General features: G+C 38.7%; 1 protein-coding gene and 1 pseudogene across 1 annotated transcript; one reads left to right on the top strand and one right to left on the bottom strand.

Moving 5' to 3' along the window:
• The first annotated feature begins 14,350 nt into the window (after window positions 1-14,350).
• On the top strand, window positions 14,351-80,362 carry Vom2r77 (vomeronasal 2 receptor, 77). Its single transcript, NM_001099519.1, has 6 exons — window positions 14,351-14,550; window positions 40,277-40,565; window positions 40,757-41,563; window positions 56,011-56,238; window positions 56,550-56,673; window positions 79,461-80,362. Exons 1-6 carry the CDS (start codon window positions 14,351-14,353, stop codon window positions 80,360-80,362), a joined length of 2,550 nt encoding a protein of 849 aa, NP_001092989.1.
• A 55,085-nt stretch (window positions 80,363-135,447) lies between these two features.
• Window positions 135,448-135,854, bottom strand: part of Sik3-ps1 (SIK family kinase 3, pseudogene 1) — a 1,959-nt pseudogene continuing 1,552 nt past the window's right edge.

Below are 135,854 nucleotides of genomic sequence, written 5' to 3'. Positions count from 1 at the left end.
CTCTGAACCTGTAATTGCCCCAAATAAATGTTGCCTTTTATAAGATTTGCCTTGGTCATGGCATCTGTTCACAGTAAAACCATAACTAGTTGGTACCAGAGACTGGGGTATTGCCATGATAGGTCTGACCATGCTGCTACTTAGAAGAATGTGGATTTGGGGACTGTGGATTGTGAAAGGTGGTGGAATCCCTTAAATGGGGCTTAATGTGCTATCCTAGTAGGAATATGGAAGACTTTGTAACTGAGAATTTGAATTGTGCAGATCTGGCCCAAGAGATTTCAGAGGAGAATTTCAACGTATGGCCTAGAGACTGTTTTTGTGTTGTTTTGGTGAAGTATGTGACTACTTTTGCCTTTGTCTAAAAAGACTGTCTGAGGCTAATGTGAAGACACTCAGGTTAATTGCATGGACAAAGGAAGTCTCAGAGATACCTGTCATAGATTTTGTTCTGTGGTTCAGTCTTATGAAGAGCATTTTAAATAAGGATAGCAAGCTGAGAAAAGGGTAACACAAAACATATGGTTTCAGTATTAAAGGGGCATCAGGAAGTGCAATGAAGCTGAATTCTGTTTTGAAGGATATTAAATTGAATTAAGGGAGTAGTGATCTTGGGGCAAGATCACACCCAGCTAAGTTTAGGTCCAGCCATGATAGTTCAAGCCTTTAATCCCAGGAGATAAAAGCAAGCAGATCTCTGAGCTCAAGGTCAGCTGTGGACAGAGCAAGTTCTAGGTGAAATCCAGCTGTGGTGGTACACCCCTTTCATCCCAGGAGTCAGGTACACAAGGACAATCTACAGAGCAAAATCCAGGACATCCAAGCTTAGGCAGTGAAGGAGTTGGAAAACAGAAAGCTAGTAATAATGTAAGACATGGGGACTATGTTCCAACTCCTACAGGCAGCATATGGCTTTAGAGGCAAGATGAGAAGAGTACTGGGACAATTAATGTTGGTTAGCTGGACCAAAGTGCTACAGAGGGAAGAGCTGGAGACAAGAGGCTGTAGCATGAAAGCTACCTTGGAGACACCAAGGTTTTCAAGATGCCAGAGCCATAGGCTTTCCTGAGGAAAGCTGCTAACAGGGAGTGAAACCAGCCCAGGAAAAGAAGTTTGTTGCAGTCAACAAAGATGAAAAAGGAGTTGGAAGTTTAAAAACTGCTTTGGTTTCAGAAATTGAGATGCAGAGTTTGGAGTTTCTCCAGCTGGTTTCCTGTCTCGATTTGGAAATTACAGTTAAGTTGTTGGATGGATCTCAGAAGAGACTCAACTTTGGGCTTTTAATTTTGTTAGACTGCTGTAGACATGGGGGACTGGAGTTTGTCAGGTGCCATAACGCGACAAGCTAATAATTAGCAGGTAATCTTCCTAATATAGCCTGCTTTAGATTATTACATAATCTCTCACAAGTTCACTTTTATTTGACAAGGCCATAGTAGCAATCATTTTAGGACATATTCCTGCTATTAATATACTTCTCCTGATTAAACATATATATCAGACACTAATAGCCAACTCCTTTGGGCAGATCTCTGCAGATCTATGAAAGATTTACTGTCTTGGAGTGATGCCATATAGACAAGTAGATGACTTCTTAAGTCTTAATGATGATCCTATAAGAATTCCTAAAATTATATCAGTGTTTATTAGGCTCTATAGTGGGAATGTTAGGTCATTTTTCTTATAGTCAAAACTGCATTGAGAATTCTGCCAGTTTTCCAACTGTCACCAGTTAATTGCTTTTAGGTAGTAATCAGACTTTCTTATACTCAGAGCACATTCCAATAGATTGTAAAACAATTAACCAAAGGTCATAAAAGGGAACAAATGATTTACTATTGGTGCTAGGACAAATGATAAAATATTGACTGGGTTTATTTATATAAAACTTCACTAATAACTTAGTTATGGTTTTAAGCCTTCAGTGAACCTGTAGAGCTCTGACAAGTGATGGAAGTTTAGCCAGATTACTCCTAATGGATATGCATGTAAACATTCTTTGTTGTAAATTTCTATTTCAGTTTATAATTTGATTTTTTGTGTGAACATGTGATGAACTTTTTAATAAGTGATCATGTTTTCTGAAAAATGTTTAAGGGCTGAGGACAAAGAGAAGAGTCAGAACTGAGCTCAGAAGAACAGAGCTGAGAAAGGGAAGTGGGCTGAGGAGAAGTTTTAGAAAGAACACTTTTTAGACAGAACTGAATTCAAGAAAAACTTAGAAGTATAGGCATAGCATTGGGAGAAAAGGCATTGAGGATAATAGCATTATTGCAATAGCAGAGCAGGAAGAGAGAGAAATACTAGACTAATACAGAATGGAATATCTTAGAGACTATAGGTAAAACACATGCACACACACATACACACACACACACAAACACACACACAAAGACTCTAAGAGAGCAATGTGCAGTATGCAAAGGGAAAGAGGAATAAAGAAGAAGTTGCTGAGAACAGAAGGAGCAGGCAGGCTTCTCTTTACCATGGGAAAAGAAAAGAGAAGGTACTTTCTTAATAACAAGGCAGTCTTAGTCTTACTAAAAGGAGAAAAGCTTTTTGCCTTACAAACTTGGGCTTAATTTAGCATGAAAAGAGTAGAATCTTTTTCGTTCTTTATGCAATAAAGATTGGATCTCATTTTTCATCCAGAATTAGTTAATTCTTTCTTTCTGGTGGTATTTGGTCTTTTGCTCCATATGCATATGTAAGTATGAATGTGTGTGTGTGTGTGTGTGTGTGTGTGTGTTTGTGTAAGTATGTGAGTATATATGTGTGCATTGTGCATGTGTGTGCGTGCGTGTGTGTGTGTGTGTGTGTGTGTGTGTGTTTGTGTAAGTGTAAGAACTTAATTATGAGAATGCATGGAAGTTAAGCCCAACTGTTAGAATGGAAATGCATAAATATTCCTTCATGAATCTATATATGAATTTTTGTGAGTTTATGCTTATTTGCCTATGTAAAAGCTTTTCCTTCTTCAAGAGCTATTCTCTTCTCTTGCTTCAATAGAAGTTAATAGCTCCAAACTTTCCCCTAGCCTAAGAAGCAAGAAGTATCTGGAGAAAAGGGAAAAAAAGCTCTAATAATTAATCCTTTACTTTATCTCTTGCTGTTTTAGGATGAGGTGCTAAGTACCAGACACTGCAATTTCTGGCCTCAAAGGAAGACAAAAGGCCGGTCAGCCCTGGTAGTATAGTAACTTAGACTTAGGTAAACTAAAACTTTTATTATTATACAGCAACCCTAAAAATCCCCTAAGATGAAGTCTTACCCTCCGCCGATGCTCTTCCCCCTCTGCTGCCCCAAGAGGAACCAGTAGGGCTCGCTCAAGGCAGAAGTTGGGCTAACTGACTTTTTATTATACTATGACTGAATATGGAGCCCAAAGACTCATGTGTTTGAAAAAGCCTGTGGTGCCCAGGGAGTGGCATTATTAGAAGGTGTGGCTTTGTTGGAGTAGGTGTGTCACTGTGGGCATGGACTTAAGATCCTCCCCCTAGCTGCGTGCAAGTCAGTATTCCACTAGCAGCCTTCAGGTGTAGATATAGAACTCTCAGCTCCTCCTCTACCCTGACTGCCTAGATGCTGCTATGTTCCTACCTTGATGATACTGGATAGGACCTCTGAACCTGTAAGCCAGCCCCAAATAAATGTTGCCTTTTATAAGACTTATCTTTGCTCAACAGGAGAGATACATGGTCCTGCAAAGGCTTGATGCTCCAGTGTAGGGCTGGGAGGTGGGAGTGGGTGGGAGGGAGTGGGAGTAGAAACAGGTGTCTGGGAGGAGGGAGAATGGGAGAAAGGGGAAAGGGGACAACATTTGAAATGTAAATAAATAAAGTATTCAATAAAAAAGAAATACTACTCAAAAAACAGAAAGGAGAAAACATTGGGGTTCTGGTCCTGGCCAAGAGCTGAAAGACAGACACCAGAAGCACCTACACACCTGAGAGCAGAGGTAAGACCAAGCTTTCTGCTCCAAGTGACCTGCCTGGTGGACTCAGAACACAAAAAGGCAGAAGTCCTCTGCGACAGGTCACTTTCTGTTTCTGGCTGTGCCCGGAACTGAACTGATCCCATCCCACAACTCCCTACTTCCAAATCCCATAGGGGAAAGAGCTGAATACCCAGAAGTGCAGACAATCCTGAGACCGCCGTACGGACTGCCACTTCTGCTCATCTTTGCCCATATCCATGGCCCAAGAGGAAACTGCATAGTGCCTCTGGACACAGGAACATAGAAGCAGTAGGCAGTAAGAACCCAAGATCCAGGTCTGCTCCTGGAACTGAACTGAACCACTCAAACAGCTCCCTGCACACAAATCCCTTTGGGGGAGGGAGAACTAAACCCTCAGAAGTGTGGACACTCCTGAGAAATCAGAGGAGAATACTCTCTGCCCACATTCCCAACCCAAGAGGAAATTGCCTAGTGCCATCTGTGTCCCCTGAGCACAGGGACCTAGGAGCAGTCTCACACTGAGAACTGAAAGAGAACTGCCAGGAGTGACTACACACCTGAGAGCAGAACAGTCTGAAAGAACCGGCTGAAAGAAAATAGGAAAACAGGTTTACAGGAGTGCTGACACTCAGGCCTAAAGGAGGTTCAAGCCACTATCAGAAATTGCAAGACAAACTAACACCAGAGACAACCTTATGGCAAGAGGCAAGCACAGGAACCTAAACAACAGAAACCTAGACTACTTTGCATAATCAGAGCCCACTTCTCACACCACAGCAAATACTGGATATCCAAACACACCAGAAAAGCAAAACTTAAACTTTAAATCACATTCTATGATGATGATGGAGGACTTTAAGAAGGACATAAATAACTCCATTAAAGAAATACAGGACAACACAAGTAAACAAATAGAAGCCCTTAAAGAAGAAACACAAAAATCCCTTAAAGAATTACAGGAAAACACAACCAAACAGGTAAAAGCATTGAACAAAACAATTCGGGATCTAAAAATGGAAATAGAAACAATAAAGAAATCACAAAGTGAGACAACCCTGGAGATAGAAAACCTAGGGAAGAGATCAGGAGTCATAGATGCAAGCATCACCAACAGAATACAAAAGATAGAAAGGAGAATCTCAGGGACAGAAGATACCATAGAAAACATTGACACAAACATCAGAAATAACGTAAAATGCAAAACATAGCCTATAACATACAGGAAATCCAGGACACAATGAGAAAAATCAAACCTAAGGATAATAGGTATAGAATATAATGAAGACTACCAACTTAAAGAGCCAGGAACTATTTTCAATAAAATCATAGAAGAAAACTTCCCTAATCTAAAGAAAGCAATGCCCATAAGCATACAAGAAGTCTACAGAACACCAAATAGATTGAATCAGAAAAGGAATTCCTCCCTTCACATCATAGTCAAAACATCAAGTGCACAAAACAAAGAAAGAATATTAAAAGCCGTAAGGGAAAAATGTCAGATAACATATAGAGGCAGACTTCTCACCAGAGACTATGGAAGCCAGAAGATCCTGGGCAGATGTCATACAGACCCTAAGAGAACACAAATGCCAGCCCAGGCTACCATTGTACTACCGGATGAGCCAGCTACAGCATTCCTGGGCATATACCCCAAAATGCTCCAACATATAACAAGGACACATGCTCCATGTTTATAGAAGCCTTATTTATAAGAGCCTGAAGCTGAAAAGAACCCAGGTGTCCTAATCAGAGGAATGGATACAGAAAATGTGGCATGTTTACACAGTGGAGTACTACTTCTCACCTATTAAAAATAAGGACCTCATAAAATTCACAGACAATTGGATGGTACTAGAAAATATCATCCTGTGTGAGTTAATCTGATCACAAAAACACACCCATGGTATGTACTCACTGAGAAGTGGATATTAGCCTAAACCTTGGATTACCTAAGATACAATCCATAGGCCACATGAAGCTCCAAAAGAAGTACTACCAAAGTGCAGATGCTTCAGTCCTTCTTAGAAAGGGGAACAAAAATATTCATAGGAGAAGATATGGAGACAACATTTGGAGCAGAATCTTAAGGAGGGATGATTCAGAGACTGCCCTACCTGGGGATCCAGTCCATAAACATACAGCCACTGAACCCAGACAACATTGTTGATACCAAGAAGTGAATGCTGACAGGAGCCTGATATAGCTGCTTCATGAAAGGCTCTTCAATAGCATGGCAAATAAAGAAGTGAATGCTCTAAGTCAATCATTGAACTGAGAACAGGGGTCCAAATTCGAGGAATTAAAGAAAGGATTAAAGGAGCAGAAGTGGTTTGCAACCCCATAAGAACAACAATATCAACCAACGAGAACTCCTAGGGACTAACCCACCATCCAAAGAGGACACATGGATAGATTCATTGCTCCAGCTGCATGTGTAGATAAGGATGGTCACGTTGGGCATCAATGAAAGGAGAAGCTCTTGGTCCTGCCAAGGATGCCCCCCCCAACCCCTGTGTAGGGAAATGTCAGGGGGTAGGGGAAGCATGAGGAGGGTGATTGGGGAGGAGGATAGGTGGCTTATGGACTGGAAACCGGGAAATAAATTAACATTTGGAATGTAAATAAAAAATATTTAATAAGAAAAAGGAAAAAAATCTCAAAAAATAAAAACTAATTTTATTATATGTAAGTGTTCTTTCCTTATTATTATGTTGAATGATTTGAGTGTATTGTTGACAGTTCTTTGATGATCTAGTAGCTGGCCTTGCATTGGAGCATAGATTTTTAAAATTGAGAATTCATCTTGGAAGATTTTCCCTTTGATGAGTATAAAGTGTTCTTTCTTATCTATTTTGATAACTTTTTGGTTAAAATCAATTTTATTTGATATTAGAATGGCTTGAAAAAATTTCCAGCCATTTACTCTGATATATTGTCAGTCTTTGTCACTGAGGTGCATTTTCTTTATCCAACAAAATACTAGGTTCATGTATCAGGTCTCTTAGTCTTTGACTTTTTAATCGGGGAATTAAGCCCATTGATGTTAAGAGATACTAAAAAATAGTGATTTTTGTTTCACGCTATATTTGTTGTTAGAGATGGATTTATGTTTTGTGTGGTTATTATCTTCTTTTGGGTTAGCTGAAAGAAGAGTACTTTCTTGCTTTTTCTAGGGCATAGTTTCCCTCCTTGTTTTGGAGTTTTCCATCTATTATCTTTTGTAGAGCTGAATTTGTCAAAAAATAATGTGTAAATTTGATTTAGTCCTGAAATACCTTGGTTTCTCCTTCTATGGTATTTAAGAGTTTTGCTGGCAATAGTAGCATTGCCTGACATTTTGTGTTCTGATTCTGTCTGTATGACATCTACTAAGGATTGTCTAGCTTTTGTAGTTTCTGTTTAGAAGTCTGGTATAATTCTGATAGGTCTACCTTTATATGTTACTTGACTTTTTTCCCTTATTATTTTAATAATCTTTCTTTCTTTTGTGTCTTTGTTCTATTGACTAATATGTGATGGGAGGAATTTCTTTTCCAGTCCAATCTATTTGGAGTTCAGTAGGCTTCTTATATATTTATGGGCATTTCTTTTTTTAGGTTAGGGAAATTTTCTTTTATAATTTTTAAAAGATATTTTCTAACTCTTTAGGTTGGGAGATCTTAGTTCTCTTCCACACCTATTATTAGGTTTTGTCTTCTCATGGTGTCCTTGATTTCCTGGATGTTTTGGGTTAGGAGACCTTTGCACTTTCTTTGATTGTTGTGTCAATGTTTTCTATGGTATCTTTTGCTACCGATACTCTCTTTTCTATCCCCTGTATTCTATTGGTGATGCATGCACCTATGACTCTCTGATCTCTTGCCTAGATTTTCTGTCTTCAGGTTTGTCTTCTTTTGTGATTTCTTTATTGTGTTTATTTCCACATTTAGATCTTGGGTGGTTTTGTTTAATTCCTTCACCTGTTTGGTTGTGTTTTCCTGTAATTCTTTAAGGGATTTTTGTGTTTACTATTTACGGGCTTCTCCTTGTTTACCTGTGTTCCCTGTATTTCTTTAAGGGAGTTATTTATATCCTTCCTAAAGTCCTTTACCATTATCTTTTTAAAATTTTTATTAGATATATTTCTTTATTTATATTTCAAATATTATTCTCCTTTCCAGTTAATCCAAATCTTGCTTTTCCAATATTTTGGTGTATCCAGGATGTGCTGTAGTGGATGAAATGGTTTCTGATGATGCCACATAGCCTTGGTTTCTGTTGCTTATGTTCTTGTACTTGCATCTCACCACCTGGTTATCTCCAGTTTTAGATGGTCTTGCTGTTTCTGACTGTGGCCTGTTCCTTCTGTAATTCTGTGTTTCAGCACTCCTCAGAAACCAGCTCTCTCTAGGTTGTATTTGGGTATGGAGAGCTGTGTGTACAGGGTCATCTCTGGGCACAGATGGGAACCTAAAAGATCTCATCCCAGTGTCCTGAAGCCTCCGGGCAGGTCTCTCTTGAGCCAGGTATTTGAGGAGAAGTGGTGGCTTACCTGTTCTCTTAGGTGTGTCAGCACTCCTGGGAGATCAGCTCTCTCCAGGCAGGATTTGGGTACAGAGGGTTGGGTCAGCTTCAAGAACTATTAGAAACCTAAAAGATCTTGTCCCAGGTTTTGCCTCAGTTCCTGTGTCCCGAGGGCTCTGGTCCCTCAGAGCAGAAGTGTTGTTCTTACCTGTGCATTCAGTTATGTCAGCATTCCTGCAAGACTAGCTCTTTCCTGGCATAATTGTATATAAAGCTTGGTACAAGATCAGCTCTAGGGTGCATATGTAAACTGGAAGTTGTCTTTTATTTTTAAGGATTTAATATAATTACATAATTTTTGTTAACATGAAATATGTGTAAAACATTGTAGAACATTCATAATAATTTTCATACTTCTAGATTTGTAGACATATCTCTTTTTCTTTTTTCCCCCTTGGGTACTTTATTTATTCACATTTTACATGTTATCTCCTTTCCTGGTTTCTCCTCTGCAAATGCCCTTTCCCATTCTCCATCTCCTTCTGCTTCTATAAGGTGGGTGCTTCACTAACCAATCTACTCCCACCTCACCACCCTGGCATTCCTCTACACTGGGGCATTGAGCCTTAACAGGCCTCTCCTCCTATTGATGCCAGAGAAGGCCATCCTCTGCTACATATGCATCTGGAGCCATGGGTCCCTCTAGGTGTATTCTTTGGTTCATGGTTTAGTGCCTGGGAGCTGGGGGCGAGGAGGCTCTGGTTGGTTGCTATTGTTGTTTTTCCTATGGAATTGCAAACCCCTTCAGCTCCTTCAGTCCTTTCCCTGGACCTCTTCCTCAGTCCAGTTGTTGACTGAGAGCATCCACATCTGTATTTTCAGAGTCTCGCAGAAGACAGCTATATCAGGCTCCTCTCAGCAAGCACTTCTAAGCATCTGCAATTGTGTCTGGGTTTAGTGCTTGATTATAGTATGAATCCCTAGGGGGTACAGTCTCTGGATGGCCTTTCTTTCAGTCTCTTCTCCACACTGTGTCTTCATGTTTCCTTTAGACAGGAGCAATTCTGTGTTAAAAACTTGGAGATGAGTGGCTGGCCCCACACCACAAACAGGGGCCTTCTGCAACCTTAGGATATGGTCTCCATAGGTTCTCCTTTCACTTTGTTGAGCATTTCACCTAAAATTATCCCTTGTGGGTCCTGGGAGCCTCTTGATTACCTGGTATCTGGGACCTTCTAGTGGCTTCCCCCAATTCCACATCCCCCATTGCTACACACCTCCATTCAATTTCCTGACCCTCTATCATCCCATACCTGATCCTTCCCCCATTATTTCCCCTTCCCTATTCTCTTCTTACCAAGTCCTTCCCATCCTCTACCTGGTGTAAACATTTTGCTACCACTTCTAAGAAGGACTGGAGAATCCACACTTTGGTCTTCCTTTTTCTTGAGCCTCATATGGTCTGGGAATTGTATCATAGGTATTCCAAACTTTTTGCCTAATATCCATTTACCAGTGACTACCTACCATGTGTGTTTTATGAGACTGGGTTACCTCAATCAGGATGATATTTTCTAGTTCCATCCATTTGCCTGCTAATTCTACGAAGTCACTGTTTTTAATAGCTGAGTTTAATAGCTCTGTTGTATAAATATACCACATTTTCTGTATTAATTTCTATGTATAGGAACATCTGGGTTCTTTAAAACTTATGGCTATAATAAATAAGGCTTCTATGAAAAGAGTGGAGCATCTGTCCCTGTTATATGTTGGAGTAGTTTTTGGATATATATCCAGGAGTGGTAGAGTTGGGTTCTCAGGTAGTACTTTGTCCAACTTTCTGAGGATTCACCAGACTGATTTCCAAAGTGGTTGTACCAGCTTGCAATCCAGCCAACAATGGAGGTGTGTTCCTCTTTCTTCAATCCTCAACAGCATCTCCTGTCACTTGAGTTTTTGATCTTAGCCATTCTGATTGGTGTGAGGTGGAATCTTATGGTTGTTTTGACTTGCATTTCCCTGATGACTAAGGATCTTGGACACTTCTTTTGGTGCTTCTAGGCCATTACATATTTTTCTGTTGGGAATTCATTGTTTAGCTCTATTCTCAATTTTTAATAGGGATATTTGGTTCTCTAAATTCCAACTTCTTGAATTCCTTGTACATATTGAATATTAGCCCTCTTTCAGATGTAGGATTGGTAAAGAGCTTATCCCAATCTGTTGGTTGCTGTTTTGTCCTATTGAGAGTGTCCTCTGTCTTACATAAGCCTTGCAATTTTACAAGGTCCTATTGTTGACTTTAGAGCATAAGCCATTAGTGGGCTGGTCAGAAATTTTTCTCCTGTGCCCATGTGTTTGATTGAGGCTCTTCCCCAATTTTTCTTCTATTAGTTTGAGCGTATCTGGTTAGATGTAGAGGTCCTTGATCTACTTGAACTTGAGCATTGTAGAAAGAGATAAGAATATATCGTTTCACATTCTTTTACATGCTGACCTCCAGTTAAACCAGCACCATTTGTTGAAAATGCTGTCTTTATTCCACTGGATGGCTTTAGCTATTTTGTCAAAGATTAAGTGACCCTAGGTGTGTAGGTTCATTTCTGGGTCTTCAATTCTATTTCATTGATCTACCTGTTTGTTTCTCTTCTAATACCATGCAGTTTTTATCATCAATACTCTGTGATATAGCTGGAGTTTAGGGATGTGATTTCCCCCAGAGTTGTTTTATTGTTGAGAATAGTTTTCTCTATCCTGGGATTTTTGTTATTCCAAATGATTTTTCAAATGCTCTTTTTAACTTTGTGTAGAATTTAGTTGAAATTTTGATGGTGAGTGTATTGAGTCTGTAGATTGGTTTTCGCAAGATGGTCATTTTTTACTATATCAGTACTGCCAATTGATGAACATGGGAAATCTTTCTGTCTTCTGAGGTCTTCTTTGATTTCTTTCTTCAAAGACTGAAGTTCTTACCCTAAATATCTTTCACTTGCTTGGTTTGAGTCACATTAAGGTATTTTATATTATTTGTCACTATTTTGAAGGGTGTTGTTTCCTTAACAGCTTTTTCAGCCTTTTTATCTTTTGAGTAGAGTAAGGTTATTGATTTTTTTTGAGTTAATGTTATAACTAGCCACTTTGCTGAAGTTGCTTATGAGGTATAGCAGTTTTCTGGTAAAATCTTGGGTTACTTAAGTATACTGTCATGTAATCTACAAATAGTGATACTCATAGCTCTAGGTATCCCCCAAAAGAAACTGGAGAGATTATACACAAGCAGCTCAACAGCACATCTGAAATCTCTAGAACAAAAAGAAGGAAATATACCAAAGAGAAGTAGAAGGCAGGAAATAAACAAACTCAGGGCTAAAATCAAACAAGTAGATACAAAAAGAATTATACAAAGGTTCAACGAAACCAGGAGCTGGTTCTTTGAGGAAATCAACAAGATAGATTAAAGACTTAGACTAACCAGAGGTCACAAGCACAGAGTCAGTATCCACATTAATAAAATCAGAAATGAAAAGGGCAATATAGCAACAGAAACTGAGGAAATTAAAAAAAATCATCAGATACTACTACAAAAGCCTATATTCAACAAAACTGGAATATCTGGATGAAATGGACAATTATCAAGACAGGTAACAAGTACTAAAGTTAAATCAGGATGAGATAAATGATCTAAACAGTTCCATAACCCCTAAAGAAATAGAAGCAGTTATTAAAAGTCTCCCAACCTAAAATAGCCCAGGACCAGATGGGTTTATTGTAGAATTCTATCAGATTTTCAAAGAAGATCTAATACCAATACTGTTCAAACTATTTCACAAAATAGAAACAGAAGCAACACTATCCAATTCATTTTATGAAGCCACAATTATGCTTTTATCTAAACTACACCAAGGCCCAACAATGAAATAGAACTTCAGACCAATTTGCCTTATGAATGGCTATGTAAAAGTACTCAATAAAATTCTCAAAAACTGAATTCAAGAATACATCAAAATGATCATTCACTATGATCAAGTAGGCTTCATCCCAAAGATGTGGGGATGTTTCAATATAAAGAAATCTATCAACATAATCCTGTATATAAACACACTCAAAGGAAAAGCCACACGATCATTTTTTAGATGCTAAGAAAGCATTTGACAAAATTCAACACCCCTCCATTATAAAAGTCTTGTAAATATTGGGCATTCAAGGCCTATACCTAAACATAGTAAATACAATATGCAGGAAAACAGTAGTCAGCAACAAACTTGAAGCAACCTCACTAAAATCAGGGACTAGACAAGGCTGCCCACTCTCTCCCTATCTATTCAGTACATTACTCAAAGTCCTAACATGAGCAATTAGACAACAAAAGGAGATCAAACAGATAGCATTTGGAAAGGAAGAAAATAGATTCTTTTGTCATACGATACATTCCAGTCATAGTTTCTGCTCTCTATATTCTTCCTTGTTTTCTTCAAGTTTTATTTTACCTCAAATCCATAGCTTTCCCCCTTTTTCCTCTTTAGAAAAGACCAATTCTACAAAAGACAACCTGCAGACAGTATTAAACAAGATACAAAAACTCATGATCAATGCCCTCATATTAAGGTTGGACAACACAACAGAGGAAAAGTATATCAACAGCATACAGATTAGTCAGAGATACACCTGTTCCTACTGTTAGTAGTCCCACAAAAAAGCACCAAGGTAATAGCTGTACTGTAGAAAAGGACAGAGTCCAGACTCATGCAGACCCTTTGCTTTCCTTCTCTGTGAACCATGCTTAGTTAATTTTGTCGGCCTGTTTTTTGGTGTGCTTTGTCCTTTCTGAAACCTATAGTTCTGCCTCTCCCACATTCATTGGATCCCCAGTTCAATGTCTTTTGTGAAAGCATATACTTTCTTGAAAATAAAAATACCGGAAGTTTCAGAAAGTACACCACTGTACTACACATTCTGCAGATCAGAATTCCAAATTCCTCATTACATGATGAATTTATTCATTTTTCAAGTCTGATTCTTTCTATCATAGGTGTCTCTTTCTGCTTCTATCTACTCACATGTTTTCTAAAGGAGATAAAATGTGGAAGAATTTCTAGAAAGAAAAACATTAACATTGGAGGAACTTGATGTAGTAGGTGAAGACATATTTCAACAAAATTAATAGGAATTAAAGAATGAGGAAGAACCATGCTTAGACCTCCACATGTAGCTGTGTGTAGTAATGATGGAGTGTAAAATAACAGGTGATATTTGGTCATCATAATTTGGCAAACTCATGGAATTGGCATGATAAGTGCTTCTCTTTATATTGGAAGGCACTTTGAAAATGTGGAGATTCTGTACATGGGTGTTCTTTTAAATAGTTCAAATATGACACACTGAGTAATCCATCCTCTGGAATGGTCTAGACTAGGTTTGCAATATTACCCTTACTTCTCTCAGAGAATGAAGCATATGGCTCTTGTATTTTGAGCTGTCTAGAGATATTGATGCTTTTGTGAAATCCATTCATTAATGAGATTGAATATGGTACTAAAAATGGTTTATTAAGATGTGGTTTTTGCTAAAAGGGAGCTCTTCCCTGTGGAACTTGTGCCAGGGGCTTGAATGAAATAGCACCCAAGGCAGTTGAAGGTTTTCACATAACATGTTTTGAAAACTGTTTGTCACCTGAATGTCAAAAGCAGCTGCAGAACCTGAGACCAGGTTATTTTTTATCTCTCTTGAGAGTTTGGTACAATCTGGAGACAAAAAATTGAGGATTATTTGTGCTGTCTTCAGCCACAAGCATAATAAAAGCAGACATATATGCATAATGGTACATATGACATTTCATTTAACATTGTAGGTTCTTGCATAGTTCAGGCTTCCAGTTCAGCTGTTATAAGGATGATGTTCACTTCAATTTTTATAGTTTTTCTCCTGAAGCTTCCTCTTCTTCTGAGCAATTCAACTGAAAACATGTGCTTTTGGAGAGCAAACTTCAATGAAAACTGTGATGGTGACTTGCTCCATGACTGTGCTTTTCTCATTTACACAGATGAAGAACCTGCACCAAAAGACTTTTTTAAGTATCTTTTTAAATTATGGTGAGTTCCCTTTGCAATTCTTTGTTTTCTACCTCATGATTCTTATAGATGCACTGTCAGAACTCTATACATGGGGGAAATAACTTCTTTCTTCTTTTTGTGAACCAGAAATATAGAAAGATGTTACAGTGTATTTGAGGATTTTTCTGAACACCAAATTTACATTCTTTAATGACCCAGTCTCTATTTGTGTCTCTTTCTATTAAACTCTCTTACAATTCTCCCAACTTAGAGCCATAGTACTATCAAAATAAATTCATTAAACATCCCTGGCTCTTGACACTTCCCCCTTCATAGAGTCCAATCATCTTTGTAGAAACTCAGTTGAAAACAATGCAATGAGCAAAGTATTAGTAGGCTGTAGAAAGTGCTCCTGTGAGTGTCTATTAATGCAACTCTTACTAGAACACAAAGCATGGGAGATCTTTTCATCTTCTGAGATCTTTAATTTCTTTCTTGAGCGACTTGAAGTTCTTGGCATACAGATCTTTCACTTGCTTGGTAAGAGTTACACCAAATTTTTTGTGTTATTTGTGATAGACTGTTTATCCTTCGAGTAGAGGAAGGCTACTGATTTGTTTGAGTTAATTTTACATCCATACTCTTTGTTGCTTTTGTTTTTGTTTTTGTTTTTGTTTTTGTTTTTTTTTTGGTTCTTTTTTTCGGAGCTGGGGACCGAACCCAGGGCCTTGCACTTCCTAGGTAAGCTTGTTTTTGTTTTGTTTTGTTTTGTTTTTGTATTTTTTTTTTAGGCTGGGAGTCCTGTGGTGGACCTTTCAGGGTCACTTAAATATTCTATCATATTATCTGCAAATAGTGATATTTTAACTTTTTCATTTCAAATTTTTTATCCATTTGATCCTCTTTTGCTGTCAGATTGCTCTGGCTAGGGTTTCTGGTGCTATATTGCATAGGTATAGAGAGAGTAGGCAGGCTTGTCAAGTCTGTGATTATAGTGGGATTGCTTCAGGTTTCTCTCCATTTAGTTTGATGTTGAATACTAGGTTTGCTGTATATTTCATTTACTATGTTTAGTTATGGCCGTGAATTCCTGAACTTTCTAAGACTTTTAACATGAAGGGTTGTTGAATTTTTTTCAAATGCTTTCTCAGCATCTACTAATATGATCATCTGGTGTTTTTCTTTGAGTTTATTTATATAGTGGAATATGTTGGATTTCCAAATATTGGACAATCCCTGCATCACTGGAATGAATCCTACTTGATCACGATGGATGGTCATTTTGATGTGTTCTTAGATACTATTTGCCAGAGTTTTATTGATAAATTTGGATCGATACTCATAAGGGAAATTTGTCTGAAGTTTTCTTTCTTTGTTGGGTCTTTGTGTGGTTTAGGTATAAGAGTAATTGTGGCTTCATAGAAGGAATTCGGTAGTGCTCCATCTGTTTCAATTTTGTGGACTAGTTTGGATAATATTGGTATGAGGTCTTCTATGAAGGTCTGATAGAATTCTGCACTGAACCCATCCAGACCTGTGATCTTTTTGGTTGGGAGACCTTTAATGACTGCTTCTATTTCCTTAGGAGTTATGGGGTTGTTTAACTGGTTTATCTGTTCCTGATTTAACTTCGGTACCTGATATTTGTCTAGGAAATTGTCCATTTCCTGTAGATTTTCAAGTTTTGTTGAATATAGGCTTTTATAGTAAGAGCTGATGATTTTTTGAATTTCCTCTGAATCTGTTGTTATGTCTCCCTTTTCATTTCTGATTTTGTTAATTTGGACACACTCTCTGGGTCCTCTCGTTAATCTGGCTACGGGTTTATCTATCTTGTTGATTTTCTCAAAGAACCAACTTTTGGTTCTGTTGATTCTTTCTATGGTCCTTTTTGTTTCTACTTGGTTGATTTCAGCTCTGAGTTTGATTATTTCCTGCCTTCTACTCCTCCTGGGTGTATTTGCTTCTTTTTGCTCTAGAGCTTTTAGGTGTGCTGTCAAGCTGCTGACATATGCTCTTTCCTGTTTCTTTCTGCAGGCACACAGCGCTATGAGTTTTTCTCTTAGCACAGCTTTCATTGTGTCCATTAAGTTTGGGTATGTTCTGCTCCCAGACCCAGTGAGAGAGAGACCCAACCGCCTGGTCAGGTGGGCACTCCTGAGGCTGCAGAGCGGAAGAGACCACCAACACTGCTCACCCCTGCCCACATCCCTGGCCCAAGAGGAAACTGTATAAGGCGGGGTTTATCTATCTTGTTGATTTTCTCAAAGAACCAGCTACAGGCTTTGTTGAATCTTTGTATAGTTCTTTTTGTTTCTACTTGGTTGATTTCAGCCCTTAGTTTGATTATTTCCTGCCTTCTACTTCTCTTGGATGTATTTGCTTCCTTTTATACTAGAGCTTTCAGGTGTGCTGTCAAGCTGCTGGTGTATGTTATCTCCAGTTTTCTTTTTGGAGGCACTCAGACCTATGAATTTCTATTAGTACTGCTTTCATTTTGTCCCATTAAATTTGGCTATTTTGTGCCTTCATTTTCATTAAATTCTAAAATGTCTTTAATTTCTTTCTTTCTTCCTTGCCCAACTTATCATTGAGTAGAGGGTTGTTCAGCTTCCAGGTGTATGTGGGTTTTCTGTCATTTTAGTTGTTATTGAAGACCAGGCTTGGTCCATGGTAATCTGATAGGATGCGTGGAATTATTTCAATCTTCCTGTATCTGTTGAGGTCTGTTTTATGACCAATTATATAGTGAGTTTTGGAGAATGTATCATGAGGTGCTAACACGAAGTTACATTCTTATGTTTTAGAAAGGAATATGATATAGATATCAGTTAAATCTATTTGGTTAATAACTTCTGTCCATTTCTCCGTTTCTTTGTTTAGTCTATATTTCTACGATCTGTCCACTTCTGAGTGTGGGGTGTTGAAATCTCCCACTATTATTGTGTGAGGTGCAATATATGCTTTGAACTTTAGTAAGGTTTATTTGATGAATGTAGGTGCCCTTACATTTGAAGCATAGATATTCAGGATTGAGAGTTCGTCTTGGAGGATTTTTCCTTTGATAAATATGAAGTGTCCTTCCTTATCTTTTTTGATAACTTTTGGTTGAAAGTCAATTCTATTTGATATTAGAGTGACTACTCCAACTTGTTTCTTGAGATAATTTCCTTCAAAATTGTTTTCTAGCCTTTTACTCTGAGGTAGTTTCTGTCTTTGTCACTGAGGTATGTTTCCTGTGCACAGCAAAATGCTGGATCCTCCTTAAGTTACCGGCCTGTTAGTCTATGTGTTTTTATTGGGAATTGAGTCCAGTGATGTTAAGAGATATTAAGGTATAGTCGTTGTTTCCTGTTATTTTGTTGTTAGAATTGGAATTATGTTTTTGTGGCTCTCTTCTTTTGGGTTTGTTGCAAGAAGATTCCTTTTTGCTTTTTCTAGGGTATAGTTTTCCTCCTTGTTTTGGAGATGTCCATCCATTTTGTTTTGTAGCACTGGACTTGTAGAAAGATATTGTGTAAATTTGGTTTTGTATGGAATATCTTGGTTTCTCCATCTATGTTCATTGAGAGTTTTGCTGGATATAGTAACCTGGGCTGGTATTTGTGTTCTCTTAGGGTCTGTATGGCATCTGTTCCAGATTGTGTGGCTTTCATAGTCTCTGGTAAGAAGTCTGGTGTAATTCTCATAGATCTGCCTTTATATGTTACATGACATTTTCCCTTATTGCTTTTAATATTCTTTCTTTGTTTTGTTCATTTGGTGTTTGACTATGATGTGAAGGGAGGAATTTCTCTTCTGGTTCAATCTATTTTGAGTTATGAAGGTGTCTTCTATGTTTATGGGAATCTCTTTCTTTAGCTTAAGGGAATTTTCTTCTATAATTTGGTTGAAGATATTTACAGGCTCTTTAATTTGGGAATCTTCACTCATTTTTATACCTATTATCCTTAGGTTTTATCTTCTCATTGTGCCCTGAGTATCTTAGATGTTTTGGATTAGATGATTTCAGCATTTTACATTTTATTTGATGCTTGTGTCAATGATTTCTGTAGCATCTTCTGTTCCTGAGATTCTCCCTTCTATGTTTTGTATTCTGTTGTTGGTACTTCTGCCTATGACTCCTGTTATCTTTCCTAGGTTTTCTATCTCAAGGGTTATCTCCTTTTGTGCTTTCTTTTTCCATTGTTTGTATTTCCATTATTATATTTCGATGGTTTTGTTTGATTCCTACACCTCTTTGGTTGTGTTTTTCTGTAATTCTTTAGCGTTTCCTCTTTAAGTGCTTCTACTTGTTTACTTGTGTTGTCCTGTATTTTTTAATCAAGTTATTTATGTCTTTCTTAATGTCCTCTATCATAATCATGAGATGTGATTATAAATCCAAATCTTGCTTTTCATGTATGTTGAGATATCCAGGATTTGCTTTGATGTGAGAACTGGGCTCTGATGATGCGAAGAAGTCTTGGTTTCTGTTGATTAATTTACTGTGATTGCCTCTTACCATCTGGTTTCTCTGTTGTTAGCTGAGAAGAAGGGATTTCTCCATGAGAGGGGCAAAGGGTAGACCACACACAGTGAAGAAACTAGAGTTTGAGCAGGCCAAAATGTAGGTGCAAAGTGAAAGTAGCCCTATGGGAGGGCTGTCCAAAAGGATACAGGACAACAAAGGTAAAATACAGATGGAGAAAATATTAACTCAGTAACAGCAGAGAAGAGTGTGTGGTAACAGCAGGAAGGTTTGGAATTGCTTAGTCATTGAACTAGTCAAATCATTTCCAAATTTAAAGGTTATATTTATGTGTCTTTCCATTCAGGAATCTAGAGAACTCTGGCAGGTGGCAAGAAGGGTGATCATCCAGCAGTAGCTCAGGTTGGATTAACAATTCACCACTCCACAGCTGAGTAACTGTGTGTCTTTATTGCTCATTTATTTCATATATGATTTCAGAGGGTTGGAGTCAATATAGTTAGAGAGAAGAAACACTTAGAAACTCACCAGGAGAAGGATAAAGAATACTGGAAATTCCTTCAGTATTTTGAAGCCTCAAAGTATGTCCCTAGTTACATACTTGTTTTACAAAGACACATCTCCTAATCCTTCCCAAAACATTCCACCAACTGACAATCAAGTATTAAAATATATAAATTGTGGAAATATGTGATGGTTTAAATAGCCAAAACCAATATACTAAAGGGTTCAATTTTTTTTTTTTTGGGAAGAACCTATGATTGTGCGGAATACAGAAGACTTACATTTTATTGTGTTACTCTCAGTATCTCAGTATAATGCTGTCAATGGCAGCTGGCATAAATCACTTGATGCCTTTGATATCTTTGCCAGGTATTCAAGCTATTGAAGGAGGAATGTTTGTTCAAGATAATAACAAGTAAGGCAATTATATTAACAGAATAGAATACTTTTGGATAATTTTAATAGGTTAGTATTTATTATGTAGGTAAAGGCTTTTTAAAAATTCTGAGCAAAAGATGCCTTAAGTCTTTTCACTCCTGTCATTTATGCTTCTTGAACCTCTGCTGGGCATTGTGATCACAACTGTAACCTGAGCATGCAGTAAGCCAGGGTTTGAAGATCAGGATCTCCAAAATGTTCTTATCTACAAACCACATAAAGGGACGAAGATCTATCAAATGCATGGTGAATGTCATTTGCACTATGTTAAAAACAATTGAATTAATGTACTCAGCAGCAATATCAAGGGCTTTCCATTAATACACACCTTTCAATTAAAACATAAATATTTTCACAGGGATGGGGATTAAACCCTATGTGCAAAGAAAATGATAGTATTGGAAGGTAATTTGTTTGCTACCAAAAGAGAAAAGTGAACATCAACCCAGCAATCAATCTTTTGATATATAGTGGTGACCTGCCTGCAGTGTGCACTAGTGCAATGATGGTACAAATCTTATGAGGCTAACCAACCAATATAGGATTGAATTCATGGCTTATTCCATGAGATGGAAGCTATCATGGATACTATTTGCTTGTCTTAGAATTTGTGACTAAATATGCTTGGTAACAATGGGCAAAAATGCTTCAGTTCTACTAAAGGAATATAGCAACAAAATTCCTTTTAATGACATTTTGCTATACTCTTCATACCTTGCCCAGCTATAAAAACCTTCCTCCTAGAGTATATTGGAATGCATAGAGTCCCACAACTGGGCAAGGCATAAATAGTGAGGAACCAAGAAACACTCATCCCTAAAGGAATGTGTCTATGTATTTCATTCCTAGGAAGAGAAGCCAGAAAAAGTATGAGAGCCAGAAGGAATAGAAAACACAAGAGAAAAAAGCTTTCTAAAGACAGCAGGACTCAAAAGAAGTAGAGACAAAACCACATATCTCATCTAATAGGTATCTTAAATTGATAACCAGTTAGAGATAAAAAAAATAGTTTTCTGCAATAGTGAAGAACCCAGTATAGAAACCGTTTTTAAGTACAGGTTGATTGTGCAGGATATATGGTCAGCACAAATTAACTCAATGTTATTATTGGAGTTGGTTTGGGCAAATTTTTTCTATTTTCTTTGCCTTATATTTTTTCTTGCCATATAACCTTCCCAAATACACACACACACACACACACACACACACACACACACACACACACATACACACACACACACACACACACACACACATATATTTCCTTTCTGGCTTTGTGTTTTTAGGGGATTTCTGTTCTGATGTGTATGTATCTGGTTTACTTTCCTGCACTTTTTATTTGCTGTTTGTTTTACAGTTTGTTTATTTGCTTTGTCCTAGTGTGGTTTTTTTCTTTTATTTCCTTTTATTTTATTCTATTTTCTCCTTATTTTTAGTTGCCTGAAGTTTTTTTAATCTTTTTTAAAATTTTTATTAGATATATTTCTTTACTTATATTTCAAAGGTTATTCCCCTTCCAGGTTTCCTGTTCGTAAGCCCGCATTCCTTCACCTCCCCCTCCCCCTCCCCCATACGGGCATTCCCCCTATACATTCCCCTTATTGCCCCCCACCCCCACATTCCCCTGCATTGGGGATCCAACCTTGACAGGACCAAGGGCTTCCCATTCTCCTGATGCCCCAACAAGGCTATGCTCTGCTACATATGCAATTGGAGCCCTGGGTCAGTTCATGTATAGTCTTTCTGTAGTAGTTTAGTTCCTGGAAGATCTGGTTGGTTGGCATTGTTGTTTTTATGGGGTTGCAAGCTCCTTCAACTCTTTCAATAATTCCTCTAATTCCCCACAAGGGTTTCCTGTTCTCAGTTCAGTTGTTTGCTGTTAGCAGTGACCTCTGTGTTGTACATGCTCTGGATGTGTCTCTCAGGAGAGATCTATATTCGGTCCCTTTGAGCATGCATTTCTATCTTCATCAAACTTACCTAGTTTTGGTGGCTGGATATGTATGTATATACATATATGGGACACATGTGGAGCAAGCTCTGAATGGTCATTCCTTGAGTCGCTGATTAATCTTTGCTTCCATATACCCTCCTATAGATATTCACCCCCCCCCCCTTTTTAAGAAGGAGCGGGAGCATCCACATTTTGGTCATTCTTCTTCTTCAGGTTCCCGTGGTCTGTGGATCGCATCTTAGGTGATTATTAGCTTTTTGTCTAATATCCACTTATCAATGAGTGCACACCATGTGTGTTTTTCTGTGATTTAGTAACCTCACTTAGGATGGTATTTTCAAGTTCATTTCATTTACCTATGAATTTTATGAAGTCATTGCTTTTGATAGCTAAATAGTACTCCATTATGTAAATGCATAACATTTTTTGAATTCATTCCTCCACTGAAGGGCATCTGGGTTCTTTCCAGCTTCTGGCTATTATAAATGAGGCTGCTATGAACTTAGTGGAGCATGTGTCTTTGGTGTGTGTTGGAGCATCTTTAGTGTATATGCCCAAGAGAAGTATACCTGGGTCCTCAGGTAGTGGAATATTCAATTTTCTTAGGAACCTCCAGACTGATTTCCAGAGTGGCTGTCCCGGTTTGGAATCCCACCAAAAATGGAGGAGTGTTCCTCTTTCTCTACATCATCGCAAACATTTGCTGTCACGTGAGTTTTTTACATTAGCCATTTGACTGTTGTGAGGTGGAATCTCACGGTTGTTTTGATTTGCATTTCCCTGATGACTGAGGATGTTGGACATATCTTAGGTGCTTTTTGGCCATTCGATAATTCTCCCCTGAGAATGTTTCATTTAGCTCTGTACCCCATTTTTTAATACTTGGCTTTCTGGAGTCTAAGTTGAGTTTTTTTTTTTTGTATATTTTGGATATTAGCCCTCTATCAGATGGAAAATTGATAAAGATCTTTTCCCAATCTGTTGGTTGACGTTTTGTCCTAATGACAGTGTCTTTCATTCTACAAAAGTTTTGCAGTTTTATGAGGTCCCATTTGTCGATCCTTGATTTTAGAGCATAAGCCATTTGTGTTTTGTTCAGGAAATTTTCTCCAATGCCCATGTGTTCGAGACTCCTCACTTTTTCTTCTATTAGTTTGAGTGCTCTGGTTGATGTGGAGATCCTTGAACCACTTGGACTTAAGCTTTGTACAGGGTGATAAGAATGGATCGATCTGCATTCTTCTACATGCTGACCACCAGTTGAACCAGCACTATTTGTTGAAAATGCTATCATTCTTCCATTGGATGGTTTTAGCTCCTTTGTCAAATATCAAGTGACTATAGGTGTGTGGGTTCATTTTTGGGTCTTCAATTCTATTCCACTAGTCTATCTGCCTGTTTCTGTACCAATACCATACAGTTTTTATCACTATTGCTCTGTAATACTGCTTGAGTTCAGGGATAGTTATTCCCCTGGAATTCCTTTAATTGTGTGGAGTTTAGTTTTAGCTAACCTGGATTTTTGTTACTCCAGATGAATTTGCAAATTGTTCCCTCTAACTCTATGAAGAATTGGATTGGAATTTTGATGAGGATTGCATTGAATCTATAGATTGCTGTTGGTAAAATGGCCATTCATACTATATTAATCTTGCCAATCTATGAGCATGGGAGTTCTTTCTAACTTCTGAGATATTCAATTTTTTTCTTCAGAGGTTTGAAGTTCTTATCATACAGATCTTTCACTTCCTTGGTTAAAGTCACACTGAGGTATTTTATATTGTAAGGGAATATTATGAAGGATGTCGTTTCACTAATTTCTTTCTCAGCTTGTTTCTCTTTTGTGTAGAGGAAGGCTACTGATTTATTTGAGTTAATTTTATACCCAGCCACTTTGCTGAAGGTGCTTTTCATTTAATAGTTCTCTGGTGGATATTTTGGGATCAATTAAATATACTATCATATCATCTGCAAATAGTGATATTTTGACTTCTTCCTTTCCAATCTGTATTCCTTTGATCTTTTTGTTGTCTGATTGCCCTGGCTAGGCCTTTGAGAACTATATTGAATAAGTAGGGAGAGAGTGAGCAGCATTGTCTAGTCCCTGATTTTAGTGGGATTTCTTCAAATTTCTCTACATTTAATTTAATGTTAGGTAATGGTTTGCTGTATATGGCTTTTACTATCTTTAGTTATTGGCCTTGAATTCTTGTTCTTTCCAGGATTTTTATCATGAAGGGGTGTTGAATCTTGTCAAATGCTTTCTCAGCATCTAATGGAATGGTCACGTGGTTTTTATCTCTCTGTTTGTTCATACAGTCGATTAGGTCGATAGTTTTCCTTATATTAAACCATCCCTGCATGCCTGGGATGAAGCGTACTTGATCATGATGGATGATGGTTTTGATGAGTTCTTAGATTTGGTTTTCAAGAAATTTAATGAATATTTTTGTGTCAATATTCATAAGGGAAATTGGTCTGAAGTTTTCTTTCATTGTTGTGCCTTTATGTGGTTTAGGTATAAGTGTAATTGTGGCTTCATAGAAGGAATTTGGTAGTGCTCTATCTGTTTCAATTCTGCTGTATAGTTTGGATAGTATTGGTATGAGGTCATCTATGAAGGTCTGATAGAATTCTGCACTGAACCCATCTGGACCTGGGCTCTTTTTGGTTGGGAGACTTTTAATAACTGCTTCTATTTCGTTAGGAGTTATGGGGTTGTTTAAATGGTTTCCCTGTTCCTGATTTAACTTTGGTACCTGGTATCTGTCTAGGAAATTGTCCATTTGCTGCAGCTTTTCAAGTTTTGTTGAATATAGGCTTTTGTAGTAGGATCTGATGATTCTTTTGAATTTCCTCTGATTCTGTAGTTATATCTCCCTTTTCATTTCTGATTTTGTTAATTTGTACACACTCTCTGTGTCCTCTCATTAGTCTGGCTCAGGGTTTATCTATCTTGTTGATTTTCTCAAAGAACCAGCTTTTGGTTCTGTTGATTCTTTGTATAGTCCTTTTTGTTTCTACTTGGTTGACTTCAGCTCTGAGTTTGATTATTTCCTGCCTTCTACTCCTCCTAGGTGTATTTGCTTCTTTTTGTTCTAGAGCTTTTAGGTGTGCTCTCATGCTGCTGATATATGTTCTCTCCCATTTCTTTCTGCCGTCAGTCAGAGCTATGAGCTTTCTTCTTAGCACAGCTTTCATTGTGTCCCATACGTTTGGGAATGTTGTATCTTCACTTTCATTAAATTTTAAGAAATCTTTAATTTCTTTCTTTATTTCTTCCTTGATCAGGTTATCATTGAGTAGAACATTGTTCAAATTCCATGCATATGTGGCTGTTCTTTCCTTATTGTTATTGAAGACCAGCTTTAGGCCGTGGTGCTCTGATAGCACGCATGGTATTATTTCTATCTTTCTGTACCTGTTGAGGCCCGTTTTTTGACCAAAATTATATGGTCAATTTTGGAGAAAGTACCATGAGGTGGTGAGAAGAAAGTATATCCTATTATTTTACGATAGAATGTCCTATAAATATCTGTTAAGTCCATTTGGTTCATGACTTCTGTTAATCCGTCTATGTCTCTGTTTAATTTCTGTTTCTGTGATCTGTACATTGTTGAGAGTGGGGTGTCTCCTACTATTATTGTGTGAGGTGCAATGAGTGCTTTGAGCTTTTGTAAGGTTTCTTTTATGTATGTTGGTGCCCTTGTATTTGGAGCATAGATATTTAGGATTGAGTTTGTCTTGGTCGATTTTTCTTTTGATGAATATAAAGTGTCCTTCCTTATATTTTTTGATGACTTTTGGTTGAAAATAGATTTTATTCGATATTAGAATGGCTACTCCAGTTTGCCTCTTCAGACCATTTGCTTGGAAATTTGTTTTCCAGCCTTTCAAACTGAGGTAGTTTCTGTCTTTGTCTGAGGTTTGTTTCCTATGGGCAAAAAATATGCTGGATCCAGTTTGCTAATCTGTGCCTTTATTGGGGAATTTGGTCCATTGATGAGAGATATTAAGGAATAGTGATTGTTGTTTCTTGTTATCTTCGTATTTGGAGGTGATATTTTGTTTGTGTGCTTTTCTCCTCTTTGTTTTGTTGCAAAACGATTAGTTTCTTGTTTTTTCCAAGGTATATCTTGCCTCCTTGTTTTGGGCTTTACCATTTATTATCCTTTGTAGGGCTTTATTTTTAGAAAGATATTGTGTAAATTTGGTTTTGTCATGGAATATCTTGGTTTCTCCACCTATGTTAATTGAGGGTTTTGCCGGATACAGTAACCTGTGCTGGCATTTGTGTTCTCTTAGGTTCCTTATGACATCTGTCTAGGATCTTCTGGCTTTCATAGTCTCTGGTGCGAAGTCTGGTGTAATTCTTATAGGTTTCCCTTTATAGGTTACTTGACATTTTCCCCTTACTTCTTTTAGTATTCTTTGTTTTGTGCATTTGGTGTTTTGAATATTATGTGGCGGGAGGAGTTTCTTTTCTTGTCCAATCAATTTGGAGTTCTTTCGGCTTTTTGTATGTTTATGGGCATCTCTTTCTTTAGGTTAGGGAAGTTTTCTTCTATGATTTTGTTGAAAATATTTACTGGTCCTTTGAGTTGGGAGTCTTCACTCTCTTCTATACCTATTATCCTTAGGTTTGATCTTTTCATTGTGTCCTCGATTTCCTGTATATTTTGGGCCAGTAATTTTTCCCCTTTTACATTATCTTTGACAGTTGTGTTGATGATTTCTATAGAATCTTCTGCTCCTGAGATTCTCTCTTCTATCTCTTGTATTCTGTTGGTGATGCTTGTATCTTTGGCTCCTTCTCTCTCCCTTTGGTTTTTCTGTATCCATTGTTGTCTCCCTTTGTGCTTTCTTTATTTTTTCTATTTCCATTTTCAATTCCTTTACTTGTTTGATTGTGCTTTTTTGTAATTCTTTCAAGGATTCTTGTGTTTCCTCTCTATGGGCTTCTACTCGTTTACTTGTGTTTTCCTGCACTTCTGTAAGTGAGTTCTTTATGTCTTTCTTAAAGTCCTCCATCATCATGATTAAATATGATTTTAAATCTAGATCTTGCTTTTCTGGTGTGTTTGGATATTCAGTGTTTGCTTTGGTGGGAGAATTGGGCTCCAATGATGCCATGTAGTCTTGGTTTCTGTTGTTTGGGTTCCTGCACTTGCCTCTCACCATCAGGTTGTCTCTGGTGTTACCTCTTTCTGTTATTTCTGGCAGTAGCTTGACTGTCCTATAGTCCTGTGTGTCAGGAGAGCTGTAGACCTATTTTCCTGTTTCCTTTCAGCCAGTTGAGGGAAGAGAGTGTTCTGCTTTTGGGCATGTAGTCATTCCTTTCTACTGGCTTTCAGCTGTTCCTACAGGCATGTGTCCTGAGTCTACCAATCAGGTCACTTGGAACAGAAAAGTTGGTCGTACCTCTGGTCTCTGGCCGGAAGTCACTCCTCATGGCTAGCTTTCAGCTCTCCGTGAGGACATCTACCAGAACGGCCTTCCCCTACTTCTGGGTCCCTGTGCACAGGAGGTCTTTATGGTGGCTAGTTGTTTTCCTCTAGAGTCAGAAATGTGGGCAGAGAATAGTTTTCTCTTGTTTTCCAGGCATGCCTGCTCCTCTGAAGGTCTAGCTCCATGGGTTTGTGTGAAGGGAGCTGTTTGACTGGGTCCCTTCAGATCCGGGCCCTGTCTGGACTTCAGGGTTCCTACAGCTTGAGTGCCCCTATCTTCCTGTTCCCAGAGGTCCTATACAGTTTCCTCTTGGGCTAGTAATGTGGGCAAGGGTGGGCAGAAGCGGTGGTCTCTCCTACCCTGCAGTCTCAGGACTGCCCACACGTCTGGGTGATGATCTTTCTCTCCCACAGGGTTTGGCAGCAGGGATCTGTGGGCTAGGATCAGCACCGCGAGGTTCAGGCGCTAGCTCAATTTAAAATTTCTTAACTGTGGACTCTACTAAAATACTTCCTTCAAGATGGAAAAATATCAGGGCACAGTCACAATAAAAAGCAACATCAATTTCTAACTGTCAAATGCCTGGGATCCACTCACTATATTCTGGGCTCTTAGAAGGCTTGGATCATTTCCACCTTTGCCCTTTGTAGCACACACTTTGTCTTCTAGGTTTTAGGTGCCAGTACTGCATTTTTCTGCTGTTCTTGGTGGTCATCTCATGGTAATGGCATTCCCAAAGCACTGCTGTCCTATGCTACAACTAGGCTTCACCTCATGTGCTCTCTTCATGGTACCTAACCTCAACTCCTTTTTCATGACCCTTTAGTGCTGGACCATGAATTGCAACTGAGGCTGCACCTTCACCAATGGCCTTCCATGGCCTATCACAGTGCTGAGCCTCAGCTGCTCTTCATGACCCCTTCATGTCTTCCAAACCAGTACCACCTGGGTGACTCTTACACATTACCAAGTACACCTGCAGCACTAGGTACTTTTATTGTATTTTTTTATTTGCATTTCAAATGTTATTCCCTTTCCCTGTTTCCTAGCCACAAGCCCCCTATCCCACCTCCTCCCCTTTTTCTATAAGGGTATTCCTCCTCTTCAACCACCATCACTTCCCCACTCCCCACCCTGACATTCCCCTACATTGGGGGATCCAGCCTTGGAATGAGGATCAAGAGCTTCTCCTCCCATTGGTGCCCAACAAGTCTATCCTCTGTTACATATGCAGCTGGAGCATTAGTACGTCCATGTGTACTCTTTGCATGGTGTTTTAGTTCCTAGATGCTCTGGTTGGTTGGTATGATTGTTCTTACGGTGTTGCAAGCCCCTTCTGCTCATTCACTCCTTTTTCCAATTACTCCAACAGGGACCACATTTTCAGTTCAATGGCTTGCTGCTAATATTTGCCTCTATATTTGTCATGCTCTGGCTGAGCCTCTCAGGAGACAGCTATATCAGGCTCCTATCAGCGTGTACTTCTTGGATTCATCAATATTGTCTAGTTTTGGTGTCTATATTATATATATCTGGATCCCCAGGTGGGGCATGTTCTGAATGCCTATTCCTTTATTCTGTGCTCCAAACTATGTCTCCATATCCTCTCCTATGAAGACTTTTGTTGCCCCTTTTAAGAAGGATTGAAGCATCCACACTTTGTTGTCCTTCTTGAACTTCATGTAGCGTGTGGATTGTATCTTGGGTAATTTGAGCTTTTGGGCTAATATCTACTTATCAATGAGATCATACCATGTTTTTTTCTACTTACTTTTCTTTTTTCTTTTTGGTGTTTGGGTGATCTCACTCAGAATGATATTTTCTAGTTCCATCCATTTGCCTATGAATTTTATGAAGTCAGTGTTTTTGTTAGCTGAGTAGTATTCCATTGTTTAGATGTAGCACATTTTCTGTATCCATTCCTTTGTTGAAGGGCATCTGGGTTCTTTCCAGCTTCTGGGTACTAGAAATAAGGCTGTAATAGTGGAACATGTATCTTTGTTGTGTGTTGGAGCATTATATGGGTATATTTCCAGTAATTGTATAACTGGGTCCTCAGGTAGTGCAAGGTCCAATTTTCTGAGGATCCTCCAGATTGATTTCTAGAGTGGTTGCACCAGATTGCAATCCCACAAACAATGGAGAAGTGTTCCTCTTTCCCCACATCCTAAACAGCATCTGTTTTCACCTGAGTTTTTAATCTTAGTCATTCTGACTGGTGTGAGGTGGAATCTCAGGGTTGTTTTGATTTTGCATTTCCCTTATGACTAAGGATGGTGAACATTTCTCTAAGTGCTTCTCAGCCATTCGAAATTCCTCAGCTGTGAATTCATTTTGCTCTGTACCTTATTTTAGTAGGGTTATTTGGCTCTCTGGAGTCTAACTTCAAGAGTTCTTTGTATATTTTGGATATTAGGCCTCTATCGGTGTAGGTTTGATAAAGATCTTTTCCCAATCTGTTTGTTGTGGTATTGTCCTAATGACAGTACTCTTTGCCTTGCAGAAGCTTTGCAGTTTTAGGAGGTCCCATTTGGCATTTGATCTTAGAGCATAACCACTGGTGTTCTATTCATGACATTTTTCCCAGTGCCCATGTGATTGAGATTCTTCCCCACTTTTTCTTCTATTATTTTGAGTGTATCTGGTTTTATGTGGAGTTCCTTGATTCAGTTGGACTTAAGCTTTGTACAGAGCAGTAAGAGTGGGTCTATTTGCATTCTTTTCCATGCTGACTGCCAGTTGAACCAGCACCATTTGTTGAAAATGCTCTTTTTTCCACTGGATGGTTTCAGCTCCTTTGTCAAAGATCAAGTGACCATAGGTGGGTGGGTTAATTTCTGGGTCTTCAATTCTATTCCATTGATCTTTCTTCCTGTCTCTGTACCAATACCAAACAGTTATTATTATTATTATTATTATTATTATCATTATTATTATTATTGTTTTATTATTATTGCTCTGTAATACAGCTTGAGGTCAGGAATGGTGATTCCCCCAGAAGTTCTTTTATTGTTGTGAATAGTTTTAGCTATTCTGGGTTTTTTGTTATTCCAAAGGAATTTGCCAATTGCTCTTTCTAATTCTATGAAGAATTGAATTGGCATTTTGATGGGGATTGCATTGAATCTTTAGATGGCTTTTGGCAATATGGCCCTTTTTACTATTTTAATCCTGACATCCATGAGTATGGGAGATTTTTTCTATCTTCTGAGGCCTTCTTCAATTTCTTTTCCAGAGACTTGACGTTCTTTTTATACAGATCTTTCACTTGATTCGTTAGTCACATCAAAATATTTTATATTATTTGTGACTATTGTGAAGGGTGTTATTTACCTAAGTTTTTTAAGCTTGTTTTTCCTTTGAGTAGAGGAAGGCTACTGATTTTTTTTTTCATTAATTTTATACCCAGCCACTTTGCTGAAGTTGTCTGTTAGGCTTAGTAATTCTCGGGTGGAACTTTTGAGGTCACTATCCTATCATCCTATCATCTACAAATGGTGATTTTTGAATTCTTCCTGTCCCATTTATGCCCGCTTTTCCTCTTTTGTTGTCAAATTGCTCTGCATAGGATTTTGAGTACTACACTGTATAGGTAGGAAGAGAGTGGGCAGTCTTGCCTAGTTCCTGATTTTAGTGGCAACTGCTTCAAGTTTCTGTCCATTTAGTTTTATTTGGATACTTGTTTGATGTACATTACTTTTAATATTTTTAGGACTGGGCCTTGAATTCTTAATATTTCCAAGACTTTTACCATGAATTGATATTGAATTTTGTCAAATGCTTTCTCACCATCTATTGAGTTGATCATGTGGTTTTTTGTTTGTTTATATAGTGAAATGCATTGTGATTTAATATATTTAATCGTCTCTGCATCCCTAGGATGAGGCCTATTGATAATGATGGGTGATCGTTTTGATATGTTCTTGGATTCAGTTTTCAAGAATTTTATTGGGTTCTTGCATAGATAACCACATGCAAAATTGGTCTGACGTTTTCTTTCTTTGTTGGGTCTTTTTGTGCTTTAGTAGAAGCATGATTGTGCCTTCATAGAATGAACTGGGTAGTGTTCTTTCTGTTTCTATTTTGCAGAATATTTTGAAGAGTATTGGCATTATGTCTTCTTTGAAGGTCTGATAGAATTTTGCACTAAACCCCTCTGGTCCTTTTTTTTACCTGGTTGGGAGATTTTAATGACTTTCTATTTCTTTAGGGGTTTTTTGGTCTGTTTACCTAATTTAACTTTGGTGCCCAGTATCTGTTTAGAAAATTGCCATTTCTTCCAGATTTTTTAGTTTTGCTGAATATAGACTTTTGTAGTAGGATCTGATGATTTTTTTTTAATTTCTCAATTTTGGTTATTATGGGTCCCTTTCCATTTTTTATTTGTTAATTTGGCTACAGACTCTGTGCCCTCTGGCTAGTCTGGTTAAAGACTTATCCTGTTGATTTTTCTCAAAGAAGCAGCTTTTGATACTGTTGATTCTTTCTATAGTTCTTTTTGTTTCTACTTTCTTGATTTCAGCCCTGAGTTTGATTTATTTTCTGCTGTCAACTCCACTTGCATATATTTGCTTCTTTTTGTTTTAGAGATTTCAGGTGTTTCAAATTGCTAGTGTTCTCTGAAGTTTCTTTATGGAGGAACTCAGAAGTATGAATTTTCCTCTTAACACTGCTTTCACTGTATCATATAAGTTTGGGTATGTTGTGCCTTCATTTTCACTAAATTTTAAAAAGTCTTTAATTTCTCTCTTTATTTCCTCTTTGACCAGGTTATCATTGATTAGAGCATTGTTCATCTTCCGTGTGTTGTGGGCGTCCTGGTTTTTTTTTTTTTTTTCATGGGATTATTTCATTCTTCTTGTATCTGTTGAGACCTGTTTTGTGACCAGGTATATGAGCATATTTGGAGAAGATACCACAAGGCCCTGAGAATAGGTTTATTTTTATGTTTAGGATGAAATGTTCTATAGATATCTGTTAAATCTATTTGGTTCATACCTTTTGTTAATTTCATTGTTTCTGTTTATTTTCTGTTTCCATGACCTGTCCGTTGATGAAAGTGGGGTTTTAGTAGTCGTCCCCTATTATTTTGTGAGGTGCAATGTGTACTTTGAGCTTTAGTATAGCTCTTTTATTCTTTTATGAATGTGGGTACCCTTGCATTTGGAGAATAAATATGCTGAATAGTTCATCTTGTTAGATTTTTCCTTTGATGAGTATTGAGTATCCTTCCTTATTTTTTGATATCTTAAATTATTTTTTATTTGATATTAAAATGACTACTCCAGCTTGTTTCTCAGGACTATTTGATTGGAAGTTTTTTTTCCAGTCCTTTACCCTGAGGTAGTGTCTGTCTTTGTCACTGAGGTGCATTATTTCTATGCAGCAAAATGGAGGCTCCTTTTTACATATCCAGTCAGTTAATCTACATCTTTTTATTGGGTAATTGGGTCCACTGATGCTAAGAGATAAAATTGATGCTTCCTGTTTATTTTTATTGTTAGAGGTGGCATTATGTTTGTGTGGCTATCTTCTTTTGTGTTTGTTTTGAAGGAGGAATTTCTTCTCTATTCCCATCTGACGTTCCGGAGGCTTCTTTCATGTTTATTGGCATCTCTCTTTTTTAGGTTATGGAAGGTTTCTTCTATAATTTTGTTGAAGATATTTACTGGTCCTTTGATTTGGGAATCTTTGTTCTCTTGTATACTCATTATGATTAGGTTTGGTCTTCTCATTGTGTCCTGGATTTCCTGGATGCTTTGGGTTAGAAACTCTTTGCATTTTGCATTTTCTTTGACTATTGTTTCAGTGCACTTTCTATGATATCGTATGCTTCTGAGATTGTTTCTTCTATCTCTTGTATTCTCTCAGTGATGCTTGTATTTATGTCTCCTCATCTCTTTGTTAGGTTTTTTATCTCCAGGGTTTGTTTTTCTTTGATTTCTTTATTGCTTCTATTTCCATTTTAAGATCCTGAATGGTTTTGTTCAATTCCTTCACCTGTTGGGTTGTGTTTTCTTGTAATTCTTTAAAGGATTTTCGTGTTTTCTCTTAAGGTCTTCTCTCTGTTCACCTGTGCTCTCCTGTATTTCTTTAAGGTAGTTATCTTTGTCCTTCCTAAAATCTGTCATCATTATCATTAGATGTGATTTTAAACCCAAATGTTGCTTTCACTGTGTGATATGGTATCCATGACTTGTTGTATTGGGAGAACTGGGTTCTGATGACTCTAAGAAGTCTTGTTTTCTGTTGTTTATGTTTTTGGTCTTGCCTCTCGCCATCTGGTTTTCTCTCTTGCCACCTGCCCTTCCTGTCTCTCAGTGGAGTCTGTTCCTCCTGTGATTCTGGTTGTGTCAGAACTCCTCAGAGTCCAGTTGTCTTTGTGATCCTGTCATTCTCAGATCCTGTGATTCTGTGATCCTGAGATCTTGAGATCTTGAGACCCTGAGATCCTGAGACCCTGAGACCCTGAGATCTTTAGATCCTGAGATCCTGGGTGTTTCAGTGCTCCTGGGTGTCAACCTACCTTTGAGATCCTGAATTCATGGTGTGGCCTACCTCCTGAGAGCCTGTTATGTCAGAGTTCCTGAGAGTTGAGCTTTCTTAGTGTATTGCAGGAGTGAGTGGGGAGCCAGAGCTTTGGGTTTGATCTGGCTACAAGTAGGAGCTGGAAAGAATATGTGCCTCTGGCTGGATAAGGTTTGGGTATTCCTGGTTCCTGTGGGTGTCCCAGTTATGCTTGGTGTTGGGAAAGACATGACTTCAACTGTGACTTTGAGTGTGTCAGAGCTCCAGTGCTCCTGGTTGTGTCTGATCTCCTGGAAGTTGAGCTTCCTCTGTGACCCCATGATTCTGTGATCTTTGGCATTTCACAGCACTTGGGTGTTGTAGGTGTGGGTGCAGAGCCAGTTCCCCAGGTCTGCTCACAGTGGATGTTCAAACTGTCATCCTGGGCTGGTTAGTGTACCTTGGAGTCTAGCTTCCTCTGTGTGTTGTGGGACAGGGTCCACAGCCAGGACCCAAGGTCTGCTGAGGGCACTGGTTCAGACTGGAAGAGACCTGTTCCCCTGGCTTGGCAGGGGTTCCTGTGACCCTGCATCCTGTGGAACTCTGTTACTCTGGGTATGGGTGCAGATGTCATGGCTTCTCCTCTGATTCTGGGCATTTCCTTTATTATCTAATTTATTGAAGCCTGTTATAGGGTTGTTCCCATGTTGAGGAAACAGCAGATCTAGTTACCTGTCCTGTTTGATTTTCTTGAATTTTTCTTTTCTTCACGATGTTTCCCCCAGTTATATCTCGCCGATATCATTCTGTAAGGTGTACAAAGCCTTTTCTCCTTTCCTATTAACACAAATACAGAGCCTCTCCCACAAAGTAGTTTGTCCTTGTGGGAACTGAAAATCATTAAAGGTATAGTTTGAATTAATTTAATAGCTTGACCACTCTCACAAAAGATTTTAAAAGCCATTAATACCATCAAACATATAACCATCTTCATTTTGATAATTAAAACAACTAAAGCAATTATTATTAAATTATTATTATTATTAAAACAACCTAAACAAACATTATTTTCTGTTGAAATTTGCTCCCCCAATGTCTCCATCCCAGAGTTACATGATGAGATCAAAACCTAAGTTATTCATCCATCTATATACTTAAAATCTCACTGCTATGGAGATTAATACCTCTGTGGGTACATATGTCCCCTTTCTCTTTATATAACTTTAATTAAAATAAGCTACTATTATCTCTGTAGTAAGAATTTTTTTTGCTTATTCCCTGCTCTTGACCTACAATTTAACAGCCTCAAAATATTTATTCACTTATGTATTTAACTTCAATTAATTGTTTTTCTATTTACTGTATAAGCCTATTTCCAGGCCCTATACTTGTCATAGCAGTCAAAGGAACCACAAAAATCCTGTATAGACCATGTTCAAAGATCTCAAGAGCTGCCCTGGCATAGACTTTTTAAAATTTCTTTTAATGCATTTTTTCATTCTCCTTTATATCTCTGTATCTTTATTCACTACATTTGAGATCAAAGGCCTGGACTTCTTTATTCCATGTATATTTAAAAACATTTAAACAATTATCATTCAACTCACTTCTATCCTTAAAAAGTAAATTCATCTGTATTCTTTATGTACCTTGCTGTGAGAGGCAGACAGCTTCTACTCTCTCTCTGTCTCTCTGTCTCTCTCTGTCTCTCTGTCTCTCTCTGTCTCTCTCTCTGTTTCTCTCTCTCTGTTTCTCTCTCTGTCTCTCTGTCTCTGTCTCTCTCTCTCTGTCTCTCTGTCTCTGTCTCTGTCTCTCTCTGTCTCTGTCTCTCTCTGTCTCTCTCTCTCTCTCTCTCTCTCTCTCTCTCTCTCTCTCTCTCTGCCTTCTTGAAGCCTGTCTTGTATCTTTTTGCACAGCATAGCATCCCAGAACCCTGTATTAGTTCTAAACTATGGGAGGAAATCAAATCTGTAGCCTCCTAAGAAGCCAATTCTCCTCTACTCTAATGTTCCATCATGGTGTGTGTTTGTGTGGGTTCCATCCAAGAATTTCTAAATAATTTTTATTAGTATTAGTCCAACACAATGCACACCATCTGTAGTGTTGCATAGTTAATGAACTCTGGTTCTAGCAGGTGATCACACTTCATGTCACCTGCCAGAGTTCTCTGGATTCACAAATGGAATGACACATGCATGCAACCTTTATATGCCTTAACTAGCTCAGTGGTTGGACACTTTCAAACATCCCTGCAGAGACCACACTCTCCCCTCCACTATTCCTGAGTTAACATTTTCCCAATCTATAGCTTAGCTTTGTTTCCCTGTTTCCCTCAGGTAAGCCCACTCATGGGGCCACTTTGCCTTTGCACCTATATTTCAGTCATTTCACCTTCCTGTTCCTTCATGGTGTGTGGTCTGTCATACCCCCCTCTCATGGTGGAATCCAGGAAATCTAAAATTCCTGCCTTTGTCTTCTTGCTCAGCTACTGGCCATTGCAACTTTATTTCCCAATCAAAGCCAACAGGGGGCAGGCTTCCTTTAGCCTACATGTGGGTCACTGCAAGCAGGATTCTTGGGTACCACAACTAGCATGAGAATATAAGCCATTACATAGCTGGAAGATATTTTTCCATAGTGAAAAACACTCATATGTCTGGAAGATGCTATGCATACTAATGAGAAAAAAATAAATCTTAACAAGTTGTGATCTTTGTAAGGCACAGAAAGAATGATCACCAAGCAGCCCAATGCTTACAGGTACTGTAGTGGCACATATGTCGTGAAAATAGCCAATCACTTTCTGTTTGGATTTGAGGTCCAATTCACAATTTGAAGTTCTTAATTTTATGTTCACCACTACAGATGGACTAGTACTTACTTATTAATTTATATTTAATGACAGTGGGAATCAGTGCAGGTGAGTGAATATGCTAAAGGAGGCTGTTGGCTTCAGATTCCCTGAAGTAGGAATGGCAAGTTATTATAGGCTAGCATGTTTTCTATTGATTAAACAATGTGGATCCTCTACAAAACCAGTATCTGCTCCTAAGGATTGAAACGTCTCTACAGCATCCTGTTTAATATTTTTATACAGGAAATGTATATTCAATTAAGACTTGATGAATTCTGTGTCTTGAAATATTTAAAGTCAAAACATGTAAGGAAAAGTCATGAAATGTAAGCAAATTAGGTATTCTCAATTATACTAAACCGAAACACTATGTAGAACTAAAATAGATGTAGACACTGAATTAACTATTTTAAACCCAAATTAAAAAATGATTATGTATAATTGGTTAAAGAAATGAGATGAAAATTGAAAATAGAAACTAGATATGTACTATTTCAGAAATTGAAGAAATTTTATATTGAAAGGGAACATATTAAAGGTAATGTAATCAGGTAAGATAAGCAGTAAGACATATTATGTAAGGAATCCATAGACAGAATACACTGATCCACAACTACACATAAAACATTGCATATATTTTAGAGCAAATGAGGAAAATTAGGACATGAGTGAATAAGATAATAAACAAGGCAAAAGTATGTGTTCCATCATCTTTTCTTTCTTTCTTGATTTTTTTTTTTACATTTGAGAAATAAAACCCTCAAGATATGGTGGTCTAATTTATTTGATAAAATTTAAGTCTCATACTAATGGAACTGTACAGAAAAATGTGAAATGAATAGAGGAATGATGCCATGATAGAATATCTTAAAAATAAAATTCAAAAAAATAATTCTTAGGTAAGATTGCAAAACTGGGCACCAAAATTGGAGAGGCATCATTCGTGCTAACTCAAGTGTGTAACATATGTAAAATATGAGTAGATAAAAGACACACCATTTCAAATGTTTGATATTTCTTAGCTACTAAAATAAATATGATAACATAATCCTTTTTGCTTGTTTTTTCATTTTTGAGACAATATTTCTGTGTGTAACTGGCTGTCTTGGAAATCACTCTGTACTATTCAAGCTCTGTACACTGCTTATGAGCTCAGACATTCACCTACCTCTGTTTCCTTAGTCCTAGAACTATAGTAATATGTCATCATGTCTGGCCTATCTTAAATAAAGAAAATTCATATTTTATAATGAACCTAAAATAATGAAGTATTGTGAACTAGTTTGCTAAATATTATTAGCTGAGATATTTATCATTCAACATTTTATGCAGTTAGAAAACTATTTGAAGAATTAGAATAAATACAGAAGAGGGACAAAGTAAGATAGTAATCCACTTACTTGGGGTTTCTTTTCGTGCACAAACTTCATAACCAAGAAGCAAGTTGTGAAAGAAATGGATTATTCAGCTTACACTTCCACATTGCTGTTCATTACCAAAGAAAGTCAGGACTGGAATTCAAGCAGGGCAGGAAACAAGAGGTGATGCAGAGGCCATGGAGGGATATTATTTATTAGCTTGTTCCCCTGCCATACTCAGTTTGTTTTCTTATAGAACCCAAGACTACCAGACCAGGGATGGCACCACCCACAATGGGCTAGGCCCTCCCTCCTTCATAACTAGTTGAGAAAATGCCTTACAGCTGGATCTCATGGAGGCATTTCCTCAACCAAGGCTCCTTTCTCTGTGATAACTCCAGCTTGTATCAAGTTGACACACAAAACTAGCTAGTAGAGTAATATTTGCCTTTTATAAGAATGAATTTAAAAGACCCCTGGGGCCAGTTGTTGCAAACTTATAGAAATTGTATATTTATCATTATCTACATTACTGCCTCAGTACAGTGAGCTGTGAGAGAATCCAACAAACTCCATAGTTAGAAAAGTGTTTTCCAACCCTGAGATTCCACCTCACACTAGTCAGGATGGCTAAGACAAAAAACTCAGGTGACAGCACATGCTGACGAGGATGTGGAGAAAGAGGAACAGTCCTCCATTGTTGGTGGGATTGCAGACTGGTACAACCATTCTGAAATCAGTCTGGAAGTTCCTCAGAAAATTGGATACTGAACTACCTGAGGACCCAGCTGTACCGCTCTTGTGCATATACCCAAAAGATGCCCCAACATGTAACAAAGACACATGCTCCACTATGCTCATAGCAGCCTTATTTATAATACCAGAAGCTGGAAAGAACCCAGATGCCCTTCAACAGAGTAATGGATATAGAAAATGTGGTACATCTACACAATGGAATATTACTCAGCTATCAAAAACAATGACTTTGTGAAATTCATAGGCAAATGGATGGAACTGGAAAATATCATCCTGAGTGAGGTAACCCAATCACAGAAAAACACACATGGTATGCACTCATTGATACGTGGATATTAGCTCAAATGCTCGAATTACCCTAGATGCACAGAACACATGAAACTCAAGAAGGATGACCAAAATACGAATGCTTCACTCCTTCTTTAAAAGGGGAACAAGAATACCCTTGGCAGGGAATAGGGAGGCAAAGTTTGGAAAAGAGGCTGAAGGAACACCCATTCGGAGCCTGCCCCACATGTGGCCCATACATATACAGCCACCTAATTAGATAAGATGGATGAAGCCAAGAGGTGCTGGCTGACAGGAACTGGATGTAGATCTCTCCTGAGAGACACAGCCAGAATACAACAGATACATAGGCGAATGCCAGAAGCAAACCACTGAACTGAGAATGGGATCCCCGTTGAAGGAATCAGAGAAAGGACTGGAAGAGCTTGAAGGGGTTTGAGACCCCATATGAACAACAGTGCTTTCCAACCAGAGCTTCCAGGGACTAAGCCAATACCCAAAGACTATACAGGGACTGACCCTGAGCTCCAACCTCATAGGAAGCAATGAATAGCCTAGTAGGAGCACCAGTGGAAGGGAATGCCCTTGGTCCTGCCAAGAATGAAGCCCCAGTGAATGTGATTGTTGTGGGGAGGGCAGTAATGGGGGGAGGATGTGGAGAGGAACACCCATATAGAAGAGGAGAGGGAGGGGTTAGTGGGATGTTGGCCCGGGAACTGGAATAACAATTGTAATGTAAATAAGAAATACCCAAGTTAATAAAGATGGAGAAGAAAAAGTGTTTTCCTTATTGTACCTCTTGATATTGGCAATTATACAAGTAAGAAGTAGATGCAATGTCTGATAAAAGCCCTATTTCAGACTTAGAATCACATATACATCTTTTGCTTGTTTTTTTGTCTGTTTTAAATCAGACTAACTGAATTTTATGAAATAAAAACTTTAAGGAATGCTTAAGAATTTGAAGGTTTTTATGGATTTGTAATGATCTCTGTATTTCCTCCTTTCATATTTTGTTCCCCCATCTAAGAAGGACTGAAACATCCACACTGGCCTTTCAAAAATAGGAAAAGCTTTCAAAAGGAATTTAAGGGGAATAACATTGTTAACAAAATTTAATGAATTTAATCAGAAAATATGTATGTTGGGTATACATTTATACTTACCATAATTTCATTTTTTTTCAGTTTACCTTCCAAAATATACCAGTATGTTCTGTCACTGTATTTTGCTATCATGGAGATAAATGGTAACCCTTACATTTTACCCAATGTGTCTCTGGAAATTGCATATTTTAGAGGTGAATGCAACGGTTATTTATCATTACTCACTAATCTAAATATAATGACAAAATATCAGCACACGCTTCCTAATTACGTCTGTAATCCTGGGGCATGTGAAATAGTACTTACAGGTCCACTGTGGAAATCATCTGCACAAGTGGCAACAATTCTTCAGCTCAACTTTATCCCACAGGTAAGGTAGGTTGTATTTGTTTGTTGAGTGTTTGTTTGATTTTGTGGAAGAGTTTGAATATCACCTGTTAACTGCCATTATCGAAGAGATTGGGTATTGAAGGTTTATATTTCTTAATACAATTAATGACTTAGGCTGACTTTGACAGCAACCTGCTTCCTCATGTTTCTTTCTTGTTCTGCTTCCTTTAGATTACCTATGGACCATTCCATCCTCTCCTTAGTGACCAAATCAAGTTTCCTAATCTGCATCAGATTGCCCCCAAAGACAGATTCCTGTGTGAAGCCATAGTATCCTTGCTGTTCCATTTCAGCTGGACATGGGTAGGATTAGTTGTCGAAGATAATGACCAAGGTATTCAATTTCTCTTAGATATAAAAGGAGAAATGCAAAGAAATGGAGTCTGTTTAGCCTTTGTGAATGTGATCCCACAGAACATGCAGTTATTTACAACAAGGGCTGAAATATATTACAACAAAATAATTACATCATCAGCAAATGTTGTTATAATTTATGGAGAAATGAATACTGCTTTAGAAGTGAGCTTTAAACATTGGAAATATTTAGGCACACAGAAAGTCTGGTTCACTCCCTCACAGTGGGATGTGATTACAAGGGAGAGAGAATTCACCTCTACTTCGTTCCATGGGACTTTCACTATTTCACAATATCATGGAGATGTTTCAATTTTAAATAACTTTATTTACAGAATGAATCTTTCTAAGGACACACATTATTTTTCTCCTGAAAGACTTGGGTGGATGTACTCTAACTGTTCACTTTTAAAATCTAACTGTAAAACACCAAATCAATGCACATCCAGCAACTCATGGGAATGGTTACCATGGCACAGTTTTGATATGGCCATGAATGATGAGTGTTACAATGTATACAATGCTATATATGCTGTGGCCCATGCACTCCATGAAATGATCCTTCAAAAAATAGATTTTCAGCAACGGAACAATGTGAGCCAACTAATGCAGGAGTGCTTGAAGGTAAACTATCTTCCATTAGCAGTCACCCATACTCTCAAACTGATACTTTTAAAATATTGTTAATTGAAACAATTATACTCTTCTCCTACTCTGTCCTCCACTAGATATTGAGGTGTTTACCCAATATTTTCTTTATGTGCATTCATGTGTTTGAATATGTGTGTTTGTGTGTGTGTGTGTGTGCGTGTGTGTGTGTGTGTGTGTGTGTGTGTGTGTAAGTAGAGCCAATTCAAAAGGGCGTTGTCAGATGTAGAATGTCTAGCATTTTTTTTAAGATTTATTTATTTATTATATATAAGTACACTGTAGCTGTCTTCAGATACACCAGAAGAGGGCATTGGATCTCTTTACAGATGGTTGTGAGCCACCATGTGGTTGCTGGGAATTGAACTCATGACCTCTGAAAGAGCAGTCGGGTGCTCTTAACCGCTGAGCCATCTCTCCAGCCCCCAATGTCTAGCATTTTATAGGCACAATTACTTAATTCTTTGGTGGAGTTAAATTTAACGACTATTTAATAATCATAATATATAGGGATGGGGAGATGAGTCAGTGGGTAAAATGCTTCTTTTTTAATGAATATTTTCTTTATTTACATTTCAAATGTTATGGCCATTCCTGGTTTCCCCTACTCCAAACCCTTATTCCATTCTCCATCAGACTGCTTCTATGAAGGTGGACTACCAACCACCCATGAACTCTCTCCCTTCTGTCTGCTCTGACATCCCCATACACTGGGGCATCAAGCCTTCGCAAGACCAAGGGCCTCTCTTCTCATTGATGCCCAACAAGGCAATCCTCTGCTACATATGCAGCTGAAGACATGGGTCACTCCATTTGTACTCTTTGGTTTGTAGCTTAGTCCCTGGAAGCTCTGGAATGTCTGTTTGGTTAATACTGTTTCTCTTCTGCACCTTCAATCCTTCAATTGGGGATCATGTTCTCAGCCCAATGTTTGGCTGTGAGCATCTGCTTCTGTATTTGTCATGCTCTAGCAGAGCCTCTCAGGAGATAACTACATCAGGCTCCTTTCAGCATGCACTTTTTGTTATCTACAATAGTGTCTGGGTTTGTTGACTATATGTGGAATGGATACACAGGTGGGGCAGTTTGTGGATGGCCTTTAATTCAGTCTCTGCTCACACAGTCTCTGTATTTCCTCCTGTCATATTTTGTTCCCCCATCTACGAAGGACTGAAGCATCCACACTTTGGTTTTCCTTCTTCTGGAGCTTTACACAGTCTCTAAACTGTATCTTTAGTATTCTGAGCTTTTATACTAATATCATTATATCAGTGAGTGCATATCTTGCATGCTCTTTTGTGTTGGGTTACCTTAATCAATTTGCCTAAGAATTTTTTGATTTCATTGTTTTTAATCGCTTAGTAGCACTCCATTGTATATACAATATTTTCTGTATCCATTCTCTGTTGAATGACATGTGGATTCTTTCTAGCTTCTGACTATTATAAATAAGGCTGCTATGAATATAGTGGGGCACATGTCCTTGTTATATGCTGGGAAATCTTTTGGGTATATGCTCAGGAGTGGTATAGCTGAGTACTTAGGTAATACTATGTCAAGTTTTGTGAAGAACCACGAGAATGATTTCCACAGTAGTTGTGCCACCTTGCAATCCCACCAAAAATGGAGGAGTGTTCCTTTTTTTTTCACATGCTTGCCAGCATCTGCTATCCCAAGAATTTTTGAGCTTAGCCATTCTGACTGGTATGATGCAGAATCTCAGTGTTGTTTTGATTTGCATTTCCACGATGACTAAGGATGTTGAACATTTCTGCAGGTGCTTTGCAGCCATTCTATATTCTTTGGTTAAGAATTTTTTGTTTAGCTTTGTACCCCATTTTTAATATGGTTATTTGATTCTCTAAAGTCTAACTTCTTGAAATTTTTGTATATATTAGGTATTAGTCCTCTATTGCATGTAGGGTTGGTTAAGGTCTTTTCCCAATCTGTTGGTTGATATTTGTCCTATTGACAGGGTTCTTTGCCTTACAAAAGCTTCACAATTTTATGAAATCACATTTGTCAATTCTTAATTTCACAGCAAAGGACATTGGTGTTCTGTTCAGGAAATTTTCCCCTGTGCCCATGTGTTTGAGGCTCTTCCCCATCTTTTCTTCTATTTGTTTAAATGTATCTGGTTTTACATAAAGGTCCTTTATCCACTTGGATCTGAGATTTGTACAAGGAGATAAGATGATAAGAATGGATCTGTCTCGCCCAACCTCAACCAGTAAGGAAGACACAACCAGTGAAGATCTTCTTCAAGCAGTTTTACTCAGGAAACTTGATACAATCTTCTGACCCCTGGGAACCCCCGCACCACACCTAAATAGCTAGTGCTGGCCAATCCCAGCAAGCCACATGGGTCATGCAGATAGGCTGTCACTATGTGGAAGCTAGCAGGCCAGGCAGGCATAGCCAAATAAGGACTTGTTTACTACAAGGAGTGCTCACCATTGGGAGGGTGGAAGGCGGAAACCAGCACCATCTTTGAGGCGTGGCACGTCGCAGCTCCCTACAGTTCCCCCTTTGAGCGTGGCGACCCCCTTGTCTTAGGATCATCCCTTCATTAAACCCGTCTTAGGACAACTCGTTGCCCACAAGGTTCCATGCCTTAGGTAGAAGGGAAGTTGCCTGTCACTGGGCAGGGTCACTCACACATACTCAGGGGCGAGGTGCCACTAGGTCTTCTGAATGACCATAAGCCAGGCTTGAGGGGACTGTCCTGCTTCAATGGCTGCAAATGCCTGTACCACCATAGCCGCGTGCTGCCTCTGAACAAACCTCATTCTACAGAGACACCACAGGCTCACTAGGGAGACCAGCAGCAAGAGTCTAGCTAGGGCTCCCATACCTGCCCACTACCTCAGATGATTCATAGCAGCAGCAATCCAAGATGACAATCCCATAGCCAGTCTAGCATCCGCATGTGTGGAGTTCACGGTCACGATGGCTACACGTAGCTGATCCATTAAGAAATCGAATTCTCCCATCCAATTACCTAAAAGATAACTTGACAACTGTTTAGACAAATTAGAGGAGTAGGCTTAAAGGTCATGATGTATTGGCATGAGTCTCGCGAACACTGATAGTATTCCCCACCAGGGCTTCATTTGGACCAGCATTTGGGTCACACCGAGAAGTGTCAACAACAGCAGGATCTTCATTCTTGTTGCACCTCCTGGTCAATCTTTCAGGGACCCACAACGGATCTTGCCGGTCCTGAGGAAACACATAAACAGACCCTCTCGCCCATGCCAACACGGGATCTGGCCCATGCCATAAGCCAGTGATCACATCTTTCCATTTCACATAACCTTTCAACGTGCCCGCCCAACACTGATGTCGGTCAGTGGCAGAAAGGCCATCATCATCCAAAATTAAAAAATTAAGAGTAAAAAGGGCTAAGGATATCTGTTCCTTAGGAGTTCTGCCATGGCCTATTCCCCTTTTTGTTTAATTACACATTCCTTCAAAGTATGATGTGCTCGCTCAACAATACCTTGTCCTTAGGGATTATAAGGCAGGCCATGGCTCAACTGCACATCCATCTGTTTACAAAAGGATTTGAAAGATTGGGCAGTGTATGCTGGGCCATTATCAGTTTTTAAGTGTTGAGGCTTTCCCCAAGCAGCCCAGGCTTCTAGGCAGTGTCCAATAACAGTGTGTGTCTTTTCTCCACTCATAGGGGTAGCATGAATGACACCTGAACAAGTATCCACAGAAACATGAATGTACTTTAGAGTCCCAAATCCAGATATGTGAGTTATATCCATTTGCCAAATCTTTAGGGGCAAGAGGCCTCTAGGATTAACCCCTACACTAGGGGGATGGTGAAAAGTGATACACTGTTGACATCCTAAAACTATCTGTTGAGCATCTGCTCGAGACAGATGAAACTTCTGCTGTAAGGTTTTAGTAGGCACATGAAATTGTTCATGAAACTGTCAGGCTTGATCCAATGATGAGCTTAAGAAGATAAACTCCATTCAGGTACATCTATCCACAAGATCATTTCCCTCACTGAGAGGACCAGGCAAACCTGTATGAGCTCTAATATGTTGGACAAAAAACTTGTGATCTCTTTTCCAGATCAATTCCTGAAGTTCCCTCAGCAGCTGGCATACCGTGCTGCTAATTTTAATAGGGCCAGTCATTTCTAATATCTTAACTGCATTAACAACATATGATGAATCAGAGAGCAAATTAAAGGCAAAAGAACAATTTTTAAACACTTCCAGCACAATTTTGAGTTCAATTACTTGTGGAGAGCCGGGTTGATATTGACACAAAATTGACTCTTGATAGTTAATCACATAAGCTCCACAGCCATTTTTGGATCCATCTGTAAAAATGTTTGGCGCCCCCTGTATAGGAACACTGGAGGTTACCTTAGGCAAGATCACGGGATGTTCCTTATAAAATGATAGCAAAGGGTGTTTTGGATAATGCCTCCCGCCGCCAAATTGGCAGCAGCCCGTTGATTGGCATATTCAATTAGAAAAGCTCTCCAGTCCAAATACTGTCCCAGACAAAGACAGGCCCGAGCAAGGTTAGTCCAATTACCAGGAGTCATGCAAAATCTGTGTAAGGCCTTAACCTGAGCTATGGTAAATGAGGTCATAATGCCATATGTGCTGACTGATTCCGCCAGGGACTTGATCACCTTAAAGTCTAAAGGCTCATGATACCTTTGTTGATTAGCATCCACATAAACAGGATAGGCCAGATGTAGTTCTGTGCGGACCACCTTCAACACTTCTGGGCAGAATGTACTACCCGAAACTCTACTTCCTCCCTCTACAACATTGCAGGGAGGAGGAGCCGAGGGGAACTGCCCAGGAGGTTCCTCCGCCATTTTAGGCCTTTTCCTTTTCTTCTTCTGTCTATTCCTTAGAGACTGTTTCTGCATTTGATCTATCAACTCTTGTAACTCTTCTTCTGAATCTGCTTCTTCTGTTTCCTCCTCTGTATCTGTCTTTTCTGAGTTTGTCTCCTTTGCGCTTCCCTGATTTTCTGACCTCTCCTCTTGAAGCATTTCTAGGGCAGCTTGCCCCTTCTCTATAGCTGCCTGACAACATTTCTGAACCTCAAGGCAACTACGCACTAAGCGCCACACTGGATGGACCCCAGGTCTTAGAGTCCCCTGTTCCCAGGCAAAATCAAGGTCTTTCCCTAATTTTTCCCAACTTGCCACAGTAAGATTACCAGAGACTGTGAACCAGGGTGCAATGGCATCGCATTCGCTCAAAAATCTCTCTATGGTGCTCCTTTTTATTTTTAGTTTCTTTCGCTCAAACAGCTCTTAAAAAGCCAGAAAAATTGGACGAGACTGTGAGGTCCCCAACACAAAAACTTTCTATGCTGCTACGGCTAAATTCACCACGCGTCTTGCTACTTTCGTTTTGCTGTTGCCGCGAACTTTACTTTCGGTTCGCTGTTGCCGCAAACTTTACTTTCGGTTCGCTGCTACCTCGAACTTTACTTTTGGTTCGCTGCTACAGCGAACTTTCTTGCTCACTACCCTGAGACTTTATAGCCGCTTATTTCCCGTGGTACTTATGGTCCCACCTTACCTTGGGAACTTTCCAGTGCTGCCCTGACTGCAAGAAGTTCTGATCTTAGGAGGTTCCCCGTATGGGCCACCACTTGTCACACCCAACCCGACCAGCAAGGAAGACACGACCAGCGAAGATCTTCTTCAAGCAGTTTTACTCAGGAACCTTGATACAATCTTCTGACCCCTGGGAACCCCCGCACCACACTTAAATAGCTAGCGCTGGCCAATCCCAGCAAGCCACATGGGTCATGCAGATAGGCTGTCACTATGTGGAAGCTAGCAGGCCAGGGAGGCATAGCCAAATAAGGACTTGTTTACTACAAGGAGCGCTCACTGTTGGGAGGGTGGAAGGTGGAAACCAGTGACATCTTTGAGGCATGGCATATCGCAGCTCCCTACATGGATCAATTTGAATTCTTCTACATGCTGACCACCAGTTGAACCAGCATCATTTGTTGAATAGATGGTTTTAGCTCCTTTGTCAAAGATCAAGTGACAGTGGGTGTGTGGGTTCATTTCTGGGTCTTCACTTCTATTCTATTGATCTATCTGCCTGTCTCTGTACCAATACCATACAGTATTTATCACTATTGCTTTGAAATACAGTTTGAGGCCAGGAGATCTTCAATTTCTTTCTTCAGAGACTTGAAGTTCTTGCAAAGTGATCTTTAACTTGCTTGGGTACAATCACACTGAGGTATTTTATATTATTTGTGACTATTGTGAAGGGTGCTGTTTCCCTAATTTATTCCTCAAACTGTTTGTCCTATCTTTAGTGGAAGGCAGTACTGATTTGTTTGAGTTAATTTTATATCCAACCATTTGCTGAAATTGTTTATCACCTGTAGGAATTCTCTGTTGGAAATTTTGGGGTCACATAATATCATATCATTTGCAAGCAGTGGTATTTTCACTTCTACCTATACAAATTGTATCCCTTTCCTCTTTTTTTGTTGTATGATTACTCTGAAAATGGCCTTGAATATTGAATAGGTAGGGGAATATTGGGCAACTTGTCTAGTCCCTGATTTTAGTGGGATTACTTCAAGTTTCTTTCTATTTAGTTTGATATTGGCTACTGGTTTGCTATACATTGCTTTTACTATGTTTAGGTACGTGCCATGAATTCCTGGTCTTTCCAAGACTTTTAACATGAAGGGGTGTTGAATTTTGTCAAACGTTTTCTGAGCATCTAATGAAATGATCATGTGGTTCTTTTTTCTTAGAGTTTGTTTATATAGTAGATTGTTTTGACAGATTTCCAAATATTGAACTATCCCTGAATCCATGTAATGAAGCTTATTGATCATGATGGCTGATTGTTTTGACATGTTCTTTGTTTCTGTTTGCCAGAATTTTATTGAATATTTTTGTATCAATATTCATTAGGAAAATTGGTCTGAAATTTTTTGTTAGTTTTTTTGTGGTTTAGGTATAAGTGTCACTGTGGCTTGATAGAAGGAATTGGGTTGTATTCCTTCTGTTTCTCTTTTGGGGAATATTTTGGAAAATATTGGTATCAGGTCTTCTGTGTAAGTCTGATAGAATTCTGCACTAAACTCTGGTCCTGTCTTTTTTTCTTTTTTTCTTTCTATCTCTCTGTCTCTGTCTCTCTGTCTCCCTGTCTCTCTGTCTCTCTGTCTCTGTCTCTGTCTCTCTCTCTCTCTTTTGGTTTGGAGACTTTTAATGACTGCTTCTATTTCTTTAGGATTTATGGGACTATTTAGATGATTTATCTCATCCTGATTTAACTTTGTTACCTGGTATCTCTCAAGAAAATTGTACATTTCATCCAGATTTTTCAGTTTTGTTGAGTATGGGCTTTTGTAGTTAGATCTTATGACATTTGAATTTCCTCAGATTCTGTTGAGTCCTTTTTATTTATGATTTTATTAATTTGGATACTCTCTCTGTGCCCTCTTGTTAGTCTGGCTAAGGGTTTATTTACCTTGTTGATTTTCTCAAAGAATCAGCTTCTGGTTCTGTTGCTTCTTTTTATAGTCATTTTTGTTTCTACTTGGGTGATTTCAGTCCTGAGTTTAATATACCAATTTGGTCAAAGATAATGTAAAACAGAAAAAGTTCCTGGTCCAAAACATACAGGAAATCCAGGACTCAATGAGAAGATCAAACCTAAGGATAATAGGTATAGAAGAGAGTGAAGACACCCAACTCAAAGGACCAGTAAATATCTTCAACAAAATCATAGAAGAAAACTTCCCTAACCTAAAGAAAGAGATGCCTATAAACATACAAGAAGCCTACAGAACTCCAAATAGATTGGACCAGAAAAGAAACTCATCCTGTAACATAATAGTCAAAACACCAAATGCACAAAACAAAGAAAGAATATTAAAAGCTGTAAGGGAAAAAGGGCAAGGAACATATAAAGGCAGACCTATCAGAATCACACAAGATTTCTACCAGAGACTATGAAAGCCACAAGATCCTGGACAGATGTCATACAGACACTAAGAGAACACAAATGCCAGGTTACTTTATCCAGCAAAACTCTCAATTAACATAGATGGACAAACCAAGATATTCCATGAAAAAAACAAATTTACACAATATCTTTCTACAAATCCAGCTCTACAAAGGATAATAAATGGTAAAGCCCAACATAAGGAGGCAAGCTACACCCTAGAAAAAGCAAGAAAGTAATCATCTGGGCAACAAAACAAAGAGAAGAAAAGCACACAAACATAACCTCACATCCAAATATGAATATAACAGGAAGCAATAATCACTATTCTTTAATATCTCTCAACATCAATGGTCTCAACTCCCCAATAAAATGACATAGATTAACAAACTGAATACCCAATGAGGACCCTGCATTCTGATGCCTACGGGAAACACACCTCAGAGACAAAGACAGACACCACCTCAGAGTGAAAGGCTGGAAAACAACTTTCCAATCACATGGTCTGTATAAGCAAGCTGGAGTAGCCATTCGAATATAGAATAAAATCAATTTTTAACTAAATGTCATCAAAAAAGATAAGGAAAGTCATTTCATATTCATCACAGGAAAAATCCACCAAGATGAACTCTCAATTCTAAATATCTATGCTCAAAATACAAGGGAACCTACATAAATAAAAGAAACCTTACTAAAGTTCAAAGCACACATTGCACCTTACACAATAATAGTAGGAGATTTCAACACCCCACTCTCATCAATGGACAGATCATGGAAACAGAAATTAAATAGAGACGTAGACAGACTAAGAAAAGTCATGAACCAAATGGATTTAACAGATATTTATAGAACATTCTATCCTAAAACAATAGGATATACCTTCTTCTCACCACCTCATGGTACTTTCTCTAAAATTGACCATTTAATTGGCCATAAAACAGACCTCAACTGATATAGAAAGATAAAAATAATCTCATGCGTCCCATCAGAACATCACTGGCTAAAGCTGTACTTTAATAACAATAAGGGAAGAATGCCCACATATATATGGAAGTTGAATAATGCTCTACTCAATGATAACCTGGACAAGGAGAACTAAAGAAAGAAATTAAAGACTTCTTAGAATTTAATGAAAATGAAACTTGAAAATCTGCAGCAAATGGGTCCAGATGGGTTCAGTGCAGAATTCTATCAGACCTTCAGAGAAGACCTCATACCAATACTATCCAAACTAGTCCATAAAATTGAAACAAATGGAGCGCTACCGAATTCCTTCTATGAAGTCACAATTACTCTTATACCTAAACCACACAAAGACCCCCCAACAAAGAAAGAGAACATCAGACCAATTTCCCTTGTGAATATCGACGCAAAAATACTCAATAAAATTCTGGCAAACAGAATCCAAGAGAACATCAAAGCAATCATCCTCCATCCTCCAATCATCAAGGAGGCTTCATCCCAGGCATGCAGGGAAGGTTTAATATATGGAAAACTATCAACGTAATCCATTATATAAACAAACAGAAAGAACAAAACCACATGATTATTTCATTGGATGCTGAGAAAGCATTTTAAAAAATTCAACACCCCTTCATGATAAAAGTCCTAGAAAGAATAATAATTCAATGCCCATACCTAAACATAGTAAAAGCCATATACAGCAAACCAGTAGCTAACATTAAATTAAATGGAGAGAAACTTGGAGAATCCCACTAAAATCAGGGACAAGACAAGGCTGCCGACTCTCTCCCTACTTATTCAATATAATTCTTGAAGTTGTAGCCAGAGCAATCAGACAACAAAAGTTGATCAAAAGGATACAAATTTGTAAAGAAGAAGTCAAAATATCACTATTTGCAGATGATATGATAGTATATTTAAGTGATCCCAAAAGTTCCACCAGAGAACTTCTAAACCTGATAAACACCTTGAGCAGAGTGACTGAGTATAAGATTAACTCAAATAAATCATTTGCCTTCCTCTAAACAAAAGAGAAACAAGCCGGGAAAGAAATTAGGGTAACAACACCCTTCATAATAGTCCCAAATAATATAAAATACCTCGGTGTGACTTTAACCAAGCAATGAAACATCTGTATGATAAAAACTTCAAGCCTCAGAAGAACGAAATTGACGAAGACCTCAGAAAATGGAAAGATCTTCCATGCTCATGAATTGGCAGAATTAATATAGTAAAAATGGCCATTTTACCAAAAGCAATCTACAGATTCAATGCAGTCACCATCAAAATACCAATTCAATTCTTCCAAAATGTAGGCAGAACAATTTGCAAATTCATCTGGAAAAGCAAAAAACCCAGGACAGCTAAAACTATCCTCAACACTAAAAGGACTTCAGGGGGAATCACTATCCCTGAACTCAAGCAGTATTACAGAGGAATAGTGATTAAAACTGCATGGTATTGGTACAGAGACAGACAGATAGACAAATGGAATAGAATTGAAGACCCAGAAATGAACCCACACACTTATGGTCACCTGATTTTTGACAAAGGAGCCAAAACAATCCAACGGAAAAAAGATAGCATTTTCAGCAAATGCTGCTGGTTCACCTGGAAGTCAACATGTAGAAGAATGCATATCAATCCATGCTTATCACCCTGTACAAAGCTTAAGTCCAACTGGATCAAGGACCTCCACCTCAAACCAGATACACTCAAACTAATAGAAGAAAAAGTGGGGAAGCATCTCGAACACATGGGTACTGGAGAAAATTTCCTGAACAAAACACTAATGGCTTATGGTCTAGATCAAGAATCGACAAATGGGATCTCATAAAACTGCAAAGCTTCTGTAAGGCAAAGGACACTGTGGTTAGGACAAAACGACAACCAACAGATTGGGAAAAGATTTTTACCAGTCCTACAACAGACAGAAAGCTTATATCCAAAATATACAAAGAACTCAAGAAGTTAGACCGTAGGGAGACAAATAACCCTATTAAAAAATGGAGTTCAGAGCTAAACAAAGAACTCACAGCTGAGGAATGCCGAATGGCTGAGAAACACCTAAAGAAATGTTCAACATCTTTAGTCATAAGGGAAATTCTAATCAAAACAACCCTGAGGTTTCACTTCACACCAGTGAGAATGGCTAAGATCAAAAACTCAGGTGACAGCAGATGGTGGCAAGGATGTGGAGAAAGAGGAACAGTCTTCCATTGTTGGTGGGATTGCAGACTGTTATAACCATTCTGGAAATCAGTCTGGAGGTTCCTCAGAAAATTGGACATTGAACTACCTGAGGACCCAGCTATATCTCTCTTGGGCATATACTCAAAAATGCCCCAACATATAACAAAGACGCATGCTCCACTATGTTTATAGCAGCCATATTTATAATAGCCAGAAGCTGGAATGAACACAGATGCTCTTCAACAGAGGAATGGATACAGAAAATGTGGTACATCTACACAATCGAATATTACTCAGCTATCAAAAACAATGACTTTGTCAAATTCATAGGCAAATGGATGGAACTGGAAAATATCATTCTGAGTGAGGTAACCCAATCACAGAAATACACTCATGGTATGCACTCATTGATAAGTGGCTATTAGCCTAAATGCTTGAATTACCCTAGATGCATAGAACATATGAAACTCAAGACGGATGATCAAAATGTGAATGCTTCACTCCTTTAAAAGGGGAACAAGAATACCCTTTGGAGGGAATAGGGAGTCAAACTTTAGAACAGAGGCAGAAGGAACACCCATTCAGAGCCTGCCCCACATGTGGCCCATACATATAGAGCCACCCAATTAGATAAGTTGGATGAAGCCAAGAGGTGCCAACTGACAGGAACCGGACGTAGATCTCTCCTGAGAGACACAGCCAGAATACAGCAAAAACATAGGTGAATGCCAGCAGCAAACCACTGAACTGAGAACAGGACCCCCGTTGAAGGAATCAGAGAAAGGACTGGAAGAGTTTGAAGGGGCTCGAACCCCCTATGAACAGCAATACCAACCAACCAGAGCTTCCAGAGACTAAGGTACTACCCAAAGACTATACATGGACTGACCCTGGACTCTGACCTCATAGGTAGCAATGAACAGCCTAGTAAGAGCACCAGTGGAAGGCAAAGCTCTTGGTCCTGCCATGACTGAACCCCCAGTGAACGTGATTGTTGGGGGAAGGGCGGCAATGGGGTGAGGATGGGGAGGGGAACACCCATATAGAAGGTTAGGGGGATGTTGGCCTGGAAACCGGGAAGCAGAATAACAATCGAAATGAAAATAAGAAATACTCAAGTTAGTAGTGATGGAAAAAAAAGTTTTCAGATTGATCTTATGTTTTCCTCTCTCATCTCTTCCAAGATCCTCCCCCATCTTCCTACATCTTCTCTCTCTGTCTCTCTACATGTGTCTATCCTTGTCTGCTTTTCTTTTGCTTTCTCCTTCTCTCTCTTTTCTTTTTTTTCTGTCACTCTGTTTCTGTGTGTGCATATTTCCATGAAAAAAAGGAAGAAAATCAAAGCAAACAACCAAATAGATAAAATGAAGAAGAAAAATTAAAAATCATACAAATACCATGGATTCTGTGTTCTGTTGGTCCACTTCTTGACATGGGATTATTTCTGAATTGCACTGAACACGCTGAGTGACACTCTAGTTGAAAAAAATCATTTTTCATTTTCTATCATGTATCAATTGCAAATAGCATTTTGGATGGGGCTGAGAGACTTTATCTATTTCCTTTTCTCTGTGATGAGATTTTGTTTGGTTTAAAGCCACGCAGGTTTTGTTTGTGCACAAATAATGTGCGTGTATTGACTCATACATCAGTCTTTTTTTCTACAGACAAACTTTACTTAGAGTCTTTTAACATTTCTGACTTTTATAATCCTTTTAAATACTATTTCACATGGATGTTTAATATTAAAAATGGGTGTTTGATAAAGACTTTCCAATTGGAAATGTGTGCACCAAATTCTCTCATCTGCATATTGTACAGTTCAGTGTGTATCTGTGTTAATGATTACAACTGCAAGATAATTCTTCTCTGGTAAAGAATGAGCTAGGCACTGATATATATCAATACATCTTTTGATGTCATTGTATTGCCATATCCCTTTATGAAAATGATTAATACTGGATGGCTGCTAGGGTCTGTGACCATTCTAGTGTTGGGTTTCTGGATACTTTTACAGTGTCAGATACAAGTTCTATCTCATGGAGTGGGGCTTAAATTTAACCAGAAAGTTATTTCTGTCTCTAACAGCACTTATACCAATATTCCACCATTTTATGTTAGAGGCAATTTTCTGTTGTTGTTCACATAGTGTACATACATAGCTGAGTATCACTGATATATATTTTTCTCCTCTGATATCATTCAAAGTATTTTCTAGCAACATGAAAGCTAGTTAAGAGTAGTGAAGCTTCTAGTTGGGAATCAGTTTGATTTCTCCACATTTAATGACATAAGTAATTTGTGTATTCAGGAATAGTGCCTTGCCATCATTTAATTACTTGGAAATAGCCTGTGAAGCTTGCAGGTTTTAAGAGACTATTTTTTTCAATGTCTAACAAGATCCAATGTACTCCTTACATTGGAGATTTTATTTAGTGGCATTAGATTTAGATGTCTTGCTGTGGAATTGCCTTCCCATTATATAGTGACTCCATCAAAATTATCATTATATATGTATATATCTAAGGAGCTTCTACAATATTATTTTTCTATGTGGCTTTTCCAAAAGACTTTAATGGTAATTACTTCTCCACTTATTTTTTTCATTGCTCAGTTCTCCCATTCTTTTTAATCCAGTTATAGCAGTTCCCATCCATCTGTTACTTATACTATTATAGTCTAGTTCCCCTGTCCCGAAAACTTGCAACACATATCTATAATTACTTTCTAGCTATTTAATTATGTAGTTATTATGACTAAATCTCACATTTCTAAAGATTAAAAGCCACATACATATAAGGAAACACAGACAATATTTCTTTTAGTTCTGAGTTACCTCACTCATAATGATTAAATAAAAACTAGGAAAAAACCTTGAACTTTAAGTTGAAAACTATGTGGGTTGAATGTGACAAGTTTCTTTAAATGGATTAGAATAATCCTGAACTTTTTTGGAACTGAGTAATACCATAAAATCAAGAAAAACACCCATAGAGAAAATAGGTGTTTACATTACTATTTTCTCAACACTTATCCTTGCAATAACTAGCTGAGCAGTTTTTGCTCATGTCTTTGTCTTTTCATGGAAAGCCTGAAATCATAAAATCATAATGGTATTTTACAAATTGTTTATATGATTTCATTTGCTTCACAGGATACTTTCAATCAATACTTTCAAAGTTGGATTTTGAGAGACATCTCAAAACTAATACTCTCTCCTCATAATACATTTCTTGATTTAGTGAATTTATATTTGTTTTTACTAATGCTTCACCTCTTTAGGTCCATGAATTCTTGCAGAAAATGAAGTTTTTTAATCCTGTTGGAGACATAGTGGTCATCAATCAGAGAACAAAAAGAGACGCAGAGTATGAGATCCATATGGTTTGGAATTTTCCACAAGGGCTTGGAATGAAGGTGAAAATAGGACGTTTTTTTTCACATTTTCTACATGATCAAAAATTGTACTTATATGAGGACATGATACAATGGGCTTTAGGATATAGCCAGGTGAGTTTGGACTAACTTAATGTTTTACAAATAGATGCAAACCATTAAAATGTTGTGATACACTCTTTCTTTCTCACAGTGATTATAAGATTCTCATGAATTTTTGAAGATATTGAAATAATGACATTTTTGTTGTCTTCTTTCTATAGATTTGTGTGTGTATGTATATATATATATCATATATATGATAAGTAATTGCACTAAATTCAATTTGTTTCATAATATTCCCTCAGCTGCATAATATGTGCTAAACAATTTGGTTAAAAAGCTAGTAGATGTTATCTGATAACAATGCACATCTTGCTCCACAGATACCCACTTCTATATGCAGTATGAGTTGTGCTCCTGGATTTAAGAAATCCTACCCAGAAGAAAAAGCATCCTGCTGTTTTGCTTGTTCTCCTTGCCCTGAAAATGAGATTTCAAATGCCACAGGTAAGGGGCACTGTAGGGGAAAAGCCCCCAGACTCTTTGTCTCAACCCCAGTCCCTGCTTCTTCCACAGCAAGGCATTGAAAGTAACTGAGGTAAATGAAGATATAAAGTGCATATATTTCTTAATATAATATCTTACATAATCAGTACTATTTTGCAGATATTATATTGTGTGATGCCCTTCTTGTGTGTTTGGAATGCATATATTTTGAGATGAATATAAGTTGTTTTGATTGAATGTGCAACTGTGTATATGTTCACAAGTATGGGAATAACATTTGACACTCCCTTTCTTTCTCACTTATTCCTGTGTTTTCAGAGTCTCCAAAAGGAACAGAACTGTTAGAAAGAGTAAAATGTGAAAGAGAATTTTTATGCTATTACATGCTAAGATTTGGGTAGTCCCACAATGGTTGATCTCATACTCAGGAGGCAGAGGATATATTGTGACTTGATACATGAACCTGGGTGCCTCGGAGGTCAAGGATATTCTAAGTGAATCAGTCCTCTTTATTTCATATAGCAAGTTCACACAATATAAATTCTAATGTCTTCTAATACTGGAAGCAGCAATCTTTGTAGTCGTAACCTAAAAAGTGACCTGGATATAAATGGAATTCAAGGCAGATGAGTTTGATATTTTCTGCCACACTGTTCAGAGAACAGATGTGTGCTTTGACCTCTTACTTTCTATTGGGAGACTTGTAGTTGGAACTATTGTCTTCAAGCTTTTACTATAAACAGATCATTAACAAAGTTGTTTCACTGGCCCTTCCTTATTCTCTAAACCAAGAATTTTCAGTAATCATACAGGCACTGCATGAACTATTTTCCACTTGAAGAAGTATGCCTTAATGTGTTATATTCCTTGGGGGATTTTACTCATGCTAGCATGCACGTCGATGTTTAATATTCTCTTTGAATGATGCATACAGTTGAGATTGGTTGTTGAGTCTCATATATCTTAGTTCCTCACAAGAATCCTTATGCACAGATCATTCTCAGAGATGCTGCTTTCAACTTATATAACATGCATTTTCTACTCCCAAAGATATCCCATCACAGCATCCTTTTAATTAACTAGTTTTTTTCTGTTGCCCACTAGTTCACAGATGAGTTAGGAAGCATTTTATAAAAATGTGTGCATAATATAGTCTTGGTAGGCTGCAACAAATATATGGAAAATGCAAACTGGGTAAATATTTTCTTTTTATCTCAAGATCACTGGGGGCATGAGGATTTGAACCTGACATTATGAGCTGATCTGCATGTTTTACTTCATGTCCTTAGAAGTTTCCTTAACAGGTTCAATATGGGCTTCAGAAAGACATGGGCAGATTAAAATATGATGTAAAAAGGGACCTATCAATGTGGAAGATTTAGTGGGCTGAGTACAGTCATTATTGCCAACAATTATAGTTAAATATAGCTATCAATTGGAAAAAATGCCACAAAATTATAATTATTCACCTTTAAATATCACATAAATGCATAATCCAAAATGACAGATTAGTTATGATATTTAGTAGAGGATTTTAAGTATATAATTAACTTCTATTTGCTAATTATATGATAGATAAAATGAAATGCTGAGTATACATCACAACTAGAATATTTATTACATTTTAAACCTGTAGTTGCACATGCTCATACACCAAGAGAAAAAGAAGAAGAAGAAGAAGAAGAAGAAGAAGAAGAAGAAGAAGAAGAAGAAGAAGAAGAAGAAGAAGAAGAAGAAGAAGACGACGACGACGACGAAGGAATTTTATAAAGAGAATATTTGACTCAATGGAAACAAAATTTATAATTGCTCAGTTATCTAAACACAGAAAAAGGTAATCAAGAACATTGCTCAACCACAGCTTTTGCCTAATAGGGGACCAAATATATTGGGTATAGACTTTTCCATTCTCTGATACCTGAATCTGAATTCTGATGGTTACCCCAAGTGTTGAAACAGAATGCCAGCTGAAGCTTCACCTCTCCACTGTCCGAACATTCTGTGGTTCAGCCAGACCATCGCTTTCTGGCATTCTCTAACCCCAACCTCCACCACAAGCGATCATTTCCCATAAATATACTAGCCAGGCAAACCAGAAAAAAAGTGACACATTATTTGAAAAATGTATTGAGAAACCAAGAAACAAAGCAGGCACCTAACCAAAACAAACCTAGAGATTAGTGTTCAGATCTATAATCATACCAAACCCAGATGCCCAGATGACAGTGTAAAAACATGATCATAGCCAGAGTAATATTTCTCCACCAGAGCCCAGTTATCTACACAGCAATTCCTGATTATTCCAATATATCTGAAGAAAAAGAAAAGAATCCTGTAAACAACTATATGCAGATGGTAGCAGTACTTAAACAGAGTTGAATAAATCCCTCAAAAAAGGCCAGGAAGACACTAAGAATTCATTATAGGAAATGAATAAACCTCTAAATAAAACCAGAAGAAGAAGAAGAAGAAGAAGAAGAAGAAGAAGAAGAAGAAGAAGAAGAAGAAGAAGAAGAAGAAGAAGAAGAAGGAGAAGGAGAAGGAGAAGGAGAAGGAGAAGGAGAAGAAGGAGAAGAAGAAGGAGGAGGAAGAGGAGGAGGAAGAGGAGGAAGAGGAGGAAGAGGAGGAGAAGGAGAAGGAGAAGGAGAAGGAGAAGAGGAAGAGGAAGAGGAGAACAAAAGTGTTCAAGACTGGAAAATGAAGATAGAAGCAACAGCAACAAGAAAAACTGAAGAAATTCTTAGCATAAATATTTAGGTATTCTAACAGACAGACACTATAAAGTTACTTGCTAATGGGATAGAACACATGGATGTAGTAAAAGAATATTGAATTATGTATAGGTATGAAACTTGAATTCCTGATCTTTCTAAGACTTGTAACATGAAGGGGTGTTGAATTTGTCAAGTGATTTCTCAGCATCTAATGAGATGATCATGTGTTTTTTTTCTTCGAAATTTTTAATAGAGTATATTATGTTGATGGATTTCTGAATATTGAACCATGCCTGCATCCCTGGGATGAGCCTGCTTGATTATGATAAAAGATAGTTTTGATGTGTACAGGAATCATCATCCCAGACCATAAGCTGCATTAGTGATAAAACACTGTATGATATTGGAAAAGAGACAGGTAGATAGATCCATAGAATAAAATTGAAGACCCAGAAATGAACCCACATGCCTTTGGCCATTTGACCTTTGACAAAGGAGCTAAAACCATCCAATGTGAAACAGATAATATTTTCAACAAATGGTGCTGGTTTAACTAGTGTTCAGCATATTGAAGAATGCAAATCGATCAATTCTTATCGCCCTGTACAAATTTCAAATCCAAGTGGATCAAGAACCTCCACATAAAATTAGGTACACTCAAACTAATCAAAGAAAAATGGGGAAGATCCTTGAATTCATGAGCAGTGGGGAAATTTTCCTCAATATAACAACAATGGCTTTTGCTCTACTATCAAGAATTGAGAAATGGGACTTCTCAATTGAGAAAAATTTTCTCAAATGGGAAAATTTCAAAGCTTCTTTAAGGCAAAGGTCAGTGTCAATAGGACAAAATGGTGGCCAACACATTGAGAAAAGATTTTTACTAATCCTATATCTGATAGAGGACTAATATCCAATATGTACAAATAACTCTACAAGTTAGACTCCAGAGAATCAAATAACACTATTAAAAATGAGATAAAGAGCTAAACAAAGAATTCTCAGTGAGGAATAAGGAATAAGGAATGACCAAGAAGCACCCAAAGAAATGTCAACATCCTTAGTTATCAAGGAAATGCATATAAAATTAATCCTGAGATTCCACCTCACACCAGTTAGAATGGCTAAGATCAAATATTTAGGTGACAGAAGATGATGTCAAGGATGTGAAGAAAGATACAGAATATGGATACAGAAAATGTCGTGCATTTACACAATGGAGTACTGCGCAGCTATTAAACAAAGGACTTCATGAAATTCATAGGCAAATACATGAAACTAGAAAATATGCTGATTGAGGTAACTCATTCACAAAAACCATACATGCTATGCACTCACTGATATATAGATATTAATCCAAAGCTCAGACTACTCAAGATACAATCCATGGACCACATACAGCTCAAGAAGAATGACCAAAGTACAGATGCTTAACTCTGTCTTAGAAGGGGGAACAAAAATATTCATAGAAATATTTATAGGAGTACTATGGAGACAAATTTTGTAGGACAGCCTGAAGAAGTCAATCCAGAGAATATCCCACCCTGGCTTCCAGCCCATACACATAAATCCACAACACCCAGAAAATATTGCTGATACCAATAAATGAACACTGACAGGAGTCTGATATAGCTGTCTCCTGAGAGGCTTTGCCAGAGCATAATAAATACAGAGGAGGATACTCTCAGCCAACCATTGTACTGAGAATGGAGTTTCCATTGTAAAAGTTAAAGAAAGAATTAAAGGAGCTGAATGGTTTTGCAACCCCATAAATACAACAATACCAACCAAACAGAGCTCCCAGGGACTAAACCACTATCCAAGGAAAACACATGCACAGATCCATTGCTCCAGGTGCATATGTAGCAGAGGATGGACTTGTTGTGCACCAGTGAGAGGAGAAGCCCTTGGTCCTGCCATGGCTGGACCCCCCAGTGTAAGGGAATATGCAGGGAGGTGCGAAGGGGTGAGTGGATTGGTGGGAGAAGACATGGAGAAGGGGAGGTAGTATAGATAATATTAATGGGAAGTCATGAAATGTGATAACATTTAAGATGTTAAAAATTATCCAATAATTTAAAAAGAAATATTTAAAACAACCTGCTATCTGGTTGAAACTCACTTCAACCATTTATATTCCCAGATAAAAGACACACATACTCAGCCTTTATATTTTAATATGCCTTATGCTCCACAAAGCTGGGCAACTTCATACCTGCCATGCTGTTAGAATCTACCTCCTATCCATAAACCAAGTTATTCCCTACATGTTTCTTCTGGACTACTCTTAACTCCAATTTGGCAGCCTTCTGAGACTCATTCTCTTGTTTTCAGCCCATACTAGCCATCCTTTCTTCTCTTCTGAATTTCTATTTTTCTAAATTTTATATTAGATATATTTCTTTATTTACATTTCAAAGGTTATTCCCCTTCCTGGTTTCCTGTCCATAAGCCTCCATTCCCTCCTCTCCACCTCCCCCATATGGGTATTCCTACTATACATCCCCCTTATTGCCCCCCCCCATATTCCCCTGCACTGGGGGTCCAACCTTGGCAAGACCAAGGACTTACCCTTCCCATGGTGACCCAACAAGGCTATTCTCTGCTACATATGCAGTTGGAGGTCTAGGTCAGTCCATGTATAGTATTTGGGTAGTGGTTTATTCCCTGGAAGCTCTGGTTGGTTGGTATTGTTGTTTTTATGGGGTTGAAAACTCCTTCAACTCTTTCAGTAGTTCCTCTAATTCCCTACAAGGGGGTCCTATTCTCAGATCACTGGTTTGTTGCTAGCATTGACCTCTGTATTGGACATTCTGTGAATGTGTATCTAAGGAGAGATCTATATCCAGTCCCTTTCAGCATGCATTTTCTAGCATTATCAATCTTATCTAGTTTTGGTGGCTGTGTGTAAAAACACACACACACACACACACACACACAAACACACACACACACACACACACACACACACACACACACACACACACACACACACACATATATATATATATATATATATATATATATATATATATATATATATATATATATATATATGGGTCACATGTGGATCAGGCTCTGAATGGCCATCTGTTGTGTTGCTGCTGTAAACTTTGCTTCCATATCCACTCCTATGGACATTTTTCCCGCTTTTAAGAAGCAGTGGGAGCATCCCCATTTTGGTCATCTTTCTTTTTGAGATTCCTGTGGTCTGTGGATTTCATCTTGGGTAATTCGAACTTTTTGGCTAATATCCACTTATCCATGAGTTCATACCAATGTGTTTTTCTGTGATTGAGTAACCTCACTCAGCATGGTATTTTCTAGTTCATTCCATTTGCCTATGAATTTTATGAAGTCATTGTATTTGATCGCTAGGTAGTACTCCAATGTGTAGATGTACCACATTTTGTGAATCAATTCCTCTGTTGAAGGGCATCTGGGTTCTTTCCAGCTTCTGGCTATTATAAATGAGGCTGCTATGAACATAGTGGAGCATGTGTCTTTGTTGTATGTTGGAACATCTTTTGGGTATATGCCCATGAGAGGTATAGCTTGGTCCTGAGGAAGTGTAATATTGCATTTTCTGAGAAACCTCCAGACTGATTTCCAGAGTCCTTGTACTAGTTTGCAATCCCACCAAAAATGGAGAAGTGTTCCTCTTTCTCCACATCCTCAACAATATCTGCTGTCACCTCAGTTTTTTTTTATCTTAGCCATTCTCACTGGTATGAGGTGGAATCTCAGGGTTGTTTTGATTTACACTTCCCTGATGACTAAGGATGTTGAACATTTCTTTAGGTGCTTTTGGCCATTTGATAATCCTCAGCTGAGAATATTTTCTTTAGGTCTGTACCCCATTTTTAATAGGGTTATTTGGATCTCTGGAGGCTAACTTCTTGAGTTCTTTGTATATTTTGGATATTAGCCCTCTATTGGATGTAGGATTGGTAAAGATCTTTTCCCCATCTGTTGGTGGCCATTTTGTCCTAATGACAGTATCTTTTGCTTTACAAAAGCTTTGAGTTTTATGAGGTCCCATTTATTGATTCTTGATCTTAGAGCGTGAGTCATTGGTGGTTTGTTCAGAAAATTTTCCCCAGTGCCCATGTGTTCCAGACTCATCCCCACTTTTTCTTTTATTAGTTTGAGTGTATCTGGTTTGACTTGAGGTCCTTGATCCACTTGGACTTAAGCTTTGTACATGGTGACAAGAATGGATCAATTTGCATTCTTCTACATGCTGACCTCCACTTGAAACAGTACCATTTGCTGAAAATCCTATCTTTCTTCTATTGGATGGTTTTAGATCCTTTGGCAAAGATCAAATGATAGTAGGTTTGTTGGTTCATTTCTGGGTCTTCAATTATGTTCCACTGATCTGTATGCCTGCTTCTATAGCAATTCCATACAGTTTTTATGACTATTGCTCTGCAATACTGCTTGAAGTCAGGGATGGTGATTCCCCCAGAAGTTCTTTTATTATTCAGTATAGTTTTCACTATCCTGGGTTGTTTGTTATTCCAAATGAATTTGCAAATTGCTCTATCTCTGTAAAGAATTGCGTAGGAATTTTGATGGGGATTGCATTGAATCTGTACATTGCTTTTGGCAAAACGAACATCTTTACTATATTAGTCCTGGCAATCCATGAGCATCGAAGATCTTTCCATCTCCTGAGATCTTCCTCAATTTCTCTATTCAGAGACTTGGAATTCTTGTCATACAGTTCTTTCATTTGCTTGGTTAAAGTTACACCAAGATATTTTCTATTATTTGGGACTATTGTGAAGGGTGTCATTTCCTTAATTTCTTTCTCAGACTGTTTATCCTTTGAGTAGAGGAAGGCTCCTGATTTGTTTGAGTTAACTATAAACCCCGACACTTTGCTGAAGTTGTTTATCAGGTTAAGTAGTTCTCTAGTGGAACTTTTGTGGTCGCTTAAGTACACTATCATATCATCTGCAAATAGTGATATTTTGATTTCTTCCCTTCCAATTTGTATCTCTTTAACCTCCTTTTGCTGTCAGATTGCTCTTGCTATCACTTTAAGTACTATGTTTAATAATTATTAGGGAGAGAGTGGGCAGCCTTGTCTAGTCCCTGATTTTAGTGGGGTTGCTTCAAGTTTCTCTCCATTTAGTTTAATGTTAGCTACTGGTTTGCTGTATATGGCTTTTACTATGTTTAGGTATGGGCCTTGAATTCCTATTCTTTCCAGTACTTCAATCATGAAGGGATGTTGAATTTTGCCAAATGCTTTTTCAGCATCTAATGAACTGATCATGTGGTTCTTATCTTTGAGTTTGTTTATATAGTGGATGACATTGATGGATTTATGTATATTAAAACATCCCTGCATACTTGGGTTGAAGCATACTTGACCATGATGTATTATCATTTTGATGTGTTCTTATTTTCGGTTGGCAAGAATTTTATTGAGAATTTTTTGGCAATATTCATAAGGGAAATTGGTCTGAAGTTCTATTTCTTTGTTGGGTCTTTGTGTGGTTTAGGTATAAGAGTAATTGTGGCTTCATAGAAGGAATTTGATGGTGCTCTGTCTGTTTCTATTTTGTGGAAAAGTTTGGACAATATTGGTATGGGGTCTTCTATGAAGGTCTGATAGAATTCTGCACTGAACCCATCTGGATCTGGGCTCCTTTTGGTTGGGAGACTTTTAATAACTGTTTCTATTTCTTTAGGACTTATGGGGTTATTTAGATGTTTTATTTGTTCCTGATATAACTTTGGGACCTGGTATCTGTCTAGAAAATTGTCCATTTCCTCCAGAGTTTCCAGTTTTGTTGAACATAGGCTTTTGTAGTAGGATGTGATGATTTTTTAAATTTCTTCAGATTTTGTTGTTATGTCTCCCTTTTCATTTCTGAGTTTGTTAATTTGGACACACTCTCTGTGCCCTCTTGTTAGTCTGGCTAAGGGTTTATCTATCTTGTTGATTTTCTCAAAGAACCAGCTCTTGGTTTTGTTGATTCTTTGTATAGTCCTTTTCATTTCTACTTGGTTGATTTCAGCTCTGAGTCTCATTATTTTCTGACTTCTACTCCTCTTGGGTTTATTTATTTCTTTTTGTTCTAAAGCTTTTAGGTGTGCTCTCAAGCTGCTGACTTATACTCTCTTCTGTTTCTTTTTGCAGGCACTCAGAGGTATATGTTTTCCTCTTAGTACTGTTTTCATTGTGTCCCATAAGTTTGGGAATGTTGTACCTTCATTTTCATTAAATTCTAAGAAGTCTTTAATTTTTTTTATTTCTTCCTTGACCAAGTTGTCATTGAGTAAAGCTTTGTTCAACTTCTATGTATATGTGGGCTTTCTGTCATTATTTTTGTTATTGAAGACCAGTCTTAGTGTGTGGTTATCTGATAGGATGCATGGGATTGTTTCTATCTTCCATTATCTGTTGAGGCCTGTTTTGTGACCGATTATATGGTCAATTTTGGAGAAGGTTCAATGAGGTGCTGAGAAGAATGTATATCCTTTTGTTTTCAGATGGAATGTTCTATAAATATCTGTTAAATCCATTTTGTTCATAACTACTGTTAGTTTCTCTATGTCTCTGCTTAGTTTCTGTTTCCATGATCTATTGAGTGATAAGAGTGGGTTGTTGAAACCTCCTATTATTATTGTGTAAGGTACAACGTGTGTTTTGTGCTTTAGTAAAGTTTCTTTTATGAATGTAGGTGCCCTTGCATTTTGAGCATAGATATTTGAAATTGAGAGCTCATCTTGGTGGATTTTTCCTTTGATGAATATGAAGCATCCTTCCTTATCTTTTTTAATGACTTTTGGTTGATAGTCAATTTTATTTGAAATTAGAATGGCAACTCCAGCTTGTTTCTTCGGGCCATTTGCTTGGAAAGTTGTTTTCCAGCCATTTATCCTGAAGTAGTGTCTGTCTTTGTCTCTGAGGTGTATTTCCTGCATGTAGCAAAAAGCTGGGTCCCCTTTCTATATCCATTCTGTTAGTCTATGTCTTTTTATTGGGGAATTGAGTCTGTTGATGTTGAGTGATATTAAGGAATAGTGATTGTCACTTCCTGTTATCTTTGTGTTAGAGGTGTAATTGTTTGTTTGTCTCTCTTTTGGTTTCATTGCAAGGAAATTATATTCTTGCTTTCTGTATGGTATAATTTCTCTCCTTGTGTTGGAATTTTCCCTCTATTATCCTTTGTAGGGATGGATTTGTACAAAGATATTGCATAAATTTGGTATTGTCATGGAATATCTTGATTTCTGTATCTGTGTTAATTGAGAGTTTTGCTGGATACAGTAACTTGGGCTGGCATTTGTGTTCTCTTAGGGACTGTATGGCATCTGTCCGGGATCTTCTGGCTTTCATGGTCTCTGGTGAGAAATCTGGTGTAATTCTTATACATCTGCCTTTATATGTCACGTGACATTTTCCCTTACTGCTTTTAATATTCTTTCTTTGTTTTGTATATTGGGTCTTTTAACTATTATGTGACGTGAGGACTTTCTCTTCTGGTCCAATCTATTTGGAGTTCTGTAAGCTTCTTGTATGTTTAGGGGCATCTCTTTCTTTAGGTTAGAGAAGTTTTCTTCTATAATTTTGTTGAATATATTTACTGGCCTTTTAAGTTGGGAGTCTTCACTTTCTTCTATACCTATTATTCTTTGGTTTGATCTTCTCATTCTGTCCTGGATTTCTTGTATGTTTTGGACTATGAGATTTTTGTGTTTTACCTTATCTTTGACAGTTGTGTTGATGTTTTCTATGGTATCTTCTGACCCTGAGATTCTGTCTTCTATTTCTTGTATTCTGTTGGTGATTCTTGTATCCACGACTTCCTTTGGTTTTCTATATTCTGGATTGTCTCAGTTTGTGCTTTTTTTATTGTTTCTATTTCCATTTTTAATTCCTTTACCTGTTTGGTTGTGTTTTCCTGTAATTCTTTCAGTGATTTTTGTGCTTCCTTTCTAAGGACATCTACTTGTTTACTTGTATTTTCCTGTATTTTTCTAAGGGAGTTCTCTATATATTTCTTAAAGTCCTTCATAATTTTAAAAGAAAATGTGATTTTAAATCTAAATCTTGCTTTTCTGGTGTGTTTGGATATCCAGTATTTTCTTTGGTGGGAGTACTGTTCACTAATGATGCCAAGTAGTCTTGGTTTCTGTTGCTTAGGATCCTGCACTTGCCTGTAGCCATTGGATTGTCTCTGGTGTTTGCTTGTCTTCTGTTTCTGAGAGTGACTTGAGCCTGCTGTTGGCTTCTGTGTCAGCAATCCTGTAGAATTGTTTTCCTGGTTTCTTTTAGCTTTTCCTGAGATCAGGTACTTTGATTTCAGGTGTGTCAGTACTTCTGGAGACTGTTTTCCAGCTGTAGGCACAGGCATAAATAAGAGGGTCCTGCCCCTGATTACTCCTGTAGGTCCTTGCCCCCTGAGGACATAGTTGGCACTATGTGATCCCCTCTTGGCTCTGGACTGTGGGCAGAGGTTATTCCCCTCTGACTTCTCAGGAGTATCCACACTTTTGAGGTTCCCGCTCTCTCTCCCATGGGATTTGGGTGCAGGGAGCTCTTTGGCAGGATCAGTTCAGGGCTAGGTGCAGACCAGAACTGTGAGTACCAGTGGCTGTCTGTTCCTATATCCCTCTGTCCAGGGGCACTATGCAGTTTCCCCTTGTACCAGGAAGATGGGCCCAGGTGTGCAGAGGTGGCAGTCTGTCCTGCAGCCTCAGGATGTCTGTACTCCTGGGTGGGCTGCTCTCTTCCCCAACCGGATTTTTGTGCAGGGAACTCTCTTCTGAATTCTTACTCTTCCATACCATCTTCTTTTTCTCTGTCCATCCTCCTCTTTTTCTCTACTCTGGATAACCTAAACCTGGCCTATGTTTCTTCTCCTCAGCTATTGCCTGCTGGCGTCATTATTTACCAATAAGAAATAACTGAATGTAGGGTCTCTCAGGCTACATGTAGACTGCAAATCGTGGAAGCTAACAATTATCATCACAATGTACAGAAAAAGCAAAACCTCAACACATGGAAGAGAAAATCTCAGGCATAGAATATACAATAGAACATATGATTATGTCCGTCAAATAAAATATTAAATTTACAAAAATTCCTGAGCCCCCCAAAAATCCAGGAAATCTGGTATACTATGAAGAGATCAAACCTAAGAATTATAGGTGTAAGGGAAAAAGAACTATCTAAGCTCAAAGGCCCAGAAAATATTTTTTTAAATAGAAGAAATATATTTTAGCCTTAGTGAGGAAATGTCTACAAATGTATAGGACACATGTAAGACAACTAATCTATTAGGTCTGAAAACCATGTCCTCTCACTATGTGATAATCAAAACAAAATACAGAACAAAAATTATTAAAGACTACAAAGACAAAAGAACAAGTAATATATAAAGTTATACCTATCAAACTTATAGCTGATTTAGTCAAAATTCTAAATGTGAAAAGGGTTTGGACAGATGTGCTGCAGACTGTAAGAAAGTCCATATTACGAGACCAACCAAAGTTTTAAATAACCATAAATGGAGAAAATGAGATATTTCATGGTAACATCAAGATTCTACACAATCTATCTAAAAGTACAACCCCACAGAAGGTTCTAGAATGGAAAAGGCAAAATGAGGAGGTTAGCTCCTTACATGACAACACAATAAATACATAGTGTTAATCATTAAAACCAAGGAAACAGAAGCATGCATGCACACACACACACACACACACACACACACACACACACACACACACACGCATTCACACACAAACTCATTCGCAAACCCCAGCAATTAGCAATTATTACTCAAGGAATTGTTCAATATCTGTGGTCACAATTTTCTAGTAAAATATTCACAGTTTCAGAATGGATACAAAACCACAATTCATCCTTATGTTGAGTACAAGAAACACTCATTACAGTCAAAGACAGACATTAATGTAGTATAAAGAGTTGGGAAAATATTCTAAGCAAATGAATGTAGAAAGAAAGCTGGAGTCAATTTAATATATAAAAAAATTATATTAAACCAGAGTTAATCAAATGAGATGGGGAAGAACACTGTATGTACATCAACGGAAAATCCACCAAGATGAGGTTTCAGTTCTTAACCATTATGCAGCAAACAAATAGCGACCTACTTTTATAAGGAAACAGAACTACAGCTTAAATTGTATATTGATCCTCAGATTGATCATGGAAGACTTAAATACCGCACTCCAACAAATGTAGATGTATATTCAAAATGTAAACAGAAAGATGCTGCAGGCAATTGATATTATAAACTCAACCTAAACAAACATATCGATAGAGCATTATACCCAAATATAAATGAATATATCTTCTTAGCACTGCGAAATTTTTCCAAAATCGCACATTGTGAGAAACAGCTAATTTCAACACATACAAGGTAATATAAGTAATAGCATGCTTCCTATCAAACCACCATGGCTTAAAGATAGATATCAAAAGCAACACAAATATTTCAAACTCATTGAAACTGAACAACTCACTACTGAATGAAAAAAAAAGTTAAGACATAAATGAACAATAAATTAAAGTCTTTCTAGAAATTTGATGAAAGTGAATACACAACATACCCAAATCTGTGGCACACGATAAAAGCATTGAGTAGAGGAAAGTACGTAGAACTAAGTGCATATATATGGAAATAATAGAGCGCTCTTATACTATCCGCTTAATGGCATACCTGAGAGCTCTACAACAAAAAAGAATCAAACACACTGAGGACTTTAATTCAAGACATAATAAAAGAAAGAGTGCAAATCAATAAAATAAAAAACAAAAAGAATAATGCAATGAATCAAGGAAACCTAAAGTTGATTCTTTAAGAAAATCATAAAAGCACCCTTCTGGTTGCTGCCCTAACAGGGAGCTGAAACCTAGGCTGAGGTAAGACCGACTTTTCTGTTCCAAGTGACCTGCCTGGTGGACTCAGGACACACAAAGGCAAAATTCCTCTGGGACGGGACACTTTCGGTTTCTAGATGGAGCCCTTACCTCGCTGATCCCAGCCCAGAGCTCCCTTCTCCCAAACCCCGTGGGAGAGAGAGCTCATTGCCCAGATAGGTGGGCACTCCTGAGACTGCCAGGCAGGAGAGACCGCCAGTACTGCCCACTCTTGCCCACATCCCTGGCCCAAGAGGAAATGGTATAGGGCCTCTGGGAACAGGAAGATAGGGGCACTCAATCTGCAGGAGCACTGCGGTCCAGACTGTGCCAGGATCTAAAGGGACCTGGTCAAAGAGCTCCCTGCACCCAAATCCCATGGGAGGGAGAGCTAGACCTTCAGAGGGGCAGACATGCCTGGAAAGGCGGAGAAGAATACTCTCTGCCCACATTTCTGACTCTAGAGGAAAACGCCTAGAGCCATCTGGGTCCCCTGTGCACAGGGACCCAGGAGAAGGCGGGGCAGGCCCTTCTCATTGCTGCCCTCATGGAGAGCTGAAACCCAGCCCTGAGGAGCGATGTCATGCCTGAAACCAAAGGTAAGACCAACTTTTCTGCTCCAAGTGACCTGCATGGTAAACTCAGGACACATGCCCACAGGAACAGTTGAAGACCAGTAGACAGGAAAGACTACATGCCTGAAAGCAGAACACTCTGTTCCCATAACTGACTGAAACAAAACAGGAAAATAGGTCTACAGCACTCCTGACACACAGGCCTATAGAATGGTCTAGCCACTGTCAGAAGTAGCAGAACAAAGTAACACCAGAGACAATGTGATGGCAAGAGGCAAGTGCAGGAACGCAAGCAACAGAGATCAAGACTAAATGGCATCATTGGAGCCCAATTCTCCCACAAAAGCAAACACTGAATATCCAAACACACCAGAAAAGCAAGATCCAGATTTAAAATCACATTTGATCATGATGCTGGAGGACTTCAAGAAAGACATAAAGCATTCCCTTAGAGAAATACAGGAAAACACAAATAAACAAGTAGAATCCTATAGAAATGAAACACAAAAATCCCAAAAAGAATTACAGGAAAACACAATCAAACAGGTGAAGGAAATAAAAAATGGAAAAAGAAGCAATAGAGAAAGCACAAAGGGAGACAACCCTGAATATAGAAAACCAAAGGAAGTGACACGGAGCCGTAGATACAAGCATCATCAACAGAATAGAAGACATAGAAGAGAGAATCTCAGGAGCAGAAGATACCATAGAAATCATTTACACAACTGTCAAAGATAATGTAAAAGGAAAAAAATTACTGGCCCAAAACATACAGGAAACCCAGGACAAAATGAGAAGATTAAACCTACGGATAATAAGTATAGAAGAGAGTGAAGACTCCCAACTCAAAGTACCAGTAAATATCTTTAACAAAATCATAGAAGAAAACTTTCCTAACCTAAAGAAAGAGATGCCCATAAACATACAAGAAGCCTACAGAACTCCAAATAGATTGGCCCAGAAGAGAAATTCCTCGCGTCCCATAATAGTTAAAAGACCCAATGTACAAAACAAAGAAAGAATATTAAAATCAATAAGGGAATAAGGTCAAGTAACATATGAAGGCAGACCTATCAGAATTACACAAGACTGCATTCACATTTTGGTCATCCTTCTTGAGTTTCTTGTGTTATGTGCATCTAGGGTAATTTGAGCATTTGGGCTAATAGCCACTTATCAATGACTGCATACAATGTGTGTTTTTCTGTAATTGGGATTCCTCACTCAGGATGATATTTTCCAGTTCCATCCATTTGCCTATGAATTTCATGAAGTCATTGTTTATGACGGCTGAGTAGTATTCCATTGTGTAGATGTACCACAGTTTCTGTATCCATTCCTCTGTTGAAGGGCATCTAGGTTCTTTCCAGCTTCTGGCTATTATAAATAAGGCTGCTATAAACATAGTGAAGCATGTGTCTTTGTTATATGTTGGGGCATCTTTTTGGTAAATGCCCTAGAGTCGTATAGCTGTGTACTCAGGTAGTTTAATGTCCAATTTTCTGAGGAACCTCCAGACTGATTTCCAGAATGGTTGTACCAGTCTGCAATTCTTGTTTCAATGTCGTTGATCTGCACATAATCTTTTCAGATACTCCAACGAGCTAGTGTCACTTCTCTAGCTCTGACCTCTTTATCATTCTAACATCACGTTAATCCACTCCACTGCAAGTGCTGTTTTTGGTGTTATCCCATGATACTTGCATCTTCAATATCCTGGAGACTTTTGCTGTAACTAGGCTTCACCAGTAGCCTCTTCATAGTAACAAACCTGAAATCTTTTGCATGACCCCTTCACTCATGGACTTTCTACTGCAACTGAGGATGCACCTTCACCAATGACCTTCTATTGCTTCTCACAGTGTCAAGCCTCAGCTGGACTTCATGACTTCTTCATGCCTTCAAAACCAGTATCATCTATGTGACTCTTATACATTACCAATTATAGTTGCCACATGAGGTACAACCTTGAATATCTCTGGAACACAGCTTTTTTTTCTCAGAAAACACTTCCCAGATGATTTCACCTGAGTGATGCTGGTCTCTTTTTAACCACCACTAACTAATTAACTTCAGCCAACCAGCATCAATTGTCCCAGTAGCCTCATTCTCCTCTTCAACATAAAGTCAGAGACACATGGCCAAAGCTACCAATTTGTACTCGTTCCAGGAGCTGAAACATAGGCCACTTGTTCTATTACATTATCTACTTTCAGCTTTTAAAACTCCTTCACTGCCTATGTTTGACTGTCCAAGATATTGCTCTATAGATTAACCTTGGACTCAGAGTACTGCATGCTTGTCTTTCGGGATTAACGGAGTGTACCACCATGCTTGTATCTAAACGTAGCTAGGCAGAATCTTGACCTAAGATCGCCACTAATTCAATACAATATCATTGAACACAGGATTCAGCCACATTTCACTTCCTGCTGCCCCTTTAATACTCAACATATGTATTTTATGCTTTTCCATTCTAAGCTTGTTCTCCATGAGCCTTAACCAGAGAACAAAGTCTATTATGTGCATTTCTGAGACTTCCATTGGCAATACAATTAGTGTAAACCTATTTACTTTAGACTCAGGTAGACTCAACATACAAGGGAAAAGTCTGCTATGATATTCACCAAAATACTACAAAAAAACAGTCTCTAGGCTGTATAAAGAAGTTGATCTCCATTGAAACCTTTTGGAGCCAGGACTGCACAGTTCCTATCACTCACAGAAACAAAGTCTTTTATATTCTTACTACTATGGCTCATTGATCCCCACTTAAGACATTCCATAGCTTTCCAAATCCAAAGTCCTCAAATACACATTCTTCCATAGAAAAACTTAATCAGTATTATCAATGCAATAGCCTAGTTCCAGATACCAATTTCTGTCTTACTGCTGTGAACAGACTTAGAAGAAAAACATTTAATTGGGGCTGGCTTATTGGTTCACAGGTTCAGTCCATTATTGTTAAGATAAGAGTATGGTGGCACGCAGGCCGGCATGGTGCAGGCAGAATGGGATTTCAACATCTTCAAATGAGGACTGCTATTAGAAGAATAACTTCCAGGCAGCTAGAAAGAGGGTCTTAAAGATTATGACCACAGGGATATAATTATACTGACAAGGGTACACCTCAAAATAGTTCCAGTCCCTGGGTTAAGCATTTTCAAACCATGACACCAGCATCTGCCCTTGCCTGAATTTTTTATCTTAGCTATTCTGATTGGTGTACTGTGGAATCTCAGGGTCATTTTGTTTTAAATTTCTGTAATGACTACGGATGTTAAAATTTTAATTTGGGGCTTCTGAGCCATTCAAGATTCCTCAATAGAGAATTATTTGTTTATTTCTGTAGCCAATTTTTTTTTCAGGAGCTGGGGACCGAACCCAGGGCCTTGTGCTTCCTAGGCAAGCGCTCTACCACTGAGCTAAATCCCCAACCCCTGTAGCCAATTTTTAATGGGGTTATTTGGTTCTCTGAAGTCTACTTTCTTGAGTTCTTCGCCAATTTTGGATTTGCTCTCTGTCAGATTTAGGGTTGGTGAAGAAATTAGCCTGGTCTTTAGTTTATCCATTTGTCTGTTGACAATGTCCTTTGCCTTATAGAAGCATTTTTATTTTATGATGTCCCATTTGTTAATCATTGATATTAGAACATGAGTCATTGGTGTTTTGTTCAGGAAATTTTCTCATGCACCAATGTGTTTGAGGCCTTTCCCATGTTTTCTTCTGTAGTTTACATATATCTGTATTGAAGATACAGGGAGAGAGTGGGCAGCTTTGTCTAGTTCATGATTTTAGTGAGATTGCTTCAAGTTTCCCTATATTTAGCTTGATGTTGGGTGCTGGTCTGTGGTACATTGCTTTTACTATGTTTAGGTTTGAGTCTTGAATTCCTGCATTGCTCAAGACTTTTACCATGAAGGGTTGTTGAATTTTGTCAAATTCTTTCTCAGCATCTAATGAGATGATCAGGTGGTTTTCTTTTTCTTTGAATTTGCTTATATAGTGGATTACACTGATGCACTTCTGAATATTGGATCATCTCTGCAATCCTGGGATCAAGCTTCTTTGATCATAATGAATGATCATTTTTATTTGTTCTTGGGTTCAGTTTGGAATAATTTTAATGAGTATTTTCGCATTGGCACTCATAAGGGAACCTGATCTTGAGTTCTCTTTCTTTGTTAGGTCTTTGTGCAGTTTAGGTATAAGCATAATTGTGGAGTCATAGAAAAGATTAGGTAATGTTACTTCTGTTCCAATTTTGTGGAATATTTTGAAGAATATTGCTATTAGGTATTCTTAAGGTCTGATAGAATTCAGCCCGAAATCCATCTGATCCTGGGCTTTTTTTGGTTGGGAGACTTTTAATGATGGCTTCTGTTTACATAGGTTCTATGGGACTGTTTAGATGGTTTATCAGATCCTGATTTAACTTCGATACCTAGCATCTGTCTACAATATTTCACACAGAATTTTCAGTTTTGTTGAGAGCTTTTGTGGTCGATTCTGATCATTTTTTTTAAATTTCCCCACTTTCTGTTTTTATATGTCCTTTTTCATTTCTGAATTTTTAAATATGGTCACTTAACTTTGACAAAGGAGCTAAAAACATCCAGTGGAAAAAAGGCTGCATTTTCAACAAATGGATAAACTGGAGGTTAGCATGTTGAAGAATGCAAATTGACCCATTCTTATTGCTCTGTACAAAGCTCAAGTCCAAGTGGATCTTGGACCCTCACATAATACCAGATACACTGAAACCAATAGAAAAGAAAATGAGGAAGAGCCTTGAAAACATGGGCACAAGAGAAAGTTTCATGAAGAGAAAACCAATGGGGTATGTTCTAAGATCAATAATCAACAAATGGCAACTCATAAAATTGAAAAGCTTTTGTAAATCAAACTCTCAATGGTACAAAAGAACCACCAACAGATTATGAAAAGATTTTTACCAATTCTACATCTGATAGAGGGCTAGTATCCAATATATACACAGAATTCAAGAAGATAGATTGCAGAGATTCAAATAACCCTATAAAATTAGGGTACAGAGCCAAACAACATTTCTCAACTGAGGAATATGGAATGACTGAGCAGCACCTAAAGAAATGTTCAACATCCTTAGTCATCAAGCAAATGCACATCAAAACAACACCAAGATTTCCCCTCAAACCAGTCAGAATGGCTAAGATCAAAAAGTCAGATCACAGCAGATTCTGGCAATGGTGCAGAGAAAGAGAAATACTCCTCCATCATTGGTGGGATTGTAAGCTGGTACAACCACTGTGGAAATTAGTCTGGTGATTCCTCAGAAAATCAGACATAGTACTACTTGAAGACCCAGCTATACCACTCTTGGGCATATAGCCAAAATATGCTCCAACATATAAAATGGATACATGCTCTACTATGTTCATAGAAGCCTTCTTTATAATAGCCAGATGCCGAAATGAACCCAGATGTCCTTCAGCAGATGAATGGATACAGAAAATGTGGTACATTTACACAATGGATTACTACTGAACTATTAAAAACAATGACTTCATGAAATGCTGAGGCAAATGGATGGAACTAGAAAATGTTGTTCTGAGGGAGGTAACCAAAGGAACATACATGGTAAGCACTCACTGATAATTTGATATTGGCCCAAAATCTCAGAATATCCAAGATACAATTTACAGACCACATGAAGCTTAAGTAAGAAGACCAATGTGTGGATGCTTCAGTCCTTCTTCGAAGGGGGAATACAATACTCACAGGAGGTAATATGGAGACAAAATGTGGAGCAGAGACTGAAGGCAAGGCCATCCTTAGGCTTCCCTACTTGGGGTTCCATCCCATATACATTGACCAAATCCAGAGTCTATTGTGCATGACAAGAGGTGCATGTTGACAGGAGTTTGATATAGCTGTCTCCTGCGAGGCTCTACTAGAGCCTGAAAAATATGGAGGAGGATGCTTGCAGTCAACCATTTGACTGAGAAAGGGGTCTCCAACTAAGTAATTATAGAAAGTACAGAATTTGATGGAAGAGCAATATCAATCAACCAGACTACCCAGAGCTACCAGGACTAAATCACCAACTAAAGAGTACACACAGAGAGACCCATGAATACATCTGCATATGTAGCAGAGGATGACCTTGTTAGGCATCAGGGGGAAGAGAGGCCATTGGTTCTGTGAAGGCTGGGTGCCCCAGTGTCAGGGAATGCCTTGCCAGGGAGGATAGATGGAGTTAGTGGTTAGTCACCCCCTAATAGAAGTGGGGGGGCTGATATAGGATGTTTTGGAGAAAGGGGGATAACATTTGAAATGTAAGTAAATAAAATATCCAGTAAAAAATTCTCCATTTCATCTAGATTTTCCAGTTTTCTTGACTATACACTTTTGTAGAAGGATCTGATGTTTTTTTTTTTTTGAAAAATTTTCTCAGTTTCTGTTGGATTGTCTCCCTTTTCATTTCTAATTTTGTTAATTTTCATAGTGTCTCTGTGCTCTATAGTGAGTTTGGCTGCATGTTTACCTATCTTGTTGATTTTCTCAAAGAACCAGTACTAGTTTTGTTGATTCTTTATAAAGTTCTATTTGTTCTTACCTGGCTTATTTCAGCCCTGATTTTGATTATTCCCTGACATCTACACCTCTTGGGTGTATTTGCATCGTTTTGTTCAAGAGCTTTCAGAGGTGCTATAAAGCTAATTCTGTAGGTTAACTCCAATTTCTTTACAGAGGCACTGAGAGCTATGAGTTTTCCTCTTGAAACTGCTTTTATTGTGTCCCCTAAGTTTGTGTATGTTGTGCCTTTATTTTCATTAAATTCTAAAAAAAATTAGTTTCTTTCTTTCTTGTTTTGATGTGATGGAAGGAATTTCTTTTCTGCTCCACTGTTTGGTGTTCTATAATGTTCTTGTATATTTACAGGCATCACTTTCTTTAGGTCAGCAAAGTTTTGATCTATAATTTTGTTGAAGATTTTTACTGGCCCTTTGAGTTGGGAATCATCATTCTCTTCTATGCCTATTATTCTTAGATGGGTTTTTTTCATTCTGTTTTGGATTTCTTGGATGTTTTGAGGTAGGAGATTTTGCATTTTATATTTTCTTTGACTGTTGTGTCAATGTCTTCTCATATGGTATCTTTCTCTCCTGAGATTCAGTCTTCTATCTCTTGTATTCTATTGGTGATTCTTACATCTGTGACTTCTGCCTCTTTCCTAGGTTTTCTATCACCATGGTCCACCCCCTTTGTGATTTCTTTATTGTTTCTCTTTCCATTTTTAGATCCTAGGTGGTTTTGTTAGATTCCTTAACCTGTTTGTTTGTGCTTTCCTCTACTTCTTTAAAGAATTTATGATTCCTCTTCCAGGGTACCTACCTGTTTGCCTGTGTTCTCCTGTATTTCTTTAATGGATTTGTTTTTGTCTTCCTTTAAATCCTTTCTCTTTTTCACGTGATGAGGTTTTAGATCAGGCTCTTGCTTTTCAGCTGTATTGGGGTATTGTAGTCCTGCTGAGGTGGTAGAACTGTGTTCTGATATTGCCAATTTGCATTGGTTCCTGTTTCATATGATCTTATGGTTGTCTCTTGCTATCTAGTTATCTCTTGTGTTAACTGCTCTTGCTGTTTCTGAATGGAACCTCTCCTTCCTGTGAAACTGGTTAGGTTGGGCCTCCTTGGGTCAAGATGTCTCTGGGTATGAGAGGTGCTCCAGAGAGCCTGTCCAGGACCATGAGTGGTTTCCAAATAGTCCAGGTATTTGGGTGGGGTCAGTGACTCACCTGTGAGCCTGAGTCTGTCAAAACTTCTGGAGGGTCAAGCTGATTCTTGGTGTAAATTAGGGTGGAGGGGTGGAACACAGAATCCACTCCTAGGTGTAGGTGCCAACTTTAAGGAAGATGTGTCTCTAGCAGCACAGGATAGATGCCCTGCATTATCTGCTCCCTAGGGTGTTCCAGTTTGGCAGGTTTGGAAGACTCACCTGTGAGCCTGGAGTTGTCAGAAATTCCAAGGGTCAGGCTGTCTCTGGGTATGTGGTGGGAACTGGAGATCAGACTCTGTTTCTCAGTGCAGATGTAAACTGGAACATAAATCTACAGTTCTTAAATAAATAAATAAATAAATATTGAAAAATAGACTACAAGTCTTAAATATATAAATGCATAAAGTTGAAAAAGAAAGTACAGATATGAACAGTGAATTCTAGCTTGAGATATTTTTCAATGGCTGAAAAACACTTAAAGAAATCCACAATATTCTTTGCCATCAAGTAATTGTAAATGAAAACTACTTACAATGTCTGTTTTATATCTGTTGGAATGGCTAAGATCAGTAATGTATGTGACAGTTCATGTTGGAAGAGATGCCGGACAAGGAGAACACTTGTCAGTTACTGGTGAGTACTAAATGTTTCTCCCATCACCTTAAATAAAATAGGAAATAGTTCCAGTATATGGTGTCCATCAATTCAATTGATTTGCTGTGCAGCAGGGAAAAAACAACTTTTGGTTACATATGAAAAATTATTTAAGAATTCCATGAATAACAGAAATAAAAGATGTAAAACTGAATTTTTTTTCTACCTCAGATCTAGCACAATGTGTGAAGTGTCCAGATGGCCAATATGCCAACATAGAGAGAAATCACTGCTTCCCAAAGGCTGTGACATTTCTGGATTATGCAGACCCCGTAGGGATTGTATTGGTCTGCATGGCCTTATGTTTATCTACATTGTCAGCTCTTATTCTAGGAATCTTTGTGAAAAAACAAAACACCCCCATTGTGAAAGCTAATAACCGCACTCTCAGCTACATCTTGCTTGTTTCTCTCACACTTTGTTTTCTCTGTTCATTGCTCTTTATTGGACATCCTAGCACAGCCAGATGTGTCCTGCAACAGATCACTTTTGGGACTCTGTTCACTGTGGCTGTGTCCACGATCTTGGCCAAGACAATTACTGTACTTCTGGCCTTCAGCATTACTGTTCCAGGAAGAAGAGTGACATGGCCATTATTTGTTGCATCCAAGGTCATAATTCCAATATGTTCCCTTTTTCAACTTATGCTCTGTGGACTCTGGTTGGGACTATCTCCTCCCTTTGTAGAGAGAGATGCTCACTCTGAATATGGCCACATCATCATTATGTGTAACAAGGGATCAATCATCGCTTTCTACTGTGTGCTTGGATACCTGGGCTGTCTGGCACTAGCAAGCTTCATTGTGGCTTTCTTGGGCAGAAATCTTCCTGATACTTTCAATGAAGCCAAGTTTCTAACATTCAGCATGCTTGTGTTTTGCAGTGTTTGGGTCACATTCCTCCCTGTCTTCCATAGCACCAAAGGGAAGGTCATGGTGGCTGTGGAGGTCTTCTCCATCTTGACCTCAGGTGCAGGGCTTCTAGGTTGCATCTTTATCCCCAAGTGCTATATTATTGTATTAAGACAAGATAGAAATTTTATAAAAAAGGTGAAGGGTAAAAATCATTCTTGACATGTTGAAATTTCAACCAAATGTATACTACTACCACAAACCCTGATGACACTTCACTGTTCTAACATACAAATAATTTATTTCAATATGGTATTTATTTCTATACACAATTAAATTATTTTTTAATGCTTTGGATTTTTCCTTGTATCAGTGTTAAGAATATTGTATTCTCTGCTTACTGTTTTTCTTTACCCACATTTTATCAGTTAATTTATACTTTTTATATATAATCTATCAGCTAATTTATATATGTGATTTGATCTTTGTATATCATAAGTTACATTTTTAAAGAAATGTTAAAATGTGATCAAAATCATGAATATATTTGGGAAAAATAATGGAAAGATGATTATTGATTATTATTGAATGCAGAATGAAAATTAAAGATGCATACATACTAAGAGGAAATTTTTTCCACATTATACTGTTTAAAAAAGATTTACTCTTGGTTAATAATGACATTCTCCTGTCGAAGTGGAATGACTGTGGATTCATGAGGTATTTGGGTAATTTTGTTAAATGTGTGGAACTTATAAGTTAGAAACAAAAGTATGAAACATTTCAAGATGACTTAGAAAAGACATTTAGGTATTTCATAACATACATAGACATTGTTGTAGTTTCAGAAATCTATTGAGTGTAGCACAGAATGTATAACAAAATACTCACATTATACATATATTGTTTAAAAAAACCTTTGAAATTGTATAAAAAGACTAAACATTGAAAAATTAAAACAGAAAGTTAAAAATGATGTGTTGCTACAATTTATTTCATTTATGGTTAGGAGCTATCTAGGAAAGGCTAAACGTATCCAGGTACTTTTATTGGAGATGCACCACAGTGTTGCATGGCTATGATAGGTAAACTCTGAGTTGCAGAGTTTTCAGTGGTCTCATCTCAGGATTGCATCTTGTAATGGGTAAGTCTTCCCTGCTATTATTATATAAATTAATAATTTCAGGGCAGATCTTTTTGCAGAGCAATGAAGATTGATTGATTTTGCAGAACATTACTCTTCTAGTAATGCTATATAGACAAATTTTATAATGAATACTAATGATTCTACAGAATTCCTAAAACTGTAAAAGTAACTTTGAGGCCTTTATAATATGGAATCTTCAACTACTGTTTTATAAACCTTCATGATTCATGAGCTAGTTGCACTAGGATAAAAAACTTGTCTTGGAATAAATTCAATATCAGGGAAAATATTCCCTCCATGTGAGCTGTGAAACCATTAACTGATAACTGGAAATGAACAATTTATTGCAGGTGCAAGGACAGAAAATCAAGTATTGACTAATTTATATGTACAAAACTTCAAAGCTAAGGAGAGATGAGTCAGTTGATTTACCTCTTGACAAAACATGTCAATTTATTACATAGGAATTATGGTTTTAAACTTTTAACAAATGTATGGAGAAAGTAACAGATAATGAAAGCTTAGTTAGGTACTAGTTTTAATGGAACATATAAATATTTCTTTTATAACTCTAATTTTATGACTTGAGTTACTGTCTTAAACTTGCTATGAATTTATGGAATGTAAAAATGTTTGGAAATAGTAAGAGCACCAGTGGAAGGGGAAGCCCTGGGTCCTGCTAAGACTGAACCCCCAGTGAACTAGACTGTTGGGGGGAGGGTGGCAATAGGGGGAAAATGGGGAGGGGAACACCCATAAGGAAGGGGATCGGGGAGGGAGATGTTTGCCCGGAAACCGGGAAAGGGAATAACACTCGAAATGTATATAAGAAATACTCAAGTTAATAATAATAAAAAAATGTTTGGAAAACCGTGTGATCAATTCTGTGGAGAAAGTATAAGAACTAAGAACAGTGGGGAAGACCTCACCGCCTGATCAAGTGGGCACTCCTGAGGCTGCAGAGCGGAGGAGACCACCAACACTGCCCACCCCTGCCCACATCCCTGGCCCAAGAGGCAACTGTATAAGGCCTCTGGGTTCCCGTAGGGGAGGGCCCGGGAGCGGCAGGACCCCTGCGCCTGAGACACTGCCGGAACCTGAAGGAAACAGACCGGATAAACAGTTCTCTGCACCCAATTCCCGTGGGAGGAAGAGCTGAACCTTCAGAGAGGCGGACACGCCTGGGAAACCAGAGAGACTGCACTCTGTGCACATCCAGGCACCAGAGGAAAACACCAAACGCCATCTGGAACCCTGGTGCACGGAGGCTCCTGGAAAGAGCGGCGCAGATCTTCCCGGTTGCTGCCACAGCGGAGAGGACTTAGGCAGTACCCCACGAGCAAACTTGAGCCTTGGAACTGCAGGTAGGACCAACTTTTCCCCTGCAAGAAATCTGCCTGGTGAACTCAGGACACACAGAGGCAAAATTCCTCTAAGGCCGGGCACTTCCTGTGTTTACCGGAAGTCCCACAACGGCGGATCCCGGACCGCAGCAGCTCTGTGCTCCCAAACCCCGTGGGAGAGAGACCTCACCGCCTGATCAAGTGGGCACTCCTGAGGCTGCAGAGCGGAGGAGACCACCAACACTGCCCACCCCTGCCCACATCCCTGGCCCAAGAGGCAACTGTATAAGGCCTCTGGGTTCCCATAGGGGAGGGCCCGGGTGCGGCAGGACCCCTTCGTCTGAGACACTGCCGGAACCTGAAGGAAACAGACTGGATAAACAGTTCTCTGCACCCAAATCCCGTGGGAGGGAGAGCTGAACCTTCAGACAGGCGGACACGCCTGGGAAACCAGAAGAGACTGCACTCTGTGCACATCCAGGCGCCAGAGGAAAACACCAAACATCATCTGAAACCCTGGTGCACGGAGGCTCCCGGAAGGAGCGGCACAGATTTTCCTGGTTGCTGCCACAGCGGAGAGGACTTAGGCAGTACCCCACGAGCAAACTTGAGCCTTGGAACCACAGGTAGGACCAACATTTCCCCTGCAAGAAACCTGCCTGGTGAACTCAAGACACAGGCCCACAGGAACAGCTGAAGACCTGTAGAGAGGAAAAATTACACGCCCGAAAGCAGAACACTCTGTCCCCATAACTGGCTGAAAGAAAACAGGAAAACAGGTCTACAGCACTCCTGACACACAGGTTATAGGACAGTCTAGCCACTGTCAGAAATAGCAGAACAAAGTAACACTAGAGATAATCTGATGGCGAGAGGCAAGCGCAGGAACCCAAGCAAAAGAAACCAAGACTACATGGCATCATCGGAGCCCAATTCTCCCACCAAAGCAAACACGGAATATCCAAACACACCAGAAAAGCAAGACCTAGTTTCAAAATCATATTTGATCATGATGCTGGAGGACTTCAAGAAAGACATAAAGAACTCCCTTAGAGAACAAGTAGAAGCCTACAGAGAGGAATCGCAAAAATCCCTGAAAGAATTTCAGGAAAACACAATCAAACAGTTGAAGGAATTAAAAATGGAAATAGAAGCAATCAAGAAAGAACACATGGAAACAACCCTGGACATAGAAAATCAAAAGAAAAGACAAGGAGCTGTAGATACAAGCTTCACCAACAGAATTCAAGAGATGGAAGAGAGAATCTCAGGAGCAGAAGATTCCATAGAAATCATTGACTCAACTGTCAAAGATAATGTAAAGCAGAAAAAGCTACTGGTCCAAAACATACAGGAAATCCAGGACTCAACGAGAAGATCAAACCTAAGGATAATAGGTATAGAAGAGAGTGAAGACTCCCAGCTCAAAGGACCAGTAAATATCTTCAACAAAATCATAGAAGAAAACTTCCCTAACCTAAAAAAAGAGATACCCATAGGCATACAAGAAGCCTACAGAACTCCAAATAGATTGGACCAGAAAAGAAACACCTCCCGTCACATAATTTTCAAAACACCAAACGCACAAAATAAAGAAAGAATATTAAAAGCAGTAAGGGTAAAAGGTCAAGTAACATATAAAGGCAGACCTATCAGAATCACACCAGACTTTTCGCCAGAAACTATGAAGGCCAGAAGATCCTGGACAGATGTCATACAGACCCTAAGAGAACACAAATGCCAGCCCAGGTTAATGTATCCTGCAAAACTCTCAATTAACATAGATGGAGAAACCAAGATATTCCATGACAAAACCAAATTTACACAATATCTTTCTACAAGTCCAGCACTACAAAGGATAATAAAGGGTAAAGCCCAACATAAGGAGGCAAGCTATACCCTAGAAGAAGCAAGAAACTAATCATCTTGGCAACAAAACAAAGAGAATGAAAGCACACAAACATAACCTCACTTCCAAATATGAATATAACGGGAAGCAATAATCACTATTCCTTAATATCTCTCAATATCAATGGCCTCAACTCCCCAATAAAAAGACATCGATTAACAAACTGGATACGCAACGAGGACCCTGCATTCTGCTGCCTACAGGAAACACACCTCAGAGACAAAGACAGACATTACCTCAGAGTGAAAGGCTGGAAAACAATTTTCCAAGCAAATGGTCAGAAGAAGCAAGCTGGAGTAGCCATTCTAATATCAAATAAAATCAATTTTCAACTAAAAGTCATCAAAAAAGATAAGGAAGGACACTTCATATTCATCAAAGGAAAAATCCACCAAGATGAACTCTCAATCCTAAATATCTATGCCCCAAATACAAGGGCACCTACATACGTAAAAGAAACCTTACTAAAGCTCAAAACACACATTGCACCTCACACAATAATAGTGGGAGATTTCAACACCCCACTCTCATCAATGGACAGATCATGGAAACAGAAATTAAACAGAGATGTAGACAGACTAAGAGAAGTCATGAGCCAAATGGACTTAACGGATATTTATAGAACATTCTATTCTAAAGCAAAAGGATATACCTTCTTCTCAGCTCCTCATGGTACTTTCTCCAAAATTGACCATATAATTGGTCAAAAAACGGGCCTCAACAGGTACAGAAAGATAGAAATAATCCCATGCGTGCTATCGGACCACCACGGCCTAAAACTGGTCTTCAATAACAATAAGGGAAGAATGCCCACATATACGTGGAAATTGAACAATGCTCTACTCAATGATAACCTGGTCAAGGAAGAAATAAAGAAAGAAATTAAAAACTTTTTAGAATTTAATGAAAATGAAGGTACAACATACCCAAACTTATGGGACACAATGAAAGCTGTGCTAAGAGGAAAACTCATAGCGCTGAGTGCCTGCAGAAAGAAACAGGAAAGAGCATATGTCAGCAGCTTGACAGCACACCTAAAAGCTCTAGAACAAAAAGAAGCAAATACACCCAGGAGGAGTAGAAGGCAAGAAATAATCAAACTCAGAGCTGAAATCAACCAAGTAGAAACAAAAAGGACCATAGAAAGAATCAACAGAACCAAAAGTTGGTTCTTTGAGAAAATCAACAAGATAGATAAACCCTTAGCCAGACTAACGAGAGGACACAGAGAGTGCGTCCAAATTAACAAAATCAGAAATGAAAAGGGAGACATAACTACAGATTCAGAGGAAATTCAAAAAATCATCAGATCTTACTATAAAAACCTATATTCAACAAAACTTGAAAATCTTCAGGAAATGGACAATTTCCTAGACAGATACCAGGTATCGAAGTTAAATCAGGAACAGATAAACCAGTTAAACAACCCCATAACTCCTAAGGAAATAGAAGCAGTCATTAAAGGTCTCCCAACCAAAAAGAGCCCAGGTCCAGACGGGTTTAGTGCAGAATTCTATCAAACCTTCATAGAAGACCTTATACCAATATTATCCAAACTATTCCACAAAATTGAAACAGATGGAGCCCTACCGAATTCCTTCTATGAAGCCACAATTACTCTTATACCTATACCACACAAAGACCCAACAAAGAAAGAAAACTTCAGACCAATTTCCCTTATGAATATTGACGCAAAAATACTCAATAAAATTCTGGAAACAGAATTCAAGAGCACATCAAAACAATCATCCACCATGATCAAGTAGGCTTCATCCCAGGCATGCAGGGATGGTTTAATATAAGGAAAACCATCAACGTGATCCATCATATAAACAGACTGAAAGAACAGAACCACATGATCATTTCATTAGATGCTGAGAAAGCATTTGACAAAATTCAACACCCCTTCATGATAAAAGTCCTGGAAAGAATAGGTATTCAAGGCCCATACCTAAACATAGTAAAAGCCATATACAGCAAACCAGTTGCTAACATTAAACTAAATGGAGAGAAACTTGAAGCAATCCCACTAAAATCAGGGACTAGACAAGGCTGCCCACTCTCTCCCTACTTATTCAATATAGTTCTTGAAGTTCTAGCCAGACCAATCAGACAACAAAAGGTGATCAAGGGGATACAGATCGGAAAAGAAGAGGTCAAAATATCACTATTTGCAGACGACATGATAGTATATTTAAGTGATCCCAAAAGTTCCACCAGAGAACTACTAAAGCTGATAAACAACTTCAGCAAAGTGGCTGGGTATAAAATTAACTCAAATAAATCAGTTGCCTTCCTCTATACAAAAGAGAAACAAGCCGAGAAAGAAATTAGGGAAACGACACCCTTCATAATAGACCCAAATAATATAAAGTACCTCGGTGTGACTTTAACCAAGCAAGTAAAAGATCTGTACAATAAGAACTTCAAGACACTGAGGAAGGAAATTGAAGAAGACCTCAGAAGATGGAAAGATCTCCCATGCTCATGGATTGGCAGGATTAATATAGTAAAAATGGCCATTTTACCAAAAGCAATCTACAGATTCAATGCAATCCCCATCAAAATACCAATCCAATTCTTCAAAGAGTTAGACAGAACAATTTGCAAATTCATCTGGAATAACAAAAAACCCAGGATAGCTAAAGCTATCCTCAACAATAAGAGGACTTCAGGGGGAATCACTATCCCTGAACTCAAGCAGTATTACAGAGCAATAGTGATAAAAACTGCATGGTATTGGTACAGAGACAGACAGATAGACCAATGGAATAGAATTGAAGTCCCAGAAATGAACCCACACACCTATGGTCACTTGATTTTTGACAAAGGAGCCAAAACCATCCAATGGAAAAAAGATAGCATTTTCAGCAAATGGTGCTGGTTCAACTGGAGGGCAACATGTAGAAGAATGCAGATCGATCCATGCTTATCACCCTGTACAAAGCTTAAGTCCAAGTGGATCAAGGACCTCCACATCAAACCAGACACACTCAAACTAATAGAAGAAAAACTAGGGAAGCATCTGGAACACATGGGCACTGGAAAAAATTTCCTGAACAAAACACCAATGGCTTATGCTCTAAGATCAAGAATCGACAAATGGGATCTCATAAAACTGCAAAGCTTCTGTAAGGCAAAGGACACTGTGGTTAGGACAAAACGACAACCAACAGATTGGGAAAAGATCTTTACCAATCCTATAACAGATAGAGGCCTTATATCCAAAATATACAAAGAACTCTAGAAGTTAGACCGCAGGGAAACAAATAACCCTATTAAAAAATGGGGTTCAGAGCTGAACAAAGAATTCACAGCTGAGGAATGCCGAATGGCTGAGAAACACCTAAAGAAATGTTCAACATCTTTAGTCATAAGGGAAATGCAAATCAAAACAACCCTGAGATTTCACCTCACACCAGTGAGAATGGCTAAGATCAAAAACTCAGGTGACAGCAGATGCTGGTGAGGATGTGGAGAAAGAGGAACACTCCTCCATTGTTGGTGGGATTGCAGACTGGTAAAACCATTCTGGAAATCAGTCTGGAGGTTCCTCAGAAAATTGGACATTGAACTGCCTGAGGATCCAGCCATACCTCTCTTGAGCATATACCCAAAAGATGCCTCAACATATAAAAGAGACACGTGCTCCACTATGTTCATCGCAGCCTTATTTATAATAGCCAGAAAATGGAAAGAACCCAGATGCCCTTCAACAGAGGAATGGATACAGAAAATGTGGTACATCTACACAATGGAATATTACTCAGCTATCAAAAACAACGAGTTTATGAAATTCGTAGGCAAATGGTTGGAACTGGAAAATATCATCCTGAGTGAGCTAACCCACTCACAGAAAGACATACATGGTATGCACTCATTGATAAGTGGCTATTAGCCCAAATGCTTGAATTACCCTAGATCCCTAGAACAAAGGAAACTCAAGACGGATGATCAAAATGTGAATGCTTCACTCCTTCTTTAAATGAGGAAAAAGAATACCCTTGGCAGGGAAGGGAGAGGCAAAGATTAAAACAGAGACTGAAGGAACACCCATTCAGAGCCTGCCCCACAGGTGGCCCATACATATACAGCCACCCAATTAGACAAGATGGATGAAGCAAAGAAGTGCAGACCGACAGGAGCCGGATGTAGATCTCTCCTGAGAGACACAGCCAGAATACAGCAAACACAGAGGCGTATGCCAGCAGCAAACCACTGAACTGAGAATAGGTCCCCCGTTGAAGGAATCAGAGAAAGAACTGGAAGAGCTTGAAGGTGCTCGAGACGACAAAAGTACAACAATGTCAAGCAACCAGAGCTTCCAGGGACTAAGCCACTACCTAAAGACTATACATGGACTGACCCTGGACTCTGTCCCCATAGGTAGCAATGAATATCCTAGTAAGAGCACCAGTGGAAGGGGAAGCCCTGGGTCCTGCTAAGACTGAACCCCCAGTGAACTAGACTATGCGGGGAGGGTGGCAATGGGGGGAGGTTTGGGAGGGGAACACCCACAAGGAAGGGGAGGGGGGAGGGTGATGTCTGTCCGGAAACCGGGAAAGGGAATAACACTTGAAATGTATATAAGAAATACTCAAGATAATAAAAAAAAAAAAAAAAAAAAGAAACAGCAATAGCAACCCAAAAGTATATAAAACAATTCAGGTTTTAAGAAATTAGAAGGGGTTGGAGAGATGGCTCAGTGGTTAAGAGCACTGACTGCTCTTCCAGAGGTCCTGAGTTCGATTCCCAGCAACCACATGGTGGCTCACAACCATCTGTAATGAGATCTGATGCCCTCTTCTGGTGTGTTTGAAAACAACTACAAGTGTACTTATAGAATAAATAAATCTTTAAAAAAAAAAAAAAAGAACAGTGGGGAAAGACTTTTCTGACATGAAGGCTTTTTTTTTAACTAAGGGTTTTTTTCTTACTTTCATATATATCTTACTTTTAGCAATAAAAACCAGAGTACAAACAGAGGAACCCCTGGCTACAGCCACATATGTAGCAGAGGATGGCCTTGTTTGACTTCAATGAGAGGAGAGGCTCTTAGTCCCATGAAGGCTCAATGCTCCAATGTTGAGGAATGCCAAGGTGTGGAGGTGAGAGGGAATGAGTGGGTCAGGGAGCACCATCATAGAAGCAGGTGGAGGGGGCATGGGAGAGAGGGATTCCAGAGGGAATACTGGAAAAGGGGACAATATTTAAAATGTAAATAAAGTAACTATCCAATAAAAAGAAAAAATGTATCTTCCTAAAAAAATGCTACAATCTTAAATCCTTTAGGAGGCCCTTATGAAGAATGTTTTGAGTGTTTTTAGCTCTTAAATTATTTAATATATAGTTGGCTGTGAAAACAAAATATAACCCCCACCCCCCAAAAAAGTAGAGGCTTTTTCTATCTCAGAGCAGTCAAGGTTGGAGCTACTTTTTTATTTAGAATGAGGTCATAATTTTCTGCTTGTGGGGGCCTTTGCTCTTTCCAGCAAATATATACATGAATATGTAAGTATAGGTATGTATATGAAACTATGTAGGTATACTTATAGAATTGATGAGAAAGGTGGTCACCAGTGACTACTGTGACTCTCTCTCTCTCTCTCTCTCTCCCCTTCTCTCTCTCTTTCTCTCTTGCTGTGTATGCGTTTGTGCGTGTGTGCGTGTGCATGTGTGTGTGAATGTGCATGTGTGTGTGTGTGTGTGTGGCTGAATATTTGTGTTTATATGCATATTTTACTGTATAAGATATATTTATACTTTTCCCTTCTTTTCTCTTTGGTTCATGAAGACTTAACTAGTCCAAGCCTTTTGTCTGACTAGCCAGGGGTCTTGAACACAAAAAAGAAGGGAGTTCTAACAAATAACATTTCTTTTTTTTTTTCCTAATCATCTACTACTAACAGAGTTCATTACTTGGAGTCAATGGCTTCTGGCATTAGAATAGAAAAGAGTTATAAATAGAGAAGTGCTAAAGATAAATAAACTTGGAGAGAGACCTCACCGCCTGATCAGGTGGGCACTCCTGAGGCTGCAGAGCGGAGAAGACCACCAACACTGCCCACCCCTGCCCACATCCCTGGCCCAAGAGGCAACTGTATAAGGCCTCTGGGTTCCCATAGGGGAGGGCCCAGGAGCGGCAAGACTCCTGCGCCTGAGACACCGCCAGAACCTTAAGGAAACAGACCGGATAAACAGTTCTCTGCACCCAAATCCCGTGGGAGGGAGAGCTGAACCTACAGAGAGGCAGACACGCCTGGGAAACCAGAAGAGACTGCATTCTGTGCACATCCAGACGCCAGAGGAAAACACCAAACGCCATCTGGAACCCTGGTGCACGGAGGTTCCCGGAAAGAGCGGTGCAGATCTTCTCGGTTGCTGCCGCCATGGAGAGGACTTAGGCAGTACCCCACGAGCACACTTGAGCCTCGGAACCTCAGGTAGGACCAACTTTTCCCCTGCAAGAAACCTGCCTGGTGAACTCAAGACACAGGCCCACAGGAACAGCTGAAGACCTGTAGAGAGGAAAAACTACACGCCCGAAAGCAGAACACTCTGTCCCCATAACTGGCTGAAAGAAAACAGGAAAACAGGTCTACAGCACTCCTGACACACAGGCTTATAGGACAGTCTAGCCACTGTCAGAAATAGCAGAACAAAGCAACACTAGAGATAATCTGATGGCGAGAGGCAAGCGCAGGAACCCAAGCAACAGAAACCACGACTAAATGGCATCATCGGAGCCCAATTCTCCCACCAAAAAAAAAACATGGAATATCCAAACACACCAGAAAAGCAAGATCTAGTTTCAAAATCATATTTGATCATGATGGTGGAGGACTTCAAGAAAGACGTGAAGAACTCCCTTAGAGAACAAGTAAAAGCCTACAGAGAGGAATCACAAAAATGCCTGAAAGAATTCCAGGAAAACATAAATAAACAAGTAGAAACCCATAGAGAGGACACACAAAAATCCCTGAAAGAATTCCAGGAAAATACAATCAAACAGTTGAAGGAATTAAAAATGGAAATAGAAGCAATCAAGAAAGAACACATGGAAACAACCCTGGATATAGAAAACCAAAAGAAGAGACAAGGAGCTGTAGATAGAAGCTTCACCAACAGAATACAAGAGATGGAAGAGAGAATCTCGGGAGCAGAAGATTCCATAGAAATCATTGACTCAACTGTCAAAGATAATGTAAAGCAGAAAAAGCTACTGGTCCAAAACACACAGGAAATCCAGGACTCAATGAGAAGATCAAACCTAAGGATAATAGGTATAGAAGAGAGTGAAGACTCCCAGCTCAAAGGACCAGTAAATATCTTCAACAAAATCATAGAAGAAAACTTCCCTAACCTAAAACAAGAGATACCCATAGGCATACAAGAAGCCTACAGAACTCCAAATAGATTGGACCAGAAAAGAAACACCTCCCGTCACATAATAGTCAAAACACCAAACACACAAAATAAAGAAAGAATATTAAAAGCAGTAAGGGAAAAAGGTCAAGTAACATATAAAGGCAGACCTATCAGAATCACACCAGACTTTTCGCCAGAAACTATGAAGGCCAGAAGATCCTGGACAGATGTCATACAGACCCTAAGAGAACACAAGTGCCAGCCCAGGTTACTGTATCCTGCAAAACTCTCAATTAACATAGATGGACAAACCAAGGTATTCCATGACAAAACCAAATTTACACAATATCTTTCTACAAATCCAGCACTACAAAGTATAATAAAGGGTAAAGCCCAACATAAGGAGGCAAGCTATACCCTAGAAGAAGCAAGAAACTAATCATCTTGGCAACAAAACAAAGAGAAGAAAAGCACACAAACATAATCTCACATCCAAATATGAATATAACAGGAAGCAATAATCACTATTCCTTAATATCTCTCAACATCAATGGCCTCAACTCCCCAATAAAAAGACATAGATTAACAAACTGGATACGCAACGAGGACCCTGCATTCTGCTGCCTACAGGAAACACACCTCAGAGACAAAGACAGACACTACCTCAGAGTGAAAGGCTGGAAAACAACTTTCCAAGCAAATGGTCAGAAGAAGCAAGCTGGAGTAGCCATTCTAACATCAAATAAAATCAATTTTCAATTAAAAGTCATCAAAAAAGATAAGGAAGGACACTTCATATTCATCAAAGGAAAAATCCACCAAGATGAACTCTCAATCCTCATCTTCGGTTGGTTTATATACAAGTGTGCAATTTCTAGGCTTGAAAGTAAAATGATGCTATCTGTTGCTGGATAGAGGAGCCTTATTTTTTATTATGGCAGCTTGCTATTTTTGTAACATGGTGATTTGGTTGAACACAATAAAGTACAGTAGTAACTGATCTCCCCTTCTTCCTGGATGAGTGAGGAGATGATTAAATGTTGATGTCAGCATCCTTGAGCATATTCAGATGAGCTTCTGCTTCTGTTGAAAAGGATGCTGTGTTTGATTGTGGTCCGAAGCTTTGAAGCACTACTTGGCATCTCCTTCCTTGGAGGTCTCACTGTTTAAACATAACAGATTTGATAGCTTGTTGGTAAGGTGAGGTCCAGCTTGTCTCCACTAGGTCATCTTCATGTGAATCCGGTGGTTATACAGTTTTATTCTAGGGATATTTCATTTTTTTAATAACGGTTTTAGCTGACATTCATGGAGAGAATGAATCCTTAGAACTGTGCCACTAGTGAAAGGAAATCCTGTCTAGAGTATGTTTCTTTACAAAGCTGTGTCACACCATCCTTTGGGCCCTCTGCTGGAAAAGTAGAATCAAGTCTCAAATAATGCCTTTTAAATTGTATCCTCTAGTATTATAGATGTAGGACAGTACTGTATCATACCTCTGTGGATGTAAAATAGCTTGTACCTGCTTTATGATACGTAGTAGTGACCGTGCTTTATCAGAGCTGTTTTTAATGATGTTGCTCAGAATGTTTTCTTTCCAGATGATGATTGAGAAGCTAATTTTAAAAAAAATGGTGCCAGGTACCACAAGAGTAACAGAACTGTGCTGTTTTCTCGGGTTTTGTTTTTTTACTTTTTTTTTTTTTATTGGAGTGTGCTGGATGTCTCTACAGTTTTGTTCAGATGACTGCAGAACCTGGAAAAGCTGTTGCTGCTGTTGATGCATAACACACTGCTATTATTGGTCTTTTTATATAAATATAAATATATATATACAGATAAAAAAATTTACCTTGTGTAACAGTATACATGAATACAGTACATAAAAATCCCGAAAAAAAAAGAAAGAAAAAAAAGAAAAAAGAAAAAAAAAACAAAGCAAGGGTTGTGTTTATGCCTTCAAACAAGTGTAATACAACAACTCCCAGTAAAATGGTTTCCTTTTGGATGAATGTTTAGATGTACAAACTATTTGTCACCAGACACTTTCTTTACAGTTTGAACATTTAAAGAGCCATGGGAACCAAACATGAATATAACTATGTCATACATTACTGATAAATACTCATGAAAGGGCTGGCAATGTAAGGCTCAACCTAATGACCAAGGGACATTAGGATAGATAATGAGTAGGGATCTGGTTACATACCTGGTTGTGGGCTGTGAAGCACATAGTGGATTTAAACGCAGCAGTAAAAGGTTATGAAAAGCGCTATGTTCTGCTGAAGGAAAAATAAACTAAACTTGAGGCTTGATTTCATTCTTGTTGCAATTCTAAGGATAACTGGTCAAGTGAAGAAAATTAAGATTCAAGTATCATTTTCTCATCCACAAGAGGATGACAGAAGAACAATGTGATCCATTTCCATTATATTAAGTTAGGGTAACTGGGGATAGAGTGCTGCAAGTTTCTACTTCTAGATTAATGAAGGGCGGTAGAGACACAGTCACGTGAGTGTTAGTAAACTATAAACCCAAGGCCTTGCTTCGCTTTGCTTCAAGGGATCAGTTTACATGGATCCCTTGCAACTTTAACCTCAAAGTACTGTCAGAGTTGAGATGCCATGGACAAGAGCCCTGTTGCCGCTCTTATCCGTGGGTGATCATTAGCTGACCCACCTGTGTCCTGGGGCAGCAGTTGGCCTCCAGCTCCTCCAGCTTCTGCTAAAATCCTGACTCCCCAGCAGGATGCATGCTGAGCTCTGTGGTAGAGCAGTAGCTTTCTCTATCTGAGTTACTAAAACATACAAAACCAGAGAGAGAGAGAGAGAGCGAGAGAGAGAGAGAGAGAGAGAGAGAGAGAGAGAGAGAGAGAGAGAGAGAGAGAGAGAGAGAGAGATTGAAGAGAGTTTTGCTCTTCTGGGCTTAAGAAAAAATCATAACTAAGAGAAGCCTATGAATCCATTGTACTTTGCCCTATTTGTAAAGTGAGTTTTGTTGTTGTTGTTTTAATAATAACAGTAGTTGAAGACCCCACTTTCAACAAAGAAAGCAGAGAAGGGGGGTGTCCAGGTCAAGAATGTCATAGGCCTCATATGTGACTTTGGAGGTCAAAGATGTTGACATTTGGCAGCAAAAATGAAGTTGGTGCCAAGATGTCATTTGCAGAAAGAGATACCTGGATCAAACTTATACAGAAGGACCTATATCAGCTCTTTCTGAAAATATTGGTGAGAATTCTTACATACCACATTGATCCAGCCAAAGATGTCGGGGGTAGAGAATCATGGGCCAAGCTATGAACTGATAATGTCCATGGGGCTAAAGAGATGGCCTCAGGGGCTAAGAACATGGGTTGTTCTTCCAGAGAACCACGGTTCAGTTCCTAGAACCCACATGGTAGTTCTCTACCATTTGTAATTCCAGGTCCACAGAATCCAATGCCCTTTTCTGACATCCTTTGGCACCAGGCACACAAAGAATGCATTTTTTTTATTAACTTGAGTATTTCTTATATACATTTCGAGTGTTATTCCCTTTCCCGGTTTCCGGGCAAACATCCCCCTCCCCCCTCCCCTTCCTTATGGGTGTTCCCCTCCCAACCCTCCCCCCATTGCCGCCCTCCCCCCATAGACTAGTTCACTGGGGGTTCAGTCTTAGCAGGACCCAGGGCGTCCCCTTCCACTGGTGCTCTTACTAGGATATTCATTGCTACCTATGGGGTCAGAGTCCAGGGTCAGTCCATGTATAGTCTTTAGGTAGTGGCTTAGTCCCTGGAAGCTCTGGTTGCTTGGCATTGTTGTACTTTTGGGGTCTCGAGCCCCTTCAAGCTCTTCCAGTTCTTTCTCTGATTCCTTCAATAGGGGACCTAATCTCAGTTCAGTGGTTTGCTGCTGGCATTCGCCTCTGTATGCTGTATTCTGGCTGTGTCTCTCAGGAGCGATCTACATCCGGCTCCTGTCGGTCTGAACTTCTTTGCTTCATCCATCTTGTCTAATTGGGTGGGTGTATATGTATGGGCCACATGTGGGGCAGGCTCCGAATGGGTGTTCCTTCAGTCTCTGTTTTAATCTTTGCCTCTCCCTTCCCTGCCAAGGGTATTCTTTTTCCTCATTTAAAGAAGGAGTGAAGCATTCACATTTTGATCATCCATCTTGAGTTTCGTTTGTTCTAGGGATCTAGGGTAATTCAAGCATTTGGGCTAATAGCCACTTATCAATGAGTGCAAACCATGTATGTCTTTCTGTGATTGGGTTAGCTCACTCAGGATGATATTTTCCAGTTCCAACCATTTGCCTACGAATTTCATAAATTCGTTGTTTTTGATAGCTGAGTAATATTCCATTGTGTAGATGTACCACATTTTCTGTATCCATTCCTCTGTTGAAGGGCATCTGGGTTCTTTCCATTTTCTGGCTATTATAAATAAGGCTGCGATGAACATAGTGGAGCACGTGTCTCTTTTATATGTTGAGGCATCTTTTGGGTATATGCCCAAGAGAGGTATAGCTGGATCCTCAGGCAGTTCAATGTCCAATTTTCTGAGGAACCTCCAGACTGATTTCCAGAATGGTTTTACCAGTCTGCAATCCCACCAACAATGGAGGAGTGTTCCTCTTTCTACACATCCTCGCCAGCATCTGCTGTCACCTGAGTTTTTGATCTTAGCCAATCGCACTGGTGTGAGGTGAAATCTCAGGGTTGTTTTGATTTGCATTTCCCTTATGACTAAAGATGTTGAACATTTCTTTAGGTGTTTCTCAGCCACTCGGCATTCCTCAGCTGTGAATTCTTTGTTTAGCTCTGAACCCCATTTTTTAATAGGGTTATTTGTTTCCCTGCGGTCTAACTTCTTGAGTTCTTTGTATATTTTGGATATAAGGCCTCTATCTGTTGTAGGATTGGTAAAGATCTTTTCCCAATCTGTTGGTTGCCGTTTTGTCCTAACCACAGTGTCCTTTGCCTTACAGAAGCTTTGCAGTTTTATGAGATCCCATTTTTCGATTCATGATCTTAGAGCATAAGCCACTGGTGTTTTGTTCAGGAAATTTTTTCCAAGCCCATGTGTTCCAGATGTTTCCCTAGTTTTTCTTCTATTAGTTTGAGTGTGTCTGGTTTGATGTGGAGGTCCTTGATCCACTTGGACTTAAGCTTTGTACAGGGTGATAAGCATGGATCGATCTGCATTCTTCTACATGTTGCCCTCCAGTTGAACCAGCACCATTTGCTGAAAATACTATCTTTTTTTCATTGGATGGTTTTGGCTCCTTTGTCAAAAATCAAGTGACCATAGGTGTGTGGGTTCATTTCTGGGTCTTCAATTCTATTCCATTGGTCTATCTGTCTGTCTCTGTACCAATACCATGCAGTTTTTATCACTATTGCTCTGTAATACTGCTTGAGTTCAGGGATAGTGATTCCCCCTGAAGTCCTTTTATTGTTGAGGATAGCTTTAGCTATCCTGGGTTTTTTGTTATTCCAGATGAATTTGCAAATTGTTCTGTCTAACTCTTTGAAGAATTGGATTGGTATTTTGATGGGGATTGCATTGAATCTGTAGATTGCTTTTGGTAAAATGGCCATTTTTATTATATTAATCCTGCCAATCCATGAGCATGGGAGATCTTTCCATCTTCTGAGGTCTTCTTCAATTTCTTTCCTCAGTGTGTTGAAGTTCTTATTGTACAGATCTTTTACTTGCTTGGTTAAAGTCACACCAAGGTACTTTATATTATTTGGGTCTATTATGAAGGGTGTCGTTTCCCTAATTTCTTTCTCGGCTTGTTTCTCTTTTGTATAGAGGAAGGCAACTGATTTATTTGAGTTAATTTTATACCCAGCCACTTTGCTGAAGTTGTTTATCAGCTTTAGTAGTTCTCTGGTGGAACTTTTGGGATCACTTAAATATACTATCATGTCATCTGCAAATAGTGATATTTTGACCTCTTCTTTTCCTATCTGTATCCCTTTGATCTCCTTTTGTTGTCTGATTGCTCTGGCTAGAACTTCAAGAACTATATTGAATAAGTAGGGAGAGAGTGGGCAGCCTTGTCTAGTCCCTGATTTTAGTGGGATTGCTTCAAGTTTCTCTCCATTTAGTTTAATGTTAGCAACTGGTTTGCTGTATATGGCTTTTACTATGTTTAGGTATGGGCCTTGAATACCTATTCTTTCCAGGACTTTTATCATGAAGGGGTGTTGAATTTTGTCAAATGCTTTCTCAGCATCTAATGAAATGATCATGTGGTTCTGTTCTTTCAGTTTGTTTATATAACGGATCACGTTGATGGTTTTCCGTATATTAAACCATCCCTGCATGCCTGGGATGAAGCCTACTTGATCATGGTGGATGATTGTTTTGATGTGCTCTTGAATTCGGTTTGCCAGAATTTTATTGAGTATTTTTGCGTCGATATTCATAAGGGAAATTGGTCTGAAGTTCTCTTTCTTTGTTGTGTCTTTGTGTGGTTTAGGTTTAAGAGTAATTGTGGCTTCGTAGAAGGAATTCGGTAGGGCTCCATCTGTTTCAATTTTGTGGAATAGTTTGGATAATATTGGTATGAGGTCTTCTATGAAGGTTTGATAGAATTCTGCACTAAACCCGTCTGGACCTGGGCTCTTTTTGGTTGGGAGACCTTTAATGACTGCTTCTATTTCCTTAGGAGTTATGGGGTTGTTTAACTGGTTTATCTGTTCCTGATTTAACTTCAATACCTGGTATCTGTCTAGGAAATTGTCCATTTCCTGAAGATTTTCAAGTTTTGTTGAATATAGGTTTTTATAGTAAGATCTGATGATTTTTTTAATTTCCTCCGAATCTGTAGTTATGTCTCCCTTTTCATTTCTGATTTTGTTAATTTGGACACACTCTCTGGGTCCTCTCGTTAGTCTGGCTAAGGGTTTATCTATCTTGTTGATTTTCTCAAAGAACCAACTTTTGGTTCTGTTGATTCTTTCTATGGTCCTTTTTGTTTCTACTTGGCTGATTTCAGCTCTGAGTTTGATTATTTCTTGCCTTCTACTCCTCCTGGGTCTATTTGCTTCTTTTTGTTCTAGAGCTTTTAGGTGTGCTGTCAAGCTGCTGACATATGCTCTTTCCTGTTTCTTTCTGCAGGCACTCAGCGCCATGAGTTTTCCTCTTAGCACAGCTTTCATTGTGTCCCATAAGTTTGAGTATGTTGTATCTTCATTTTCATTAAATTCTAAAAAGTTTTTAATTTCTTTCTTTATTTCTTCCTTGACCAGGTTATCATTGAGTAGAGCATTGTTCAATTTCCACGTATATGTGGGCATTCTTCCCTTATTGTTATTGAAGACCAGTTTTAGGCCATGGTGGTCCGATAGCACGCATGGGATTATTTCTATCTTTCTGTACCTGTTGAGTCCCGTTTTTTGACCAATTATATGGTCAATTTTGGAGAAAGTACCATGAGGTGCTGAGAAGAAGGTATATCCTTTTGCTTTAGAATAGAATGTTCTATAAATATCCGTTAAGTCCATTTGGCTCATGACTTCTCTTAGTCTGTCGACATCACTGTTTAATTTCTGTTTCCATGATCTGTCCATTGATGAGAGTGGGGTGTTGAAATCTCCCACTATTATTGTGTGAGGTGCAATGTGTGTTTTGAGCTTTAGTAAGGTTTCTTTTACGTATGTAGGTGCCCTTGTATTTGGGGCATAGATATTTAGGATTGAGAGTTCATCTTGGTGGATTTTTCCTTTGATGAATATGAAGTGTCCTTCCTTATCTTTTTTGATGACTTTTAGTTGGAAATTGATTTTATTTGATATTAGAATGGCTACTCCAGCTTGCTTCTTCTGACCATTTGCTTGGAAAGTTGTTTTCCAGCCTTTCACTCTGAGGTAGTGTCTGTCTTTGTCTCTGAGGTGTGTTTCCTGTAGGCAGCAGAATGCAGGGTCCTCGTTGCGTATCCAGTTTGTTAATCGATGTCTTTTTATTGGGGAGTTGAGGCCATTGATATTGAGAGATATTAAGGAATAGTGATTATTGTTTCCCTTTATATTCATATTTGGATGTGAGGTTATGTTTGTGTGCTTTCATTCTCTTTGTTTTGTTGCCAAGACGATTAGTTTCTTTCTTCTTCTAGAGTATAGCTTGCCTCCTTATGTTGGGCTTTACCCTTTATTATCCTTTGTAGTGCTGGATTTGTAGAAAGATATTGTGTAAATTTGGTTTTGTCATGGAATATCTTGGTTTCTCCATCAATGTTAATTGAGAGTTTTGCTGGATACAGTAACCTGGGCTGGCATTTGTGTTCTCTTAGGGTCTGTATGACATCAGTCCAGGATCTTCTGGCCTTCATAGTTTCTGGCGAGAAGTCTGGTGTGATTCTGATAGGTCGACCTTTATATGTTACTTGACCTTTTTCCCTTACTGCTTTTAATATTCTTTCTTTATTTTGTGTGTTTGGTGTTTTGACAATTATGTGACGGGAGGTGTTTCTTTTCTGGTCCAATCTATTTGGAGTTCTGTAGGCTTCTTGTATGTCTATGGGTATCTCTTTTTTTAGGTTAGGGAAGTTTTCTTCTATGATTTTGTTGAAGATATTTACTGGTCCTTTGAGCTGGGAGTCTTCACTCTCTTCTATACCTATTATCCTTAGGTTTGATCTTCTCGTTGAGTCCTGGATTTCCTGTATGTTTTGGACCAGTAGCTTTTTCCGCTTTACATTATCTTTGACAGTTGAGTCAATGATTTCTATGGAATCTTCTGCTCCTGAGATTCTCTCTTCCATCTCTTGGATTCTGTTGGTGAAGCTTGTATCTACAGCTCCTTGTCTCTTCTTTTGGTTTTCTATATCCAGGGTTGTTTCCATGTGTTCTTTCTTGATTGCTTCTATTTCCATTTTTAATTCCTTCAACTGTTTGATTGTGTTTTCCTGGAATTCTTTCAGGGATTTTTGCTATTCCTCTCTGTAGGCTTCTACTTGTTTATTAATGTTTTCCTGTGTTTCCCTAAGTGTGTTCATGTCTTTCTTGAAGTCCTCCAGCATCATGATCAAATATGATTTTGAAACTAGATCTTGCTTTTCTGGTGTGTTTGGATATTCCATGTTTGTTTTGGTGGGAGAATTGGGCTCTGATGATGGCATGTAGTCTTGGTTTCTGTTGCTTGGGTTCCTGCGCTTGCCTCTCGCCATCAGATTATCTCTAGTGTTACTTTGTTCTGCTATTTCTGACAGTGGCTAGACTGTCCTATAAGCCTGTGTGTCAGGAGTGCTGTAGACCTGTTTTCCTCTCTTTCAGTCAGTTATGGGGACAGAGTGTTCTGCTTTCGGGCGTGTAGTTTTTCCTCTCTACAGGTCTTCAGCTGTTCCTGTGGGCCTGTGTCTTGAGTTCACCAGGCAGCTTTCTTGCAGCAGAAAATTTGGTCTTACCTGTGGTCCCGAGGCTCAAGTTCGCTCGTGGGGTGCTTCCCAGGGGCTCTCTGCAGGGGCAGCAACCAGGAAGACCTGTGCTGCCCCTTCCGGGAGCTTCAGTGCACCAGGGTTCCAGATGGTCTTTGGCTTTTTCCTCTGGCGTCCGAGATGTGTGCAGGGAGCAGTCTCTTCTGGTTTCTCAGGCTTGTCTGCCTCTCTGAAGGTTTAGCTCTCCCTCCCACGGGATTTGGGTGCAGAGAACTGTTTATCCGGTCTGTTTCTTTCAGGTTCCGGCGGTGTCTCAGGCAGGTGTCCTGCCACTCCTGGGCCCTCCCCCACGGGAGCCCAGAGGCCTTATACAGTTTCCTCTTGGGCCAGGGATGTGGGCAGGGGTGAGCAGTGTTGGTGGTCTCTTCCGCTCTGCAGACTCAGGAGTGCCCACCTGACCAGGCGGTTGGGTCTCTCTCTCACCGGGTCTGGAAGGAATGCATTTTTATACATGCAGGCAAAACACTCAGACATATATAATAAATAAAGATGAACTTTAAAACTCAATTAAGTCCTAGAAGAGGATGTACCACAAGGAATAAAAATGATCTTGGTCTTGTACCTGGGTAAAAAAAAAAAAGATAAATAAACTTTGGCCTTGCCACTGACCCCATACCCATCTCTCTCTCCCTCAGTGTACTAGTACTGTAATATTTTACTTTGCTCCTATATTTACGGGACATAGATACCACAATTTTGTGCATCTATTATATTACTTGTTAGTTTCTAGCTAAATGCAGAACACTCATAAGTTAAGAACCATATATATCTATATATAACTACTTTTGTGATTTGTAATATGTTATTTTGAGATAAATACCTCATAAACCTCATAATGACATTCTTTCTGTCATTCATCATGAATTTTTTATTGGATATTTTTATTTGCATTTCAAATGTTATTTCCTTTCCCAGTTTCTCATCCATAAGCCCCCTATCTCATCCCCTCCCCTTCTTCTATAAGGGTGCTTCCCATCCCCAACCTCCCCACTTCCTGCCTCTCCACCCTGGCATTCCCTTACACTGGGGTGTCCAGCCTTGGCAGGACCAAGAGATTCTCCTCTTATCAGTGCTCAACAAGGCCATCCTCTTCTACATTTGCAGCTGGAGCCATGGATCTGTCCATGTTAATTCTTTGGGTAGTGGATTAGTCCCTAGGAGCTCTGGTTAGTTGGCATTGTTGTTCATATGGAATAACAAGCTCCTTCAGTTCATTCAATCCTTTCTCTAACTTCTCCAATGAGGACCCTGCTCTCAATTCAATGGTTTGCTGCTAGCGTTCATTTCTATATTTGACACGCTCTGGCTGAGCCTCTCAAGAGACAGCAATATCATACTCCTGTCAGCAGGCACTTCTTGGGTTCTTCAATACTGTCTAGTTTTGGTGGCTATGTATGGCCATTCCTTCAGTCTCTCCTCCAAATTTTATCTCCATATCCTCTCCTATAAAGACGTTTGTTCCCCGTTTTAAGAAGGACTAAAGCATCCTCACTTTGGCCTTCCTTCTTCTTGAGCTTCATGTGGTCTGTGGATTGTATCTTGGGTAATTTGAGTCTTTAACTTCCTTCTTTATTTCTTCCTTAACAAAATTGTCATTGAGTAGAGCATCATTGAACTTCCATGTATATGTGGGCTTTCTGTTCTTTTTGTTGGTATTGAAGACCAGCCTTAGTCTGTGGTGATCTGATAGGATGCATGGGATTATTTCAATCTTCATATATCTGTTGAAGCCTGTTTTGTAACTGATCATATGGTCAATTTTGGAGAAGATATAATGAGATGCTGAGAAGAAGGTATATTCTTTTGTTTTAGGATGAAATATGTTATAGATATCTGTTAAATCCGTTTGGTTCATAACTTCTGTTAGTTTCACTGTGTTTCAGTTTAGTTTCTGTTTCCATGATCTGTCTGTTGATGTGAGTGAGGTGTTGAAATCTCCCATATTATTGTGCGAAGTGCAATGTGTGCTTTGAGTTTTATTTAGTAAGGTTTCTTTTATGAATGTAGGTGTCCTTGAACTAAGCATAGATATTCAGGATTGAGAGTTCATCTTGGTGGATTTTTCCTTTGAAGAATTTGAAATGTCCTTCCGTATGCTTTTTGATAACTCGGTGAAAAGTTGATTTTGTTCATTATAAGAATGGCTAATCCAGTTTGTTTCTTTGGACCATTTGCTTGGAAATGTTTTTCGAGCTTTTACTCTGAGGTAGTGTCTGTCTTTCTCACTGAGTTGTGTTTCCTGTATGCAGCAAAAAGCTGGGTCCTCTTTATGTTACTAGTCTGTTAGTCTATGTCTTTTTGTTGGGGAACTGAGTCTATTTAGGGTAAGAGACATTGAAGAATAATGATTGTCACTTCCTGTTATTTTCATTGTTAGAGGTGGTATTATGTTTGTGTGGTTCTCTTCCTTTGGTTTTGTTGCAGGAATATTCCCTTTTGCTTTTTCTTGGGTGTATTTTCTCTTTTGTTGGAGTTTTTCATTTATTATGCTTTGTAGCACTGGAATTGTAGAAAAATATTGTGTAAATTTGGTTTTGTCATGGAATATCTTGGTTTCTCCATCTAATGTTAATTGAGAGTTTTGCCGAATATAATAGCCTGTGATGGCATTTGTGTTCTGTTAGAGTATATATGACATCTAACTAGGATCTTCTGGTCTTCATAGTCTCTGGAGGGAATCTGGTATAATTCTGATAGATCTGCCTTTATATGTTACTTGAGATTTTTCCTTTATTGCTTTTAATATTCTTTCTTTGTTTTGTGTTTGGTGTTTTGACTAGAATGTGATGTGAGGAATTTATTTTCTGGTCCAATCTATTTGGAGTTCTGTAGACTTCTTGTATATTTATGGATAATCTCTTTATTTAAGCTAGGGAAGTTTTCTTCTGCAATTTTGTAGAAGATATTACTGGCCCTTTAAGTTGGGAGTCTTCACTCTCTTTTATACCTATTATCTTTAGGTTTTATTTGCTCATTGTGTCCTGGATTTCATGAATGTTTTGGGTTAGGAGTTTTTTTGCATTTCACATTATCTTTGATGGTTGTGCCAATATTTTCTATCATATCTTCTGCTCCTGAGATTGTCTGCTCTATCTTTTTTTTATTCTGTTGGTGATACTTGTGTCTATGGCTTCTTATCTCTTTCTTAGGTTTTCTATTTCCAGGGTTGTCTTTCTTTGTGATTTCTTTACTTTTTCTATTTCCATTTTTAGATCCTGGATAGTTTTGTTGAATTCCTTCACCTGTTTGGTTGTGTTTTTCTGTAATTCTTTAAGGGATTTTTGTGTTTCAACTTTAATTGCTTCTACTTGTTTACCTGTATTTTCCTGTATTTATTTATGGGAGATATTTATGTCCTTCTTAAAATAATCTATCATCAACATGAGATATAATTTCAAATCCAAATCTTGGTTTTTTGGTGTGTTTGAATATCCAGTATTTGCTTTGGTGGGAGAACTGGGTGCTGATGATGCCAAGTAGTCTTTCTTTCTGTTATTTAAGTTCCTGTACCATCAGGTCGCCTCTGGTGTTAGCTTGTCTTGCTCTGTCTGGCAGTGGCTTGACTGTCCTATAAGCCTTTGTGTCAGCACTCCTGTAGACCTGTTTTATTTCAGTTGAATCTGGAAGCAGAGTTCTGCGCCTTTGATTTTATGTCCTGAAGCCTCCAGGCAGGTCATTTTGTGCAGAAGATTTAGTCTTACCCCTTCTCTCAGGTTTGCCAGTGATACTGGCGACTGGTTTTCAGCTCTAGGCTCAGGCAGAAACCAGAAGGATTCTGCTCCTGACTGTTCCTAGGTTCCGGTATCCAGAGGGCACTAGGCAGGTTCCTCTTGGACCAAGAATGTGAACAGAAGAGGTGGTGTGCCCTGAGCTCTCACGACTGTCTGCACTTCTGAGGGTCCAGCTCTCTCCCCACATGGGATTTGGTTACAGAGATCTGTGGGGGCGGTTCAGCTCCTGGTTCAGGAGAAACTAGAAGTGTCCTGTCCAAGATTGCTCCTGCCTTCCTTTGTCCTGAGGATACCAGATGGATCACTTGGGGCACAAAAGTTGGTCTTTCCTCTGCTTTCAAGTGTGTTGGCACTTCTGGAGACTGGCTTTCAGTTCTTGGAGCTTGCAGAAACCACTCATCATGAATTCTATGATTGTATGTCATTAGTTTCCAAAGATTCTGTAGAAGAAATTTCCTTGTTGATATGAGAATATTGAGAAGGTGTTGACACTGAGAAGTGTTTCCTAATGGGTATCTATAACCTACCTTTCCTTTCACTAAGAATTTATACCCACCCATTATCTTTCTATAAAAGTACCTCCACATCATGATTCATTTTATGGTAGACTAATGTATTCCAGGCACCAGGCATGGCCAGTGAAGTACCAAATTGATACTTGGTCTCCATGGTACTAAGTTAATAAATGGAACAGATAAGAAAAACATTTAATGCAAGTGGATTCATCACATATGGGTAAAACAATGACTTTACTTCAAGAAAATATGCCTTAAAATGCAAATTATTTTTACCACTTGTCACAGAACAAGAGTAGCTGATGAGAAAGATATACATCTGGACATTAAAACTAATCATGTTATTAACACCAAAAACTGTAATCACTTCTATAAATTGTTCATTCAGACATTTTGGTTCTTCCAGCAAACTTCCCTTGCCTATCACTGAGATATGTGAAAAAGTTACTAAGTCAAGATTACTCTCAGAAATCACATTAAATATAGAATCTTTGTAAAAGTGTCAGCAATCATGGCTGAGGATATAACTACTTGGAGAACTTGACTTACAGCAGAATTCCTGGGTCCACTGTCTGAGACCACAGGATGCTGAAGTGATTGATAGCTAGCTGGTTTTAGAAATAATTATCTTAGTATGTGAATATTTATAGAAGAATACTTGACTTGTACAAGTTTGTCTATGAGCTATAGCCCACAAACAATAAAGGAGAATTATAATTCATGAATTTTAACATTAGTATGTCAAAGAATGCTAAATTATATGCAACCAAATACTGGTCATTTTACCCAATACAAGGTGAAGATTTCAGTTGCACTTAATGCATTCACTTGTTATGTAGCTTACCAGATATTTCATCGCCACAGATAAATTATTGTCCCCAACTGTAATTCATGCTCACCAAAAGGAGCTAAAGTGGCCCATCCTACTTCCAAATATTTGGCCACAGTCATTACAGATCTAGGACTGTTCATCTTAATTTTGGTACTTCAATATCTGTGCATCTAAACTTGATCCTTATATTTGGGGTGCTTTCTCAGTCTTCTCTTACAATGACAGTCATTTCTTCTAAGTGAACATATCCTTATTATGCTTAGAAAACTATGCTTTCCAGTGATATTGAAGTTTATCTATCTCACTGTTTTCAAAGGCTAGATATGTGAGAAATCTTATTTTTGTTAGTCACATATTATTTGCATTATTTAATAACACTACCAAAGTCTAAATTAACTATAGTTGATAGAAAATAGTGGTTGGATCTTTTTTGCCAAAATTTAAGCAGTTTTATATTTTACAAGTTTTATGCTTTATTATTTTAATATTTTATTAAGTCAAGTTTATGAGATCTGAAATCAAGGTTGTCTAACAAGAATTAATATGCTCTTTTCTGTATCTGAATACTAATAATTGATAAACTGTAAAGCCAATATAAATATCAAAAAATGATGACTCCTTTAATTAGTCCAGTACACATGTACAAACTTTGAAAAAAACACAAATTATTTCACATATACAATTAACTGCATTCAGATTTTAATGTTGAGAAAGTCAGAGTCATAGAATTTATCACTGTCATTAAAAATAAATCGAGTCCACATTGTATTTGATTAATGTGCAAAATTGAACTATATTTTAAAAACATTTTTTATATAGTCTAGGCAGAGTAAAGATAAATACTTAACTATTTTTAATTTGGATTCCTTATTAACATAAGTATAGAAAAGGTACTTTCACAAAACAAAACGTCCTTAGCAACTAGATTGTTGTTACAATTAGTTATAACAAGCATATACATTAAGAATTACATTATGCCCAAGAGCCAATCGCACTGGTGTGAGGTGAAATCTCAGGGTTGTTTTGATTTGCATTTCCCTTATGACTAAAGATGTTGAACATTTCTTTAGGTATTTCTCAGCCATTTGGCATTCCTCAGCTGTGAATTCTTTGTTTAGCTCTGAACCCCATTTTTTAATAGGGTTATTTGTCTCCCTGCGGTCTAACTTCTTGAGTTCTTTGTATATTTTGGATATAAGGCCTCTATCTGTTGTAGGATTGGTAAAGATCTTTTCCCAATCTGTTGGTTGCCATTTTGTCCTAACCACTGTAGGACCCAACATTTTATTGCATACAGGAAACACATCTCAGTGACAAAGACAGGCAGTTCCTCAGAATAAAAGACTGGGGGGAAAGTTTCCAAGCAAATGGTCCAAGGCAGCAAGCTGGAGTAGCAATTCTAATGTCAAATAAAATCAACTTTCAACTATAAGTTATCAAAAATGTTAAGGAAGAACACTTCATACTTGTCAAAGGAAAAACCCACAAGATGAACTCTCAATTCTGAATATCTATGTTCCATTATCTATGCAAGGGCAACCACATTCATAAAAGGAACTTTACTAAAACTCAAAGCACAAATTGCACCTCCCACAATAATAATAGGAGACTTCAATACCGCACTCTCAGCAATGGGCAGATCATGGAAACAGCAACTAAACAAAGATGTAGTGAAACTAACACAAGTTTTCAACCAAATGGATTTAACAGATATCTATAACATATTTCATCCTAAAAGAAAAGAATATACCCTCTTCTCTGCACCTTAGGATACCTTCTCCAAAGTTGACTATATAATTGGTCATGACACAGTCCTCAACAGATACAACATGATAGATGTAATCCCATGCCTCCTATCAGATCACCATAGACTAAGGCTGGTCTTCAATAACAACAACAACAACAAAAAAAAAAACAGGAGCCCACATACACACAGAAGTTGAACAATGCTCTACTCAGTGATAACTTTTTCAGGGAAGAAATAAAGAAAGAAATTAATTACTTTTTAGAATTTACTGATAATGAAGACACAACATACCAAAACTTATGGGACACAATGAAAGCAGTACTAAGAAGGAAACCTATAGCTTGGGAAAGAAACTGGAGAACCAATACACTAACAGCTTGACAGCAAACCTGAAAGTTCTAGAACAAAAAGAAGCAAATACACCCAAGAGAAGTAGATGGCAGGAAATAATCAAACTCATGGCTGAAATCAACCAACTAGAAACAAAAAGAAATATTCAAAGAATCAACAAAACCAGGAGCTGGGTCATTGAAAAATCAACAAGATAGATAAACCCTTAGGCATCCTGACCAGAGGGCATGAAGACAGTATCCAAATTAACAAATTCAGAAAAGAAAAGGGAGACATAACAACAGAAACAGAGGAAATCCAAAAAAAAAATCAACAGATCCTATTACAAAAGCCTATGCTCAACAAAACTGAAAAATCTCAATGAAATGGAAAATTTTCTAGACAGATATCAGGAACAATGTTAAATCAGGATCAGATAAACCACCTAAACAGAACAATAATCTCTAAAGAATTAGAAGCAGTCTTTAAAGGCTACCAACCAAAAAAAGCCCAGGACCTGATGGGTTTATGGCTAAATTCTATCAGGCCTTCCTAAAAGTCTGAATAGCAATGTTCTCCAAACATTTCCACAAAATAGAAACAGAAAAAACACTACCCAATTCACTCTTCGAAGCCAAAATTACACTTATACTTAAACCACAAAAGATCAACAAAGAAAGAGAACTTTACACCAATTTACATTATAAATATCAGAGACAAAATATTCAACAAGATTCTCAAAAATGGAATCCAAGAACATATTCATCCATCATGATCATGTAGGCTTCGTTGCAGGGATGCAGGGAGGATTCAATATATAAAAATACATCAGTGTAATCCACTATGTAAATAAACTCAAAGAAAATAACCATATAGCCAACTCATGAAATGCTGTGAAAGCATTTGTCAAAATTCAACGCCCCTTCGTGATAAAAGTTTTGTACAGTCAGTAAGTAATTCAAGGCCCATCCCTAAACATACTTAAAGGAATATATATCAAACCATTAGCAAACATCAAGCTAAATGGAGAGAAACTTGAAGCAATCCCACTAAATTCATGGACTAGACAAGGCTGCCCACTCTCCTCCTACCTATTAAATATAGTATTGAAATCCTAGCCAGAACAATTATACAACAAAAATAACTCTAAGTGATAAAAATTGGAAAGAAGAAGTCAAAATATCACTATTTGCAGATGATATGTTAGTATACTTAACTGATTACAAAAATCACACCAGAGCTGATAAAAATTCTGTTAAAGCCACTTTTGCAAAGTGGCTAGATAAAAACTTAACTCAAGCAAATCAATAGCCTACCTATACTCAAAGGAAAACAGGTTGAGAAAAAAATTAGTGAATGACACCCTACAGAATAGTCACAAATAAGATAAAATACATTGGAGTGAATCTAGCCAAGCAAGCAAGCAAGTGTGACAAGAACATCAAGTCTCTGAAGACAGAAATTAAAGATCTCAGAAGATAGAAAGAATCCCCATGCTCATGAACTGACAGGATTATTATAGTAATAAAGGTCATATAGCCAAAAGCAATCTACAGATTCAATGCAATTCCTATCAAAACCTCAAGTCAATTCTTCACAGAGTTAGAAAGAGCAATTTTGGCAAATTGTTTAAAATGACAAAAGAAAAACAAAAACAAAAACAAAAAGAAAACAAAAAAACAAAAAACAGGATAGCGAAAACTATCCTCAACAATAAAAGAACTTCTAGGGGAATCGCCATCCCTAACCTCAAGCTGTATTACAGAGCAATAATGATTAAAACTGCATGGGATTGGTACAGAGACAGGCAAGTATATCAAGGGAATAGAATTGAAGACCCAGAAATGAACCCACACACCTATTGTCACTTGATCTTTGACCACGGGGCTAAAACCACCAACTGTAAAAAAGATAGCATTTTCAACAAATAGTGCTAGTTCAACTGTCAGCAAGTTAAGGCAAATTGATCCATTCTTATCACCTTGTGCAAAGACCAAGTTCAAATGGATCTTAGATGTCCGCATAAAACCAGATACACTGATACTAATAGAACAGAAAGTGGGCAAGAACCTTGAACACATTGGCACAGGAGAAAAATTTCTGAAAAGGACACCAATGGCTTATGCTCTAAGATCAAGAGTCAACAAATGGGATTTCATATTATTTTAAAGCTTCTAAGACAAAGGACACTATCAATAGGACAAAATGGCAACCAAAGATATTTACCAATCCTACATCTGATAGAGGTCTAATGTCTAATATATACAAAAAACTCAAGAAGTTAGACTACAAAGAATCAAATAATCTTATTTAAAATGTAACCACAGAGCTAAACAAAGAATTGTCAACTGAGGAATAACAAATGGCTGAGAAGCACCTAAAGAAATGTTCAACATTCTTAGTCATCAGAGAAATTCAAATGAAAAGAGCCCTGAGATTACACCTCATACCAGTCAGAATGTCTAAGATCAAAAACTCAGGTGACAGCAGATGCTGGTGAGGCTGTGGAGAAATAGAAACACTCCTCCATTTTTGGGAGGTTGCACCTGGTAGTTACTTTGGGAATCAGTGTGGCGGTTACTCAGATAATTTGCCATAATACTACTACCTGAGCACCCAGTCATACCACTCCTGGGCATACACCCAAAAGGTGCTCCAACATATAAATGACACATGTTCCATTATGATCATATCAGCCTTATTTATAATAGCTAAATCTGCAAATAACTGAGATGTGCTTGAACAGAGGATTGGATACAGAAAATGTGGTACATTTACACAATGGAGTACTACTCAATGACTTCATGAAATTCTTAGGCAAATGGACGAAACTAACTTTAGTGAGATAACCCAATCACAAAAGAGTACACAGGGTATGCCCTCATTGAGAGGTTGATATAAGCCCAAAATCACTGAATACCCAAGATACAATTTATAAACCAAATGTTGCTCAATGAGAAGAAGAGCAAAGTGTGGATGCTTCACACCTTCTTCTAATGTGTAACAAAATTATTCCCAGGAGGAAATATGGAAACAAACTGTGGAGCAGTGACTGAAAGACCATCCAGAGACTGCCCCACATGGGGATGCATCCCATATACAGCCATCAGACCCAGACAATATTGTTGATGACAATAAGTACATGGGATGGGTGCCTAATATAGCTGTCTCACGAGAGGCTCTGCCGGGCCCTACAAATACAGAGGCAGATGCTGACAGTGTACCATTGAACTGAGAACAGGGTTTCATGCCTGGTTAAGTTTAATTATTTATACAAAGACTGTATATGTATCAATACTAAAATGGAACAGGCAATATATTGACAATATATTTGTTGCTCAAAAAGTTATGAATAATTTAATGAATCCTGATGTTCTAGAATATTAGAAAACAAATAAATAACTGCATTTATATTTCATTTAATTAATTCTATTTGATGTCTGGAAATTTTTGCTCTTACTTATTTGGTTTAGGGTAATTTGAGTCTTTAACTTCCTTCTTTATTTCTTCCTTAACAAAGTTATCATTAGGACCAGATAGAGTAACTCATTATAAAAATATTACCTTCATTGTACCTGATATGCTGTTCATTCTCTATTTTGGCTGTTTTGAATTTGTTCTTTCACTGTGTCATAAGTTTAAAATGATCATTATTTTACTTTCTAAAAAAAAAGCAAAACAACAAAACCTCTAACAAGTGTTCTAAATTCTTTAATTTTGAGTCCCTAAATGATACAGGATCTCACTATTAAGCCAAGCTAGCTGAAACATAGAATATGAAAAATGTGCAGAGCTGTATTTGCATTTTGTCTCTGAGTTCTAAAATTAGTAGCATGGGCAAATACATGACACAAAAACTATGGATTCGTCCTTCAGATGTTGATTTGGATTGATGACTACTGTCCTTACTGTCTTTCTTCTTGGAGAATAATGAAATTTATCTCTTGATTAAAATAAGACAAAAGCACACACACACTGTCACACACACCGCACTCATGCTCATGTGCATACTCACACAAACTGAAGGAAGGCACTGATTTTTACAATATGTTTTATACTGATGGTTGCCAGAATTTTGAATTTATGTGTTTATAGACTTAGAGCTCCTATTTCATTCATCTGCCCATGGTCGTGTGGCACCACAGCCTTGTCATGAGTTATTGGATGCATTTCATTGAGTGTGGTGTTCTCTACAAAGATTGTGGTTCCATATATCATGAATTGATTACTGTTAAGTCTCCCTCTGTCAGCACTCTCATAAGACACAACATTTTTGGTACCTTCATATGCTTTCTCAGTAATTTACTTAAGTGCATTCTGAAACACCCACCTAGATGGTTTTTGTTTGTTTGTTTTGTTCAAATAACATTTCTGTGTAATGTTGAGGCTTTATAGCTTAAAATATGATACAAAGCTCAAGGAAAGCAATGCTCGCTCCTCAGCTACACTCTTCCTTGGACAAAGCTAAAATGCTATCTATATTCTGGCCCTCCTGCTGGTGAACTATATCACAACAGATATTCCAAGGTTTTGCTTTGGGTGTCACCACTGTTTTTGAGCTGGTTGAGGAAATTTTCAGCCTTCTCTAAGAACATTGTCCAGTCTGGTTTCAAACTCGAGAGCCTCCTGCCTCTGGCTTTCTCAGCAAGTCTTACTGGTGTGCACCACCACAATTGGCATAGCAGAAACTGTTCTCATCAATAAAAGAACTTTTGGGGGAATCATGATGACTGACCTCAAGCTGTATTACAGATCAATTGTGATAAAAACTGCATGGTATTGGTACAGAAAGTGGCAGGTAGATCATTGAAATAGAATTGAAGACCCAGAAATGAAGCCACACACCTTTGGTCATTTGATTGTTGACCAAGGAGCTCAGACCATCCAGTGGAAAAAAAGATAGGATTTTCAAAGAATACTGCTGGTTCAACTAAAGGTCAGCATGTAGAAGAATGCAAATCAATGCAATCTTATCTCCTTGTCCAGAGCTCAAGTCCAAGTAGATCTTGGACCTCCACATAGAACCAGACATAAGGAAACTAAAAGAAGAGAAGTGGGGAAGAGCCTCAAATATATAGGCACAGGAGAAAATATACTGAACAGAACACCAATGATTTATGCTCTCAGATCAACAACTGACAAATGGGCTCGCATAAATTACAAAGCTTCTGTAAGGCAAAGGACACTGTCAAGAGGACAAAATGTCAAACAACAAATTGGGAAAAGATCTTTACCAATACTACATCTGATAGGGGGCTAGTGTCCAATATGTACAAAAACATAAGAAGTTAAACTACAGACATTCAAATAAGCCTATTAAAAACTATGGTACAGAGCTAAATAAAAATTCCTCAACCAAGAAATATCGAATGGCTGTAAAGCAACTAAAAAATGTCCAACACACTTAGTCATCAGGGAAATGCAAATAAAAACAGCCTTGAAATTCCACCTCACACCAGTCACAATGGCTAAGATAAAAGATTCAGGTGACAGCAGATGCTGGTGAGGCGGTGGAGAAATAGAGACACTCCTCCACTTTTGGTGGGATTGCAAGCTCGTACAACTACTCTGGAAATCAGTCTGGTGGTCCTTCAGATAATTGGCTACAGCAGCCTTTTTTATAATAGCAAGAAACTGGAAAGAACCCAGATGTCCTTCAACAGAAGAATGGATACTGAAAATATGGTACATCTACACAATGAATACTACCCAGCTATAAAAAAATATTGACTTCATAAAATTCATTGGCAAATGGATGGAAGTAGAAAATACCATCCTGAGTGAGGTAACCGAATCACAAAAGAACGCACACTACATGCACTCACTGATAAGTGGACATTAGCCCAAAACTCAGAATATCCAAGATACAATTCATAGATCACTTGAAGCTCAAGAAGAAAAAGACTAAAGTGTGGATGCTTCAGTCCTTCTTAGAAGGGGAGCAAAATGTTCACAGGAGGAAATACCAAGTCAAAGTTTGGAAGAGAGACTAAAGGAAAGGGCATTCAGAGACTGCCCCACCTGGGCATCTATATGACATGCAGTCACCAAACCCATACTCTATTGTGCATGCCAAGATGTGCACTGCTGACTGTAACCTGATACAGTTGTCTCCTGAGAGGCTCTGCCAACATCTGACAAATACGGAGACAGATGATCACAGCCAACCATTGGACTAATAACAGCGTCCCCAATAAAGGAGTTATCGAAAGGACTGAAGTAGTTTAAGGGGTTTGCAACTCCATAAGAACAGAAAATCAACCAACTATATAACCCAGAGATCCCAGGGTCTAAACCACCATCCAAAGATTACACATGGAGGGACCCATGACTACAGGCGCATATGTAGCAGCAGATGGCCTTGTAGGGCATCAATGGGAGGAAAGGTCCTTTGTCCTGTGACAACTTGATAGAAATCAAGTGTTGGGGAAAGTTTCAGGGAGGGAGTGGATGTAGGAGCACCTTTATGGAGGCAGGGAGTTAGGGGATGTAATAGAGGATTCTGGAGGGGAAGTGAGAAGGGGGAGAGTTTTTAAAATGTAGATAAAGAATATGTCCAATAAAAATATAAAAGATTAAAAGAGAATAAATTTAGTAATTCATCCCCATAAATCTAATTTCTTACAATATAACTCCACCTTCTATTTTTCTTTTTAATATCCTTCACTTTACCCAAGAAAGTAAGGATAAAGAAGAGGAAGGAAAGATAAAATCCCAGCGTCTAAGTTCTCTCTCTGGTTTCCTTCCTAACCAAGGTTGTTCATTTTCAATTCATCCCTTAAAATGACAACCTGTCCCTCAATTTACAAAATAACCATGTGATGGTTTGAATATGCTTGGCCCAGAAAGTGGTACTATTAGAAGGTGTGGCCTTGTTGGAGGAAGTGTGTCACTGTGGGGGTGGGCTTGGAGACCCTCCTTCTAGCTGCCTAAGGAAGTTCAGTCTGTTGCTGGCTTCCTTCAGGTGAAGATGTAGAACTCAGCTCCTCCTGCTCCAAGCCTGCCTGGATGCTCCCAACTTGATGATAACGGACTGGACCTCTGAACCTGTAAGACAGCCAAAATAAAATGTCCTTTATAAAAATAGCAATGATCATGGTGTCTATTCACAGCAATAAAACCCTAAGACAGAGCTGAGATATTGGACAGATAAGAGTATGATTTCGCTTTCTTTTTTGTGGGGAGGGGATATTTCTTTATTTATATTTCAAATGTTATTCCCTTTTCAGGTTTCCCATTCATGAGCTCCTTATCCAGTCCCCATACCCCATAAAAGTATCCCTCCCTCCAATTCCCCCCCTTACAACCCACTGTGACATTCCCCTGCACTGGAGGTCCAACCTTGTCTGGAACAAGGGCTTCTCCTCCCATTGGTGCGCAACAAGGCCATCCTCTGCTACATATGCAGTTGGAGCCCTGGGTCAGTCCATGTTTAATCTTTGGGTAGTGGTTTACTCCCTGGAAACTCTGGTTGTTTGGCATTGTTGTTCTTATGGGGTGGCAAGCCCCTTCAGCTCTTTCAATTCTTTCTCAAATTCCTCCAATGTGGGTCCCATTCACATTTCAGTGGTTTTCTGCTAGCATTCGCCACTGTGTTTGACATGCTCTGGTTGTGTCTCTCAGGAGAGATCTATGTCCAGTTCCTGTCAGCATGCACTTCTTAGCTTATTCAATCTTATCTAGTTTTGGTGGCTTTATATATATGGGCCACATGTGGGGCAGGCTCGGAATGTCCATTATTTCAGTCTCTGCTCCAAACTTTGCCTCCATACTTCCGCCTATGGATATTTTGTTCCCCCTTTTAAGAAGGAGTGAAGTATCCGCATTTTGGTCATCCTTCTTCTTAAGTTTCATGTGGTCTGTGGATTGCTTCGGTGGGTAATTCAAGCTTTTGGGCTAATATCCACATATAAGAGTGAATACCATGTGTGTTTTTCTGTTATTGGGTTACTTCACTCAGGATGATATTTTCTAGTTCAATTAATTTGCCTATGAATTTAATGAAGACATTGTTTTTGATTGTTTAGTAGTATTCTACTGTGTAGATGTACCATATTTTCAGAATTCATTCCTCTGTTGAAGAGCATCTGGGCTCTTTCCATCTTCTGGTTATTATAAATAAAGGAAGCTATGAATATAGTGGTGCATGTGTCTTTGTTATAATTTGGAGCATCTTTTTGGTACAGGCCCAGGAGAGGTATAGCTTGGTCCTAAGGTAGAGCAATGTCCAATTTTCTAAGGAATGTCCATACTGATTTCCAGAGTAGTTATACCAGTTTGCAATCCCAACAACAATGGAGGCGTGTTCCTCTTTCTCTACATCCTTGCCAGCATGTGCTGTCGCATGAGATTTTTATATTAGTCATTCTAACTGGGATGAGGTGGAATCTCAGGGTTGTTTTGATTTGCATTTCCTGGATGACTAAATGTTGAAAATTTCTTTAGGGGGTTCTCAGTGATTCGATATTCCTTGGCAGAGAATTCTTTGTTAGGCTTGTTACCCCAAATTTAATTAGGGTTATTTGGCTCTCTTGAGTTTAAATTCTTGTGTTCTTTGGATATTTTGGGTAATAGCCCTCTATCAGATGTAGAATTGGTAAAGATCTTTTCCCAATCTGTTGGTTGCCATTTTGTCCTATTGATAGTGTCCTTTGCCTTACAGAATCTTTGCATTTTCATAAGGTCACTTTTATCAATTCTCATCTTAGAACATAAGCCAATGGTATTTGTTTAAGAAAATTTCCCCAGTGGCCATGTATTCAAGACTCTTCCCCACTTTTTCTTCTATTAGTTTATGCTTTGATATGGGAGTCCTAGATCCACTTTGACTTGAGCTTCATACAAGGAGTTAACAATGGATTGATTTGCATTCTTCCATATGCTGACCTCCTATTGAACCAGCACGATTTGTTGAAAATGCCATCTTTTTTCCACTGGATAGTTTTAGCTCCTTTGACAAAGATCAAGTGACCATAGGTGTGTGGATTCATTTCTGAGTCTTCAATTCTGTTCCACTGATCAACATGCATATCTCTGTACCAATAACATACAGTTTTTTCACAATTGCTCTGTAATATAGCTTGAGGTCAGGGATGATGATTCCCCCAAGAAGTTCTTTTATTGTTGAATATAGTTTTCACTATCCTGGGTATTTGTTATTCCAAATAAATTTGCAAATTTCTCTTTTTATCTCTATGAAGAATTAAGTTGAAATTGTGATGGGGATTGCATTGAATCTCTAGATTGCTTTTTGGTAAAATGACAATTTTTACTATATTAATCCTCCCAATCCATGAGAATGGGAGGTCTTTCCATCTTATGAGTTCTTCTTCAACTACTTTCTTCATAGACTTGAAGTGCTTGCAATACGGATCTTTCATTGGCTTGGTTAAAGTCACATAGAAGTATTTTATATTATTTGGGACTATTGTGAAAGATGTGATTTCACTAATTTCTTTCTCAGACTGTTTATCCTTTTAGTAGAAGAAGGCTACTGATTTGTTTGAGTTCATTTTACACCCAAACACTTTGCTGAAGTTGTTTATCAGGCTTAGTAGCTCTCAGGTGGTAATTTTGCGGTCTTTTAAGTATATTATCATATCATTGGAAAAAAGTATTATTTTGACTTCTTCCTTTCCAATTTATATTCCTTTGACCTCCTTTTCTTATCTGAATGCTGTGGTTAGGACTTCAAGTACTATATTGAGTAAGTAGGGGAAGAGTGGGAAGCCTTGTCTAGTCCCTGATTTTAGTGGGATTGCTTCAAGTTTCTCTCCATTTAGTTTGATGTTAGCTACAGGTTTGCTGTATATTGCTTTTACTACGTTTAGATATGGGCCTTGAATTCCTGATCTTTCAAGGGCTTTTATCATGAAGGGGTGTTCAATTATGTCAAATGCTTTCTCAACACCATGTGAAATGATCATGAGTTTTTTTCTCCATCTTTATTAACTTGGGTATTTCTTATTTACATTTCAATTGTTATTTCCTGTCCCAGTTTCTGGGGCAACATCCCCCTAACCCCTCCCTCTCCCCTTCTATATGGATGTTCCACTCCCCATCTTCCCCATTACTGCCCTCGCCCAAACAATCACGTTCACTGCGGGTTCAGTCTTGGCAGGATAAAGGGCTTCCCCTTCCACTGCTGCTCTTACTAGGCTATTAATTGCTACCTATGCAGTTGGAGCCCAGGGTAAGTCCATGTATAGACTTTGGGTAGTGGCTTAGTCCCTGGAAGCTCTGGTTGGTTAGCATTGTTGTTCATATGGAGTCCCAAGACCCTTCAAGCTCTTTCAGTCCTTTCTCTGATTCCTTCAACTGGGGTCCCGTTCTCAGTTCAGTGGTTTGCTGCTGGCATTTGCCTATGTATTTGCCATATTCTGTCTGTGTCTCTCAGGGGAGATCTACATCTGGTTCCTGTCAGCCTGCACTTCTTTGCTTCATCCATCTTATCTAGTTTGGTGGCTGTATCTCTATCGGCCACATGTGGGGAAGGCTCTGAAAGGGTGTTCATTCAGCCTTTTTCCTGAACATTGCCTCACAATTCCCTCCCAAGGATATTCTTGTTCCCCTTTTAAAGAAGAAGTGAAGTATTCACACTTTGGTCATGCTTCTTGAGTTTCATGTGTTCTGTGCATCTAGGGTAATTCGAGCATTTGGTCTAACGTCCACTTATCAATGAGTGCATACAATGTATGCATTTCTGTGATTGGGTTACCTCACTCAGGACGATATTTTCCAGTTCCATTCATTTGCCTATGAATTTCATAAAGTCATTGTTTTTGATAGCTGAGTAGTATTTTATTATGTAGATGTACCACGTTTTCTGTACCCATTCCTCTGTTGAAGGGCATCTGGGTCCTTTCCAGCTTCTGGCTATTATAAATAAGGCTGCTATGAACAAAGGGGAGCATGTGTCTTTGCTATATGTTGGGGCATCTTTTGGGTATATGCCCAACAGAAATATAGCTTGGTCCTCAGATAGATCAATGTCCAATTTTCTGAGGAACCTCCAGACTGATTTCCAGAACGGTTGTACCAGTGTGCAATCCAACAAAAATGGAGGAGTGTTCCTCTTTCTCCACATCCTCGCCAACATCTGCTGTCTCTGGAGTTTTTGATCATAGCCATTCTGACTGGTGCGTGGTGGAATCTCAGGATTGTTTTGATTTGCTTTTCCCTTATGATTAATGTTGTTAAACATTTCTTTATGTGTTTCCCAGCCATTCGGCATTCCTCAGCTGTGAATTCATTGTCTAGCTATGAACCCCATTTTTTTCTTTTTTCTTTATTAACTTGAATATTTCTTATTTACATTTCGATTGTTATTCCCTTTCCCAGTTTCCAGGCCAATATCCCCCAATCCCTACCCTCCCCTTCCATATGGGTGTTCCCCTACACATCCTCCCCCATTACTGCCCTCCCCCCAACAATCACGTTCACTGGGGGTTCAGTCTTACCAGGATCAAGGGCTTCCCCTTCCACTAGTGCTCTTACTAGGCTATTCATTGCTACCTATGAGGTTGGAGACCAGAGTCAGTCCATGTATAGTCTTTGGGTAGTGGCGTAGTCCCTGGAAGCTCTGGTTGCTTGGCATTGTTGTACATATGGTGTCTCGAGCCCCTTCAAGCTCTTCCAGTCCTTTCTCTGATTCCTTCAACGGGGGTCCCATTCTCAGTTCAGTGGTTGCTGCTGGCATTCGCCTCTGTATTTGCTGCATTCTGGCTTTGTCTCTCAGGAGAGATCTACATCCAGTTCCTGTCGGCATGCACTTCTATGCTTCATCCATCTTGTCTAATTGGGTGGATGTATAGTATGGGCCACATGTGTCGCAGGCTCTAAATGGGTGTTCCTTCTGTCTCTGTTTTAATCTTTGCCTCCCTAATCCCTCCCAAGGGTATTCTTGTTCCCCTTTTAAAGAAGGAGTGAAACATTAGCATTTTGTTCATCCATCTTGAGTTTCATGTGTTCTGTGCATCTAGGGTAATTCAAGCATTTGGGCTAATAGCCACGTATCAATGAGTGCATACCTTGTATGTTTTTCTGTGATTGGGTTAACTCACACAGGATGATATTTTCCAGTTGCATCCATTTGCCTATGAATTTCATAAAGTCATTGTTTTTGATAGCTGACTAAAATTCCATTGTGTAGATGTACCACATTTTCTGTATTCATTCCTCTGTTGAAGGGCATCTGGGTCCTTTCCAGCTTCTGGCTATTATAAATAAGGCTGCTATAAACATAGTGGAGCATGTGTCTTTGTTATATGTTGGGGCATCTTTTGGGTATATGCTGGGTCCTCAGGTAGTTCAATGTCCAATTTTCTGAGGAACCTCCAGACTGATTTCCAGAATGGTTGTACCAGTCTGCCATCCTACCAGCAGTGGAGGAGTGTTCCTCTTTCTCCACATCCTCGCCAGCATTTGTTGTCATCTGAGTTTTTGATCTTAGCCATTCTCACCGGTGTCAGGTGAAATCTCAGGGTCGTTTTGATTTGCATTTCCCTTATGACTAAAGATGTTGAACATTTCTTTCTTTCTTTTTTTTTCCCGGAGCTGGGGACCGAACCCAGGGCCTTGTGCTTGTTAGGCATGTGCACTGCCACTGAGCTAAATCCCCAACCCTGATGTTGAACATTTCTTTAGGAGTTTCTCAGCTGTTCGGCATTCCTCAGCTGTGTATTCTTTATTTAGCTCTGAACTCCATTTTTATAGGGTTATTTGTCTCCCTGTGGTCTAACTTCTTGACTTCTTTGTATATTTTGGATGTAAGCCCTCTATCTGTTGTAGGATTTGTAAAGATATTTTCCCAATCTGTTGGTTGCCATTTTGTCCTAACAACAGTGTCCTTTGCTTTACAGAAGCTTTGCAGTTTTTTGAGATCCCATTTGTCGATTCTTAAACTTAGAGCATAAGTCATTGGTGTTTTGTTCAGGAAATTTTCTCTGGTGCCCATGTGTTTAAGATTCTTCCCCACTTTTTCTTCTATTAGTTTGAGTGTATCTGGATTGATGTGGAGGTCCTTAATCCATTTGGATTTAAGCTTTGTACAGGTTGATAAGCCTGGATCAATCCTTATTCTTCTACATGCTGACCTCCAGTTGAACCAGCACCATTTGCTGAAAGTGTTATCTTTTTTCCATTGGATGGTTTTGGCTCCTTTGTCAAAAATCAAGTGCCCATAGGTGTGTGGGTTCATTTCTGGGTCTTCAAGTCTATTCCACTGTTCTGTCTGTCTGTGTACAAATACCATACAGTTTATATCACTATTGCTCTGTAATACTGCTTGAGTTCAGGGATAGTGATTCCCGCAGAAGTCCTTTTATTGTTGAGGATAGTTTTAGCTATCCAGGGTGTTTTGTTATTCCAGATGAATTTGCAAATTGTTCTGTCTAACTCTTTGAAGAAATGGATTGGTATTTTGATGGGGATTGCATTGAATCTGTAGATCGCTTTTTGTAAAATGGCCATTTTTACTATATTAATCCTTCCAATCCATGAGCATGGGAGATATTTCCTTCTTCTGAGGTCTTCTTCAATTTCTTTCTTCAGAGGCTTGAAGTTCTTATTGTATAGATCTTTTACTTGCTTGCTTATGAACCTCATTTTTAACAGGGTTATTTGTCTCCCTGCAGTATAACTTTGTGAGTTCTTCGGATATTTTGGATATATGCCCTCTACCAGTTGTAGGATTTGTAAAGATCTTTTCCTAATCCTTTGGTTTCTGTTTTGTCATAACAACAGTGTCCTTTGCCTTACAGAATCTTTGAAGTTTTATTAGATCCCTTTTGTCGATTCTTAAACTTAGAGCATAAGCCATTGGTGTTTTGTTCAGGAAATTTTCTCTAGTGCCCATGTGTTTATTTATTCTTCCCCACTTTTTCTTCTATTAGTTTGAGTGTATCTGGATTGATGTGGATGTCCTTGATCCATTTGGACTTAAGCTTTGTACAGGTTGATAAGCATGGATCAATCTGCATTCTTCTACATGCTGACCTCCGGTTGAACCAGCACCATTTGCTGAAAATGCTATCTTTTTTCCATTGGATGGTTTTGGCTCCTTTGTCAAAAATCAAGTGCCCATAGGTGTGTGGGTTCATTTCTGGGTCTTCAGTTCTGTTCCATTGGTCTATCTGTCTGTCTCTGTACCAATACTATGCAGTTTTTTATCACTATTGCTCTGTAATACTGCTTGAGTTCAGGGATAGTGATTCCCCCTGAAGTCCTTTTATTGTTGAGGATAGTTTTAGCTATCCTGGGTTTTTTGTTATTCCAGATGAATTTGCAAATTTTTCTGTCTAACTCTTTGAAGAATTGGATTGGTATTTTGATGGGGACTGCATTGAATCTGTAGATCGCTTAGGGTAAAATGGCCATTTTTACTATATTAATCCTGCCAATCCATGAACATGGGCGATCTTTCCATCTTCTGAGGTCTTCTTTAATTTCTTTCTTCAGAGTCTTGAAGTATTTATTGTACAAATCTTTTACTTGCTTGGTTAAAGTCACACCGAGGTACTTTATATTATTTGGGTCTATTATCAAGGGTGTCATTTCCCTAATTTCTTTCTCAGCTTGTTTCTCTTTTGTGTAGAGGAAGTCTACTGATTTATCAGAGTTAATTTTATGCCCAGCCACTTTGCTGAAGTTGTTTATCAGCTTTAGTAGTTCTCTGGTGGAACTTTTAGGATCACTTAAATATACTATCATATCATCTGCAAATAGTGATATTTTGACTTCTTCTTTTCTGATCTGTGTCCCCTTGAACTCCTTTTGTTATCTGATTACTCTGGTTAGGACTTCAAGAATTATACTGAGTAAGTAGGGAGAGAGTGGGCAGCGTTGTCTAGTCCCTGATTTTAGTGGGATTGCTTCAAGTTTCTCTCCATTTAGTTTAATGTTAGCAACTGGTTTGCTGTATATGGCTTTTACTATGTTTAGGTATGGGCTTTGAATTCCTATTCTTTCCATGACTTTTATCATGAAGGGGTGTTGAATTTTGTCAAATGCTTTCTCAGCATCTAATGAAATGATCATGTGGTTTTGTTCTTTCAGTTTGTTTATATAATGGATCACATTGATGGTTTTCCGCATATTAAACCATCCCTGCATGCCTGGGATGAAGCCTACTTGATCATGGTGGATGATTGTTTTGATGTGCTCTTGGATTCGGTTTGCCAGAATTTTATTGATTATTTTTGCGTTGATATTCATAAGGGAAATTGGTCTGAAGTTCTCTTTCTTTGTTGGGTCTTTGTGTGGTTTAGGTATAAGAGTAATTGTGGCTTCATAGAAGGAATTCAGGAGTGATCCATCTGTTTCAATTTTGTGGAATAGTTTGGATAATATTGGTATGAGGTCTTCTATGAAGGTTTGATAGAATTCTACACTAAACCCATCTGGACCTGGGCTCTTTTTGGTTGGGAGACCTTTAATGACTGCTTCTATTTCCTTAGGAGTTATGGGGTTGTTTAACTGGTTTATTTGTTCCTGATTTAACTTCGGTACCTGATATTTGTCTAGGAAATTGTCCATTTCCTGTAGATTTTCAAGTTTTGTTGAATATAGGCTTATATAGTAAGATCTGATGATTTTTTGAATTTCCTCTGAATCTGTTGTTATGTCTCCCTTTTCATTTCTGATTTTGTTAATTTGGACACACTCTCTGGGTCCTCTCGTTAGTCTGGCTACGGGTTTATCTATCTTGTTGATTTTCTCAAAGAACCAACTTTCGGTTCTGTTGATTCTTTCTATGGTCCTTTTTGTTTCTACTTGGTTGATTTCAGCTCTGAGTTTGATTATTTCCTGCCTTCTACTCCTCCTGGGTGTATTTGCTTCTTTTTGCTCTAGAGCTTTTAGATGTGCTGTCAAGCTGCTGACATATGCTCTTTCCTGTTTCTTTCTGCAGGCACACAGCGCTATGAGTTTTCCTCTTAGCACAGCTTTCATTGTGTCCATTAAGTTTGGGTATGTTGTACCTTCATTTTCATTAAATTCTAAAAAGTTTTTAATTTCTTTCTTTATTTCATCCTTGACTAGGTTATCATTGAGTAGAGCATTGTTCAATTTCCACGTATATGTGGGCATTCTTCCCTTATTGTTATTGAAGACCAGTTTTAGGCCGTGGTGGTCTGATAGCACGCATGGGATTATTTCTATCTTTCTGTACCTGTTGAGGCCCGTTTTTTGACCAACTATATGGTCAATTTTGGAGAAAGTACCATGAGGAGCTGAGAAGAAGGTATATCCTTTTGCTTAGGATAGAATGTTCTATAAATATCTGTTAAGTCCATTTGGCTCATGACTTCTCTTAGTCTGTCTACGTCTCTGTGTAATTTCTGTTTCCATGATCTGTCCATTGATGAGAGTGGGGTGTTGAAATCTCCCACTATTATTGTGTGAGGTGCAATGTGTGTTTTGAGCTTTAGTAAGGTTTCTTTTACGTATGTAGGTGCCCCTGTATTTGGGGCATAGATATTTAGGATTGAGAGTTCATCTTGGTGGGTTTTTCCTTTGATGAATATGAAGTGTCCTTCCTTATCTTTTTTATGACTTTTAATTGAAAATTGATTTTATTTGATATTAGAATGGCTTCTTCTGACCATTTTCTTGGAAAGTTGTTTTCCATCCTTTCACTCTGAGGTAGTGTCTGTCTTTGTTTCTGAGGTGTGTTTCCTGTAGGCAGCAGAATGCAGGGTCCACGTTGTGTATCCAGTTTGTTAATCTATGTCTTTTTATTGGGGAGTTGAGGCCATTGATGTTGCGAGATATTAAGGAACAGGGATTATTGCTTCCCGTTATATTCATATTTGGATGTGAGGTTATGTTTGTGTGCTTTCATTCTCTTTGTTTTGTTGCCAAGACGATTAGTTTCTTGCTTCTTCTAGGGTATAGCTTGCCTCCTTATGTTGGGCTTTACCATTTATTATCCTTTGTAGTGCTGGATTTGTAGAAAGATATTGTGTAAATTTGGTTTTGTCATGGAATATCTTGGTTTCTCCATCTATGTTAATTGAGAGTTTTGTAGGATACAGTAACCTTGGCTGGCATTTGTGTTCTCTTAGGGTCTGTATGACATCAGTCCAGGATCTTCTGGCCTTCATAGTTTCTGGCGAGAAGTCTGGTGTGATTCTGATAGGTCTGCCTTTATATGTTACTTGACCTTTTTCCCTTACTGCTTTTAATATTCTTTCTTTATTTTGTGCGTTTGGTGTTTTGACTATTATGTGATGGGAGGTGTTTCTTTTCTGGTCCAATCTATTTGGAGTTCTGTAGGCTTCTTGTATGCCTATGGGTATCTCTTTTTTTAGGTTAGGGAAGTTTTCTTCTATGATTTTGTTGAAGATATTTACTGGTCCTTTGAGCTGGGAGTCTTCACTCTCTTCTATACCTATTATCCTTAGGTTTGATCTTCTCATTGAGTCCTGGATTTTCTGTATGTTTTGGACCAGTAGCTTTTTCTGCTTTACATTATCTTTGACAGTTGAGTCAATGATTTCTAGGGATTCTTCTTCCCGAGATTCTCTCTTCCATCTCTTGTATTCTGTTGGTGAAGCTTCTATCTACAGCTCCTTGTCTCTTCTTTTGATTTTCTATATCCAGGGTTGTTTCCATGTGTTCTTTCTTGATTGCTTCTATTTCCATTTTTAATTCCTTCAACTGTTTGATTGTGTTTTCCTGGAATTCTTTCAGGGATTTTTGTGTGTCCTCTCTATGGGTTTCTACTTGTTTATTTATGTTTTCCTGCAATTCTTTCAGGCATTTTTGTGATTCCTCTCTGTAGGCTTTTACTTGTTCTCTAAGGGAGGTCTTCACGTCTTTCTTGAAGTCCTCCAGCATCATGATCAAATATGATTTTGAAACTAGATCTTGCTTTTCTGGTGTGTTTGGATATTCCATGTTTTTTTTTTTGGTGGGAGAATTGGGCTCCGATGATGCCATTTAGTCTTGGTTTCTGTTGCTTGGGTTCCTGCGCTTGCCTCTCGCCATCAGATTATCTCTAGTGTTGCTTTGTTCTGCTATTTCTGACAGTGGCTAGACTGTCCTATAAGCCTGTGTTTCAGGAGTGCTGTAGACCTGTTTTCCTGTTTTCTTTCAGCCAGTTATGGGGACAGAGTGTTCTGCTTTCGGGCGTGTAGCTTTTCCTCTCTACAGGTCTTCAGCTGTTCCTGTGGGCTTGTGTCTTGAGTTCACCAGGCAGGTTTCTTGCAGGGGAAAAGTTGGTCCTACCTGAGGTTCCGAGGCTCAAGTGTGCTCGTGGGGTACTGCCTAAGTCCTCTCCACGGCGGCAGCAACCGAGAAGATCTGCACCGCTCTTTCCGGGAGCCTCCGTGCACCAGGGTTCCAGATGGCGTTTGGTGTTTTCCTCTAGCGTCTGGATGTGCGCAGAGTGCAGTCTCTTCTGGTTTCCCAGGTGTGTCTGCCTCTCTGTAGGTTTAGCTCTCCCTCCCACGGGATTTGGGTGCAGAGAACGGTTCATCCAGTCTGTTTCCTTCAGGTTCTGGCGGTGTCTCAGGCGCAGGGGTCCTGCCGCTCCTGGGCCCTCCCCTACGGGAACCCAGAGGCATTATACAGTTTCCTCTTGGGCCAAGGATGTGGTGAGGGGTGGGCAGTGTTGGTGGTCTCCTCCGCTCTGCAGCCTCAGGAGTGCCCACCAGACCAGGCGGTGATGTCTCTCTCCCACGGGGTTTGGGAGCAGAGAGCTGCTGCTGGCCGTGATCCGCGGGTCTAGGTTTTGTTACAAGGGGATTAATTTCTTGTATTTAATAGGATGTAATTTGGCCCCTTGTGTTTTGCTTTTCCATCTATTTTTTTCCTTCTTTTTTTTTTCTTTTTTTTTCGGAGCTGGGGACCAAACTCAGGGCCTTGCACTTGCTAGGCAAGCACTCTACCACTAAGCTAAATCTCCAACCCTGCTTTTCTACCTATTATCCTTTGTATGGCTGGTTTTGTAGAAAGATTTTGTATAAATATGGTGTTGTCATGAAATATATTGTTTTCTCCCTCTATTTTAATTATGAGTTTTGCAGGATATAGTAGCATGTGCTGGCATTATTTTTCTTTAGGGTCTATATGATATCTGTCGAGAATCTTCTGGCTTTCATAGTCTCTCGTGAGAAGTCTGGTTTAATTCTGCCTTATATGCTCCTTGATCTTTACACTTACTGCATTTTTTTTTTTTTTAGTGATATGGTTACGCGTTTTTTTTTTTTTATCTTTATTAACTTGAGTATTTCTTATTTACATTTCGATTGTTATTCCCTTTCCCGGTTTCCAGACCAACTTCCCCCTAACCTGTCCCCCTACCCTTGTATATAGGTGTTCCACTCCCCATCCTCCCCCCATTACCGCCCTCCCCCCAACAATCACATTCACTGGGGGTTCAGTCTTGGCAGGACCAAGGGCTTCCCCTTCCACTGGTGCTCTTACTAGGCTATTCATTGCTACCTATGAGGTTGGAGACCAGGGTCAGTCCATGTATAGACTTTGGGTAGGCTTAGTCCCTGGAAGCTCTAGTTGCTTGGCATTGTTTTTCATATGGTGTCTCGAGCCCCTAAGCCCTTCCAGTTCTTTTTCTGATTCCTTCAACGGAGGTCCCGTTCTCAGTTCAGTGGTTTGCTGCTGACATTCACCTATGTATTTGCTATATTCTGGCTGTGTCTCTCAGGAGAAATCGACATGCTGTTCCTATTTACCTGCACTTCTTTGCTTCATCCATCTTGTCTAATTGGGTGCCTGTATATGTATGGGCCACATGTGAGGCAGGCTCTGAATGGGTGTTCCTTCTGCCTCTGTTCTAAACTTTGCCTCCATATTCCCTGGCAAGGATATTCTTGTTCCCCTTTTAAAGAAGGAGTGAAGCATTCACATTTTGATCATCCATCTTGAGTTTCATGTGTTCTGTGCATCTAGGGTAATTCAAGCATTTGGGCTAATAGCCACTTATCAATGAGTACATACCATGTGTGTTTTTCTGTGATTGGGTTATACACTCAGGATGATATTTTCCAGTTCCATCCATTTGCATATGAATTTCACGAAGTCATTGTCTTTGATAGCTAAGTAATTTTTCCATTGTGTAGATGTACCACATTTTCTGTATCCTCTGTTGAAGGGCATCTCTGTTCGTTCCAGGTTCTGGCTATCATAAATAAGGCTGCTATGAACATAGGAGAACATGTGTCTTTGTTATATGTTGGGGCATCTTTTTGGTATATACCCAAGAGAGATATAGCTGGGTCCTCAGTTAGTTCAATGTCCAATTTTCTGAGGAACCCCCAGACTGATTTCCAGAATGGTTGTACCAGTCTGCAATCCCACCAACAATGGAGGAGTGTTCCTCTTTCTACACATTATCGCCAGAATTTTCTGTCACCTGAGTTTTTGATCTTAGCCAGTCTCCCTGGTGTGAGATGAAATCTCAGGGTTGTTTTGATTTGCATTTCCCTTATGACTAAAGATGTTGAACATTTCTTTAGGTGTTTCCAGCCATTCGTCACTCCTCAGCTGTGAATACTTTGTTTAGCTCTGAATTTCATTTTTTATAGGGTTATTGGTCTCCCTGCTGTCTAACTTCTTGAGTTCTTTGTATATTTTGGATATAAGGCCTCTATCAGTTGTAGGATTGGTAAAGATCTTTTCCCAATCTATTGGTTGCTGTTTTGTCCTAACCACAGTGTCCTTTGCCTTACAGAAGCTTTGCTATTTTATGACATCCCATTTGTTGATTCTTGATCTTAGAGCATAAGCCATTGGTGTTTTGTTCAGGAAATTTTCTCCAGTGACCATGTGTTAGAGATGCTTCCCCACTTTTTCTTCTATTACTTTGAGTGTTCTGGTTTGATATGGAGGTCCTTGATCCACTTGGACTTAAGCTTTGTACAGGGTGGTAAGCATGGATCAATCTTCATTCTTCTACATATTGACCTCCAGTTGAACCAGGATCATTTGCTGAAAATGCTATGTTAATTCCATTGGATGGTTTGGGCTCATTATGTCAAAAATCAAGTGACCATAGGTGTGTGGGTTCATTTCTGGGTCTTCAATTCTACTCCATTGGTCTATCTGTCTGTTTCTGTACCAATACCATGCAGTTTTTATCACCATTGCTCTGTAATACTGCTTGAGTTCAGGGATAGTTATTCCACCTGAAGTTCTTTTATTGTTGAGGATAGTTTTAGCTATCCTGCGGGTTTTCTTTTTTTTTTTTTTGTTATTCCAGAGGAATTTCAAATTGTTCTAACTCTTTGTAGAATTGGATTGGTATTTTGTTGGGGATTGCATTGAATCTGTAGATCGCTTTTGGTAAAATGGCCATTTTTACTATATTAATCCTGCCAGTCCATGAGCATGGGAGATCTTTCCATTTTCTGAGGTCTTCTTCAATTTCTTTCTTCAGTGTCTTGAAGTTCTTATTGTACAAATCTTTTACTTGCTTGGTTAAAGTCCCACCGAGGTATTTTATATTATTTGGGACTATTATGAAGGGTGTGGTTTCCCTAATTTCTTTCTCGGATTGTTTCTCTTTTGTGTAGAGGAAGGCTACTGATTTATCTGAGTTAATTTTTCCCCAGCCACCTTGCTGAAGTTGTTTATTAACCTTACTAGTTCTCTGGTGGATCTTTGGGGATCACTTAAATATACTATCATATCATCTGCATTAGTGATATTTTGATTCTTCCTTTTCAATCTGTACCCGCTTGATCTCCTTTTGTTGTCTGACTACTCTGGCTAGAACTTCAAGAACTATATAGAATAAATAGGGAGAGAGTGGGCAGCCTTGTCTAGTCCCTGATTTTAGTGGGATTGCTTCAAGTTTCTCTCCATTTAGTTTAATGTTAGCTACTGGTTTGCTGTATATGGCTTTTACTATGTTTAGGTATGGGCTTTGAATTCCTATTCTTTCCATGACTTTTTTCATGAAGGGGTGTTGAGTTTTGTCAAATGCTCTCTCAGCATCTAATGAAATGATCATGTGGTTTTGTTCTTTCAGTTTGATTACATAATGGATCACATTGATGGTTTTCCGCATATTAAACCATCCCTGCATGCCTGGGATGAAGCCTACTTGATCATGGTGGATGACTGTTTTGATGTGCTCTTGGATTCGGTTTGCCAGAATTTTATAGAGTATTTTTGCGTCGATATTCATAAGGGAAATTGGTCTGAAGTTCTCTTTCTTTGTTGGGTCTTTGTGTGGTTTAGGTATAAGAGTAATTGTGGTTTCATAGAAGGAATTCGGTGGTGCTCCATTTGTTTCGATTTTGTGGAATATTTTCGGTAATATTGGTATGAGGTCTTCTATGAAGGTCTGATAGAATTCTGCACTAAACCCATCTGGACCTGGGCTCTTTTTGGTTGGGAGACCTTTAATGACTACTTCTATTTTGTTGGGAGTTATGGGGTTGTTTAAATGGTTTATCTGTTCCTGATTTAACTTCGGTACCTGGTATCTGTCTAGGAAATTGTCCATTTCCTGCAGATTTTCAAGTTTTTTGAGTATAGGCTTTTGTAGTTAGATCTGATGATTTTTTGAATTTCCTCTGAATCTGTAGTTATGTCTCCCTTTTCATTTCTGATTTTTTAATTTGGACACACTCTCTGTGTCCTCTCGTTAGTCTGGCTAAGGGTTTATCTATCTTGTTGATTTTCTCAAAGAACCAACTTTCGGTTCTGTTGATTCTTTCTATGGTCCTTTTTGTTTCTACTTGGTTGATTTCAGCTCTGAGTTTGATTATTTCCTGCCTTCTACTCCTCCTGGTTGTATTTGCTTCTTTTTCTTCTAGGGCTTTTAGGTGTGCTGTCAAGCTGGTGACACATGCTCTTTCCTGTTTCTTTCTGCAGGCACTCAGAGCTATGAGTTTTCCTTTTAGCACAGCTTTCATTGTGTCCCATAAGTTTGAGTATGTTGTACCTTCATTTTCATTAAATTCTAAGAAGTCTTTAATTTCTTTCTTTATTTCCTCCTTGACTAGGTTATCATTGAGTAGAGCATTGTTCAACTTCCACGTATATGTGGGTGTTCTTCCCTTATTTTTATTGAAGACCAGCTTTAGGCTGTGGTGGTTTGATAGCACGCATGGGATTATTTCTATCTTTCTGTACCTGTTGAGGCACGTTTTTTTTTTTACCAATTATATTGTCAATTTTGGAGGAAGTACCATGAGTAGCTCAGAAGAAGGTATATCCTTTTGCTTTAGGATAGAATGTTCTATAAATATCTGTTAAGTCCATTAGGTTCATGACATCTCTTAGTCTGTCTACTTCTCTGTTTAATTTCTGTTTCCATGATCTGTCTATTGATGAGAGTGCAGTGATGAAATCACCTACTATTATTGTGTGAGGTACAATGAGTGTTTTGAGCTTTAATAAGATTTCTTTTACATATGTAGGTGCCCTTGTATTTGGGGCATAGATATTTAGGATTGAGAGTTCATCTTGGTGGTTTTTTCCTTTGATGAATATGAAGTGTCCTTCCTTATCTTTTTTGATGACTTTTAGTTGAAAATTGATTTTATTTGATATTAGAATGGCCACTCCAGCTTGCTTCTTCCGACCATTTGCTTGGAAAGTTGTTTCCCAGCCTTTCACTCTGAGGTAGTGTCTGTCTTTGTCTCTGAGGTGTGTTTCCTGTAGGCAGCATAATGCAGGGTCTTCATTGCGTATCCAGTTTGTTAATCTATGTCTTTTTATTGGGGAGTTCAGGCCATTGATGTTGAGAGATATTAAGGAATAGTGATTATTTCTTCCTGTAATATTTATATTTGGATATGAGGTTATGTTTGTGTGTTTTTCTTCTCTTTGTTTTGTTGCCAAGACGATTAGTTTCTTGCTTCTTCTAGGGTATAGCTTGCCTCCTTATGTTGGGCTTTACCATTTATTATCCTTTGTAGTGCTGGATTTGTAGAAAGATATTGTGTAAATTTGGTTTTGTCATGGAATATCTTGGTTTCTCCATTTATGTTAATTGAGAGTTTTGCAGGATACAGTAACCTGCACTGGCATTTGTGTTCTCTTAAGGACTGTATGACATCTGTCCAGCATCTTCTGGCTTTCATAGTCTCTGGCGAGAAGTCTGGTGTCATTCTGATAGGTCTGCCTTTATATGTTACTTGACCTTTTTCCCTTACTGCTTTTTATATTCTTTCTTTATTTTGTGCATTTGGTGTTTTGACTATTATGTGATGGGAGGTATTTCTTTTCTGGTCCAATCTATTTGGAGTTCTGTAGGTCTCTTGTATGCTTATGGGTATCTCTTTCTTTAGGGTAGGGAAGTTTTCTTCTCTGATTTTGTTGAAGATATTTACTGGTCCTTTGAGCTGGGAGTCTTCACTCTCTTCTATACCTATTATCCTTAGGTTTGATCTTCTCATTGAGTCCTGGATTTCCTGTATGTTTTGGACCAGTAGCTTTTTCTGCTTTATATTATCTTTGACAGTTGAGTCGATGATTTCTATGGAATCTTCTGCTCTTGAGATTCTCTCTTCCATCTCTTGTATTCTGTTGGTGAAGCTTGTATCTATGGCTCCTTGTCTCTTCTTTGGTTTTGTATGTCCAGGGTTGTTTCCATGTGTTCTTTCTTGATTGCTTCTATTTCCATTTTTAATTCCTTCAACTGTTTGATTGTGTTTTCCTGGAATTCTTTCAGGGATTTTTGTGATTCCTCTCTGTAGGCTTCTACCTGTTTATTTATGTTTTCCTGTGTTTCTCTAAGGGAGTTCTTCATGTCTTTCTTAAAGTCCTCCAGCATCATGATCAAATATGATTTTGAAACTAGATCTTGCTTTTCTGTTGTGTTTGGATAATTCCATGTTTGCTTTGGTGGGAGAATTGGGCTCCGATGATGCCATGTAGTCTTGGTTTCTGTTGCTTGGAATCCTGCATTTGCCTCTCGCCATCTTGTTACTTTGTTCTTCTATTTCTGACAGTGTCTAAACTGTCCTATAAGCCTGTGTGTCAGGAGTGCTGTAGACCTGTTTTCCTGTTTTCTTTCAGGCAGTTATGGGAACAGAGTGTTCTGTTTTTGGGCGTGTAGTTTTTCCTCTCTACAGGTCTTCAGCTGTTCCTGTGGGCCTGTGTCCTGAGTTCACTTAGCAGGTCGCTTGGAATAGGATGGTTTGTCTTACCTGTGGTCCCGAGGCTCAAGTTTGCTTGTGGGGTGTTGCTTATGAGGTCTCCGTTCGGGCAGCAACCAGGAAGATCTGTGCTGCTCTTTCAGGGAGCTTCCGTGCACCAGGGTTCCAGATGGCGTTTGCTGTTTTCCTCTGGAATCAGTAATGTGGGCAGAGTGTAATCTCTTCTGGTTTCCCAGGCATGTCTGCCTCTCTGAAGGTTTAGCTCTCCCTCCCATGGGATTTAGGTGCAGAGAACTGTTTATCTGGTCGGTCCCTTCAGGTTCAGTTGGTGTCTCAGATGCAGGGGTCCTGCTGCTGCTGTGCCCTTATCCAAGGGAACCCAGAGGGTGTATACAGTTTCCTCTTGTGCCTGGCATGTGGGCAGGGGTGGGCAGTGTTGTGGTCTCTTCCGCTCTGCAGTCTCAGAAGTGCCCACCTGTCCAGGCGGTGATGTCTCTCTCCCACAGGGTTTGGGAGCAGCTAGCTGCTGCGGGCAGCTATCCACGGGTTTGGGAATCCTGCTAAAAACCGGAAGTGTTCGGTCCTAGAGGAATTTTGCCTCTGTGTGTCCTGAGTTCACCAGGCATGTTGCTTGGAGCAGGAAGGTTTGTCTTACCTGTGGTCCCGAGGCTCAAGTTTGCTCATGGGGTGCTGCTACGAGCTCCAATAGTTTGCTTTCATAAACAAACAAAAACCATGTTTCATGTCATATAATACTCCTTCAGATATGTCTGCCTTGTAACTACTGCTTCTGTTATGCTATTCTCTTACTGGAAATAGCTTAGGGTACACTACTACCAATGAGGGAAGGGGAAAGGGTTCTTTCTCAATTCATGTGAGGCAATAGAAGCTGATCCTGAGCATCTTACACTGCACATGAGCAATGGAACAGAGCTGGAACCAATGAGCTCCTTAGCATCTTCCCCAGAGAATATAAATTGTATAATCAAATTGTCTCTCTTGAGCTTTGCAACAAATGGCATGTGAGAATTTTCTGAAAATAACTTTACCCCAGTTATGGTTCAGACATGTATTTTATCTGATGATTTTTTTTTAATTTCTCCAGTTTGTGTTGTTTTGTCTCCCTTTTCATTTCTGATTTTGTTAATTTGGACACCGTCAATGTGACCTTTAGTTATTTTGACTAAGGGTTTATCTGTATTGTTGATTTTTTCTCAGAGAACCAACTCTTAGTTTTGTTAATTCTTTGTGTTATTCTCTTTGTTTCTAATTGGTTGATTTGAGCCCTGAGTTTGATTCTTTCCTGCCATATTCTCTTGAGTGTGTTTGTTTCTTTATGTTGTAGGGCATTCAGGTGTGTTGTTAAGTTACAAGAGTAGGATGTCTCTTGCTTCTTTTTTCCCCCTGAAAACCATTTTATTTCAACTTCCCTCAAGGGAAAACATATAATCTTGAAGAACACCTATATTTCTGGGAAAATACATGGTGAAAACCCTCAACATAAAAAAGAAAGACAACTCTACAGGGGGCCATGCATGGAGCTGAAGACCACAGCTATTGGATCTGAGGCCATCAGACCTCACAGTACACCTGATAGTCACTGTTGTTCTTTGTGAATCAGGCATCTCTCAACAAGGTTCTGCAAACAATGGCTATTTACATCTGTCTCTGCCCTCTAACTCCCCGTGTTGTTTTGTTCTTCCTAATATCTCATCATTGATACAAGGGAATGGAAGAAACACACAGCAAAGAGCACAGGAGTTAGTAATTCATTCATTCTCCTGGGAAGAAGTCCAAGCCTGAGGTCCATGGCCAGAATAGCTAGGATCACCATCATCTCGAATTCCTTCTCAGTAAACAGTTCATGACAGCTGGAAGCAGGCTTTAGGCCTTCTGAACACTACTAGAGTTGCAATGTGGAAGTAGGAGATAAGGAAGGAAGGAGGGAGGAGAGTACACATTCCTAAGGTTACTGCTGTCACTTAGGGGGCTTCCAATGTTACTTATAAAAATGAAATTTTCTGGGCAGTATTTGTTACTTTCGTGGGGTGGGCATGCCATCTGGCTTGAGCAAAGAGACCACACTGCTGATGTCATGATAACAAGTGGGGGCCATCCCCATGGGTTCTTGAGCAGTTGGATCTTGACACTTCCATCTGAGACTCCCTCGCCAAGGGGCCCCATTCTGTTCAGTAGCTGTAGTGTACGTGGCTATAGTAGAGACCGTTCCTTGTACTCAAGCTGCCCAGTTGGCCTCAGACTTGGCATGGGCAACAGGTTGTGCATGAAGT

This window comes from Rattus norvegicus, chromosome 9, assembly GCF_021556685.1.
Source record: "Rattus norvegicus strain SHRSP/BbbUtx chromosome 9, alternate assembly SHRSP_T2T, whole genome shotgun sequence".
NCBI classification, from domain to species: Eukaryota; Metazoa; Chordata; class Mammalia; order Rodentia; family Muridae; genus Rattus; species Rattus norvegicus.
The sequence above is the reverse complement of the archived record's forward strand: the minus strand, read 5'-3'. Positions and strand labels throughout refer to the sequence as shown.

Excerpts from the sequence above, each read along its gene's own strand:
- Vom2r77 (NM_001099519.1), top strand. The coding sequence starts at position 14,351 with ATGATGTTCACTTCAATTTTTATAGTTTTTCTCCTGAAGCTTCCTCTT. Across the intron at positions 14,551-40,276 it reads AAGTATCTTTTTAAATTATG|TTTACCTTCCAAAATATACC; the intron begins GTGAGTTCCCTT and ends ATTTTTTTTCAG. Across the intron at positions 40,566-40,756 it reads AGCTCAACTTTATCCCACAG|ATTACCTATGGACCATTCCA; the intron begins GTAAGGTAGGTT and ends TGCTTCCTTTAG.